The 122189-nt window shown below is 34.7% G+C and overlaps 3 protein-coding genes across 9 annotated transcripts in view; 1 reads left to right on the top strand and 2 right to left on the bottom strand.

Annotated features, from left to right (window-relative positions):
- Positions 1-1059: 1059 nt before the first annotated feature.
- Positions 1060-64827, bottom strand: LOC103080361 (coiled-coil domain-containing protein 18; the record flags this gene model as incomplete). Its single annotated transcript, XM_007468557.1, has 19 exons — positions 64504-64827; positions 64456-64457; positions 61788-61924; positions 60730-60904; positions 58352-58513; positions 54112-54218; positions 52757-52885; positions 42509-42605; positions 41010-41131; positions 39786-40077; positions 36983-37104; positions 35965-36125; positions 29777-29779; positions 29096-29316; positions 27849-27959; positions 27172-27303; positions 8363-8497; positions 7872-7949; positions 1060-1176 (listed from the first exon to the last, which is right to left on the bottom strand). Coding segments are annotated over exons 3-19 (2298 nt in total), but the record flags the coding sequence as incomplete, so codon positions are not given.
- A 166-nt stretch (positions 64828-64993) lies between these two features.
- TMED5 (transmembrane p24 trafficking protein 5) lies at positions 64994-78896 on the top strand. Of its 2 annotated transcripts, XM_007468552.1 has the most exons (5): positions 65142-65321; positions 70656-70753; positions 75702-75882; positions 77780-77832; positions 78222-78285. In XM_007468552.1, the coding sequence occupies exons 1-5, from the start codon at positions 65142-65144 to the stop codon at positions 78283-78285; spliced, it is 576 nt and encodes a 191-aa protein (XP_007468614.1). The 2 variants fall into 2 exon arrangements, with proteins under 2 accessions (XP_007468613.1, XP_007468614.1); XM_007468551.1 differs by lacking the exon at positions 77780-77832 and having other exon boundaries at positions 64994-65321; positions 78224-78896.
- A 17766-nt stretch (positions 78897-96662) lies between these two features.
- The window catches only part of MTF2 (metal response element binding transcription factor 2), an 84510-nt gene continuing 58983 nt past the window's right edge, over positions 96663-122189 (bottom strand). For 3 of the 6 annotated variants that reach the window (XM_007468545.1, XM_007468549.1, XM_007468548.1), the window contains 12 exons: positions 119194-119289; positions 118855-118955; positions 118314-118462; positions 116244-116339; positions 115106-115174; positions 114144-114267; positions 106867-106934; positions 105108-105278; positions 101225-101330; positions 101058-101110; positions 100841-100945; positions 96663-99111 (listed from right to left, as the gene is read on the bottom strand). In XM_007468545.1, coding sequence (XP_007468607.1) covers positions 98754-99111; positions 100841-100945; positions 101058-101110; positions 101225-101330; positions 105108-105278; positions 106867-106934; positions 114144-114267; positions 115106-115174; positions 116244-116339; positions 118314-118462; positions 118855-118955; positions 119194-119289 — 1496 coding nt within the window. In that variant the 3' untranslated portion in view covers positions 96663-98753. The remainder of the gene's footprint in view (positions 99112-100840; positions 100946-101057; positions 101111-101224; positions 101331-105107; positions 105279-106866; positions 106935-114143; positions 114268-115105; positions 115175-116243; positions 116340-118313; positions 118463-118854; positions 118956-119193; positions 119290-122189) is intronic. The other 3 variants (XM_007468547.1, XM_007468550.1, XM_007468546.1) reach the window with 3 other exon arrangements.

Raw genomic sequence — 122189 nt, 5'->3', positions numbered from 1 at the left:
GACCAGGGCTCGAACCCGTGTCCCCTGCATTGGCAGGCAGATTCTTAACCATTGTGCCACCAGAGAAGTCCTGTTTGTTGATTATTTCTAAACATGAAGTTAAGGTTTAAATATATATATTATAAATTCTAACAAAGAAATAAAGGAATTCTTCATTAAGATTATTCCTTTCAGCAAATATTTAGTGACTACCTATTATGTTGAAAGCAAAGTGATTGACAATGAGTATACAGAGATGAATAAGATAATTCAAGAAAAGTCTTCTATCTAGCATCTGAGAAACTCTTCTCAATAAAGAAAGTTGAATTTATAAACCTAATTCTCAATCCTTCAAATAGAGGAAGAAAAAATAAAATGGAAAAATTTTGAAGAATTTTATACCTCGAAACCTAAAACAATATTCTAAGTGTTAATCATTTTATATTAGAATTACTCTGTGATCAACAATAATCTCCTGATTCCCTAAAAATAGGTAATAGAATCAGAATTTTAAGGTGTCATATTTTGTGTTTTATATGTCATATAATGTTTGTTTCTTAAAGAATATAAAATTGGAGACTTCCCTGGTGGCACAGTGGTTGGGAATCCACCTGTGAATGCAGGGGACATGGGTTCGATCCCTGGTCTGGGAAGATCCCACATGCCGCGGAGGAGCTAAGCCCGTGCACCACAACTACTGAGCCTGCACTGTGGAGCCCGTGCACCACATCTACTGAGCCCGCATGCCACAACTGCTGAAGCCTGCGCACCTAGAGGCCATGCTCTGCAACAAGAGAAGCCACTGCAATGAGAAGCCCGCGCACTGCAATGAAGAGTAGCCCTCACTCTCCTCAACTAGAGAAAGTCCATAAGCAGCAACGAAGACCCAACACAGCCATAAATAAATAAATAAATTTATTTTTTAAAAAAAGAATATAAAATTGGAGTTTACGTTTTACTGGAAATTTTTTTTATATCAGCTATATAAAAATGTACTTTTAAAGTATCTTGAAAATAAACAATATCTCAAAAAGAAATCACTTGAAAAATATGCTATACTTAAAGGAAATGTTAATTTACTTCTTCAGATTTCTTCTTTAGCTGTTTTTCAAACTTTTCTTTATTTCCTTCCAACTGGTTCAAATGCAAAGCAAGTTCTTCCTTACAAATTTCCAATGCTGAATCTAGTTGTCTGACCTAAGCAGAAAAAAAGCAAAAAAGGAAAATCAACCAGTACTAATGAGTGCTTATTATAGGCTCAATATTTTACAGCGTTATCTCCTAATGTTACCTCACTGCTTCAACCAGTGAATATACAGTCCAACTTAGGATATAAAATGCTATCAAAGAAGAGATTTATTTAGAAAACTAATTATTACTGCAAACTAGGAAACCAAAGAGGAAACCAGTGCCTGGAGTCCTGAAGAATAAATGGACATGAACAAGTGAAGAAGGGCATTCTAGGAAGAGGGGAGTACAGTCAGAGACAAGGCACTGTGAAAAGGAATGGTAAGAAGTTGGCAGGAGCTTAGGGTACCAAAACCATGAATTTGTAAGAGATGGGTACTGGAAGGGTGGGATTAGCAAGATAGACTGGGGCCAATTGTCAAGGACCTGCAGGCCAGACACCCTGAAACATTTACCTAAAAAGGTAAGCAGTATTTAAACCTATTCCTTAAGTTCCCTTGATCAAGAAAAATAATAAAGTGAGTACAAACTGGTGTATTGTGCTAAAAATGCTATAGTGCGAATATTCTGAATATGCTGAAGTCACTAAGAAAATGAAATGTTTTTGTCGGCTAATGAAAAACAAACTTAGGTAAGACGGAGAAGGCTGCTTTTGCTCTGAATCAGTGAAAACATTTTCAGAAAGGCAGCAATGTAACTTGGTTCAAGTGTTCATAAAGCTGCAAATGCTTCACGCTACCTCAACATTAAAGAGAGAATGAGCAAAGAGCAACTCAAATTCAGTAAAATTTTTCAGAATTTGCACACATGCTCCACATCCCATCTGTTAATAAGATTCATTCTTGTCTTGTTCCTTTCTTTTCCTTATTGTATTTCTGAGCTTCTCAGGAGTATTTTTTTTCTTTCCTCAACGCTAATAGCATTCTAGTAAGTAGTCATCAAAGTGTGAAAGAAATTTCAACAAGATAAGGAGAAAAAGTGTTCCCTCTCCTCCTCCGATACTATTCTACATCATGAAATTATCTTTGCAACTCTTATTTCTAAAAAGAGACACAACTGAAAGACACAGTTTTCAAAGCCTGTCCCTATAGCCTGTGAATATAACCATTAACAGTTAAAAAGCTTATAATTTTGATTAATTATCTTTGTTAATAAACTGTTGCCCTAATAATAATTTTTAAAGTCTTTTATGAGAGGTATAAGTATTTACAGGTTTTCTCTATTAAGCATGAGAATAAGCATTGGTACGTGCATCATCTTCCACACAGAAAAAAAAATCTATGACCTATATCGAGTTTTTTGTTTGGTTGGTTTTTTGCGGTACGTGGGCCTCTCACTGTTGTGGCCTCTCCCGTTGTGGAGCACAGGCTCCAGAGGCGCAAGCTCAGCGGCCATGGCTCACGGGCCCAGTCGCTCCGTGGCATGTGGGATCTTCCCGGACGGGGGCACAAACCCGTGTCCCCTGCATCGGCAGGCGGACTCTCAACCACTGCGCCACCAGGGAAGCCCCTCTACTATATCTTTTTAGTCTTTTATTTGACATCATTTTTTTTAAACATTTACATGTTATACTGAAGGCAGGGGTTCATTTTTAAATTTCTCTGTTTAACATTCTAGTGTACCACAATTTATCTATTCTACTCTCCATTGATATTTGAGATATTTCCCAATTGATACTATTTAAGACATTCATATCTTTAGATCATCTTTATATTTACCATTTTCTGGCTTTTGCTACATAAATAATGATACCTTATGTATTCCTATTATTGGAATGTGGCATCCTAATTAATTGTCAATTTTATGTAAGCAAGTAACTTTTCCCTGGTTTTTGCTTACCTTTACTTTTTTTATTATGTGTTTGAATTTAACTAAGCAAAATTTTTAATATTTTATTTTGAGATAATTGTTGATTCACTGATTCTGTATTTTGATAGAGAGGTTCTTAATTATAATGTAGTCAAATTTATCAATATTTACCATTATGGTTAGTGTTATTTTTCTTTTTTTTAGTCCTATTTAAGAAATCCTTCCCTATCTGAGATCATGAATACTGTCTCCTATATTATCTTCCAAAATGTTCAAAATTTTGCCTTTTATATTTACATCTTTAATGTGCCTGAATTTATTATATTTTTTAGTATATTGTGAAGTTGGAGTCCACTTTCATATTTTTTTCTTATTCACAATCTATCTAATGCCATTTATGGGAAAGTTCATCCTTTCTCCACTTATCTCCAGTGCCATCTCTGTCACTGATTAAATGTCTACAAATTGTGGGTCTTTCTCTGAGGTTTGTAATCAAATCATTCTTTATCCTTAATAAAATTTTATGTGTTACTAGTATTTAGAGATGTGACTGACTTCTCAATGATGATTTCTAGCTGCCAGTCTTGTTAATACTAATAATTTGTCTATAGGTTATTTTATGTTCTCAATACTGACAGTCAGCTACAAATAATGACAGTTTTATTTCTTTCTTGCCAACCTTGATACATTTTATTTCTTTTTCTGGCCAGATTGCAGCTGCTAGGATCTTCAGGACAGTGTTGAAAAGAAGAGCCACTGGGGGGAGTGGCCAAGATGGTGGAGTGTGAAGACCCCTCCCATGGGCACACCAAAATTTCAACTACTTGTAGAGCAACTACTGATGAGAAAAACTGGAACACCAGCAGAAAAGACCTTCTACAACTAAAGATATATAAAAGGAACCACAACGAGATGGGTAGGAGGTATGGAGATATGGTGTAGTCAAGACCAATACACCCAAGTGGGCAACTCACAAACAGGAGGATAATTATAATTGCAGAGGTTGTTCCCAAAGAGCAAGGAGTCCAAGCCCCAAAGTGGGCTCCCCAGCCCTGGAGTCCTGCACCGGGAAGATGAATACCCAGAACATTTGGCTTTGAAGGTCAGTGGGGCTTATTTTCAGGAGAGCCAGAGGGCTGTGGGAAATAAGAGACTTGACTCTTAAAGGACACACATTCTTTGTGGCTGTCTGGAGGGGTGGGATAGGGAGGGTGGGAGGGAGGGAGACAAAGAGGGAAGAGATATGGGAACATATATATATGTATAACTGACTCACTCTGTTATAAAGCAGAAACTAACACACCATTGTAAAGCAATTATACCCCAATAAAGATGTTAAAAAAAAAAAATCTATGACCGTCAGAACATCACATGTGATAAAAATTAACAACGTAAAAACTCAATCAGGCAAGATTCATCACTAGATGTTAAAACCACTGGTCATTAGTTTGTTGAGGGACAGGACTTTGAACATGGCCTCAAAGAATCACCCTATGTATTGTTTATTAATTACAAAGGAAAAATTATGCCCTTAAAATAGTGAGATCTGATAGTAACCACCTTAAATAACAGGTGTCAAGATTGGCAAAGCCAATAATGGGGTGGTGTGAAATTATGTGCCTCCTGATGTGAAGCACGGGGAAGGACACTATAACCCACAGTATAATCCACAATTGTGGTGTGTGTGCTATTATGGTTGACCTAGACGTTTCCAAAGATTCAGTGTCGTGAAGAATAGGAGACAGTGAGTTTAGGGGAATCTAAAAAGCCAAAAGCAAAACATGAATTATGACTGCATTCTAAATTGGGGAAAGAAAAGGAACAAGCTAAAGTAGTGTTTCTCACAATTTAATGTTCACACAAATCACCTGGACACCTTAATTCAGCACCAGAGCCAGGTCTAGGGTGAGACAAAGGAGGTTCTAGGGCTCAAAGTTTAAGGAGGTACTCACTCTCAGGATCATGCAAATGCCTACCCTTCACTTGTACAACCCAGAGAATAAATGTCTCCTTAAATTGTATGCCAGAGGCACTCCCTAGCTTCACTTTAGTCCCAGCTCTGTTCAGTAGGTCAGATATTCTGCAAGTCAAACAAGTTCCTGGGTGATAGTGATGCTGCTAGACCATGCTTTGAGTAGCAAGATTATTAAGAACATTTTTAAATAATTGGGAAATTTTCAGTATGGACAGTATGTTGAATGGTGTTACTGAATTAATGTTGACTTTCTGTGGTGTATAGAGATGGTGTAATCAGGTAGGAGAAAGTTTCTATAAATAGGAGACCCAAGTTTAAGTATTAAGGGTGTAAAGTATCATGACATCTGCAACCTTCTCACAGGTGGACTAGCAAAAAGGAAACGTATGAGTGGGGGTGGGACTGGGTGGGTGCATGCGCAAGAAGGCATGTGCATGTGTGTGCAGAGAGATGAAGTGAGCATGGTTAGAGTTTAAAAGACAGTAAATCTAAATGAAAGGACACAGCTGTTCTCTGTACTAGTCTTTCATTTTGTAGGTTTGAAACTTTTCATAATAAAACTTAATTAAAAATAAATTAATTAAAACTAATAAATAGGGCTTCCCTGGTGGCGCAGTGCTTGAGAGTCCGCCTGCCGATGCAGGAGACGCGGGTTCGTGCCCCGTTTCGGGAAGATCCCACATGCCGCGGAGCGGCTGGGCCCGTGAGCCATGGCCACTGAGCCTGCGCGTCCGGAGCCTGTGCTCCGCAAATGGGAGAGGCCACAACAGTGAGAGGCCCGCATAACGCCAAGAAAAAAAAAAAAAAACTAATAAATAATAAAACCCAAAACATCTACTCCTCTGTTGGATTTCTCATTTGAACAAAGAGCTTGAGACTCTAAATCTCATACAAATAAACATCATTCACTGTGTACAAACCACTCATAAATATACATGTATATATATGTACATGAATGAATAGAATCAAAACAAAGATACTGCTCTGCTAAACCAAAGAACCTCCTCGGGGGCATATTCTGGAGGCAACCACATAGGGGCTCTACGCTACCTACTTTCAACAGAAGCACCTAAGCTAGTCTTTTTTGTTTATTTTTTTTCTACTTATAACTTTAACTTTCTTTGGGGAAATAAAACACACACAAAAATCTAGAGTGGAAAATAAAAGCAAAGCAAAACAAATAAAATAAACAAATGAAATCGCTAATAAGTACCTTCTCAATTTTCTATTTAATAGCAGCTAACATAATTGCTTTATTGGTTTTTTTGTTACCAGTTCATAAACTTCCCATCAGTCTTCCAGCTATCATTATCATACTTCTATAAGTGATATGAGTTTAAACTGATCCTTATAACTCTCCTGCAGATAGAAAATTTCAAATTTTATGCAAAGAACAAACTGAGTTATGCAGAAGGACATGTCCAAAAGTCAAGAAAGAAGGTGGTAACGACATAATCAAGAAAAGAGGAATATATTTCAAACTTCTATTCGATATGTTAGAATCATTTAGGGAATTCCCTGGCAGTCCAGTGGTTAGGACTTGGTGCTTTCGCTGCTGAGGGCCCAGGTTCCACCTCTGGCAGGGAACTAAGATCCCACAGACCGCACAGTGCATCTCAAAGAAAAAGAAAAATAAAAAAAAAAGAAAGAAAGAAAGAAAAGAATCATTTACTATAGCTTCAATGAAAGCAAATCTACTAAAGGTACCAAAGGAATAAAACCTAACATCATAATTCATTCTTTAGCTGATTTCCTTCCTGTCTCATATCTGATTATTAACCAATGAAAATAACTTACCAGATGACTGGCTAGATGTGTTAGGTAATTTAATGAAAAACAGGAGTTCAGTGGCAAGATGGATTTTTTTAAATGAAATTATATCATGCCTACAACCTTTGTACAATAATGATTTTTTAAATACTAATGATCTTAGAGGTTATTTTTACATGAGGAAATGAACTGACATGGCATTAAATGTTAAAAGTTTTGGAGAATACTATAGGAAAGTTATGGATAAACATAATTGGGTTTACGAGGGTGTCATGGTCACAAAATGGATGTAAAAAAGAGTACTAGGCAAAAAATAAATAACATCGGATTTTTAAAATATCCTTTATATTTAATCCATATATGACAGAATGAAGGTCACAGCATATTTGAAACTATTTTTAGCACTAAAAATGCAAAGGAGAAAACAATGAATATATGGTAATTACTTAGCAAACTCTGAGTAACTTATTAAGTGTTAAGTATTTTATGTACCTCATTTCATTTAATCCTCAAACCCACCCTCTTCTAGGGCATTGTGATCCCTATTTTACTGATGAAGAAATTAACGTTCAGAGTTTAAATAACCTAGCCAAGGTTACAGTCAGTTAATAAGTACACTGAAGCCAGAACTAAAACCCAAGTCAGTTTAGCTTCAAAGCCCATACTTTTAACCATAAGGTTATCCTAGCCACAAAACTGTATTTTACCCAGAAATTCTGGATTTATTCCCTATTTAATCATATAGCAGAACTAGTAAAAAGAAGCAAAACTGTACTGTTTGTAGTTTCATCTCTCTTCACTTCCTTTGTTAATTTTTTTACTGGTAATGTTAGTAAGTAGCTACAGTTTAAAAAATACATTTTTTGTTAAAAAAATCTTTCTTAAGGTATTATAAAAAGAAAAGAAGTTAGATAATCTACAGACTAGATTATTAACTATCAAATAATTAAGATCATAATTCACAATGAAAAATATATTACTTAAAGAAACTAAGTTCATTGACTTAGGTAAAATTTTTACCACTTTATTTTTATGTAAACGTTTTTTTTACAATTTATAGAGAAAACTAAAAAGCCACAGGAATGTCTCCATTAAGAAAATAAATAAATAAAAAGAAAAAGAAAATTTTTTAAAGTATTAGCATACTAGCCTTGATTGTTTCTTCAGATACTTGGTTCTGTAATGTTTTCAAAGCTTCATCTTTCTTCATATTTTCCTTTTCCATTTCCTGAAAACATACAGATTGGTAGCAAAAATATACGTATGTGTATAAATATTTTAGCATTAGTAACAGGTTATTAAACAATTGATTTGACTAGAATTAAAGGTATGTTAAAGAAACATAAACTTAAAATATTGGTCAGTTTTTAAACAGCACTTTTTTTTATTTTCTTTTTTTTTTCTTTTTTTTTTTCTTGCGTTATGCGGGCCTCTCACTGTTGTGGCCTCTCCCATTCGCGGAGCACAGGCTCCGGACGCGCAGGCTCAGCGACCATGGCTCACGGGCCCAGCCGCTCCGCGGAATGTGGGATCTTCCCGAAACGGGGCACGAACCCGCGTCTCCTGCAACGGCAGGCGGACTCTCAAGCACTGCGCCACCAGGGAAGCCCTTAAACAGCACTTTTATAAAGATGATTTTACCCCTTTGCTTTCCGTCAAGAGTCTGTCTAGTGATTCAAGGTGATGTTGTTTACATATTATATCTTGCTGCAACATGGATATAGTCTTTTCTTGTTCTTTAAATTGTTGTTCTTTTTTCTCTAGTTGAGATTCAAGCTAAACATAGAAATAGGATTTATTAATTTTCATATTAATTTTTTAAAATTTGAAACATTTTAAATACAGTCGACCCTTGAACAAGACAGTTTTAAACTGAGTCCACTTATACATGGATTCTTTTCAATAAATATGTACTACAGCACTACACCATCAGCGGTTGGCTGAATCCACAGATGGGAACTATGGAAAGGAAGGGTTGACTGTAAAGTTATATGTGGATTTTCAACTGCACAGGGTTGGCACCCCTAACTCCCAAATTGTTCAAGGGTCAACTGTACACAGAAAAAACATAACACTCACAATTTAAATTACTACTGAAATTACATAGCTTATTGCATTTTGCCAAATTTCCTTCAGTTTCTCTCCTTTTAGAGAAGAAATGAAATCACAAGTCCATATCTTATCCCTTCCCTCCCTCACCAATACTATGTTCCCTCCCTCACCAATACTATGTTGAAATTGTTCTATATCATTCTCTGGTGTGTTTCATTCTCATACATGTTTTTTGTGCTTTTAACTATATATGTCGATCCATGAACATAATTTTGTTTTGAAAATTCACACAGACAATATCAACACTTCTGCAAGTTTCAGCAACTTATTTTTTTCACTTAATATTGTTTTAAATATTTATCCATGTATCCATATGTGGATCTAGTTCATATTTTTATGACAATACAGTATTCCATTGTAACAACAAACTAGTGTGTTCACTCTTCTACTCAGAAACAGTTAGATATTGCTTTTTCACTATTATGATGTTACAATAACATCCTTTGTACACGTCGCTTTATACACATGTATGGGGGTTTCTTTAGAACATACCACCTAGAAGTGGACTTCCTGGTTGTAGGATATGCACATTTTTAACTTCATTAGGTATTTCTCTTCAAAGTGCATCAAAATTTATACTTTCACTAGAAATGTGTAAGTCTCACTCCTTACAACTTCACCACTGATTGACTGGTGTTATCAAATGTCCAAAAAACTTTTGTGAAGACAAAATGTGAGTAAACTGATATGTTTATGTATTTGTGCATATTATATACACAAGTGTATAAAAATTATACGTATGTGATAATAGCAGCAACAGGTTAACTAGAAAATACTAAAACCAAAGAACTGTGAAATGAAAACACTCAAATGAAAATAAATTACACAACAGAAATTAGAGGAACAGAAAGAAAAAAGATTGAAGAAAGTGAACAGAACATAAGGGACCTGTTGGACACCATCAAGCACACCAGTATGCACATCATGGAAGTCCCAGAAGGAAGGGAGAAAGAGAGAGACAATATTTGAAGAAATAATGACTGAAAATGTCCCAAATTCGATGAAATACATGATATAAACATCCAAGAATCTCAACAAAATCCAAGTAAGCTGAACTCAAAAAGACCCACAATGAGACACATTATAATCAAACTTTCAAAAGACAATGACAAGAACTTCCCTGGTGGTCTAGTGTTTAAGACTCCGAGCTCCCAACACAGGGGGCACAGGTTCAATCCCTGGCCCCCTGGTCGGGGAACTAAGATCCCACATGCCACGTGGCACAGACAAAAAAAAAAAAGAGTAAGAAAAAGACAATGACAAAGAGAGAATCTTGAAGCAGCAAGAGATAAGCAAATCATCACATATAAGGGATCCTCAATAAGATTACATGCAGATTTCTCATCAGAAACTTTGAGGGTCAGAAGACAGTAGGCTGATATTCAAAAGAAAAAAAATAACTGTCCATGAAGAATCCTCTATCTGGCAAAACTGTTCTTCAAAAGTGAGGGAGGAATTAAGACATTCTCAGGTAAAAGTTGAGGGAGGTTGTGAGCATTAGACATGTCACGCTAGAAATACTCAAGGGAGTTCTGTAAGGTGAAATGAAAGAACACTAGATAGTAACCTGAAGTCATATGGAGAAATAAAAATCTTCATAAAGATAAAAACATGGGCAATTGTAAAACCTAACATTATCGTAACAATGGATTGTAACTTCCACTTTTTGTTTTCTAAATGATTTAAGAGACTAATACATATAAAGGAAAAAAAAGTTATTAGTCAAAAGTTGGTATTACTGTAACTTTAGTTTGTGACTCCAAATCTTGTTTTCTACAAAAGAGACTAATCCTTTTGAAGGAATTACCAGTTTGTGTTTTGGGGCACACAGTGTACAAAGACGTAAGTTTGTGACAAAAGGTGTGGAGATAAAGCTATAAAGGAGTAGAGTTTTTGTATGTTATTGAAATTAGAGTGGCATAAATTCAAATTAGAGTGTTATAACTTTAGGATGTTAAATGTAATCCCCATGGTAACCACAAAGAAAATAGCCATAAAATACAGACAAATGGAAATGAGAAAGGAATTTTAAAATTTCAGTACAAAAAATCAACTAAATTCAAAAGAAGACAGTAATGTAGGAAAAGAGGGATAAAAAAGCTAGAAGGCATATAGAAAAAAAAAAAAAAGCAAGATGACAGAAGTCCCTCCTTATCAGTAATTACTTTAAATGTAAATGGATTAAACTCTCCAAGAGACATAGATTGGTAGAATGGAGAAAAGCACACAGTCACCTATATGTTGTCTACAAGAGACTCATTTATTTTATTTTTTTTGAATTTTGTTTATTTTTTTATACAGCAGGTTCTTATTAGTCATTAATTTTATACACATCAGTGTATACATGTCAATCCCAATCGCCCAATTCATCAAACCACCATCCTCACCCTCCTGCTGCTTTCCCCCCATGGTGTCCATACGTTTGTTCTCTACATTTGTGTCTCAACTTCTGTCCTGCAAACCGGTTCATCTGTACCATTTTTCTAGGTTCCACATACATGCGTTAATATACAATATTTGTTTTTCTCTTTTTGACTTACTTCACTCTGTATGACAGTCTCTAGATCCAACCATGTCTCAACAAATGACCCAATTTCATTCCTTTTTATGGCTGAGTAATATTCCATTGTATATATGTACCACAACTTCTTTATCCATTCGTGTGTCGATGGGCATTTAGGTTGCTTCTGTGACCTATTGTAGTGCTGCAATGAACGCTGGGGTGCATGTGTCTTTTTGAATTATGGTTTTCTCTGGGTATATGCCCAGTAGTGGGATTGCTGGGTCATATGGTAATGCTATTTTTAGTTTTTAAAGGAACCTCCACACTGTTCTCCATAGTGGCTGTATCAATTTACATTCCCACCAACAGTGCAAGAGGGTTCCCTTTTCTCCACACCCTCTCCAGCATTTGTTGTTTGTAGATTTTCTGATGATGCCCATTCTAACTGGTGTGAGGTGATACCTCATGTAGTTTTGATTTACATTTCTCTAATAATTAGTGATGTTGAGTAGCTTTTCAAGTGCTTCTTGGCCATCTGTATGCCTTCTTTGGAGAAATGTCTATTTAGGTCTTCTGTGCATTTTTGGATTGGGTTGTTGCTTTCTTTAATGTTGAGCTGCATGAGCTCTTTATATATTTTGGAGATTCATCTTTTTTTTTTTTTTTTTTTTTTTTTGCGGTACATGGGCCTCTCACTGTTGTGGCCTCTCCCGTTGCGGAGCACAGGCTCCGGACGTGCAGGCTCAGCAGCCATGGCTCATGGGCCTAGCCGCTTCACGGCATGTGGGATCTTCCCGAACCGGGGCACGAACCCGTGTCCCCTGCTTCGGCAGGCGGACTCTCAACCACTGCGCCACCAAGGAAGCCCTGGAGATTAATCCTTTGTCCGTTGATTCATTTGCAAATATTTTCTTCCATTCTGAGGGTTGTCTTTTCGTCTTGTTTATGGTTTCCTTTGCTGTGAAAAAGCTTTTAAGTTTCATTAGGTCCCATTTGTTTATTTTTGTTTTTATTTCCATTACTCTAGGAGGTGGATCAAAAAGGATCTTGCTGTGATTTATGTCAAAGAGTGTTCTTCCTGTGTTTTCCTCTAAGAGTTTTATAGTGTCCAGTCTTACATTTAGGTCTTGAATCCATTTTGAATTTATTTTTGTGTATGGTGTTAGGGAGTGTTCTAATTTCATTCTTTTACATGTAGTTGTCCAGTTTTCCCTGCACCACTTATTGAAGAGAGTGTCTTTTCTCCATTGTGTATCCTTGCCTCCTTTGTCATAGATTAGTTGACCACAGGTGCGTGAGTTTATCTCTGGGATTTCTATCTTGTTCCACTGATCTATGTTTCTGTTTTTGTGCCAGTACCATATTGTCTTGATTACTGTAGCTTTGTAGTATAGTCTGAAGTCAGGGACTCTGATTCCTCCAGCTCCGTTCTTTTCCCTCACGACTGCTTTGGCTATTTGGGGTCTTTTGTGTCTCCATACGAATTTTAAGATTTTTTGTTCTAGTTCTGAAAAAAATGCCATTGGTAGTTTGATAGGGATTGCATTGAACCTGTAGACTGCTTTGGGTAGTATAGTCATTTTCACAATATTGATACTTCCAATCTAAGAAAATGGTATATCTCTCCATCTGTTGGTATCATCTTTCTTTCATCAGTGTCTTATAGTTTTCTGCATACAGGTCTTTTGTCTCCCTAGGTAGGTTTATTCCTAGGTATTTTATTCTTTTTGTTGCAGTGGTAAATGGGAGTGTTTCCTTAATTTCTCTTTCAGATTTTTCATCATTAGTCTATAGGAATGCAAGAGATTTCTGTGCATTAATTTTGTATCCTGCAACTATACCAAATTCATTGATTAGCTCTAGTAGTTTTCTGGTGGCATCTTTAGGATTCTCTATGTATAGTATCATGTCATCTGCAAACAGTGACAGTTTTACTTCTTCTTTTCCAATTTGTATTCCTTTTATTTCTTTTTCTTCTCTGATTGCTGTGGCTAGGACTTCCAAAACTATGTTGAATAAGAGTGGTGAGAGTGGACATCCTTGTCTTGTTCCTGATCTTAGGGGAAATGCTTTCAGTTTTTCACCATTGAGAATGATGTTGGCTGTGGGTATGTCATATAAGGCCTTTATTATGTTGAGGTAGGTTCCCTCTATGTCCACTTTCTGGAGATAAAATAGACTTTAAAGAATGTTACAAGAGACAAGGAAGGACACTACATAATGATCAGGGGATCAATCCGAGAAGAAGATATAGCAATTATAAATATATATGCACCCAACATACGAGCACCTCAATACATAAGGCAACTGCTAACAGCTATAAAAGATGAAATTGACAGTAACACAATAATAGTGGGGGACTTTAACACCTCACTTACACCAATGGACAGATCATCCAAAATGAAAATAAGGAAACAGAAGCTTTAAATGACACAATAGACCAGATAGATTTAATTGATATTATAGGACATTCCACCCAAAAACAGCAGACTACACTTTCTTTTCAAGTGCGCATGAACATTCTCCAGGATAGATCACATCCTGGGTCACAAATCAAGCCTCAGTAAATTGAAGAAAACTGAAATCATATCAAGCATCTGACCACAATGCTATGAGATTAGAAATGAATTACAGGGAAAAAAACGTAAAAAACACAAACACATGGAGGCTAAACAATATGTTATTAAACAACCAAGAGATCACTGAAGAAATAAAAAAATACATAGAGACAAATGACAATGAAAACACAACGATCTGGGATTTCCCTGGTGGCACAGTGGTTAAGAATCTGCCTGCCAATGCAGGGCACACAGGTTTGAGCCCTGGTCCGGGAAGATCCCACGTGCTGCGGAGCAACTAAGCCTGTGCCCCACAACTACTGAAGCCTGTGTGCCTAGAGCTCATGCTCCGCAACAAGAGAAGCCCCCACAATGAGAAGCCTATGCACCGCAACGAAGAGTAGCCCCCGCTCGCCACAACTAGAGAAAGCCCACACACAGTAACGAACACCCAATGCAGCCAAAACTAAAAAAAAAAAAAAAAAAAAAAACACGACAATCCAAAACCTATGGGATGCATCAAAAGTAGTTCTAAGAGGGAAGTTTATAGCTATACAAGCCTACCTCAAGAAACAAGAAAAATCTCAAATAAACTATCTAACCTTACACCTAAAGGAACTAGAGAAAGAAGAACAAACAAAACCCAAAGTTAGCAGAAGGAAAGAACTCATAAAGATCAGAGGAGAAATAAATGGAATAGAAACAAAGAATATAATAGCAAAGATCAATAAATCTAAAAGATGGTTCTTTGAGAAGATAAACAAAATTGATAAACCATTAGCCAGACTCATCAAGAAAAAGACGGAGAAGACTCAAATCAATAGAATTAAAAATGAAAAAGGAGAACAACTGACACTGCAGAAATACAAAGCATCCTAAGAGACTACTACAAGCAACTGTACGCCAATAAAATGGACAACCTGGAAGAAATGGACAAATTCTTAGAAAGGTATAACCTTCCAAGACTGAACCAGGAAGAAATAGAAAATATGAACAGACCAATCACAAGTAATGAAATTGAAACTGTGATTAAAAATCTTCCAACAAATAAAAGTCCAGGACCAGATGGCTTCACAGGTGAATTCTATCAAACATTTAGAGAACAGCTAACACCCATCCTTCTCAAACTCTTCCAAAAAATTGCAGAGGAAGAAACACTCCCAAACTCATTCTATGAGGTCACCATCACCCTTATACCAAAACCAGAGACAAAGAAACTACAAAAAAAGAAAATTACAGACCAATATCACTGATGAATTTAGATACAAAAATCCTCAACAAAATACCAGCAAACAGGGCTTCCCTGGTGGCGCAGTGGTTGAGAGTCCGCCTGCCAATGCAGGGGACACAGGTTCATGCCCCAGTCCGGGAAGATCCCACATGCCGCGGAGCGGCTGGGCCCGTGAGCCATGGCTGCTGAGCCTGAGCATCCAGAGCCTGTGCTCCGCAACGGGAGGGGCCACAACAGTGAGAGGCCCACGTACCGGGAAAAAACAAAACAAAACAAAACAAAAAAAAACCCCAGCAAACAGAATCCAACAACACATTAAAAGGATCATATACTATGATCAAGTGGGATTTATCCCAGGGATGCAAAGATTCTTCAATATACACAAATCAATCAATGTGATACACTATATTAACAAATTGAAGAATAAAAACCATATGATCATCTCAATAGATGCAGAAAAAGCTTTTGACAAAATTCAACACCCATTTATGGTAAGAGACTCATTTTAGATCCAAAGATACTAATAGATAAAAAATGAAAGGATGGGAAAAGATAGTCCATGCAAATAGTAACCAAAAGGGAGCAGGGATAGCTATACTAACATCAGGCAAATCGTACTTTAAATTTAAAAAGATTATGAGACAAAGACAGATAATATATATTAATGTAAGGTTATTATAATATAGCAATAAGATATAACAATTACAAACACTTATACACCAAAGACAGACTTTCAAAATATATGAAGCAAAAACAGACAGCATTGAAGTGAAAAACAGACAGTTCTACAACAGTATTTGAAGACTTCAATAGCCTATTCTCAATAATATGTAGAACAACCAGAGAGAATATAAGTAAGGAAAGAGAGGACTCAACACAATAAACAAATCATATTTAATAGACATACACAGCTCTCTCAACCCCAAAACAATAGAATATACATTCTTCTCAAGTGCACATTGGATATTTTCCAGGATAGACAATATGTTAGGCTACAAATTTAAGTCTCAATAAATTTTACAAGACAGATATCATATAAAGTACATTCTCCAACCACAATGAGGTGAAGTTAGAAATCAACAACAAAAGGAAAACTGGAAAATTCACAAAATGGTGATATTTATTAAATAATACATTTAAAAATAACCAATGAATCAAAGAAGAATTCACAAGGGAAATTAGAAACTACTTAGAAATGAATGAAAACAAAAACACAACTTACGAAAACTTACAGGACTCAGCAAAAACAATGTTTAGGGGGTAATTTATAGCTATAAATGCTTACATTAAAAAACAAGGAAGATCTCAAGTCAATAACCTAACTTTAAAACATAAGAAACAAGAAAAAGAAGAACAGAATAAACCCAAAGCTAGCAGAAGGAATAATAAAGATTACAGTAAAGATCAACAAAATAGAGAACAGAAAAACAATGAAGAATATCAATGAAATTAAAAATTGGTTCTTCAAAAAAATAAACAAAATTGACAAGTCTTTAGCTAGGTGGTCAAAAAAAGAGGACTCAATATTACCAAAATCAGAAATATAAGTAGGAATATTACTACCAATTCTACAGAAATAAAAAAAGATCATAAGAAAGTACAATGAATAATTGTATACTAACAAGTTGGATAATCTAGATGAAATGGACAAATTCCTAGAAACACAAAACCTACAAAGACTCTATCATGAAGAAATAGATAATCTGAACAGACCTATAAATAGTAAGGAGATTGAATGGGAAATCAAAAATCTCCCAACTAAGAAAAGCCTTGAACCTGCTTGCTTTATTGATGAATTCTACCAAACACATAAAAAAGAACTAATACCAATCCTCCTCAAATGTTTCCAAAAAATTAAGGAGAAAATACTCCCTAATACTGTAAGACCAGCATTAACCTGATACAAAACCCAGACATTACAAGAAAAGAAAACTACAGACAAATATCTGTTATGAGCACTGATGCAAAAATCCTCAACACAATACTAACAATCCAAATTCAGCAGCATAGTAAAAGGATTAAACACAGTGACCAACGGGAATTTATTCCTGGAATGCAATGAATATTGATCAATGTTATGTGCAATGTCAACAGAATGAAAGAAAAAAAACCACATGAGCATCTCAATTGATGCAGAAAAAACATTTGACATAATTCAACACCCTATCATGATAAACACTCTCAACAAATTAGGAACAGAAGGAAACTACCTTCACATAATAAAAGCCTTATATGAAAAACCTACAGCTAACATACTCAATGATGAAAGACTGAGCTTTTCCTCTATGCTCAAAACAAGAAAAGGATGCCCCTCTCACCACTTCTATTCAACATAATACTGGAAGTTCAAGCCAGAGCAATTAGGCAAGGAAATGAAATAAAAGACATCCAAGTTGGAAAGGAAGAAGTAAAATTATCTATTGGTAGATGATATGATCTTATACATAGAACACCCTAAAGATTTCACACAATAAAACTATTAGAACTGATAAATGAAATCAGAAAAGTAGAGGATGAAATTCAACACACAAAAGTCAGTTGCATTCCTATATGTGAACAATGAACAATCTGAAAATTACAAAAACAATTTCATTTACAATAGTATCAAAAAGAATAAAATACTTAGGAATTAACCAAGGAGGTGAAAGACTTGCACAATTAAAATTACAAAACACTGATGAAAAGAATTGAATAAAATGTAAATAAATAGAAACATATTACACGTTCATGGATTAGAAGACTTAATACTGTTAAAATGTCAATATTACCCAATGCGATACAATCCCTAGCAAAATCCCAATGACATTTTTGGCTGAAACAAAAAAACCCATCCTAAAATTCATATGAAATCTCAAGGGACCCTGAACAGCCAAAACAATCTTGAAAATGAACAAAACTGGAGGACCCTCACTTCCTGATTTCAAATCTATTACAAAGCTACAGTAATAAAAACTGTGATTTTGCATATGACAGACATATAGACCAATGGAATAGAATCAAGAGCCCAGAAATAAATCCTCACGTATATGGTCAAATGATTTTGACAAGGGTGCCAAGATCATTCAGTGGGGGGAAAGGACAGTCCTTTTAACAAATGATGCTGAGAAAACTGGATATCCACATGCAAAAGAATGAAGTTGGACCCACAGCTAGCACCATATATAAAAATTAACTCAAAATGGACAAAAGACCTAAATTAAGACCTAAAAAAATAAAACTCTTAGAAGGAAACATAGAACAAAAGCTTCACAACATAGAACCAAAGCTTCACAACATTGGATTTGGTAATAATTTCTTAAATATGACACCAAAGGTATAGGCAACAAAAGAAAAAACAGAAAAACTGGACTTCATGAAAATTCTAATATTCTGTGCATCCAAAGACACTCTCAACAGAGTAAAAAGGAAACCCACAGAATGGGAGAGAATATTTGCAAATCACATACCTTGATAAGGGATCAATATCCAGAATATATGGAAAAGTCCTAAAACTCAACAACTACATAAAAACAACCCTATTAAAAAATGGGTAAAGGAAATAAATAGACATTTCTCCAAAGAAGATACATGACTAGACAACAAGCACATGAAAAGATTATCAGCATCACTGATCATTAGGGAAATGCAAATCAAAACTACAATGAGATACCACCTCACACTCATTAGGATGGCTACTGTTAAAAACCAGAAAACAAGTGTTTACAAGGATGTGGAGAAATTGGAACACTTGAGTGCTGTTGGTGGGAATGTAAAACGGTATAGCTGCTGTAGAAATCAGTATGATTGGTCCTCAAAAAATTAAAAACAGAATTACCATATTATCAGCAATTCCACTTGTGCATGTATACTCAAAATAATTTAAAGCAGGGTCTCAAAGAGATATCTGTACACCCGCATGATCATAGTCGCATCATTCACAACAGCTAAAATGTGGAAACAAACCAAGTGGCCATCAACAGATGAACGGATAAGCAAAATGTGCTATGTACATACAATGGAATATTATTCAGCCTTACAAAGGAAGGAAATTCTGCAATATGCTGCAACATGGATGAACCTTGAGGACATTATGCTAAGTGAAACAAACCAGTCATAAAAGGACAAATACTATATGATTTCACTTACACGAGGTACTTAGAGAAGGCAAAATCATAGACACAGAAAGTAGAATAGTGATTGCCAAGAGTTGGGGGGAGAGGAGAATAGGGAGTTATTGTGTACTCTAATGAGTATAGAGATTCAGTTCCACAAGATGAGAAGAATTATGAGGATAAATGGTGGTGATGGTTGCACAACAATGTTAATGTATTTAATACCACTGTACACTTAAAAATAGTTAACATAAATTATAACACCAATAACACTAATACTGATGATACTAACCACAATAAAAAGTTTGAAAAATATTAAATTACTTTAGAATTTTTTCTTAAAACATGAATATATTAAAATTAATTTTATGAATAAACAAGACTAAATGATGTTATAACCATAGATTTTCATAGAAGCTGACCCATCAATTATCAAGTAGGCCCTTGGACAGACCTATCATGCCAATTCTCTGCAGCAGTTCAGTATTTGAGATATCAAATATAATATCTTCCTAGAATTTCTGCCATTTTCAAATTAAACTTTGAAGGATTTATCAGGGATAAACTCATCTGAAAAATATTTTTTATCTTCTGAGTCAGTAGTTCCATTTTTGAGACTCTATTATAAAATAATATTCTAAAATAAGAAAAAAATAGCTTATAATAAGGTTTACTGAAAATTAATTATAATCCTAAAAAACAGAAAAGTCAAATAGCAATCATTCTGTAAAACGAAGCTATTAAAAATTGTTTACGTGTGTTTGTGTATATGTGTACTATAAACATGTAAGTATGCAAAGATGCAGAGAAACTGGTCTAAAAGACAAACTAAGATTGTAACAATGATTCTAGGGTGCGAGACTTTTTAAAACTTCATTTACATTCATTTTTTGGGTGTATGATTCTGAAGTTTTTTAATACATGCATAGATTCATAAAACTCCCATCACAATCAGGATACAGAATGATTCCTTCACTCTCAAGATCTCTCATGTTAATCCTTTACAGCAGCGGTCCCCAACCTTTCTGGCACCAGGGACCGGTTTCGTGGAAGACACTTCTTCCACGGATGGGGGTGGGGGGGATGGTTTCGGGATGATTCAAGCCATTACATTTATTGTGCACTTTATTTCTATTATTATTACAATGTAATATATAATGCAATAATTATACAACTCACCATAACGCTGACAGGAGGTACAGCTCAGGCGGTAATGCAAGCAATGGGGAGTGGCTGTAAATACAGATGAAGCTTTGCTCACTCACCTGCCGCTCACCTCCTGCTGTGCGGCCCGGTTCCTAACAGATACCGTTCCATGGCCCGGGAGTTGGGGACACCTGCTTTATAGTCAACTCTCCACCCTCCCCAACACCTGGCAACCAATAAAATGATCTTCATCCTATAGCTTTTGACTTTATTGAGAATGTCAAAGAAATAGAATTGTACACAACATTTTGCAACTGGCTTCTTTCCATTAGCATAAAGCCTTGTAGATTCACCCATGTTTTCGCCTGAATCAATAGATTATTCCTTGTTATTACTGAGTAGTATTCCATTGTATTGAGGTACCATAGTTTACCCATTTACTCATTGAAAGATACTGGGTAGTTTCCAGTTTTTGGCAATTATGAATAAACCTACTATAAACATTTGTAGTAGGTTTTAGTGTAAAGATAAGTTTTCATTTGTCTAGAATAAATATCTAAGACTGCTGGGTCATATGTTAAGTGTATAAGAAGATGTTAAGTTGTTTTAGTAGTTTTACTACTTTGCATTATCCCCAGCAATATATGAGAAAACCAGTTGTTTCACATCCTGGGTAGCATTTGCTATTGTCACATCTTCCTTCCTCCCTTCCTTTCTACCTCTCTCTCTCAGTATTCTAAGAAGAATGCAGTAGTATTTCACTGTGCATTTAATTTGCACTTTCCTAATGATGAATCAAGTTCAACATATTTTCACATGCTTATTTGCCATCTGTATATCTTTTCTGATGAAGTATCTATTCAAGTCTTTGTCCATTAAAAAAACTGGATTACTTTCTTACTGATGAATTTTGAGAATTCTTTATATATGCTGGGTAAAAGTTCTTTGCTGGATATGTGATTTACAAATATTTTCTCCCAGTTTATAGCTTGTCTTTTCATTCTCTTAATAATGTCTTTCATAGAGCTTACATTTTTAATTTTGATGAATTCCAATTTATCAAATTTTCTTATATATATATATATACTGCTGCAGTCACTACAGTAGAAAGTGAAAAAAGCCCAAATCCATCCATCTCGAGGCAAGTTTTTTCTTTTGTTTTTTTGCAGTACGCGGGCCTCTCACTGCCGCAGCCTCTCCCATCGCGGAGCACAGGCTTCGCACGCGCAGGCCCAGCGGCCATGGCTCACGGGCCCAGCCGCTCTGCAGCATGCGGGATCTTCCCAGACCAAGGCACAAACCCGTGTCCCCTGCATCGGCAGACGGACTCTCAACCACTGCGCCACCAGTCAAATTTTCCCTTATATTGTTTTGGTTTTATATCTAAGAACTCTTGCCTAACCTAAGGTCATGAAGATTTTCTCCCATGTTTTCTTCTGAGTTTTAATATCTTTTTATTTTATATTTAAATATATGATTCACTTTGAATTAATTTTTATATAGGTATATACTGCAGCTCCATCTTTTTGCATATGGATGTCCAATTGTTCCAGCATTACTCATTCAAAAACTATTCTTTCTCCATTCTGAATTGGTTTTGTACCTTTGTTAAAAATCAGTTGACCATATTTGCCAGGTCTATTTCTAGACCCTATATTTTGTTCCTTTCATCTATGTGTCTGTTATTTTGTTAATACCTCACTGTCTTGATTACTATAGGTTTATAGTAAGTCTTAAGATATGGTAGCATAAATCCACTAACTTTGTTCTCTTTCAAACTTCTTTTGGCTATTCTAGTTTCTTTGCCTTTCCATTACAAAATTCAAAATCAGCTATCTATGTGTACAAAAAACTTTTTACTGGGATTTTGATTGGAAATGTATTAAATCGAGAGCTCTGTTTAAGATGAACTGACATCCTAAATATATTGAGACTTACAATCCACAGAAATGGTATTTCTTTCCATTTATTTAGGTCTTTCTTTAACATTTTGTAGTTTTCGGCATACAAATATTCCACATATTTTGTTTTATTTACATCTATGTCTTATCTCTTTGGAGCTTTGTAAATAGCAGTATTTTTAAAATTTTAGCTTCTAATTGTTCATTGCTAGTACAGTTGACCCTTGAACAACATGAGGATTAGTGGCAACAACCCCTCCTTGAAGTCAAAAATCTGTGAATAACTTTGCAGTCTGCCCTTCATATCTGCCGTTCTGTATCCACCAATTCAACCAACCACAGACTGTGCAGTATTACACAAACTGAAAAAAATGTGAGGATAAACGGACCCACACAGTTCAAACCAGTGTTGTTCAAGAGTCAACTATAGGGGCTTCCCCGGTGGCGCAGTGGTTGAGAGTCCGCCTGCCGATGCAGGGGATGCGGGTTCGTGCCCCGGTCCGGGAAGATTCCACGTGCCGCGGAGAGGCTGGGCCCGTGAGCCATGGCCACTGAGCCTGCGCGTCCGGAGCCTGTGCTCCACAACGGGAGAGGCCACAACAGTGAGAGGCCCGCGTACAGCAAAAAACAAATAAATAAAAGTAGCCAACTTTCAAAGCCAGCCTCAAAATGACCACTTGCAGGAATACTTTCTAAGTTTCCTGCAACCGCACAACAAAAACAAACACGAATTTAGGGCCTGCAGCGTGTCAGTCATCAGGACTCAGTGCTGTACATGACAGAGGTGAGCCCCACCTTCATGGATCTGGAATCTAATGCGAAAATGAACAAATAATAAAAAAAAAAAAAAAAAGAGTCAACTATATATAGAAATACAACTGATGTGGATGTTAACCTTGCATCCTGTGACCTTGCTCGCTCATTAATTTTAAGGTATTTTTGTAGATTCTTTGGGATTTCCTACATAGACAGGAAACAGGGTTAGCTTTGTTTCCTCCTGATTGAAATGGGCTTTTTAGTATGATGTTAAATAGGAGTGATGACAGCAGATATTCTTGCTCTGTTCCCAATCTTACAGGAGAGAATTAAGTGTTTCACTATTAAGATATATTATCCATAGGATTTTCTGGGAAGATGCCCTTCATCAGGTTCATGAAGTTCCCTTCTATTTCTAGTTGGCTAAGAGTTTTTATCATGAGAAAATGTTGAATTTTATCAAAAGCCTTTTCTGCATCTATTGACATGATCTTGTAGGTTTTTCTGGTTTTTGGTATGCTAATATGGTAGATTACAATGATTTTTTTTTTTCCGAATGTTGAACCAGCCTTCCATTCTTAGGATAAACCTCTCCTTTCCTTTATTAACCTTTAATATCTGTGATGTCTCTAGTGATACACCCTTACTCACTCTTGATACAGGTTATCTGTGTTTTCTCTCTCTTTTTTTTTTACTTCATCAGACTGGCTAGAGGTTTATAAATTTTATTGATCTTTTCAAAGAACCAGCTTTAGATTTCACTGATTTTCTCTACTAATATTCTCTTTTCAAATTCCAATTTCTTTCAGTTACGCTTTTTATTATCTCCATCTTTCTGTTTCTTATGGGTTAATTTTACTCTTCTTTTCCTAGTTTCTTAATGTGAAAGTTTAGATTACTGATTTTTTTAATTTTCTTCTAATGTATGCATTTAATGCTATAAAGCTCTATGAACTGCTCTAGCTGCATTCCACAAATTCAGATATATTGTGTTTTCATTTTCATTGTTTAAAATATTTTAAATTTCCCTTGAGACTTACTCATTGATCCATGGATTATTTAAAAGTGTGTTGTTTACACAACATTGTAAAGCAATTATACTCCAATAAAGATATTTTTTTAAAAAGTGTGTTGTTTAACTTCCAAATATTTGGGGAATTTCCAGGTATCTTTCCGTTAATGGTTTCTAGTTTAATTCCATTATGGTCAGAAAACATACTACAGTTGACCCTTGAACAACATGGGTTTGAACAGTGCAGGTGCATTTATATGCAGATTTTTTTCAATAAATACATACAGTACTAAATGATACGTGGTTGGTTAAATCCAATGATGTGGAACTGCCGATATAGAGGGCCCACTATGGGACTTGAGCATCTGCAGATCTTTTACAGTGGGTCCTGGAACCAATCATCCATGGATACCAAGGGATAACTGTATACATGGTTTTAATTCTTTGAAATTTGATAAGGCTGATTTTATGACCTAGGGTATGGTATATTTGGTGAATATTTCAGGCGTACTGAAGAAGAATGTATATTCTGTTGTTGGTCCAGTGGTTAAGACTCTGCAATTCCACTGCAGTGGGCATAGTTCCATCCCTGGTTGGGGAACTAAGATCCCACATGCCATGTAGCATGCCAAAATTTTTTTTAAAAGTTCGTTGACAGTGTTGTTCAGGTGAGTTCTATATCCTTGCTGAATTTTTAATCTACTTATTCTATCGATTACAGAAAAGAGTAGTGTTGACATCTCCAACTATAATTTTGTATTAATTTCTTTCTCCTTTCAGACCTCTTCACTTTTGCTTCACGTATTTTGAAATTACTTTGTTAGGTACATATCACATTTAGGACTGTTATGTCTTCTTGGTGAATTGAGCCTTTTATCACTACACAATTTTCTATTTTATCCCCGGTAATTTTCTTTGTTCTAAAGTCTACTTTGTTTGATATTTATATTGCCACTCCAGCTTTTCTTTGATTATTGTTTGCCTGGTACATCTTTTTCCATGCTTTTATAGGTGACCTATCTACATCTTTATATTTAACACAGACTTCTTAAAGACAGTATATCTGCGTCTTGTTTTTTTTAAATTCAATCTCACAATTTCAATTTTTATTTGGTGTGTTTAGAACAGTTACATCTAAATTAATATCTGAGATGCCTGAATTTAAGCACACATCCCTTTATTAGTTTTCTCTTTGTCTCCTCTATTTTTCATTTGTTTCCCCTTTCCAGACTTCTTTTAAATATATGAATATTTTCAGAATTCTATAATATTTTATTTGTTAGCATATTACTGTATCTGTATAGTTTTTTTAGTGGTTGTTCTAGGGAATATAATATACATACAGTAGTCCCCCCTTATCTGTAGTTTCGCTTTCCACAGTTTCAGTTACCCACACTCAACTGTAATATGAAAATATTAAATTCCACAAATAAACAATTCATAAGTTTTAAATATCATGCCATTCTAAGTAGCATGATTAAACCCTGAGGAAAACTCTTTCCTGCCCAGGATGTGAATCATCCCTTTGCCCAGCATATCCACACTGTATATGCTACCTGCCATTAGTCACTTAGCAGCCATCTCAGTTATCAGATTGACTGTCATGGTACAGCAGTGCTTGTGTACAAGTAACTCTTAATTTACTAAATAATGGCCCCAGAGTACAAGAGTAGTGATGCTGGCCATTTGGATATTCTCTTACTGTGCCTAACTTATAAATTAAACTTCATCATAGGTATGTATGTATGTATAGAAAAAAACATAGTATTTATTGGCTTTGGTACTATCCACAGTTTCAGGAATCCAGTTGGGATCTTAGAACATATAATCTGTGGATAAAGGGGACCAAATGTTTTTAAATTTTCATAGTTTACTCAGAATTAGATTTTTCTACCTGAAGTGAAATGTACAAACTTTACAAGATTATACCATTCTTATTTTATATTGTAATCATCCAAGGTATTACATCAACATACAATGAAAACCTCACTAGACAATTCTATTCTTTCTTTCAACGGTCATAAATATTACAGAAATCTTAAAAGAATAAATATAGTCCATGGTATGTAACCAAATATTTACTGTTTTTGTTGCTCTTCATCCCTGAGGCTTAAATTTTCCCTCTTATTTCTCTTTTGCCTGAAGAACTTTCTTTATCATTTATTTTAGAACAAGTCTGCTCATGACAAGTTCTCTAAATTGCCCTTAATCTAAGAATGTCTTTATATATCCTAAAGAATATTACTGCTGGACATAAAATTCTAGGTTGACAATTTTTCTCTTTCAGCACTTAAAAAAAAAAAACAGTTCTTCGGTCTTCTAAACTTCACAGTTTTTGATCTTCTGATGAGAAATCTGCAGTAAAGTTTAATCTTTGTTCCTCTATATACAATGTGTTATTTATCTCTGGCTGCTTTCAAGATTTTATCCTCTTTAAGCTTGTTGAATTTGTAAATTTATTTCCTTCACAAATTTGCAAAGTTTTCAGTCATAATTCCTTCAAATATTTTTTGTACCAGTCTCATTCTCCTCGTCTCTGGTACTCTGATGACATAAATGCTAGACCTTCTGATATTGTTAAACAGGTCTCTGAGGCTCTGTTCACTTTTTTTCCAAATCTTTTTTTCTGTCTATTACTCAGACTGAATAATTTCTATTGCTCTACATTTGAAGCTTATATTTGTGTGTTCGCTACATTCTGCTATTAAACCCATCCAAACTATCTGTTTTTATTTGGTCTTGTGCTTCTGGTCTCACAGTTTCTCCTTCACTTTTGTTTTTTATTTTTTTTTTTACTCTTCACTTTTAACCCAAGATCAAGAGAGCGTCTCCTCTTAACCAATCTTCAAGCAAATAATATCTCTAGTGGAAAAGAGTCTACAGAATCACTCTTAGCTTGATAATGTCAAAAAATAATGATCAAAACTGAAATGGCAAGAGTACTAAAGGAGAGAGCATTGTAAAATGATCCAGAAGTAATGCGATTCTAATTTTAGTATTTGCCACGAACTTTTCTATGTCTTTGTTTCCTCATCTATTAAAATAAAGAAAGCTGAGCTAGTAATGTTTAAGGTTCTTTTCAGCATTCATATTCTAAATATATATTACATTTACTTATAAAAACATAATTAATATCTTACTCTTTCAATCTGCTTTTCCATTTCTTTATGCTGGTCAAGATGAATTTTCTTTGCCTTTTCAAAAGCTAAACAAATTTTCTCATGCTCTGTATTGATATTGGTTTCTAGACTTCTAACCTTTTCATTCTTTTCCTAAAAATACAAAAACACTTTAAAAGAACATAATTAAGAAAGAGTTTACATAAAAGTACATTAGTAAAGCATAAAATTTATCATACTCTAGGCTTCAAAGAATCATAGTAGTTAATACATCAACTTCAAAAATATTTAAATATTTATAAAAAAGAGAATGTTTTTTTAAAAATTATATAACTGATTCACTCTATTATAAAGCAGAAACTAATACACCATTGTAAAGCAATTATACCCCAATAAAGATGTTAAAAAAAAAAAGATTGTTTAAAAATGCTGCAAAGCATATCAAAGAACTACTACCATTTCCTTCAATTCTACTAAAATAAAAATGAGGAACTTTAGATAACAACTTGCCATATTAACGTAAGAATATATAACTTAAAAATATAGAAATAAAAATTGAATAATCTGAAGAGTTTGGTAGAATTTATATTTTCCTATACGGTACATTTTAGAATAATGATACTAAAACAAACATGCTGTTACAAATTAAGTTCCTTAAAGCCACAGTAAATCTGTAGCAAAAAAAAGGTAATTTTTACCATAAGTTCCTGTTCTAGTTCCGCATTTTTTGCAGCAATAGAGGAATAAGCAACTATTTTTTCTTCTAGCTGTTTCTCTAGAGTTAAAAGTTGAGAACATTTCTTTGTCATCTGAAAACACATTGAAATAAATAAAAAATTATTTTTTAAAAATAAGTGACAATTCAGAAGAAAAACAGTGAAGGGAAGACCAGAAATATGACACAGCTTATTCCATCTGTAATACATAAGTATTTATTTCAGATCCCTATACTCAAATAGGATTGCCCCTGAACTCATTTCATAAAAGTAGCTATTAAAGACTGAAATTAGTACAATAAAATGTTAACAGTAGTAATTTCTTGTGGTAGAACTATCAATGTTTTATTTTCTTCTTTGTCCCTTTTTGTATTTTCAACGAGACTGTGCTAATATTTTAATTTTAAAAAAGTTATTCATCTCAGTACTTGGCAATTTTCTAAGTAAGCTGATGGCTATAGTTATAGACTGACTAAATCTCCTTTCCATTACTTATTTAAGTTCCTATCCCACAGGTCTTTTCCCTAGTCTTGGCTACAGATTTTAAGATGAAAAATCAGACATTTAAAAAGTACCCTCAGATAGCTGCAGCCTCTGGTTTGAAGGGTGAGTAGAGCATATACACACGTGGACCTGGTCCACAATTACCTAATAAGGCATCCTGTTCTGTCCTCAGTGGAAATGATGATCATATGTTCATAAAACATACTTTATCCCCTTTTCAGAATGTAATCCATAAGATATCTGCATCAGATTCACATGTAATTGTTTAAAAATGCAGATTCCTTTGCATTACTCCATACGTACTAAATCAGAATCACTGGAATAGGACCCAAAACATGCATGTTTAACAGGCTTTCCAGGTGGTTCTACTGTTTGCTAAAGTTTGAAATCCTCTATTACTACCCCTTTTTTCCCAATTACATAATCCAAGTTTTTTACTTGTAAATATGTATTAGCCATATTAACTTATACTTGGAAGAAATAATAGAATGCAGTACAGTTTGTTTCACCAAATTTAGCCACTACAGTATTTTCCTACTTTTAACATATGTTAAAACCCAGAAGTTTCCAAATATAATTTTAAAAGAATTTATAACTCATGAGGTACCATTAATTTTTTTTTAGTGTATAAATCTGTACTTTAACATACAAGTTATACAAAAACCCTACAACACTTTTTTCTTCTCTCAAAATCCAGCACATATAAATAGCTAATTCAAGCTTACTTCACTTTCAAGTTTGCTAGAGTTTGAAGCTTTCTCTAGCAGCTCCTCTTGAATCAGCTGAAACTGACTAGTTCTGTGGGCCATGTTAACCTTCAAATCAGAATTCTCAGCTTCTATCTGCATCAACTTATCACGTAATTCTTCTATTCCAGAAGCAAGTCTTTGCCTTTCTCTTTCGTATTGCTTGTTCACAGTATGTTGATTTTGATCTTTTATACTTCCTGTTAATAAATATAAAAGGAAAATTGTTCTGTATAAAACTTAAAGAATAAAAACCCATTTCAATGTTGAAAGATTTAATCATAAGTTTAGTTTCTGATCTAAAGCATACTAAAGTGGATGGAGAATAAAACATACATTAAGGAAAATATAATGAAGGAACATGGTAAGCAAGGTACTTCCTATTATTAAATATATAACAAAGTAGGAATAAGGTCTTCTGACTCACTCACTTTTCTTTTTCTCCACAAAGAGCCCGTCTCCATCTTTAAAAATCCCATTGTTTGGATATAAATCATTGTTTGAAAAAAAAAACCCAAAACACACAAACATTGTCCTGTCTCCTTAAACCAAAGTTTATCATAAATTTATTTGGATAACTTGAGATCATTAATAATATTTGCTACTGTATATAGATGTAGGTTCAAAAGCCAAAAACAGAGAATCCTTCTTATTCCAAACGAGCTGATGAGAACTCAGTAATGCTTTTTAAAAACACTGAAGGTTATCAGAGGTAGTTGTTTGAATATACCTTTTCTCCATTATAAATGTACACACCTATGCCCACTCAAAGGTAAACAAGCTTTCAGGAGTGCTTTAAAGTAGATGCATAGGGACTTCCCTGGTGGCGCAGTGGATAAGAATCCAACTGCTAATGCAGGGAACAGAGGTTCAATCCCTGGTCCGGGAAGATCCCATATGCCGTGGAGCAACTAAGCCCATGCGCCACAACTACTGAGCCTGTGCTCTAGAGCCCACGAGCCACAACTACTGAGCCCACATGCTGCAACTACTGAAGCCCACATGCCTAGAGCCCATGCTCTGCAACAAGAGAAGCCACTGCAATGAGAAGCCCACGCACCGCAACGAAGACTAGACCCCGCTCAACACAACTAGAGAAAGCTCGCGCACAGCAACAAAGATCCAACACAGCCATAAATAAATTAATTTAAGAAAATAAATAAAGTAGATGCATAATGTAGATGACTGCCTGAGAATACACAGATGTGGAAACAAGTACAGATGTACTATGCCTTCAAGGACTGCATAAGTAGCCATTTCCCATCAATTCTCCATATCCCTAATAATTCAATTTCTAAGTAATCTATCATTGTCTCTGTTCTTCTGTGATGTTATATATGATATATACTATCACCACCTCTAATAATTCCCTCTGCTGATCTTATCATTCTCTTCTCTATTCCCTCTAATTACTTAGATATCTAATTTTCTCTGCTGTCATTTCTGCTACTGGCAGCCCATTGTCCTTGAAGATAGAGTATGATAAGTTAAAGATGCATATGTTAACCACTAGGGCAACCACTAAAAAAAAAGAGGTATAATTAATTACTCAATTGAGGACATTAAAAAAATGGAATACTATAATTCATTCAAAAGAAGGCAAGAAAGATGAACAAAGGGCAACAGAATAGAAAGCAAACAAATACCAAGATGGTAGATTTAAACCCCAAAAGATCAATAATTACATTAAATGTAAGTAACCTAAACATTCCAATAAAAGAGTAAAAAATCACTGGTTATTAAAGAACCAATTATATGCTTTCTATTAGAAATTCACTTATATATAAAGATACAGGTTTAAAAGGATGGAAAAAGTTTTACCAGGCAAACACTAATCAGCAAAAAGCTGCAGTGATTAACTATCAGATTATGACAGTTGAAAGAAAAAAATAGCACTGTCTACTGAGGTTTTCAATGTATGCTGGTATAATACACTGGACAATTACAATATAAAATATGGATGGTAAAGAGACCTATAACCTTGTAAAGTTTCCACATTTCACTTCAAGTGGAAAAAATCTTAATTCTGAGTAAACTATAAACTATCAGAAAGAAATTTACTCCATCAGTCTGGAAGGACGTCGTTGTTGAGCTATCAAGAAAAACTCCCCTGCCTTCCAGTTCTTTGACAAAACCTCAGATGTGTGGCCTTTTGGCCAAGCGCCTGCGATTTCATATTGTTGGAGCTCTCACTGTCTCCCTAGGAGTTGCAACTTTCTGTAAGTTTGCTGTGGCTGAACCAAGAAAGGAGGCATATGCAGATTTCTACAGAAATTATGATTCCATAAAACATTTTGAAGAGATGAGGAAGGTCGGTATCTTTCAGAGTGCAAAGTGATTTTGGGATATAAAGAATTCCTTTGGGTTGAGTTCCATGGAAGTTTGTCACTTACCTGTGTTCCTGAACTATGAAACTATGAACTATGAATATCTGGGCTAAGGAATAGTTTCCCTTGATAAATAAACAATTAACCAATTTAAAAAAAAAGAGAAATTTAGAGAACAACCCCATTTACAATTAAGTCAAAAAGAATAAAATACTTAGGAATAAATATAACCAAGTAGGTAAAAGATCTGTATACTGAAAACTACAAGACGTTGATGAAAGAAACTGAAGACACAAATAAATGGAAAGACATCTCATCCTCATGGATTAAAAGAATTAACATTGTAAAACTGTCCATACTACCCAAAGTGACCTACTGATTCAATTCAACCCCTATCAAAATTCCAATGGCATTTTTCACAGAAATTAACAAACAATCCTAAATATTTATATGGACCCACAAAAGAGAAAGAAGAAGAAAACTGGAGGTATTACACTTCCTGGTTTCAAACTATATTACAAAGTTATAGTAATCAGAAAAAGTATGGTACTAGCATAAAAACAGACACATAGATCAATGGAACAAAATAGAAAGACTATAAATAAATATATGTATATATGGTCAATTAATTTACAACAAAGAAGTGAAGAGTATTCCATGGGGAAAGGATAGTCCCTTCAATAAATGGTGTCGGGAAAACTGGACAGCAACATACAAAAAAAATGAAACTGGACCATTATCTTACACTATACACAAAAATTAACTTAAAATGGATTAAAGACATGAACATAACACTAAAGCCATAAAACTACTAGGGGAAAAAAAAAAACAAAATCAGACTGTAAGCTATTAGACATCAGTCTCAGCAATGATTTTTTTTTTTTTTTTTATTTTACACCAAAAGCAAAAACAAATGTGTGGGACTATATCAAACTAAAAATCTCCTGTACAGCAAAAGAAACCATCAATAAAATGAAAAGTCAACCTATGGAATGGGAGAAAATATTTGTAAATCATGTATCTGATAAGAGGTTAATATTCAAAATATATTTAAAAATTCATATAACTCAACAGCAAAAAAAAAAAAAAAAAAGGGAAAAGGATCTGAATAGACATGTTTCCAGACAAGACACCAATGGCCAACAAGGTACATGAAAATGTGCTTAACAACACTAATCATGGAAATCTAATCAAAACCACAATGAGATATCACCTCACACATGTTAGAAATGCTATTATCAAAAAGACAAGAAATAACAAGGGTTGAAAGAATGTGGAAATCCTTGTGCACTGTTGGTAGGAATGTAAACTGGTACAGCTACTGTGGAAAACAGTATGGGGGTTTCTCAAAAATTAAAAACAGAACTACCATATGACCCAGCAATTCCACTTCTGGGTATTTTTCTGAAGAAAACAAAATACTAATTAGAAAAGATATCTGCACTCCCATGTTCATTGCAGCATTATTTACAATAGCCAAAATATGGTAGCAACCTAAGTGCCCATCAATTGATAAATGGATAAAGAAGATGAATATGTAAAATGTATTTATACAATAGAATATTAGTCAGCCATGAAACAGAACGAAATCCTGCCATTTGCAACAACACTGATTGATCTAGATGGTATTATGCTAAGTGAAATAAGCTAGACAAAGACAAATACTGTATGATTTCATTTATATATGGAATCTAAAAAACAAAACAAATGAAGAAACATAAAACAGAAACAGACTCATAGATACAGAGAACAAACTGGTGGTTGCAGTTGGGGAAGGGGAAGGAGGAGGAGATAAATAAAATAGGTGAGAGAGATTAAGAGGCACAAACTTTCAGTTACAAAATAAATGAGTCATGGGGATGAAAGGTACAGTATGGGGAATACAGTCAATAATATTGTACAGTATGGGGAATACAGTCAATAATATTGTAATAACATTGTATGGTGACAGATGGTAACTAGACTTATTGTGGTGATTTTGTAATGTCGAATCTTTATGTTGTGCACCTGGAACTAACAGTGTTGTAGGTCAATTATACTTTAATGATAAAGAAAGAAAGAAAAAGAAAGGAAGAAAGGGAAATATTCAAATTTTTAAAAGCAACAAACAAACAAACAAAACCTAAAGAGTCTTAAAAAGACTACCTAATAACCTAGATAATCATATATAAGGTATTCAAGTGATTTGCTATTAGTACAAATACTGCAAGTTTTCTTCTACATGGTGGTTTCTTCATGTTAATTATTGGCTAAGAACTAAGTATAACTGATTCACTTTGTTATAAAGCAGAAACTAACACACCATTGTAAAGCAATTATACCCCAATAAAGATGTTAAAAAAAAAAAAGTAAAAGTGGATCCATAATGTACAACATGATGATAATAAGTTACACTGTTGTATAGTATATTTGAAATTTAAGAGAGTAGATCTTAAAACTTTTTTCCTTTTTTTTTGGTATGTAAATGAGATGACAAGGTTAACCAAATTTACTGTGGAAATCATAACATATATAAGTCAACTCATTACACTATACACAAACTTACATAATGCTGTATGTCAACTATATCTCAAAAGAAGTGCAAAAAAAAACTTCACCCAATAATTACAGAATACAGAATTTTTTTAAGTGAATCTGGAATATTCACCATGATAGACCATATGCTGGCCAATAAACTGAGTCTCAAAATATTTAAAAAATTGAAATCAGGTACATTCATGAATTCATTTGTTTAATGAAACCAACCTAATGTCCACCACTAATAACACAGAGATATTTGGAAATAAACACACACAAGAGATATTATATTTTGAACTGAATAAAAGCATAACATATAAAATTAATGGGATGCAGCTAAAGCATTGCCTAAAGGGAAGTTTGTACCTTTAAATACATTTGAAAAGAAGAAAGATTTAAAGTCAATAATCTAAGCTTTCACTTTAAGAAAAATTTAAAAAGGAGAGAAAATTAAACCCAAAGTAACTCGGAAGGAGTATATGGATCCTGAGGGAAATGTTATACAGTAGTCCTCCCTTATCCTAGTTTTTGCATTCCACAGTTTCAGTTACCTGCTGTCAACTGAGGCTCGAAAATAATAAATGGAAAATTCCAGAAATAAACAATTCATAAGTTATAAACTGTGTGCCGTTCTGAGTAGTGTGATGAAATCTCACACTGTCCCTTGCCATCCAGCTCCGTCCTGCCTAGGACGTGAATAATAATCCCTTTGTCCATGTATCCCACCCGTTAGTCACTTAGTGGCCAACTAGGTTATCAAATCAACTGTTGCAGTATTGCAGTACATGTGTTCAAGTAATCCTTATTTTACTTAATAATGGTCCCAAAGTGCAAGAGTAGTGATGCTAGCAATTCAAATATAAAAGAAGCTATAACATGCTCCCTTTAAGTGAAAAGGTGAAAGTACTAGACTTAATAAGAAAAAAAGTTGTATGCTGAGGTTGCTAAGATCTGCAGTAAGACTCTTCAATCCAGGAAACTGTAAAGAAAAAAGAAATTTGTGCTAGTTTTGTTATCACACGTCAAACTGCAAAAGTTATAGCCACAATGTGTGAATATAGAAAAGGCATTAAATTTGTACAATAAGATATTTTGAGGGAGAGAGAGGCCACATTCACATAACTTTTATTATAGTATACTGTTATAATTGTTCTGTTTTATTATTATTGTTGTTAATCTCTTACTGTGCCTAAGTTACAAATTAAACTTCATCACAGGCATGTATGTATAGGAAAAAACATAGTAGTACATAGGGTTTCACACTATCTGCAACTTCAGGCATCCACCAGGGGTCTTGGAATGTATCCTGGGAGGATAGGCAGGGACTACTGTATGTCTTGATTGTGGTGATGCTAACAAGGGTATAACCATATGAAAAAACCAAACATCTGGACTTCCCTTCTGGTGCAGTGGTTAAGAATCCACCTAGCAATGCAGGGGACACGGGTTTGAGCCCTGGTCTGGGAAGATCCCACATGCCACGGAGCAACTAAGCCCGTGCGCCACAACTACTGAGCCTGCACTCTAGAGCCCGTGAGCCACAACTACTGAGCCTGCATGCCACAACTACTGAAGCCCATGAGCCTAGAGCCCATGCTCTGCAACAAGATAAACCACCACAATGAGAAGACCATGCACCACAACGAAGAGTAGTCCCCACTCACCGCAGCTAGAGAAAGCCCATGTGCAGTAACGAAGACCCAAGACAGCCAAAAATAAATAAATTTATTTTTTAAAAAATCTGACAAAAAGCACTGAACTTTTATTTTAAATGGATGCATCTTACTGTAAGTAAATTTTACTTCAAAAATATATTTTTAAAGAATGATGCAAAGTTCAAGAATTTTGAAATAATTTTTACTGTCTTATCAACACATAAGTAGTAATAACAGATTATCAAGTATGTTTGATAATAGTAACCAGCTGATAATCTGTTTCTTTAAAAAACTATCATAAAGAACTCTGATTACAATTTATAATAAGAATTGAATATAATATACTTACCTACTTGATTACCTCCTAGTTTTACAGGTTCTGTTTCTAAACTATTTAATTTGCCACTTTCTTGCTTGCCATTAGAAGCAATAAGATTGTGAGATAATTGATTAGCAGTCAGGTTTGCTTGAAGCTTTTGAATTTCTGCCTCTTTCATTGCAAGCTTAAACCTGGCACAAAAGAAAATAAACCAAAAATTATTAGAAAGATTCTATAAAAATACCACAAACCATTTTCCCCTTTCAAATTAAGATAATTTTAATTAAAAAAATTTTAAACTCTGATATTAGTCAACTATTGGCCAAGATACACAGAAAGTCTTATATACAACTGATTACATTGTAAACTGGTTCAGCTACTTTAGAAACTTGATAGTATACACCCTATGACCCAGCAATTTTACTTTTAGAAATATCTGCTAGAGAAATTCTCGCATATTGTACAGGAAACATGTGTAAGTATGGACTTTGCAGCACTATTTGTAATAGCGGAAAACTAGAAATAAGGCAACTATCGATAAAGGAACAGATAAATTGTGATGTAGTTGTAGGAGAGACTCTTATACAGCTATTAAAACTAAACTAACCACACTAATCCATCCATTGATCAACCATTCTACCTACCTACCTCGACACGATGAATTTTAAAAATGATGCTGAGTGAAAAAGCAAAATTACAAAACATATAAAAACAATATATTTATATGTGTGAGTATAAACAAACACAAATGAATTGAAGGATAGATATCCATCTCATGATGGTAGATACTTAGGTGGAGAATGGGACTAGTGTTAAGGATCAAAGGGCATTACTACCCTGTAATGTTTTATTTTTTATTTAAAGAAACAGATTTGAAAAAGATATCAAGTGTTAAGAAGAATCAGCTCTTAGTTGTGGAAATATGGATATTTGTTATAATACTCTCTAGACTTTTCTGTATATTTCTCAACTTCTCAACTAAAGATCTTAATTACCAATTTTTAAAACACATTGTATGTGCTAAAACTTCAGCATCTGAAAACCGTACCTCAATTCCGAAATCATTTTATTTGTCTCACAGCAGCCAATGTAACTGTCTTCCTTGTTTGACAAAATACTCATCTGGTGCTTAGACAGAGATGATTTAAAACCAAACATTTCTCTTTTTAACTGCAAGTTTAAAAACAAACATATATAAACTTACAATATCTATGATACAATTTATTTATTTATTTATTTATGGCTGCGTTGGGTCTTTATTGCTGTGCGCGGGCTTTCTCTAGTTGTACTGAGCAGGGGCTACTCTTTGTTGAGGTGAGAGGGCTTCTCATTTGTGGTGGCTTCCCTTGTTGCGGAGCATGGGCTCTAGGCACATGGGCTTCAGTAGTTATGGTGTGCGGGCTCAGCAGTTGTGGCTCGCAGGGTCTAGAGCCCAGGCTCAATAGTTGTGGCGCACAGGCTTAGTTGCTCCACGGCATGCGGGATCTTCCCAGGCCAGGGATCAAACCTGTGTCCCCTGCACTGGCAGGCAGATTCTTAACCTCTGTGCCACCAGGGAAGTCCGATACAATTATTTTTTATGTAAGTTTGAAAAATTGTGTGAATTTAATAGAAACAATCTAACAGCCATCAACAGAATGCATAAATTCATTATGAAATATTAACATAATGGGAAAACTACAATAGTTAAAATAAATCTGCATTATATAAATCATTATGGAGACATCACATGACACTGAGTGAAAAACAACAGAGGCACATATTGTACTTTCAAAAATGCACTGAACTATATATATATTTTTTTCCGGATACATCTGTATGTGGCAATATTTAAAATATGGGCAAGAAGGATACATATGAATTTCAAAATAGTGGCTACCTCTGAGGAGAGAGGGAGAGAATGGGGATCTAATGAAGTACATACTGAGGCTTTATTTCCCTATAAATTTTTATTCTAAAAATGTCTGAAGTAGATATCACAATATGTTTCCCAGATTTAGCAAATGTGCTATATTGGTCTCTTTATGTATTCTGTATGTTCTGAATAATAATTTTAAAAATTAGTTGTGAAAAGGGGCAAGGTAAGCACTTAATGACTACTACCTTCAAACTATAACAAAATCACACTTTTTAGAAATAGACAAATTCACATTTCTAAATCATGTTATATGGGATCAAGCATATATTATCATACCACTTTCAGAATTACATATCAAGTAATTCTTGATACTGAGTCAAAGGAAGTATCAATTTAAAATAAATGCTACCTGCATTTGATTACTATCAAATTTCAAAAGCAAACAGTACATTAGAAATCTAAGCAAACAGGGACTTCCCTGGTGATCCAGTGGTTAAGACTCCACATTTCCACTGTAGGGGGCACGGGTTTGATCCCTGGCCTGGGAACAAAGATCCCACGTGCCACGTGGCCAAAAATAAAAAAATAAAAAAAAAACAATCTAAGCAAATAATCAGCATCCCAGGAAAGTAGATATTGCAAGGGGATGGGAACCAAGAATGGTATGTTCTGGTTTTAACTCTGCCACTAGCTAGCTGGACAAATTATTTACTTCCTTGGGTACACTTCTTCACCAATTCAATAAAATGATAATGCTGAATTAGATGATTACTAAGGTCCCTTTCAGCTTCATAATTCCATGACAGTTTAAAATTGGTAAAAGTCTACCAGCCATCCATATGTGAAACCAATCATGACACATTTATCTTATCTTTATCTTATCTCCTGATTTCACCTTTACTTTGCACCAATGAATAACAAATTTCTGACACAAGTATACTTACTCTCTTCCTAATCTCACTTATAAATATGGTCATATATATAACTCATAGAGAAAAGGTGGCCAGATGCTACCATAAAAACAATTTAATATTCTGTACCATTCTAATAGTATATGAAAAGTTGCTCAACATGGTCAACAGGGAAATCGAAATTAAAACCACAATGTGATACCAGTTAATACTCATTAAGATGGCTACAATCAAAAAGACAGACAATAACAATTGTTGGCTAAGATGTACAGAAACAGAAATCCTCACATTTTGCTGGTGAGAATGTAAAATGGTACAGCCACTTTGCAAAAGTTTGGCATAAATTTACCACATGACTCAGCAATTCTACTTCTAGGTATCTACTCAAGAGAAATGTGTGGACAGAGACTTGTAAGCAAATATTCATAACAGCATCATTCATAATAGTTCAAAAGTGGAAACAACCGAAATGTCCATCTATTGGTGAATGAATAAATAAAACGTGGCATAAACATACAAAGGAATAATATTAAACAATAGAAAGAAATGAAATACTGATATATATCACAATGAAAGATCCTCAAAAACATTAAGAAAAGGTAAGACCACATATTGTACAATTCATTTATATGAAATGTCCAGAAAAGACAAATCTTCATAGGCAGAAAGTAGATTAATGATTCCCTAGGAGTGGGGATGGGTACAGGGACTGATTATAAATGGGCACAAGGGACCTTTGGGGGACAGAAGTGTTTGAAAACTGGATTGTGGTGATTGTTTCAGAACTTGTAAATTTACTAAAAATCATTGAACAGTACACTTAAAATGGGTGAACGCTGTGGTATATAAATGTTCCTTTAAAACTGTTGTTTTAAAAAATTCTGTGCCATTCTTATACATGGCATCTGAGAGATTGAGAAAGGATGGAATAGTAGAAGGTAAGTTCAGAAAAAGATTAGATAGAAAAGAACTGATGACTGAAAGCAGACGTGAGGAAAAAAATAGAAGGTAATAAAGCAACTACAAAATTATGATCTCTTATAAAGCACTTGGGTAAAATTTTCCTTGTCACACATACTTACTGGCAACTGGGACATAATTTTTTCCAAACTTCTCAGTTCCACCCTTGAACTTTCTATTTCTTGCTGACACAAATCCAGTTTCTCATTCTGTGTTGCAATACGAACTTTTAATTCTCGGTTTTCATTCATCAGAGAAAATTTTTCTCTAAGTATTTTGTCTTTATCCTCTAACTCACTCTCTAGCTTAAGAATACTTTGTCTAGATTCAGTTAGTTGTGCCATGACTTCTGAATTTTTCACTGCCATGATCCTTAATTTTTCTTTTCCATTATTATTTTCTTCTTTTAACTGCCTATGAAGAAAAAAGCATAAAAATGAAAATAAAACATACATTTACTTTCAATAATCATATTTAGTTAATCTCACTTTTTAAATATTTTAAAGCTTAATTCTGAAATAATAATACTTGCTCACATTTACTGAGTGCCTACCTTCTGCATGCTAGGCACTCACAACTTTATGTGGCTAGCATTATTGTTACTCCCTGCTTATGGATGGAGGAAAACAAGGCAAGGAAAGGTTATGAAACTTGCCCAGTGTCTCACAGTAAGTAGTTGAGCAGAATAATCCCACTATCTTGGAGGTATTTCTGCTCCCTTTTAAAAAGTGTATGACAGGAGAGTTAGCTCCAAAATCCTGACACAATGTTTTGCAGCATCAAGAAAGTTTTAGATAGTATAAGGAAAAAAAGTCACAAACTATTTATTAGCCACAACTCTAAAAGATAAAATCTAATTAACGATTAACAGATTACTATGCAGCGTTTTTAAACATATATGTGTATACCTATAAAAACATGTCAAACATTAGAACAATCTACTGTTTAGAACTGTTATTGTATTTCACCAGTTCCCTTTATCACATTTTTAACATCTCTGAAATGAGGTTACACTAGGTGATGCTTCATGATTTGAAGAATACATATTTTACTAGCTAATGTGATCACACTACAAGGACACTACATCTGTGTTAATTTTTTCTAAATATATTCAAAGCAAATATGTTGATCATATTACTCTATATTTACAAGTATATTAACATCAACACGTTTTATTCATTTAAAATCCTAAACTTACAAGTAGAGAACAATTTCAGTCATGGATGCCTATCTTTCTACATTAGTTAAGGCCATAATTACAGAATTCAAAATATTCTATTTTTAAATGTTTCAGTTTTTTCTCTACTTCCACACAAAAATCCTTTTTTTACAATAGGATACTGTACCTTGATTTCTCTTTCAGAATTTCAAGTTCACTTTTATGTAGACCACACTTTTCCTGTAGCCTTTTATTTTCTTTTTCACAGTTAATTAGATTTTTCTCTAATATTGCTTCTTCAGCTTGAACCTAAAACAATAATTTGTTTTAAGTGGATGCACTAATGTGGTCATAAGTTTTAGGTATTTCAAATTAAAATGTAGTGATTTCGTAAATAAGCAGGAGTGGAGTAAGTACTCCACACGTTTAAGTCCCCAGCCTTGTAGTGAAAGGAGCAAAGTGAACTTCCAGCAACAAAGAACAGGGAGGGGGGAATGCTACCACCTGTCCAGAAATGGTTAATAGCCTATAAGAAAGGAACAACCACATGATTACCTGAAAGCAGAATTGTTCTGCTCTATGTAGACAAGGCAAGCAACTCATGTAGAGATGCTGCATCAAGTTACTAAAGGCTAACTTTAGTGTAAATGTTCCAGAGAAGTAATTTTTGAAATTTTAGCCACAGAATACTCCCAAGGAAATCACAGCCCCAAATTTAAAACAGATAAAAGTCAAGCATCCAGGTTTGAGCAGTGGGAATGGAGGACTGGACAGATTTGCCCCACTTCCTTTGTTATATCTAACTATAGGGCTCTGCTGAGCAGTTTGAAATTGATAATCCTAAGAAGTATGAAAAAAATCATCTCTTACATTTTCCTCTCTTTCCTCTATAAAGTCCTCCCTCTCTAGGAGGATATTCCCCCTACTAAGTATTCTACCTCCCAGTCCAGATTACCTTATTAAAAATCCCTTCTACAATATTTCTTTCCCGCAGGGACCTTTTCCAAGGCTTTCAAAACAGTGATCTTATTAATTCACACTTAAGACGTCAGTATCTAATGGGATCTTAAATTTTTCTTATTTTTAATATTTCTTCTATCCTTCTACCTTTCTTCGAAGAGAATCTGTAAATATTAATTAAGGATATAAAGAATTTATCTTAATGTCCAACATGTGGCCTCCCTCCAAACAGGTTTATTATCATGTGGTATTACTTGAAGGTATTCAATGAATGTAATTAAGCCACTATATTACTATGTAGAACCTATTCAAGGAACCTTCCCTCTGAGAGGCAGAAGTGAGCCTCTCTCAGGGTGTTATGTCTAAGGAGACCAATTAAAGGCTACATAATCTACTCTGCCTTCATTTTCACTGAGGTGATGGGAACAAATTTCCTGCTTTTACTTCTATAGCTCTAAACTGCTCACTCACCCCATCTTTCTCTACATTTTGTCCCTTGTCTCCACTCTTTTCCTTCTCTGGATAAGAAAGTTTCTGCTCATTATAAGAAGATGGTAAATATTATACTTAACTAATAATTATAAATTCTTTATTTCAATGATTTTATTATGAATGAGATCATAAAAATTACTCCCCACTTTAACCATAAATATATCCTATTTATGTCTATATTTTCAGAATGTGGATGGTAATACAAAACACTGAATTTGCACAACTGCCTCTTACCTTTTCCAGTTTTTCAGCCACCTTTTCTTTATAATGTTGGAAAGCTTTACTTAGCTCTTCAGCATTATATAGTGCTTCATTCCTTTGTCGTTCAGCTCTAAAATTTAACGATAATTAATAAAAGTAAAGAATGCTCTGTACTTGTGTATTTAAGTTCCAAAATAACCTATATTTAATTATAAGGAATAACTAGAGAGAAGCAGATTTTTCGGTGTTAAAAAAGAGTATAAGGCTTAAAATGGCAAAATGAAAAATGAAGACTAGACTACAATAACTTCCTCACTATGATATCTATATGAAAAATAAAATAGAACATAAAATACTTATAAACTTTGAAACATACAGACATTCTTATGTGTTGCCAATTTTTCCTCTGTCTGGAAAAGACAGATTAGGGAAGTTGCCTGAGGCTATATGATAAATTTTCAAAGATCAGGTATTACAGAATCAATCCACTGTCTAGTATATTAAAAATATTCAGTAGGGCTTCCCTGGTAGCACAGTGGTTGAGAGTCCGCCTGCTGATGCAGGGGACACGGGTTCATGTTCCCGGTCCGGGAAGATCCCACATGCCGCGAAGTGGCTGGGCCCATGAGCCATGGCCGCTGAGCCTGTGTGTCCAGAGCCTGTGCTCCGCAATGGGAGAGGCCACAACAGTGAGAGGCCCACGTACTGCCAAAAAAAAAAAAGTACTCAGTAGATCCTGTGATCTTTGAAAAGGCCAAGTAAATTTTCAAAAAAGATATAAAATCTGAACAACAAAAACCAACCACTACCAAGCAAGCGCAACCATTCTGTCTCACCTCTTAGTTAATCCTGACCTTTCTTCATACCTCTCACAGTGAATTGAGACTACTAGGCTGGAACTTGGTCAATTTCATATCCACATCTAAAAATTTTTCTATATTTAAACTTATTTTCATCACATTATTTTGAAGTTAGTGACTCTTCTCTTATCCAAGGTGAATTCCTTTATCTATACTCTGGATCTTAGTTCTTCCCTTTCAGGACTCTTCTGTATTTTCAGTCTCTTCTCTATTGGCTTACAAATTCAAGTGAAAGTATCTCTTACTTCCTGAATATATGGGGTTCTTAAATTTGGACAGCAACTGTGGATATCAGAGATGTTTGCCTGGTTCCAAGTTTCAAATGAAAAAGAGTTTAAACAATAAGGGATTTATTTGAAAATCTATGAGAATATATTCCATTCCTTAGTTGGCATAGCTGGAATTCAGAGAGCAAAGGATACCTGTATTTTTCACTTTTTATTTTTTAAATGGTCCATACTTTTGACCAGATTTAATAGCTTTATTTATTTATTTTTATTTTTTGGCTGCGTTGGGTCTTTGTTGCTGTGCGCAGGCTTTCTCTAGATGCGGCAAGTGGGGGCCACTCCTTGTTGCGGTACACAGGCTTCTCATTGCGGTGGCTTCTCTTGCTGTGGAGCATGGGCTCTAGGCGCACAGTAGTTGTGGCTTGCAGGCTCTAGAGTGCAGGCTCAGTAGTTGTGGCTCATGGGCTTAGTTGCTCCACAGCATGTGGGATCTTCCCAGACCAGGGCTCAAACCCGTGTCCCCTGCATTGGCAGGCGGATTCTTAACCACTGCACCACCAGGGAAGTCCCACCACCAATGTTTATAAAAAGGTCATAATATTTTCAGCCACACAGAAAAGAATGGATAAATATATATATGTACTCCCAACCCAACTTTTGTGAATCTTAACTCTTTGCTATTTTTGTTTCATGTAGCCATTTTATTTTAAGCAAACAAAACATTATAGACATTGCAGAGTTGAGGTCCCTGTTCACCTCCAAATCCTATTCCCCTGACTTCTTCCACAGAGGTAACCCTAGTGTGACTTTGTTTTGTTATCATCATACATTTTGTACATTCACATGTTGACCAAATAATCCACAAACAATACATCATAGTTCATCTATTGTAAGAGGCACATTGTTTTCACATTTTTAACATCTCTAAAATTATCATGTATATTACGATTGATGGTATACCATAGTTTCATGATATTTTTTCTTAGTGATTACTAAAATAACGGTACACCTTAAAATCTGTGGAATCTTACATTCAATGAAATATCGTAATCTTTTTCTATATACTTTATATGAATGGCACCACAATGTATACATCCTTCTACAGACTTCTGTTCATTATCATTCAAGACATATCTATGTTCACCCATGTGACTATAGTTCACTTTTAAAAATCTAATATATACTATTATATTGTATAAAAATAGTATAATTTATTCAACCATTTTTTTAGTTGATAGCCATTGAGGCTGCTTCCAGCTAACACAATGTTGCAATGAACACCTTGATGCATAGTTCCTTGGCAATATGTGTGAGAGTTTCTTTAAGATAAATAATTAGGAGCTGAATTGCTAGATATTTTCCAAAAGGTATTTCAAAGTTGAAGGTACTATGGTACACCTTCAATTTATTAAATCCTTTAAAAGAACAAAGTAGTACAGCAGCTGCACCAATTTACTCTCCCAACCAGAAATGTGTATGAGTTTATTATACCACACCTTCACCCGTACTTAGAGAAGCAGTATAGAATAATAATAAAATAGTAACCTATCTAAGCCTCCCAACGACCCATGATAAAGTAAGTGCCACAAACAAGGAACTGAGAGGTTAAGTAACTTGACCAAGATCTCATGGGTTACTGGGAATGTAACCTGTTTCCATAATCTTTCTTCCTAACCACTTTGCACTACTACTTCTGTCACGGTATTCAATTCATTGGGCCCTAGAGCGACAGTGTTTGGATTCAAATTCTACCTCTACCACTTTCTAAATGGGTGACCTTAACTTCTCTCTAAGTCAGTTTCTTCATCTATAAAATGAGGATATTATCAAACTCTTATGATTGTGTGAGGAATAAGTTATATACCTAAAGCACTTAGAAACGTGTTTACACATAATAAATGCTCAATGAGTTACTACAATACCATAAAATTTAAAACTTTTGCCAATCTAATAGTATGACATGTTTGTAGCTTTACAACCTGACTGTAGCTTTAATTTACATCTTTGATGACAGTGAGGTTAAGCAACTTTCATGTTTCATTGGATATTTGAGTTTCCTGTCCATTACCTCTACAGATTCTTTTGTCTTTTATTACTGGATATCTCCCCCCGACCTTGCCTTTTCTTATTGATTTGTGACAGTTCTTTACAAATTCTGGATATTAATCTTTGTGAATTATATTACTTGCAAATATTTCCCCAACCATTAGTCTTGCCTTTTTCACTTTTTAATTGATGAGTTTTATAAACAGAAGGTTTTTATTTTAATGGACTTAAAATTTAGCAATCATTTCCTGTAATATTCATGCTTTTTTGCTCTCATTTTAAAACATTCTTCCCTACCATGAGACAACACATAAACTATTCTCATATAAAACATTCTTCCCGGGGCTTCCCTGGTGGCGCAGTGGTTGAGAGTCCACCTGCCGATGCAGGGGACGCGGGTTCGTGCCCCTGTCCGGGAGGATCCCACATGCCGTGGAGCGGCTGGGCCCGTGAGCCATGGCCGCTGAGCCTGCGCGGCCGGAGCCTGTGCTCCGCGACGGGAGAGGCCACAACAGTGAGAGGCCCACGTACCGCAAAAAAAAAACACAAAAAACATTTTTCCCTACCATGAGACAACATAGAAACTATTCTCATATATTTTCTCTAAAAGTTTTACTTTTCACAATTGGGCCTTTAATCCATCTAGAATTTTTTTTTTAATGCAGGTATAGTATGAGGCAGGAATCTAATTTAATTTTTTAATCAATAATCAATTCTCCCAGAATCATTTTTTGAAGGTTTTTTGTTTTAATATTTATTTACTTATTTAGGCTGCGCCGGGTCTTAGTTGCAGCATGTGGGATCTTCGTAGCTGCATGTGGGATCTTTTAGTTGCAGCATGCAGACTTCTTAGTTGCAGCATGCACTCTTAGTTGTGGCATGGAAACTCCTTAGTTGCAGCATGCATGCAGGATCTAGTTCCCCGACCAGGGATCGAACCTGGGCCTCCTGCATTGGGAGAGCAGAGTCTTACCCACTGGAACCCCAGGGAAGTCCTCCTGAAGTATTTGTTTTTAAAATTAAGTCAGTATACCCTTAATGCGGATTCACCACTTTTTGATATTTTGCCACCATTGCTTTATGTCTCTCACTTGAGAGATTTTTTTGCACTGAACTATATATCCTAGAGTAACTAGTAATATAACCACAAGTTAGCAATATAACCACAAGTAACTATCAAATTTAAGAAATCTAAAATTTATACAATGTTACTGTCTAATACACAATTCATATATAAATTTTATTAATTATTCCAATAATTTCTTTATGGAATTTTCCTTCTTCTGATCCAGGGTCACTTACTGCTTTTAGTTATCATGTCTCTTTAGTCTCCTTAATCTGGAACATCTTCTCAGCTTTTCTCAGTCTTTCATGACAGTGACATTTTTGAAGAATAAACAGTTGTTTTACAGAAGACCAACCTGAGCTTGTCTGATGTTTCCTCATGATTAGTTTCAGGCTACTCATTCTCAAGAGGCATACCACATAAATGGTGGTGTACCCTTCTCACTATATCACATATGAAATACATGATGTCAGTTTGTCCAGCACCTTAATTATTGATTCTTCTATCCTTTGCCCTGATTTGTAATGCCACCTGTTACATTATGAAGATTCCACTGTATGCATGTTTGCTTAAGAGTCTCTGTTCTGTACCACTGATTTTTTTGTTTATTCCTAAACCAATATCACATTGACTTAATTAGTATAACTTTAGAAGTCTTGTTATCTATAGACATGTTCTCTACCTTGGTCTACAGCTTCAAAAGTGCCTTGTTTGTTCTTGGACATTGGTTCTTCCACATGATTTTCAGGGTCAGTTCATTAAGTTCTACCAAAAATTTTGTTGGGATATTGATTCGAATTGTACTGAATGTATAAACTATTTTGGGGAAAACTGACACCTTTACGTTAGGTTCTCTTCCAGAAAAATGGTATACACCTCATTAGTTACATCTTCTCTTAAGGCTTTCAAAGAAGCTTTATTATTTTCTCCATTGTATTAAGTATGTCTTTTTAGTCTGATATTTTGACATCTGGGGCAGTACTGACCCTAGGAAGACTGGTCCTCCCAGGGCTAGCAAATTCTCAGAGATTAATAAACTTTGCACATGGGAGTGTACCTTTCATACACAAACTAAGCAATCCAGAGCCCACTCCCCATTCCTCTATCTGGCTCTTACACACCGGGCTAATATTCTCCTGTCCTAATCATCCCAGGACCAGGTACTAGACCACTTAGGACAGTCTTACACTTCTGCCCACTGAGATTATTCATACTAGCCAATCCGAAGGCTGAACACCCTACCTCAACCGTTTCTTCCCACAGAAACCACAGTAAAACCTCCTGTTCATATTTTCTTCCCAACTCCCTCTGCCTTCTGAACAACCTGATACTTCCCTGTATGGTCCCTCTACATGACATGTCATGTCTCCTATTTCTAGTAATCTGTGAGTATAAAAACTTCTTCATTTATGACAGCCATTTCCATGTCTATCTTGCCATACCTGATTAAAACAAATCCTGAGTACATTTTTAAACCTCCATTAAGATTGTACCTATCTTCTGTAGATTTTTTCAGACTTAACTTATAGTTATTTTATTTTAATTTTTTATTGAGTGAAGTGCTCACATCTTAAGTGAATGAATTTGTACATATGTATGTACCCACATAACTACTATCCAGATCAAATACAGAACATTTCCAGCACCCAAAAGGCTCCCTGTGCAGCCTCCCAGTCAATACTCTTCACCTAAAAAAGTAAACACTATTTGGACTTTTAACACCATATATTAATTTTGCTTATTCTTGATTTCTTAAGGAAATACACAGTATTCTTTTGCATCTGGCTTCCTTTGCTTAACATCTGTAGTATCTGTCCCCGTTGTTAAAGAACTATAGTTGCTTTTTCACTGATGCATATATTTCAGAATATGAATGAATATATTTATTAATTCTGTTGTTGATGAACACTTAGCAATTATTAATAAAGCTACTTTGAGCATCCTTGCACATGTCTTTTGATAGATACAGGTCTTCATTTCTGTTGGAGTGGATGCTGGATCATAGGGTGACTTACGTTTGGGTTTAGTAGATACTGACAGATAGTTTTCCAAAGTGGTTCTACCAATTTACACTCCTACTATAAATATATTTGAATTCCAGTTGCTCTACAAATTCAAAACTTGATACTGTGAGTCTTTTTCATTTTAGCCACCATGTGCCATAAAGGGACTGTTCCTTTTGTCATCATCATTTTGATTATTTTATTTTTTTGTGGGGAAATTTCTAATGATTGATTCAATACGTTTAATGGCTAAACAACTATTAAGGTTTTCAATTTATTTAAAACATTCATTTATTTACTTATTTATTTGGCTGCACCGGGTCTTAGTTGTGGCACACGGGATCTTTGTTGCCACATGTGGAACCTTTACTTGCAGCATGCAGGGGTCTTTAGTTGTGTCATGTGGGATCTTTAGTTGGGGCATGCAAACTCTTAGTTGCGGCATGTGGTATCTAGTTCCCTGACCAGGGATCAAACCCGGGCCCCCTGCAATGGGAGCGCAGAGTCTTAGCCACTGGACTACCAGGGAGCACAGAGTCTTAGCCACTGGACCACCAGGGAAATCCCCAAGGTTTTCAATTTATGCTTAAGTTAGTTTTGTTAAACTTAACTTTGTTGGGAAATCATTTATTTAGTCTAAGTTTTCAAATGTATTATCCTAAAACGGTTCATAGTACTTAGTCTTATTTCTTAAATCATAGCTAAATCTGTAACTTAGGAGTTCCTTTTCAATTCCAATATTGGTTTTTATGCCTTTTCTCTTAGATTAATCTTGTCTGATGCCCATTACCTTGGTCACTGTGAAAAGAACCAGATTTAGGTTTTGGGGATTCTCTATTGTTTCTTTGTTTTCTATTTCACCCTTATCTTTATTATTTAATCACTTCTATTTTTCTTTTCTTTTTTCTTTTTTTTTTTTTTTGCAGTACATGGGCCTCTCACTGTTGTGGCCTCTCCCGTTGCGGAGCACAGGCTCCGGACATGCAGGCTCAGTGGCCATGGCTCACAGGCCTAGCCGCTCCACGGCATGTGGGATCTTCCCGGACTGGGGCACAAACCCGCATCCCCTGCATTGGCAGGCGGACTCTCAACTACTGTGCCACCAGGGAAGCCCCTATTTTTCTTTTGATCAAGCTCTTTATGTCCTTTTCCTGACTACATAAACTGAATGTTTTAGCTCATTCACATACTAATTTTATTATTTTTAAAAATAAATTTATTTATTTTTATTTATTTATCTTTGGCTGCGTTGGGTCTCGGTTGCTGTGTGCAGGTTTTCTCTAGTTGCGGCGAGTGGGCTTCTCATTGTGGTGGCTTCTCTTGCTGCAGAGCACAGGCTCTAGGTGTGTGAGCTTCAGTAGTTGTGGCACGTGGGCTCGGTAGTTGTGGCTTGCGGGCTCTAGAGTGCAGGCTCAGTAGTTGTGGCACACAGGCTTAGCTGTTCCGTGGTATGTGGGATCTTCCCGGACCAGGGCTTGAACCCAGGTTCCCTGCATTGGCAGGCAGATTCTTAACCACTGTGTCACCAGGGAAGTTCCTCACATACCAATTTTAATACACGCACAGGAGACTAAAAATTTTCTTCTGAGAATATCTTTGTCTGCAGCCCACAAGCTGCAATATTTTTTATATCACTCAGTTCTAAGTCTTCTAATTTTCATAATTTCTTCAATGGTCCATGAGTAGCAAGAAGGTTGATTTTAAATTTTCAAACATACATGATTTGGGGATGGGGGGGCGGGGTTGTTATATATAACTTAATTATACTGTGGTCTGAGAAGGTGATATGTATGACACAAATATTTTTATCTTTGTTAAAATTCATGCTTTCTGGCAGAGTGAGGTAACAAATTATAAATGTTCCACGAGTGCCTGAAAGAATGTGAATTCTCAAATTGTTGGCTACAGGCTTCCATACATACATCCATTAGATCAAGATTATTAATCACTCAACTCTTCAGCTTCTTACTTTTTTGTTGCTTAATCTCACAATTCTAGTAAATGTGTACAAGTGTTCCCTGTATGGTTACAGATTTGTTCATTGAAATTTTTTTTCTTTAAGTATTTTGGGACTAAATTATTAAATAGAAGTTTAGAATCTTTATAGCTTCCTGCTTAAGTGTTACCTAAACATTATATATATAAGTTCTTTTTAACTCTAGTAATGCTTTTTGCACTTAGAATTATTCTGTGTGATATTAATATAGCTATACCTACTTTGTTTTGGTGACTGCCTGAAACATTTCTTTTCATCCCTTTGAGTTCAGCTTTTCTGTGTCCTTATGTGGTTCTTTTTTTCTTTTTCTTTTTTTACAACATTGTGTTTAATTTCTGCTGCACAGCAAAGTGACTCAGTTATACATATATATTTTTCATATTCTTTATCATTATGGTTTATTACAGAATATTGAATATAGTTCCCTGTCCTATAGGTAGGACTTTGTTGTTTATCCTGTGTCCTTATGTTTTAAGTATGTCTCTTATAAACAGCATAAAGCTCAACAACCTCCGCCTTTATACTGGCTTTTTAATCCATTATGATTAATCATCACCCAAAGAAAAGTCTTTGCAAAGGTTTTGATCTTTCATTTTCAGAATGCCTATCTTCATTCTAGTTCCTCAAAAAGCTCCAAGAGTCTTCATGTCACATCTTTACCTAAAAATCTCAATTGCCTATTTATCCTCTCCAGGTTAAAACACAAATCTTTTGGCATAAAACACAAAGCCATTTAGTCTGGACTAAGCCTGTCTTTTTCGTCAAATCCTACTACACCTGTCCATTTATAAGTACACAAAACTCCTAGTGTTCTTCAGAAATGATGTTCTTTTATACTTCTATGACTTTGTACACGCTGTCCAGAACGTGTCCATCTCTACTTATTCACCTTATGACAGCGTAGTCAATACCCTACCCTAAAAATCATCTCTTGTATAAGTTCTACAGAGAGAACTAGTCGCTCTTTCTCCGTACTTTTTTTTAGCTACATTGTAAGGCTTGTCTTCATGTATTATTATCTTATTATTTTAAATTATCATGTATAAAAAGCTCATCTGAGTAAGTAAAGTCTGAATTTCAGAATATTTAATCACACAGTTTACATTTACAATAGCTACATTTGTTAGTGTTTATTATTTACAAAGCACCTTACATTTCTTTTTTCATTTATTCCTCACATCAAGACAATATCATCTTGACTTAATAGATGAACAAACTGAGGTTCAAGAAGGTTAAATAGTTTCCCCAAGGTAACGAAGTCACTTAGAGGTAAAAACTGGCTGTTTAACTCCAAAACCTAAACATTTCCACTAAGTAATACTGCCTACCAAATATATATTGTAACCTGAACTATACTAACCAAATACTGCTGAGAAAATGTTCTTCTAAACTCATTTTAATGAAAAAATGACATAGATGGGTTTTGAGCAGTTTTTAGAAGTTTAAATGCACACACAAACAAATATTTATCTATGTATGACAACTTTTCAAAAAACACTTTCTTCATAACATTATTTATATAATAGAAGAAATTTTTAAAACATATTTTTGTTGCCAGAGAAGATAAAAATGCAAATTATGATTTTACCCTGTGTAAAACCTGCTAAAATTACATTATTTTATTGTAAAATCTCCTTAAACTAAAAAATTTTTCATCTTTATTAGTTTAAAAGTTAACATTCAAAGTTAATGGTGATATGGTCAAAGCTAACTAGAAAACTTTATCTTAAGATATGGTTTATACAAAATAGATATTTTTGCATTACTTATGTATTCCTAAAGGAAGACCCAACCACACTTTCTCATGAATTTAATTTCAGAAATAAGTAAGTATCATTTCATTGATAATCATTATCGGGCTTTAAGGAATTAATCCCAATTCAAAATGCCAATACCATAAAGTCCACATGTGAAATTTTTAATCAAAAACTTTAAAAAGTTAACGGACAAAAAAGAACATTAAATTTTCTACTGCCAAATTTCTGAAATTTTTTCACTTCAAAAACTAAGTAGAATTTTAAACAGGTACTATATTCTTTGTTTCTCCCCTACAAAAACAATTATTTGCTTTAAAAACACATACCTCTTTCCTTGTTTACTTTGTTCAAGTAAGTCTACCTTCAGCTTTATACATTCCTCTTGGGACTTCTGCAAACTCTGTTCCTTTTCAATCACCATTTTCTGACTCTGCTGTAATTTATCTTCTGCCTCTCTATAAAATAAAGATACTTTTAAAGGCTGTTGAAGAGATTGTTTCAGGTAAGCAAGAAATAGTTCAACATCAGGAATTCTATTAGTTTAAATCACTGAGTTAAGAGAAACAAATATTTAACAAGAGAAAGAGAAAAGGCATATTCATCACTTGTGAACTATTAGTTTTCATAAGGAATAAAAGGATACTTCTATCAGATGATAAATATATCTGAAATAAAAGATTATATCCTATTTAATGATCAGATACTAGAAGTATTAGATATATTTCAGAAATTAGATAAGTATGACTGCTATCACCACTATATCCAGTGATTTTTCTGACAGTTGCAAAAAGCTAAAATGAAAAAGTAGTAAGTATAAATTTTGGAAAAGAAAGACAAAATTCTTTTTTTTGCTGATAATATCATTAGCTACCTGGAAAATCCCAGGAGAATCAAAACAAAAATTAGAATTAATTAAAGGTATGACAAATAGTCCAATTACAAAATACTTATAGTATTATACAAAAAGCAGTAGCCTTCCTATATACTATCAATGAACAGAACAAGAACAAATTCACAACAACCAAAAATATAAAATACCTAGGAATAAACTTAACATATGTATTACAAAGAAAATTATGAAATTCTGATGGTCATGAGAGATGACTTTAGTGTGCATCAGAATCATCTGCAGGACTTGTTAAAACACAGATTGCTGGATCCCACCTCCCAGAGTTTGTGACTCCATAAGTCTGAGACAGGAACTGAGATCTGCATTTCTTACAAGTTCCCAGATGATGCTCATACTGCTGGTCGCAGAACTACTCTTTTGAGAATCACTAAAATGGAGCAATATGCTATTTAGTATGCATATATTTCTCATTTTATTCATAGCAGAAGAGGAAGATAAATTATAAAGTGCCTGATTCCTTGTATTTTATTTCTTGAACTCCCATCGAAGTACTGAGTACATATTACTATGTAGGGCAACAAGCAAACTAATTCATATTAATGAAAACACATAAATAAGCATCTCAGCTTAGATTTATTCTTTTTTAGCCCCTATATACTGCATGTATCCTGCAGCCAAGAGGAGTTATGATGGACTGAAAACAGAATCAACAAGTTCTAACTAAGACAGTCTATACACCAACATGGATTTATTGGGGTGCAGGACAAATTTTAACAAGACACGTCAAAAAGTAAAAGTAGAAAATAAATATTTTAAAGCTGTAAGTTTTACCTCAAAACTTTATCTTGGACTGAAACTTCTGCTTCCAAATTTATAATCTGTTCTTCTAAGATTGGTACAATGGCTGCCTGTTGTTCAGCAGATTCAAGCATAGAAACCTAAAACAAAGAACTTTTAGAGCACTTTCTTCACAAAATAAATTAATCGACTTTGTCCTTAGTTTCGTTTACCATCTGACAGTAGAACTCCCCAGTCATTGTTCATTGTTTGTGAAGCTCATCTTATCTATCAATTTATATGGGCATGTCATCATCACAAGCCAGTCTCAGCATGTAAGCTCCTGCCATTACCCTCAACTTAACATCCCAAGATAACTGGTTAGTTATTTGGGGAAAAAAAGAGAACCTCTACAGACTAATTTAAAGGTAAATTTATCTAAAAAGATAAATTTCACATACATTAGAAAATTAAATTTCAAAGACCAAATCATTTAAAATCACATAAAAATACTTACTGAACCTTGTTATTATTTAAAACCTAATTTTAGAATACATGCTTACTAGAGAAAACCTAGAAAATACAGAAAAGCATAGTAATCCTACAACTTGGAATATGAAGAGTGTAGGATGGTAGAAATCCACAACCTAAATGGTGTCTGGAAAAGAATACCAATAAGAGAACTAATTATCCCCCCAAAAAAGGAAGCATGAGATAATAGTACAGGGCAGGGATGAGGTCCAGGATAGAAAACTTGGGATATAGTTCCAACTCTGTTGATAAGTCCCTCCTTTTCCTACTCTCAGAACACCAAGAGTCACATGATGGCCTACCAAGAAGAGATAGAAAGTTATTATTATTATCTGGAGAATTGAACAGGAAAGGTTTGAGACTCTTGAGACATGGAATGACATGGAATGATGAGCAGGGATGAGGAAGAGTTAAAAACAAAGAGATTAATAAGGAACAGTCAGCTTCCAGCTTCCTACCCCACATCATCTGGGGCTACCCCACAGGTCAGAAATCAAAGGATTCTTTGCTGGAGAAACTCAAGAGCTCCAAAGAAAAAGACCTCACATATGGATGTTGGATAGGGGAAGGGAGATATCTCCCTACAAAAGAGCCATCTTCTCAACCATCACCAACAAATGAAGCCCAATGGACAACAAACTTCACCTTTGCACAGAGAGCTTCCAAAGAGCATTTAAGTGCCTTCTCTAAAATACAAATAGCCAAAACACCAATATCTGAAAGCTTCTATCACAAAAGTCAGAGGTCAAAACAAAAGAAAAAAGCAACTGGCAGCAGCCAGGCAAACATATACACACACACAAACACAGAGAATCATTAAATCTTCAGAGAGCTATGAGAAGATACTGCATCAGGATGTTATTAAGTACAAAACAATCAGAGAATGTGAAAAAGCTCCAGAAAATGAAAAATTATGAAAGCCAAAAATAAAAGATTCAATAGGATGACAATGTTGAGGAAATCACAGAAAAAGTATCGCAGGAAGACAAAGAGATGGAAAATACCAGGAAAAAACTTAAAAGATTTAGAGTACCAATCCAGGTTAGGAAAGATAGAAGAAAGAAAACAGAGTGAAGAAAATTATCAAAGATTACATAAGAAAAAATTCAGGGACCAAAGGACACAAGATTTCAGCCTAAAAGGGTCTTCATGTACCCAGCACAATAAATAACAGAGGTCTATTCCTAAAAACATAAGTGAAAAAACAAATGAAAAAATATATTACCCACTAGGAAAAGTAATTCACAACGGCATCAGATGCTTTAGAGACAAACTGGAGGATAGAAGACAAGAAAGCAATGTCCTAAACATTCTGAGGTAAAATAATTTTCAACCTAGAATTCAAAAAAGCGTGGGGGAGAACTTAAGAAATTTCAGACAGACAAGGAAGCTACTAGAAACATGCTCCAACTAAAGAAAGAGCAAACCAAGAAAAATGACATGGGATCAAGGAAACAATAGACCCAACCTAGACGAACATCAAAGAGAAGTCCCAGGAGAGCAGCTGGGCAGCAGGTCTGAAGGGCAATAAGCTCAGAGAGAACAAGATGCCAGTCTCCAGAAGTGTGTAACTACTGTACAGACACTGCTAAAAGGTAAATTATGAATATGTTGATCGGTACAATGGGGAATTTCAGCAAAAGGTTTCCAACAGTAGCACATATGCAAAATAAAAGCTAAGACCTGCCCTGGAAAAGGCAGCCTCCCTAAAAAATATTTCATCAGGCAATTTAGAAAATGCTGAGATGGGAAGTAAAACACAAATATCTGTCTTACTGCCTAGAATAAACACTGGTGTATTTACATGCTCAAAAAAAGGAACAAAATGCTAATAGTTCAGTAATTATTAGCAAAACTCTTTTACTATCTCTTAGACTTTAAATAATTAAGCCTCTATGACTTTAAAAAGAATCTATAGTTGATTAAAAAATTAAAATACAATTAATAAACAGAAAAGGTAAACAGACACATCAAAAGAAATCTAAATGACACACTGAAAAGGTAAACTTCATAAGAAATCAAGAAAAACAAAATAATTTTCCCTCAAAGATATTTAAAAATATAGATATGTTTAAAAATAATAATAATACTGAATGTAGACAGAGTGCAATAAATGCCTGAAAAAATTATTTCTCTGTGATTTGACCATTCTGAAAATCTAACCTAGAAATAATCCCAAACACCAAAAAAGTTTTATGTTCACTGTAGCATTTTTTCTCCTTAGGCTCAACAGTACTTTGCTTTGTTTGAAAAGTACAAAATAAAGACCTCCCATAACTCTACTACTTAAAACAATACATTTAAAAAGTAAATAGCTAAAGTTTCACTATGACCCTCCAACCGTTTCCAAAGTTATCAACAATATAGTGGAGCAGTCCTTCTGTCCTTATATTGATATATGTTATATGTATATCTACATACATTCACACACATAGACACGTGCTCATTTTATAAAAAACAAAACAGATTATTGTGTGTGTGCATGTATGTGTATGTGTTTTGCTCTGTAATGTTTTTCTACCACTAAATATTTTAGGTAAGTTTTTGAGTGTTGACTGTGCAGATACCATTCTAAGTGCCTCTACATATATCATTTAAACCTTACAAAGTTCTATAAAAGTAAAACAACTCTGCATTTACCTTAAAAAAAAAAAAGCTTAGTAGCAATCCATTATATGGATATATCATAATTTACTTTACCATGTCTCTGTTATTGGACATTTTGGTTTCTTCTAATTTTTTGTATACCAATCATATAGAAAAATATAGGAAACCATATAAACAGGGGAGCTATTAATTAAATTATGGTATACTCACATAAGGAAACATAATACTACCATAAAAAATGATTGTTGGGGACTTCCCTGGTGGCCCAGTGGTAAAGAATCCGCCTTCCAACACAGGGGACACAGGTTCGATCCCTGGTTGGGGAACTAAGATCCCACATGCCGCAGGGCAAATAAGCCCGTGCGCCACAACTATTGAGCTTGTGAGCCTCAACAAGAGAGCCCGCATGCCACAAACTACAGAGCCCATGCACCCTGGAGCCCCACATGCTATAACCAGAGAGAAAACCGAGCTCCACAACTAGACAGAAACCCGAGTAGACCGTGTACCGTAACAAAAAAATCCCGCATGCCTCAACAAAGATCCTGTGTGCCACAACTAAGACCTGATGTGGCCAAAAAAAATAAGGAAAATAAATAAATAAATAAAATATTTTAAAAAAGAAGTCATATTAAAAATGATTGTTGGAAAAGCTACGTAAATGCATCCAAAACTGCTCAGACTATGTAAGAAGTATAATACAATTCCAGAAAAAAAAACTATTCAAACATGTAATATTTAACTATGTAATAAACCAATAAAAGCAGTTTCTAGATGTTGGAAACTGGGTTATCTTTCACCCTTTTCTTTTTTCTATTTTTGAACTTTTCAGCAATGAGAATGTATTATTTTAAGAAGGAAGATAAGTAAGCTATATATTTCCTTTGTACACGAAGTAAAACCACACAAATTGATAATCTTAAGATTTTAAGAAGTTCTGAATTATCTAAATGCATAGGCTATACAAGTTCCCCTAAATAATTTTCAGATATTAAATTCACATAAAATTGATTCTATAACATGTTGATACTATATCATAATAAAAATTATTATACATAACACATTAAGGCAATACAAGGAATATTTTTCCAATTATAAATCTTAAGATGATTACAATTATTTTCTGTTGGCATAGTCACCACTTCAAGAAACATACTTTTGCTCTTGACTGTGTCAATTCAAAGTGGACAGATTCTATTTTAGTCATTAAAGAATGATTCTGTGAGACCAAACAAGCATTCTGTTGCCTAAGTTTATTAAGTTTCTCTCGAAGACTTTTGATTTCCTGATCCACAGGGGTAGAAGATGAAAAAGACATCTGAAAAATGAAAAAGGACAATTTATTTTGAATTATTTCACTAAGCATTACATGTAATTAATGGAAATAATGAACAATTATCAATAAAATGACTAAGTAGCTCAGAAAAATGGCTTAAGATAGTCAGTGTTGGTGAGGATATGAGACAATCAGCACTCTCTCCTCCACTGCTGGTGAACATGTACATAAATAAGTTCAGCCTGGAAAACAGTGGTATACTTTGGAAAAGTTCTTGGTTTATCCAGTAAAGCTGAACATGCTAAGACTCAACAATATTACTCCTGGGTATAAATCTGATAGAAACTTTTACACTTTTGCACCTGAAGATTAAAGACATAAAAATGATAAGAAATGAAATGCCCACAAACAACAGAATGGATAAATTATTATTTAACCGTTTGTATATTTCTATTATACTCTTTTGAATATATATTTTACAATAAATTATTTTAATTTTCATGGGAGTTGAGGTTTTCAAAACATTTAATTTTATTTTTTTGAATAATATATTTATGCAATTCAGAGTCAGAATTATATATTTTTAAAAAGTACATACAGAAGTATCATTCCCATCTTTAGTAGATAGGTAACCATTTTTACAAGTTTCTTGTTTATAAATTTTTGTATAACATCAATCAGCAAAAAATAGGAAACTCCTTATATAGGAGAGTCATTAATTAAGTTAGGATCTTAAACCTAGTCTTCTAGTGTTTCCATACACATATACAAGCAATACAAATTACTGACCTCACCCCCAATAGCTCCTAATACAAAACCAGAAGAGTATGTATGTTGTTCTGCACCTTGCATTTTTCACTTGAACAACATATCCTGGCAATCTCTCCAAATCAATTCACTGAGAAACCCCTATTCTTTTTTTTTTTTAACCCCCTTAGCTGCAGTTTCTATTCCATGCTTATTCAACCAACTAGACAAATGAGATACTTCTAGTCTTCCGTTATGACAAACAATGCCTTGTTTTGTACTTATGCAGGTACTTTTCCAGAAATGGGATTTCCAAGTTAAGGGTAAACGCATTTGTGGTTTTGGTAAATATTACCAAATGCCTCTCCACTGAGGTTGTATCACTTTGCATTTCTACCAGCAATGTATGAGAATGCCTATTTCCCCCTAATATCACCAATAAGAGTGTCAAATATCTGGATGTTTAATAATCTGGTAGTGAATTTCTCTTATTATGACTGAGATTGAACATCTTTTTATTTGTTTTAATTTCCTTTTCCATTCATGTCTTTTGCCCATATTTCCAATGGGTTGATGATTTTTCCTTATTTCTAGGAGCTTTTTACATATCAAAGAGATTAGCCCTTTATCTTTAATAGGCATTACCAATATTTTTCCCCCTCTGATTCGTCATGTAACTTGTGATTCTGCTTAGGGTAAAACACAATGATTTCAATGAAGGCATATATATAATAAAAACAATCAGCAATTTGAATTAGGGTAGAGATCAAATTTCCCAAAATTACATAATCTTTGCAGACATGGAATTTGAATTCATTTTCTAAAATGTAGGCTCAGATAGCTTCATCAAGTAGCTTCCTTACAAAAAGAAAATCTCTCAACTGCTGGCTTTCTGAAGTGGGAAGAGGAAATTTTTATCAAGAAAGAGTATGATGTACATATGCAACCATATGTATATATGCATGCTGCCAATTGGGGTAACAAAAAATAGGAGGAAGAGGGTGGAAAAAGAGATAAAAGGGTTGAGTAAGGAAGAGGAGTATACATAAGGAGACAGATAATACGGCCAAATAAAAAAGAGGAAGAGAGAGTGAGTTCAAGACCAGGAAAGATGTCTAACATCATCCACAAAATTTAGAGATAATGAATGGAGCACCTGATCCAGGCTAAACAGTAAGTACACTTTAATCACTTAATAAGCCATGATTACCTATTACATACATGGTACAGTACTAAAATCAAGAGGGTTACAATTTACTTGAGAAAACAAGATTAATTGCAAAAAGGTAATAAATGTAGAAGTTTTAAAATAGAGTAATACACCAAAATAACTGCTCTCTTGTTAGGACAGAACAAGAACCATTATATTTAAATTCAAAGAGTCTGGAGTACTAAAAACTATGGAAAACATGAATAAGGTATTTGAAGAAAGAACTCAAAGAAAAAGCATTTTAAGTAGACAAGTCTAAAACTAAAACTACTTTTAAGTAGGCAGGTCTAAAAATAATAACCTTATCTCTTGGCTTTTTTTGAAAATCAGTACCACTATTGGGCATTTTACAAACTTTTTTGTAAGGTGAGTAATTCAAAAGTCCAAGCTGGCTAGGCTGAGAAAGATCTTCCAGAACGAGCCTTTCAGACCTTGAGAGATTAGAGGCATAACCAGAATTTTCACGTGGGCTAACACTAGAAAAAAAGAAAAAATACATTTTAGTTCTTAGGTACTTTAAGTATTCACTCTAAATTTCTATACATTAAATAAGAAAACAGAAAGAAAAGCACCTGAAATGTTGCTGAAAATCAGATTCCAGAAATGAACTTAAGGCGTTGCAACTAAATTTTTAAATAAACCATAATTAGTTTTAAACTAGCAATCTATGTTTCTGGAGCCTCTATGCTAGGATTACTTAAGATTCAAAAAACAGCCATAATAATAAAAGATTAATTAAGCCTACACATATATTTTATACTCTGAGTCCTAATATATTCTTTAAATTTTATTTATTTATTTATTTATTTATTTATTTTTATTTTTGGCTGCACTGGGTCTTCGTTGCTGCGCATGGGCTTTCTCTAGTTGTGGTGAGCAGGGGCTACTCTTCATTGTGGTACGCGGGCTTCTCATTGTGGTGGCTTCTCTTCTTGCAGAGTACAGGCTCTAGGCGTGCGGGCTTCAGTAGTTGTGGCACGCAGGCTCAGTAGTTGTGGCTCGTTGGCTCTAGAGCACAGGCACAAAATTTGTGGCGCATGGGATTAGTTACTCCACGGCATGTGGGATCTTCCCGGACCAGGGCCTGAACCCGTGTCTCCTGCATTGGCAGGCGAAGTCTTAACCACTGTGCCACCAGGGACTGAGTCCTAATATATTAAAGGTCTTAATATGTAAATGCTTCTCTAATAGTTCTTTTTCCTAAACTGAACTATCCTAAATTATTTTTTTTTAAATTATAGAACATTATTCTCTACTCTGGACACATCAGAAACACATCATATAATAATGATATTCACACATTTACATTCATAAATTAAAGTCCTACTCAGAATTGTACACGTAATTTTACTCACTCACCTAGATAACTCTTCCCCTAAACTCTGCAAACTCCATTCTGTTATCTTCAGTTCATGTCTTAAGGAAGCAACATTTGCCAGCAAACTTTCCTCTTCATTGTCTTTATTATAGTAGTCTGAGGAACTAGACTCCATTTCCTAAAAAAGAAATGAATTTCTCACACCTTGCCTGAAAGAATCTGTGGTTTCAGTCAAAATACTTTCACACTAGTAAAATTTAACTCATTATTTTTCTATTTCAAATGTTGTGAAATCTTTCATGGTTAATTTAAAACAAAGCAAAATGAAACAAAACACCCAGCAACAATGAATTTCTCAGCGTGTTAAGCTATAATGGAAAGTTCAACAGAATTTCAGTGAATCAATTTTTCATTATAGCCAGGGACTAGTTATTAAAGTTCCCCTTTTCTAAGCATCTTTAATCTTCTAACAATTGTGTAGACTAAGTGTTTTTATTCCATGTTAAAGATGAAGAAACTAAGAATAAGACAAACAACTTGCTCAAGGTCACACAAACTGTAAATGGTGGAACCAATATTTGAACCTAGGTCATCAGGATCCAAAGATCTTTTAATTATGTCACACTGTAGTTTTCTTATTTATTATAGATTTTCCATATGAACTTACATAATCATGTTACAGCTGTGAACATCTGACAAAACTGGTATCATTACAGTCATTCATATTTTCTTTTTTTTTCTATTTTTTTTTTTTTTGGCTGTGTTGGGTCTTTGTTGCTGCATGGGCTTTCTCTAGTTGCAGCAAGTGGGGGGCTACTCTTCATTGCGGTGCATAGGCTTCTCATTGCAGTGGCTTCTCTTGTTGCAGAGCATGGGCTCTAGGTGCACAGGCTTTAGTAGTTGTGGCAAATGGGCTCAGTAGTTGTGGCTCACGGGCTCAGTAGTTGTGGTGCACAGGCTCAGTAGCTGTGGCACACGGGCTTAGCTGCTCCATGGCATGTGGGATCTTCCCAGACCAGGGCTCGAACCCATGTCCCCTGCATTGGCAGGCGGATTCTTAACCACTGCGCCACCAGGGATGGCCTCATATTTTCTTAAAGGTAATTTATTACCACAGAAAGCTTATCCCCATCTCCCATTCGCCATGGTTATAAAATTTAAAACCACACACTCACGTTCACATCACAACCACAGAGATCAAAATGACATTTAGCAGGTTAACTCACAGAAATATATAAAGAAAAGCTTTTGTTTCTTCAACTGATGGGTATCTCAAGGGTTGTGAAATTCTCTACTAAGTAGCTTTGCACATAAAAAATCATGATAAAGTACCGCCTTTTACTATTAATTAATATACATAATTATCACGAATTAATAATACAATTAAGATGAAGGCTTTATAATCTCTACTACTCCTATGCATCTTCTTGCATAATCTTAAAATTACATTCCTCTTTCAGATCCTATTTACCTTTGTCATTGTAGCATCTCTTTTATCACCCTTCTAGAAATCTGACCACATCTCAAGCTCCAAAAGGTTAGGAGTCCTGTGTATTATATTCAGGACTATAAGGCACTTAGTGAAACTCAATATTTTCAGTGAATAAATGATGATTACTAAACTGTCCTTCCTTCCCCTCATCTAGCTAAAATAATATGACAAATTCATTCCACACTCAAAATTTCTCAGATGTAGGGAGGAAGATTAAAAAGAAAACTCTCACCTTATTGGAAGAAAATGGCAGGAAATTAAATGAGATGCTATGGAATCTTAGTAGAGAAAATGTTTCTATCCTCTTTCCTCTTTTGTTTCCACAAATTTGCTTCTGCTTAAATGAGAAGACTCTCCCATACACAAGTCAATGGTTCAGGTCCCCATTCTGCTTTCTTTTGAACATCTCTAGTTCCCTACAGGATGGTGAAAGAAAAAAGGGTTACGAAAATTTAGGCAAATTCTAAAATGCCATTCGACATTGTTTCGACTAAATCAGGTTTATGTCTAACATCTTCTGTATATTTTCATGTAAGAATTCTCTAACCCTTCTTAAGTATCAATGAAAACGTTTGCTATGCAAACATATTTTCATTTTCCTAGTAGGCCATTTATTATCTTTAAAAAAAAAGATTCCTGGGACTTCCCCGGCAGTCCAGTGATTAAGACTCTGCGCTTCCACTGCAGGGGGCGCAGGATGGATACCTGTCAGCGATACCCGCCTGCCATGCGGTGCGGCCATTTATTTTAAATAAATAAATAAATAAAATAAAGATTCCTCCTCCCTTCAACTGACAGTAGTTATGAAGTCTAGCTTCATTGCCTGTACATACGTGGAAAAGCACATCATGCTACCGACAGGCCCTGCCTTCTTTTGGCCCTAGTAACAATGCTTTTGTAGGTATACACACGCACACCCATCACACCGAAAAACAAGTGTTCATTATACTCCCTGTATGTAAAAAGATGGGCTGTAGTCGAAAAGTATTCCTCATTTTGGAAGGAGGTCATGGCTTTATATAGTACTGTCTTGTACCAAGAACGCTCAATTTGACAGAACTGGCCCTTCGTTCATCTGGAAGAAGTGGAGGAAAACATGACAGCTTCCTTTCCGATTTTTCGTCAACTAAAATACAACCCTGCAGAGCAGCGTGCGCAGCGAGGGCGAGGACCAGACGAAACACATCCGAGCGTACCGACATGGAAAGGAACAAAACTCCTTCAGGTAGGCGGGTTTCCACCCTCCAGGGGCAGTCGCTCACCACCCAAGTCATAGTTGTGACAGAGACCCACCGACGACGGCACACGCCGCGCTCTCCGCTGCGTTCGGAAACTTCGGACCCTCTGCCGGACCCCAAGCGTGGAACCCAGCCACACCACGCGGGAAACTAGCGAAGCCCAGCTGCCGCGAGGTTAAACCGCCGCGGGAGCCGTTGGGGACGTCCCGCCCCGCCGCAGCCCCGCCCCCCGCGAAGACTCTGCGTGTAGCGACGTCGGACGCGCGGAGCCTGTTGGGGATTGTGGTCTGCGAGCGCGTCCGAGCCTGCCCACCCGGAACTACATTTCCCACAATTACTGCCAAGACGCCCATTGGTGTGAGGGACGCCTTGAGAAGCTGCGGCCGTCTGGGTGTCGAGCGGGCGCGCTCACGCGGGGCCTGAGGGAGCCAAGACCCGGGAGGGTGTGGAAAAGGACTGCTGGCTCCGCCCTCAGCCCCTACCCTTTGTAGGCCGGCGTTTTCCCTTCTGAGAAACGCCCCTCCGCCCCGGCCTTCACCTGGAGTTTCTTCAGGCTCCAGGTTTCCCTGCCAACCACGAGGAGTCCAAGGAGGAAAAAGCGGAGCATAGGCGCCTATAACCCACGCCTCCCACGCCTTTTCCAGCCCGAGATCGCCCAGGCAGGGATGGGCGTCAAGATCTGGCTGCCCTTCCCGGTGGTCCTCTTGGCCTCTCAGCTGCTGCCTGGGGCGGCCGGCTTCACGCCCTCCTTAGACAGCGACTTCACGTTCACTCTTCCGGCCGGCCAGAAGGAGTGTTTCTACCAGCCCATGCCCCTGAAGGCCTCGCTGGAGATCGAGTACCAAGTAAGTGCAGAGGTTGAGCCAGCCTCCTTCCTTTAGCCTAGCTGCACGTCGTCGCCTCTCACCGGCTTAGAAACTTCTTGTGGACGAAGGGGTGCTGAAGAGGCGAGGGCTGCCTGGAAGCGGCCAGCTCCGCGCCAGCACGCGAGGCGAGGCTCTCCCCGGGGTTGGGGACCGAGAAGTTAGGCGGGACCTGGAATTGACTACCCCCACCCCTCCCCTTTCCTCCGGTCGGAAAGAGGCCAGCTCTGGTGATGTCGGTGGTTTTTCTCTTTGTTTCATAATTCACCTGTGTCTTTTCTAGCCAGTACACACTTCAATACTGGGAATTTCACATTACAGGCCTAATACACGTTCTCCTTAATCATTGGACTAGATGATGACACTTGGCGTTAATAACCCCCACCACCTTCACTCAGTTCCGGTACTGTAAATCTATACTGTCATTGCTTCAGTTAAGGATTTTTGAACTGTGACCTGACCATGTGATTATCACTAAATCCTATTTCGGAATATTTTGAAAGGGGCTATTGATGTGTTTAATGGTACATTTCCTTCTCAGTTATATACCCCTTATTTAAAAACCAAATAAGATCTAACTGTATATTAAAACTTTGTAATCTTTCGTTCAGCATTCTAAGCATTTCTCCCATATCATTGTTTTCTTTTTAGTACCTGCGTAATATTATAGGGAATTGCCTTAATTTATGTGGTCATTCTGGTAGAGGGTAATTTCTTAGAAGAAGTCTTGTAAGCTCCAATACAGCAAATTTCGATGTTTCTAAGTAGCCCTGGGCGGGGGGGGGGCGGGGGGCGGGGAGATGCCTTGGTGTGGTTCATCTCAATTTTTTTACAAGTTACCTAATTTTTAATCAGATGTTAATTTTTTATAGCTGATGTAGAGAATCTTTTCCAATAACAGGTACTGTCACATATAGAGCAAAATAAAGTTATTTAGAATTTTCCTCTGAAGGAACTTTAGAATTAGATTATTTATAGATGCATAGGGTAAACATAAAGAGTAAAGTATCTAAAGTCACACAGTTAATGAGCAACACTGAGGCAGGAGCTCAGCATTCCTTGATTTCCAGTCCAATTCAAAAGTTCATTTACTGAAGTTACCATGTGCCAGTAATGGAGAAGTAGAGACAAGGACACGGGGGAAGGGACAAACAACAGAAAGAACCCTTTTCAAGGATCTTAATCTTTAAAAGTTACTGGCTCATAAACAACTAATTTCAATAAAGTATGGTTAGATGCTGTTGGAGGAGGGCTTCTTCTCTGGGGTATCAGAAAAGAATTCCTGGAGAAAATAAATTGGAATCTAAAAAGATGCTTAGGTGAGACAGGAATGCCAGGAAGAAGGGGCATTTCAGGAAAAGGATCAGAATGAATAGACAGTTCTGAAAATGCATAGTGTTAGTGTTCTAGCAGTGGGCAATATGTAGTGGACGCTAGAAGTGCTGAGTTTTCGATGGACCTTTAAGACTATAAAGTCTAGGGTGGGAGTAGAAAAGAGAGAGGTTGGAGGGGTCAGGAGGCTGGATCGTGGATCATGAATCTTAGCTTGTGTGCCATGCTGAGTAGCTCTGACCTTTGTCTGTATAAGGGCCATTGAAGATTAAGCAGTGTGGTAACTGTCAAAAATGTTTTACAGTGTGGAAGATGGATTTAAAGAGGGCAAAATTAGAGGTAAGGAAACCAAATGGGGTTAGAGAAATAGTCCAGATAAGAAAACAATTTTTATTGTTCAAAATTCATCAGTATTTACTGAGGTATTAGGAAAGAAATCTATTTTAAACCACTGACCTCTTATGATTGAGAGCTCCAACTGTAGGAAAAAAATGCCTGGGCTGAAATCCTGACTCTGGCACTTACTACCTGTGTGATCTTGAGCAAGTTACTTAACCCCATACTTTTAAAATAAAGATAATAATAGTAAGAGTTGATTTGAAACAATTAGTTAATAAGTGTTCATGTACCATCGCTGACACATAGTAAAGGTTCAATATATGTTAGTTTTTTTACATTTACACTTCTAGAGTTATATAGGTGGTATGGCTTAGCTTTATACTTTGCATCTTTAATCACTGAAAGGGACTATTCCCCTAAAGCATTCTGCCTAAACAATTTGTTTTGATTGAGAAAAGAAGTAAAATCATTAAATGTCCGCAGTCCTAGACAATGTTAGAAGGGTTTAAAGGGTAGAAATCATCTTCAACCCTTTGTCTGCATTTTCCAACTCTGTGATTAATTTTCCAATAACTACAAGCTACTGGGTTTTGTCTTAGTTTTTAGAATGTCAGGGAACAGACTTTCTAGACATTGCCCTTGGCTTACTGTGACATATCGAAAAATTTTAACTGTTTCACACTTTTTGGGTTTAAGAGGACACTTTTAGGATAATTGACCAGCCCCACAATATATTAAGTTCTTGAAATTTTGAAGTGTCAATATATATATCTTATGAATAGAATAGATCATTCATTTAAATTTTTAAATCGTTGAGCGCTTAATTTGTGTAAGCTTTATGCTAGATACTACAGATACAATGGTGAGTAAAAATATAGTCCGTGCACTCATGCAGTCTAGTTAAAGGGATAGACATTAGTCAAATTATTACACAAATAAATGTGATATTAGAACTCTAATAAGTGCTATGAAGTGAAGCTAAGTGCATAAGCTATGAGAGTGTTTAACAGAAGGACTTGATTTCACAGTGGGAATTGAGAGAAGACATCCCAGAAGAAGTGGAGTTCAGATCTGTAGAAGAATCAGGCTTACTAGGGATAAGGGGGTGGAGCAAGGTGATGGATAAAAAGAACAGCATGTGGCAATCCAAGGCTTTGAGGAAGAAGACTGAAGAACACCTTTGAGGGACTGGAAGACTATGACAGAAAGGTGAAAGTGGGACTCGTCCATCATGATCTATTGAAGTCACTGGGAAGTTTAGTTTTAGATTTATGGTATTGTTTTATTTTATATTTTAGATAGATATTTTGTATATTTTAAAATTAGCTTCTTTTTTTTTTTTTTTTTTTTTTTTTTACTGTTGTGGCCTCTCCCGTTGCAGAGCACAGGCTCCAGACACCTAGGCTCAGCGGACATGGCTCACGGGCCCAGCCGCTCCGCGGCTCACAGGCCCAGCCGCTCCTCCCGGACCGGGGCACGAACCCGCGTCCCCTGCATCAGCAGGAGGACTCCTAACCACTGCGCCACCAGGGAAGCCCAGCTTCTGTATTTTTAAATACCATTTTTAATGATTTCATTAAGCCTGACAGTCACTACCAATAATATTTTTTGTTTTACTCAAGTCTTTGCTTAGTTTTGTCACATTACTTACTTTTTGGTTTAATGATATGGTTTTTGGTTTTTGGAGGAGAACCTTGAGTAATTCTTTCAGAACGCTTTGAGTCCTTGGATATCTGAAAATGGCTTTACCTTTTGCTTTCTCTTCAGTAAATATAATTTTTTTACTTGGAAAAATTGAAGACATGGCTCCCTTGTGTTTTTTTACATCTAGTGTATATATGCAAGAATGCTGATGCCATCCCAGTTCTTGTTATTTTGTAGTTCTCTACTACTACTCTTTGGAAGTTTCTAGGTTGTTCTTTTTAAATCCTTTGGAAAAGTCATTAGGATTTTTGGATCTTTTTTCATTTATTCTGCTTCACATCTATTAGACTCTTGCAGTCTAAAGATTTTTATCTTTTGGAGCAGAACTTTTTATTCTCTTATTTGATAACTTCCTGTCCATTTCTCTTGGTTCTCTCTTTTTGAAATGCTTTATTAGGTGGGTATTTGAAATCTTTAGCTCTGTCCTTCATAAAGGTCTTACCATTTCCCTCATACTTTTCATCTATACTTTTTCACCTTGTTGTGAGAATTCCTTGGCTCCTTTTAGTTCTCTGATTTTTAGTCTCCATCCATGCCCATTCTGCTGTCATTACATTCGCTAAAGCTTTATTTGGGCAATCACATTTTTGGTTTTTCTAAGAACTTTTTCATATCAGCATCTTCATTTTCTGTAGATTTTTACATTCTTGAATTTCTCTGAGGATGTATATTACATTTACCTGAGAAAACATATTTTTAAGTCTGTTTACATTATTTTTTCAGAATTTGATCCTCTGAGAAAAACCAACAACATGAAAGAGAGGGCATCAGTTTCAACAAATATTTGGTGTCTCTCTAGTCTGTTTTGACAATTTTGAGATTGATAGATATTGGTAGCTAGATGTATTCTTTGCTCAGTGGAATATCTTCCAGAAATTCCTTACTCTTCAAATCCTTTAACAGCTTTCCTAGATTTCCAGTGTTGTTATAGATTATTTATATCGTTATGTTTTCTTCATTTCATTGGGATTTAAAGAAGAAAAAGAACTATGTATATTTAGCTAGCCATTTGAAACCAGTTCTGTTGATCAGTAAGTACAGCACAAGAATAGGTAATCTATCATTCCATTAAAGCCACCAAGAAAAATAAAATGGAGTTATAATAGAAAAAGAGTAGCCTCTGAAGGCAGATTGCTGAGTTCAAATTTTGACCATGCCACTTATTTACCATATCACCTTAGGCAACCTTCTCTGTGCCTGTTTTCTGTGGGTATTTTTTTGGGGGGGGGGGTTGTTTTGTTTTTTTAGGCTAAAATGAAAATAATAGAACCTTCCTTTTAGAGTTGTTGTGAGGAATAAATCCACATAAAGCACTTAAAACAATGTGTGGCATAAAATGTAATTGTTAGCTGCCATCATCATTATCATCATCATCATTGGGACATTCTGAGATTGTAAAGGAACAGGTACTTTCCTGTTTCCTGTACTTATTCTTTGGCCGATAAGTAAATGGCCTGCTTGGAATATATAGTTCATATTGGGAAATAATAGGTATTGCTTGAAAAAGTCAGTTGGAATCAGATCATAGAGGCCTTGAGTTCCAGGCTAAGAAGTAGCTAGTTATTATTTTATTGAGGAGGAAACAAACTCAGAAAAGTTACATAGCAAGCGCTAAATTGCCCAAGGAAAAGGGTCTACCAATTGAACTACCTTCTGCGTTTCTACTCTACAGGGCATCTGTTTTAAGATTATTTCAGTAATACCCGTAAGACCTAAATTTAAGTGATTGCAACAGGAATTGGCAAGAAAGGGACAAGTTCAAAAATGAATGGAATTGAACCAAATGGTCTTTCTGCTCCTTTTTACCCTAACATGAGTCTTTTCACTTTCTTACCCCTCTAGGTTTAGAAATGAAATCTTTTCATCATATGATCTACTTAATATAGCTTTTTATTTTTGGAATTTGTAAAATGTGCTCTTCTCTTCTATGCCTTCCTACAGGTTTTAGATGGAGCAGGATTAGATATTGATTTCCACCTTGCCTCTCCAAAAGGAAGAACCTTAGTTTTTGAACAAAGAAAATCAGATGGAGTTCACACGTAAGTAATCTCTTAGTTGGGTTCCTTCATCTGAATACCATTGGGCACAGGAAAATTAGCACATTTGATACTAAATGTTAGCATTAAATGATTCCATATGAACATTTTAAACAGTCCTTGTTAGTGATCTATCTTAAACTAAAATGTCATCCATTAATCTTATCTTTTTGTTTAGGCATTTTCTTTTGATCTTGACTAAGTTTTTGTTTGTTTGTTTTTTTTGCTTTGGTTAATGAGTATACCATAGGTACTGCATTAAATCTATTGTGGCATTTTAAACCTGCCTTTCTGACTAGCACAGGCTTTTTCTATTTTAACTATAAGTTACTGTTCCAGGTAAATATCTTAAAGTTTCTTGAACTACTGGCTATATCATTTTTGCCCATTGTTTTCTTAAAACAACAGTACAGTAATACATCTTTGTGTTTGTGTAAATTTTTATTTTACTCGAACCTCATTCTTTTTAGATAATTAGAAGATCTGCAAGTAAAAGATCTGACCATAGGAAACCATATAGAAATAAAATACTTTTTATAACTCTGAGTTTAGAGTTTGATAAAAGCCCATATATTATATCTCTTATATCTCATTTCTCTTTTTTCATATCTCACTGGTGTTTCCTTATTTCATTCTATTATTTTACTGCAGCACTTTCTTTACTCAGTATTGTTATCGTGTTTAAACTGTGAGTATATAGGAATAAGATCAAATATAGAGTGTCTAACATTTGCCATAAACTACTAGACTTTGCATTTTATATGCTTCTAAATTAATCATTCCAGCCCACTGTGAGAGATAGATTCTTTAATTCCCCAATTCCCATTTTACAGACAAGGAGGCTCAGGGAAATTAAGTAAGTCTGCAGGGATACACATTTATTAAGAGGAGGAGGCAGGATGAACCCAAATTCTTGCTTTCTACCATACAATGCTTAGAACATCTCTGGCACATAGCACTATGTAAGTACTAGCTATTTATAATCATTGGCCTTTGTTAACCAAAGTACCTGCCATGTAATTGATACTCAGTAAATACTGAATACATGTATGAGTGAACAAGGTGGGGAAAATGTTTCAACCATAATTTTTTAAGTGCTTTTGAAAATGGTCTTACCTATACAGAGCTCTAAAAAAAATTTGCATAAACTATTGATAAATAAAATCAGAAGTGGTAATTTAAAAAATCAGTTAAGATTGATATGCCAGAATTAAGTATGCTTTCTCTTTGATAGGTGTATGAACAAGAACTAAAAATGTAGTTCACCTTTAAATTTCAGAATATAGAAAAGGTATAGAATTTCTGTCAATTTTAATTTCCAATTTTCTGCTTTCATTTAGAGATAAATTAAAATTAACTGTTAGGGGGAAAAAGGTATCTTATTGCTTTCTTGCATAGAATTACCTCTCATTAAACCACTGGGAGAAAAGAAAGAGTTTATAAGAGTTCACATTTATCGAGTTCTTTTGATGTGCCAGATCACGGTTCTAATATGCACTTTACATGTATTAATTTTTTTTTATTCTTCCTTCCCCACAGTCCTATGAGGTACATGATATTATTATCATCTTACCAATGAAGAAATTGAGGCATAGAGCAGTTAAGTAAGTTGCTGAAGGTTACACAGCTAATGAACAGCAAAGCCAGGATTTAAGACCAGTCAGTCCAATTCACTCTTAATCACTACACCAGATTTACAAATCTACTTTCTAAAAATTAGATTTAAACAAAAATTTATCTTTAGGTATATTAACTTTTTAAAGGCAACTAAAATCTGGGTTATACCACCAAAACAGTTTTTTTCTTAAATTAAATCTTTAAAACAAATGCTATCCTTCCAGAAGTCAGCGTTAGTAAAAATGTCTCCAGACAGAGCCTTAAACTGCTTAATACCTATTTGTCCAGTACTATCATATATAAAAGCATTTTTCTAGACCACTGAATTAATATTACCTTAACTCACACCATAACTTATAAATTTTGGACCAGTTATGCTAATTCTTTTTCTACTTGAAAGGAAAATTTACTCTATATGCTTTTATTTGGATAATATTTTATATCATTTGTAGTAATAATATTCCTTTCTACTAAAGGTAGTCAACACAAATTTAGAAATATAGGAATGACTATAAAGTAATAAACATCTTTTTTTTGTATACACATGTTGAAGCTCATACATCTGAGTCAGTGCTTCTCAAATTTTTTTCATTTTTACCCCTGTCCCCATACAACCTTTTTTAGGCATTTTTTTTCCTCATCATCTGCCATGAAATTTTAATACCAAAGATACACTACATGCCCCCTTTTTTTTTAACTTTATGTATATCTGTGCTTTATATATAAAAAGAATAGGTACAAAGCTTACCCTTTTTATCCAATTCAGGGTTAAGAATGACTAAATAAAGTTGGGTTAAATAAAATTAAGACTAAAAATTAAAAGTTAGATTAAAAAGTTATTAACATTAAATTTAACTTTATATTTTCTGAATAACTTTTAATATAATTTATCATATATTGTGTCCATTACACAATATTGCAAATTAGCAATTTATATACATAATAGCAATGTAATTAAAATTTTTAAAATCATTCCAAATATTTTTCAAGAAAAGTAGAATGATTTAAAAAATTACATTAACTTCTTAAAAAGTACTTTTAGTGACCTTAACTTTTAGCTTTTGCTTGATGTGGGAAAATAACTTTAGCTACTCAATAGTCATTCAGATATTATTGACTTTTTTTCCCAGTGTTTGGCATAATTGATGATGGGTTGAATAACCTTTGTAAAAAAATAATAAAATATAAACTAGTTTTATTCAAATCTTCCCCCAAAATGCAAAGATTAAGAGATAAAATGTATGAAAGCATTGTGTAAATTATGAAGGAATATACAAGTGTTGACTATTTTTATTTACAGTATATATGCTAAAATCCAATCACATCGCTGAGTAGTTATCTCTTATGCTTAAACAAAAACAGTAAGTCACAAATAGGGGGAAGAAAAACAAGATTGGCTTTGAAGATGAAGATCACACAAGGATATAGAAGATAATGCAAGGCACCTCAAAAATTGAAGATCAAACATACACATCCACAAGGGAGCCAGCAGTATCATTAGGCATGTGTAGGCCACCTCTTGCCCTATGACTTCTAGATCAAGCAATCAAGCAATCAAACATCCTCCAATCACAGCTATTTGCTAGCATTTTGTAGCAGTGTTCCTGGACACATTGTGTGTGTCTTCCATGAGCTCATGCTGCTTGTGATATGCCCAAGACAACCCCATGAGAGAAAATTAAATACTAAGGAATAAGATGTTGTCATAGGATTTAGCTTTGGAGGGCCACGATACTATCATAGCTTTTTTTTTTTTTTTGCCCATCTTGAACCAGTTTTCACCCCTAGGGGGCAGTATCCCCTCATCGAGAATGCATAGTCTAAGTGAATAGTCACATTTGGTGGTTATACGCTTACTGTATCAGTGATGCCATTCATCAGAATACACTGGAAAGTTTTCCTCGGGAAATGCCCCACATCTAGGTCATATTACATAATGGTCACAACATTTTATTTTGTTTTGTTGCTTTTAATATTGTTCCCCCTGTATCCATACCAGTGTTTGCTTCAGGCTCCTTTCAAAAGTTAAATGAATCCTCAAAAGACAAAGGTTTGTCATGATTGAGGAGACTGCAAAGAATACAGACAGGCTCTGAGCAGTACTGTGGAAAGATCAATTAACTTGAGAGTCAGATATCCAAGCTTCATGTATGCCTATAACAGGCTATGTGATCATGGTTAAGTATCTTAATCTATGTGAACCTTTTACTCGCCTTGAAAAGGTCGATTATGCCTACTTTCAAATATGATGATAAGGATTAAAAGAAATAAAATGTGTCAAAGCATTATGTAAATTATGAAGAGGTATACAAGTATTGGCTATTTTTATTTATCATATATATGCTAAAATCAAATCACATTGCTGAGTAGTTATCTTTTATGCTTAAACACAACAGTTAAGTCAGAAATAAGGGGGAAAAAAGGATGGAGATTAGCTTAAAAGATGAGACTCACATGTTGTTCAGAAGGTTGTAGGAAATAATATAAGCTGCCCCCAAATTCAAGCGACCTAGCATATTGGAGATAAGCAAAGTTCAAAATCATTTAGACCAACCTTCGTGAATAGTTACAACAAAAACTAAAACACAGGTTGAACTTTGTTTTTTGTGGCCAGCAGTAGTAAATGTCATTAGCCTGTGCAATATTTTGTTTGTTAAAGTTTCTCTCCACAAAAATATTATTAGAAAGCTATTTTGCTAAATTAACTCGGCCCAGGTCAATTATCTTGAATGTGAAGACAAGATCATAAGTTGTTATGAGTGGCACTTATTCAGTAAAGGTAGTGCCACTGCGAGTAAAACTCTGGTTCTTGGACACTGAACTCATCCCTAATTTTTGTAAACTATTACAAAGATGTACTTAATCCAAAGGGGCCTAGAAGAAAGCATTTAGGACAGTCCATCACTGCTTTTGAAAACAAAGCAAAACTCACTTTACAGGTTAATTTCAAAGGGGAGGTTTGTAGTGATATTTCCATATGAATTGAACTCATTATAGATTACTTTTAATAGTGTATAAATATTAAGGTTCATTGTGAGGTATCATGTATCTAGGTTTTTAATCCTGTTTTCTTCCAAAAGTTAGGTCAAGCTCATTTGCCCAATTTACTGAGTAAATGCCAAGCACATCTAAGTTGCAAGTACTTGAATATATATTTCCAGATTGCTGGTTTCCCAAGAAATTTTAAATTGTCTTTCAATACTAAGGAAGTCTTTCTATCAGTAACCTGTCCAATTATTATAAACCATGTTATTCCTTCTCTTTTACAGTAGTTTTTCCTTTGATCCCAGATGGAAGTACAGATAACTGACGACATGTCCTCTTTTTCATACAGGATAGAGACTGAAGGCGGTGACTACATGTTCTGCTTTGATAATACATTCAGCACCATTTCTGAGAAGGTGATTTTCTTTGAATTAATCCTGGATAATATGGGAGAACAGCAAGAACAAGAGGACTGGAAGAAATACATTACTGGCACAGATATGTTGGATATGAAACTGGAAGACATTCTGGTCAGTACGGTTTAATAAAATAATAAAAATTACTAACATCTAGAGACCTTAGTATGTGATAGGCACTGAGCTAGGCATTTTATCTGCATTATCTCACCTAATGCTTGCTTAATTCTATGAGGATTATTATCTTCATCTTTCCAATGAGGAAAATTATGGATTAGGGATATTTTGTAATGTCTGTCACAGAACCAGAGAGAGAACTAGAATTTGGACACAGACTCTTAACTGCAGAACTCCCTTAGAATGTTCACAAACAGAAGACTGTAATAATGATCTGCAGAACACTTGCACATATAATAAAACTGAGTAATTTGTAAACACTTAAGATGTACAGGCATTTTTCCCCACACCATAGTTTTTATAACATGAAACTTGTTATTACTTAATTTTGGGAACACTGTTAACATTACTTAGCAGAAACTAGCACTACACTTAGGAGTAAAAGCTTTTAGATTATGGCTTCTTGGCTTTAATTGCTTTATGTGCTATTTATCATAAACATGCATAATGAAATGTGCATGTATAAGAACCTACTTGCTAATAATAGTACTGCCAGTGATGGGGAGAAAGATCATTACCCTTCGGCCACAGCTAGATGTAATAAAATGATAGAATTCTCAGTGATATTTATAAATAGTGTATATACCTGTGTTATAAAACTTTCTACAGGAGAAATACTGTGATTATTCCATGTTTGAAACTATATAACCTCTAATACTCTTATAACCTGACCTTTTTTTTTATAATATGACATTTTGATCACTTTGAGGTTTCTTAGGAAAGCAACTATCAAATTATGAGACATACTGTAGATCAGTTAGCTTAAGAAGTCAGAAAATTAAATGATCATATCATATGTGTAATTCCTTAGTGAATGAGCTCTCTGAGCCTTGGTTTCCTATTATCCTCGGGAATAATACCTCGAGTTGTTGTGAGGATGAAATGTGATATGGCATGTATATAAATGCTTTAAACAGAGTCTGGCACACAATAAATATTAGTTTTCTTACCTTCTCCATTGGTGTCATTGTGAATACAAACAAAGGATTAAGCTTAATTGGCATGAATTTTTACCATGAAAATTTTTGATCTCATCATTTCATATGTATACTAAACTTAGTTGAATTTTAGAACTAGAAGAAGACTTAGTTATCATTAGTCCAGCTGCAAACTCCCTTTCCCCTTTCATTCCATTTTATAAGTAAGGAACTGGCTTAAAACGGAAATGATGTATCCATAGTTTCACGACTAGTCCAGTCTTCTTCTCACCCATTTTTTAAATCTCAATCATATTAATATATTGTCTCATTTTAGATTTATATTGCCAACAAGAGCAAACTAGAAGTAGTTGTAAATTTTGTTAGTACTTCACTGCATTCTCAAGAGATTGACTTCATTCACAATTAAACAAAATGACCAGAAAGTTCAGATTTAAATATGGCTTAAAATACTTGGTCTTGTTTGAAAAAAAATAAAATGTCTTTCAGGAGACTTTTCATTTACTCCCCCCGCGCCAAATTTTTATCACAACAGCAAACTTGAATAAATAATTCTATACTTGACTATCATCGTCATGATATTGAAAAGAACTATGGATGGTCTTTTTATTTGGGGATCTGAATCCCATATTTTTCTGGAAAATATACCATTGCTTTACAAATGTGCCCATATGATAACTGTTATATTTTGTAGTTTTGTAGGTTTAGCAGAGCAGTCTGCAATTTTGAGTATGTTTTTTTGCATTTAAATGAGGATTTTAAGCAAGGTGACTATCCAGGAAAATCTGTTCCCAGTATTTTCTTATTTTTGCCATCAATACTTTTTGAATTTCGAATCTCAACTTTACTTTATATTCATGTAAACCTTTTATAGTTTTTAAATCACTTCTCACCAGGACCCTACTATAAAAATAGTTTTTTCAGAAGATGTGCAACTTAGAATGCATCTTGATAAGCTTGTTTTATGAATGTGATCTTAGAACATTTTTGTATTAAAAACAGATTATATTTTTTATGGTTGTTAGGGCTAAGAAGATAGTGTGTATAAAATTACTGGCACTATAGCATTCAAATGTATTTTCACATTATTTTCAATTCACAGTAGCTTTGTTCATTTTTTAAATGACTAATTATAAACAATAATTTAAATACATCATGAGAACCATTACATAAACTTTATATAATGAAGATCTTTAGGTAATATAATTAGTACCCACCCCTTAATTAAAATTGTGTTTGGATATTAAACTAGTAAGAGTACTGTGAAGCACATTTTTAAATTAACTTAAAATTACTGAGCATTCTTCTTTTACAATAAAATTATTTTTTTTTATCTCCAGGAGTCCATCAACAGTATCAAGTCCAGACTAAGCAAAAGTGGTCATATCCAAACTCTGCTTAGAGCATTTGAAGCTCGTGATCGAAACATACAAGAAAGCAACTTTGATAGAGTAAATTTCTGGTCTATGGTTAATTTAGTGGTAATGGTGGTAGTGTCAGCCATTCAAGTATATATGCTGAAGAGTCTATTTGAAGATAAGAGGAAAAGTAGAACTTAAAACTCCAAAGTAGAGTACTTAACATTCAAAAAAAGGGGCAGAAAAATGCAATAAACTGTTACAGTCAAGACCATTAATAGTTGTTTGCAAAACGTTTTCATAAGTGTGAAATAAATATTAATTTTAACGTGAAAGGAAAGGCTTCACTTTCATCTGTGCAAGTAATCTTATTGTTCCAGTTGTACTTAAGTGTATAACAAGTATTTTGCAGGTATAAATGAATGAAGCCATATTAGTAACGGCAGTTTCCTACGTTTGAAAAAATTTTGCAAATGTCATAGGTGATTTAAATAAATGAACTTTGGGCCTAAATGTAACACTGAACTATGTTTTTAAAAGATTGTTACCCAAAAGTTTCTTTGTAAATGTGGCAATTACAAATTAACTGTAGAAGTTTTTCAATATATTAAGTTATAAATCATCTGAGAATTACCTAATCATGGATATCTTTAGAAGACAACGACTCAACTTTTCTCTTTTTACATATGTATCTCCTAAATGTAAATAGAAGCATAGCTGTGAAAAACAGTTATGTGGGATTTTTATAACCAAATATATTTCATTTTAATAACAAATAGTTTTATATACCTAGCTTACATTCCCAAAAGCTGACATTTTGAATAATTCTTAAAAATGCTAAGTCATACTTATTAAAATTAGGATAGATGTTCTCTTTGAAGAATAAAGATTGCTCCCAGTCTCTATAAGAATACATTCTGTCTAATCCTTAACCAAAATATAGATTTTAAAATTAAATGTGAGGGAAAATCATTTTATTTTTATATTATCAACAGTGTTATGTTAGTTTTAACATGTTTACTGACTTGGATAATACATAATACATTAATACCAGCAGTTGTGAAGGAAATATTGCTAAAAGGATCTGGACCTAATGTAAGTAAATATCACTTTTGTGTTCTCAAAATCAGTAAGAAAAGAATAAACTCAATATAAAAGAATTTAGAGAATATCCTATCAAAATAAAGTTCACTTAAACTATAAATAAAGTATTTGGAATCTGATTGGCTCATAATGACTCAATCCTAATAGAAACTATGAGATTAATTTCCAGTTAACTGGAAGAAACTGGGTTTTATTTTTTTACAATTGTTTTATTCTGTTTTGAATTATCATTTATAAGTATTCAGGTACATTTTACAAAACATAAGCCCTACTGGGTATAAATTTTATTTTTATTACAACTTTATTACAACTTTCATAAAGTGACCTTTCTGATCACTTTATTTGATATTCAGATAAGGATTGGAAACCCACAGAAGTTTAAACACTCAATATGTGAATAACCCTATAGTCTCTGCCATCCTGTCTTACTCAAGTACTAATAATTTAATGAATTAAATAGAATTTTTAGGTTATACCCATTTGTAATATTGTTTATGACATATACAAGTTAGAAACAATCAACTTAAAAACTTGAGTGTAGAACAACCTCTGTGGGTTAGTACTGCTGGAATTCTTAATAAGCAATAATGATACCCAGAGAGAATGCTTTCATCTATAATTTACACTCAAGAGTGGTACAAAAAGAGAGATATTTCCCTCCTTCTTATATATTTCCCTCTATTCTTCTTCAGAAAAGAAGTTTAGATTTCCCAACTCTGAAGCTTTTTAAAAATGAGATAAGGTATGATTACCTTAATTGGTCAAGAAAATGCTCCTAAGTGTCCAGGAGTAGCCCCTATAACACATTGCAAAACAAGGGCCAATAAGATTTTTGCCTATGAAGAGCCCTCCTTTTTCCCCTTCTGATACACTCATAATAAGAAGCAAACTTAAAGTACTATAGCTAATAAAACAGTACAGATATAAACTACTGCATCTTTTCTATAAAACTGTGATTAAGAATTCTACCTCTTACGTATACCTGGTTACTGTACTGCACTGATTCTTTACCTAACAATAAATTTGTTACATCACCTTCTACATATGATTTGTGTCACTGATTTTAAACCACTGATTCAGTAACTTACTGTATAATAATGGCCTTATTTGGAAAACAAAGAATTTAAGAATATTGAGGACAATTTTATTTTTATAGACAAAGTGAAAAGAGATTATTTAAGAAGCATGTTACCTGTATTAACCAAAAAGTAAAATCTGTAAGCACATTTGTAATAAATTCTTTAATATTTCTAAAGGCATATTGTTTATCTGCCTCATGTTTTTAATGTCAGTATTGTTTTGACATTAAAATTATGCTAAAACTGAGTAAGCTATTTATCACTTAACAGCTTATTTTGTCTTCAGTTTTTAATCATATAAACTTTTAAAATATTACAATATTTAACTGAGGCCTAGAGTTTCACTATGATTTGCATTTGGATCATTAATGATTGCTATTCTTTCATGTGAATGTCAAGATATAGAGGATAAGTGGTTGAAATAGCACTGAAATAAATGATAAACTGAAATGTAATTTTATGCTATGTATGTTTATCCTTCTTAAGAATTATAATGTCCTAAAATTGACAATAATTGAGTACCTATAATTCTGTGCCTTCCCAAAGAAAATTCTTTATCTGAAATATTCAAAGATATTGGTTCAGCATGTAATGGTTTTTCAGTTGAAGTGTAATAATGCACAATCAATGTTGCTCAAATTGCTTTATAATTATGAACAGACACAGCCATGTTAAATAAGCATTGAATACTGTGCTGAGTATATATAATAAAAATTACAATCAAAGAATGTCTTATTTATCTACCAGTCATTGTAAATGCTGTCTAATCCTTAAAGCCTTCATTGATTTCATCTTAACCAAGTGTGCTCTCCCTTCCATTTGAAAACCCATACGTCTCTGCACTTTTTATTGTATATCATTCTACCCTGCATTAGACTTTTGTTTATATATGTACTTATTCTTCTGTTGCCCAAACATGCATTGTAACTAAAAGGTACTCAAAATACAGGGGCAAAGATCATCAGTTCTGAAAGTCTGGGATGCTAAATAAGCTAGTTCCAGTCTTCTACCCCACTGAAGAAATTGATTGTTTAGGACTGGAATTTGGCTCCAGAATCTTAATTTTTCACCCACGCAATTTGGGATTCTGGTGTCCACATTATCCTTGGACCATTTGCTAACTGGGTGAACTTGGGAAATCAAAACTCCTTTGAACCTATTTCTTCATTTGTATAGGTATTTTAAGTAACATCTTAAAACTCAGTTAAAAGAGCATTAAGAGAGTCTAGGGCTTGGTGAAGGTTGGTATATTATTGGTGATTTCCTTCATACCATTTAGACAAGACACTCTTCCCCCACAAGCTGGTAGAATTCCTTAGGCACCTTTCTGGTTCTGCACGCCCATCACTTTCAGGTGTCTGGGCTTCTGGAAGGCTTGTGTCATTAGACAATGGATATACAGTTAATGTGTATCTAGGAGAATGACACAATAAAGAATCCACACCTAAGATGACATCATCTGACAACGAGCATATCATGGATGCCAGATCCCTGCATCTAGAAGAAAAGGTGAGGAAATGCAGGGCAGGGAAAAAAATCAGAGGTCTTCAGTGACCATGAGTCAAGAGCAAAATGAACAATGAGGATCAGTTATCCAACAGTGAAATGAACTCCCTTATATATAAAGAAAGCAACTACTCCCCAGTCTTGGAAGTTTTCAAGTGGCAATAATGATCAGACATAAAAGGGATTACTTCTACATCTGGTGTAAAATGGAAGGATGGACTAACAAAACTAAACTTTATACTCCTATTTCAATTTTAAAAGCACTAAGTAATACTGTCTAATCCTTAAAGGATTAGGAGAAAGCTGAAAGAAAAGGCCAGGGTTTCAAAAGACACATTGTAGAGTTCTATTTTGCTGGATTCTTGCTTGGTGTTAAAAAACAAATTACAAACAAAATTTAAAACAATACCGTTTATAATTAATTACTCCAAAGAAAATGACATACTTAGATATAAATCTAACAGAACATGTACAGGATCAGTATGATAAAAATTATCAAGTGGCTGGTAGAAGAAAGACCTAAGTAAATGGAGAAACATACCATGTTCAAAGGTTGGAAGGCTCAACATAGTAAAAAGATCAACTCTTCCCTAAATTGTTCTATAAATTTAACATTAATTCTTATCAAAATCCAGCAAGGTTTTTTTGTAGACAAGGACAAGCTTATTCTAAAATTTATATGGAATGGAAAGGCAAAAGAATAAGGTAATTTTGAAAAAGAATAAGGTCTACCTATATTAAGGCTTTCCTTATAGCTATAGTAATCAACGTGGTGTGGTACTGGTGGAGGGACAGACACATAGATCAACAGAACAGACATTCTAGAATACACCAAAACAAGTCCAACTGATTTTTCACAATGGTGCAAAAGCAATTCAATAGGGAAAAGACAGCCTTTTAAACAAATGGTGCTGGAGCAACTGAGACAAACACAGGTAAAAACATGAACTTAAATGTTAAAATGATAAAGCTTTTTGAAAAAAATATGAGAAAATCTTCAGCACTTAGGGCTAGACAAAGAAGTTCCACACTTGACACCAAATGCATGACCCATAAAAGGAAAAACTGATAAATTGGACCTCCTCAAAAGTAAAACTTTTGCTCCATGAAAAACCCTATTAAGGGATGAAAAATTAAACTACTGATGGGGAGAAAACAGATGCAAATCACATATCCAAAAAAGGACTAGAATATCTAAAGAATTCTCAAAGCCCAACAGTTAAAAAAAAAAAATTCAATTAGAAAATGAGCAAATGACATGAACAGACATTTCACTGAAGAAAATTTGCGGATGGCAAATAAGCACATGAAAATAAGTTTAACATCATTAGCCATTAGGATAATTCAAGTTAAAACCATAAGATATCAGTACACACCTACCAGAAAGGCTAAAATAAGAAAAAGTAGTTACAACACCAAATGCTGGCAAGGATGCAAGAGAACTTGGATCACACTCTTACATTGCTAGTGGGATATAAAATGGTAGAGTGGGATATAAAATGGTAGAGTCACTCTGGAAAATATTTTGGCAGTTTCTTATAAAACTACACATGCACTTACCATGCAACCCAGCATTTATACTCTTGGACACATCCCTGAGAAATAAAAACATGCTCAAATAAAAACCTGTACACATTATTATACAAAGCAGCTTCATTTGCAATAGCCCAAACCTGGAAATAACCCAAATGTGCTTTAAAGAGTGAATGGTTAAACTTGGTACATCCATACTATGGAATACTGAGCAGCAATAAAAAGAATAAACAATTGATACATGCAACAATTTGGATAGACCTCAAAGGAATTATGGTTAGTGGGGGGAAAACAATCGTTAAAGGTCACACACTATACCATTTCTTTTTGTAACATTCTTGAAATAACAAAATTATAGAGATGGAAAACGGATTAGTGGTTGCCAGGTGTTAGCAATGGAGGAAAGAAAGGGAATGTAGCTTAAAAAGGCAGCCTCCGGATGGAACAATTCACTCTCATGATGGTTACACAAACCTACGTTACAAAATTCACAGAACTATATACACATACAAATGAGTACTTGTAAAATTGGTGAAATCTGAAAAAACTCTGTGGTTTGTACTGACATCAATTTTCTGGATTTAATATTGTACTATATGCAAGATGTCACCATTGGGGGAAACTGAAGAGTACACAGGAACTCCCTAAACATTTTTTTTTTGCAATTTCTTGTGAATCTATAATTATTTCAAAATAAAAAGTTAAAACAAAAACGGGGCAGGTGAATTTTATACCTGGAACAGACATTACTGTGTTGTAAAATACATATTTCTAAATGAGCCCAGGAATAAGTAAAATAATTTAACTTCATGTTAAATAAAAACAAAATATTCTCATTGAAAAAAGAACTGTCATTTTAGGTATTGGTTCAATTCTTAAGAATTTAATTATCAGTAGAAATGTGATACACTGTATTCTTCAAGGCTCTTAACGAATTGAGCCTGATCCCTGATCATTTTGACATGAAATACGAAAGAGGAGTCAGAAGTCAACCTTTTTCCTTTTTAGAGCGATTCCATTTTCCAAAATATCCAGAGGCTATACTACAATGAAGTGGTTATTAGAATACTGCCATGTGAAGACTACACCTACTTCTCAACTAGTGCAAAATCATCATGTGAATCTCAACAGAGAAGCTATCCTTGACTTTTTCAAATGCTAAATTTTCACTGGACAATCATGACATGTAGGTATAAGGAAAATCTTAAACAGTGGATGATTGATTCCTTCACCTATAAAGGTAACAACGTCTTTTTGCTGTAAAGGATCTTAGAATTAAGGCATATACAGGACATGCAGCTGAGAAACAACTTATTAAGTATAATACAAGCCACTGTAAACTCTTACATGCCAAAGGGACATAAATTTAAAAACAAATGTGCTGGCAATTACTGCTTCACTATCCCTTGGACAAATAGCAAAGGAATAAAGAATGAAAAAGGTCATTTCATTTAGAATGAGGAACAGGGAAACGCTAGAAAACATTATGCATTTGGCTCATACTCTCCTTTGATAATATATTTCCTTTCTGGCACCCAAGGGAAGATCAGGATGCAATACTTTTATATCCCCATAGCCTCTAATACAAGTTACATTCATCACAATAGACCCAAGGCAAGGTTTAATACTTTAGAATATGAAAAATTTGAGCAATACTATATCCAGTACTTTGGAGAATAGAAAAGCAAAGAACATACCTTTAAAGAGTTGATGGTTTACCTGGGGAGGAAGACTAGTTAGTATTCAGGAATTATCAGCTACTCATTTTTCCAAGTCAGCTGTCATTCATTGCTTCAAGTTTTGCCAGATTCCTCAAATTTATGTTGCATCCCTCTTATGTGCACCCTCTACACTTCCCTTTCAAATCACTCTTCACACCGTATCAGAATTAACGTATAAAAACCCTATACAAGACTCTAATCTCTAAAGGCAGAGAACATGTCTATTCTATCCACTGCACCCAGCACAATGCCTAGAACACAGTAATTGCTGATGCAAAGATGAGGCACACTCTTTATTAAGTAAAAAGTGAAGTTTCAAAACAACATGAACAATCCTCCTTAAGTAAAAACAGAAAAAGATAAAAAGTCTTGAAGGCTAAGGCTTATATCCCATTATCTCTGGATTGTAGAATTTGGAGGAGTTTCAGAACTGTAAGTTTTGTGTTATCTGAATTTTCACTGAAATATTTTTCTATCATAGTTGAAAACAGTAAACCTTTTTCACTTGGGGAAAAAAATAACAGAGTTGATAAAGATTTCCTCCTCTGTTTTTCTCATCTATTACCTCCATGCCTCCCAATCATTGCCCCTTTCTTCTAAACCACATCTTCATTTTCTTAGAACCACTTCACTAGTTTTTTGTTGCCAGCTAATACACAACGTGAAAGTAAGCAGAAAAGCAATACATGATAAACAAATTAGCACTATTTCCTCCAAGTCGGATTTAGATGGAGAAAAGGAGTACTTTAAACCCCAGATGTAATTTCTATTACAAGAAAATCCATAATTGGAGAATACTGCAGCTTCCTTATGAAGGGAATGGACTGCCTGTTGATTGTTATATTTAACTAGTTTTCAATTATTACTACTAGACTATAGCAAATGCTTGTCATTTTCTACACCTAAATTTATATTTCTCAATACCAAAACACAAGTATAATTTCTTAAAGGGGTCACTTTCAGTAACTACCTCAAATATTTTAAGGCTGCTTTGCAGAGTTAGCCAAGAAAACCATCTGACATTTTTACTCACTACTCTGAATACCTTATAAATATTGTAAGTATCAATATTACTGACTCTGTTTCCTTCCCAGAACAGAGACTTTACCGCATTCTTTTTAAAACTCAAACTACATTCACACTAGTTTTTTTTCAGTATTTCTTTGATTTTTATTACAACCTGTTTTTTGTTCAACACTATTCAGAAGCATGGACTTTTGAATCCCCAGTATAGAGTATCCATCTGGAAAGCCCCAGAAAGCATTCTCTTGAAAACATTTCCAAGTGCTTTTGCTTCAGAATAAGCTTTTAAATAAAACAACACAATGGTTTCCCACTATGTAGGTATTGTTTCAAAATACCAAATACTTCCTTTGTTCAACTAATACCTTAAGTCTGCTCTAATTATTATTTTTATTCTATGATAGCAGGTAAGACACATTTTTATTGAAAATTTCCAGCATACCTGCCACAGTACCATCATGAAGAAATACGAATGTTCTAGGTCTTGGCTTGAAGAATACTGATGAGCAAATGTTTAATAATAAAGAGCAGAAGCTTCTGGGAAATGCCTGGCAGAAGCAACAACTGTTAAAAAATAGTCTTGTTCCATAATCCCATCCTACTCCATCCACTTCTTTACTTATTCCACTACTTCCAAGCATCAGCCTTTTCTTCCAATCAAGCCTATCTTCCTTACTGCTCTCTGAACAGGGCTGCTCTATTTAATGACATAACTAGCCTCCCAGGTCCTCAAAACTTAAAGACCCATGACCTGCTCAGTCAAGTACTGTCAACTAATCTCTCTTACCTCTCTCTTAAGTATTCCCAACATCCCCACTGCTTCTACTACCTCAGATTTAAGTAGATTTAGGGGCTTCCTTGGTGGCACCGTCTGTGCTCCCAATGTAGGGGGCCCAGGTTGACTCCTGATCAGGGAACTAGACCCCACATGCATGCTGCAGCTAAGAGTCTGCATGCCACAACTAAGAAGTCAGCCTGCCCCAACTAAGGAACCCGCGAGCCACAACTAAGGAGCCCGCCTGCCGCAACTAAGACCCGGCGCAACCAAATAAATACAATGTTTTGTTTTTAAAGACAGTTAAAAAAACAACAAAAAAAAGATTTACCTATATTTAGATTAGCCCTAGCTGGCTTTGTACCTCATATTTCCCTCTAATTCATCCTACATCCCAGTGTCAAATTAACTGTAAAACACACCTTAGCATAGCAGTCCCATCAGAATCCAGATCATTTCCAGCCTCAACTATGTCACACACTACCCAAATTCTACTGTCCTTTTCTGTGTGTGGGATTAATGGCTTTGCTTACCGTTCCTGTACTGTGGAATGCCCTAGTGTGTTCCCTTCTCTACAAATCCTGATCATTCATGGTCCAGTTTAACTCCTTTATGAAGTCTTCCCTAATAATTCCTTTTCCCAAACGTCCTCCACAGCCAGGCCCCAGGCAAAAGTACTCTCTCCCTTCCCTTAAATGCTCTTGCCACTCTTGACACTTTAAATAGGTAAACATATACATTCTAAGCTTCCCAGCAAAGAGAAAGAGATAATTATACCTACTTCACATTTTCCTCCTGGTAGTGTCTTAGAAAACAGTAGGCCCTCAAATATTGAGTGAAATGTTCATTCTCAACTCCAGGCCTATTCTTACCCTGTTCCCTCATTTTGAACTTAGCTTTTCTTTCCCTTAGCCTCTATTTAACCCATCCTTCAAGGTACAACCTAAGAAATATTACACCAAATTAATCTCATTTCTCCAGCAATATAGCACATATTTGTAGATACCTGTAGTCATATGCTGTTTCCAAATGTTGCTAAATTCTCATGTTTATATCCTAAACTCCCCAAGACTGTACCATTCTCTAAAGTATGCTCATTGAACTCCCACCTCACCACCACCAAAATTCCATCTCCTTGAATTTATTTATGCTGCTTCTTATCCTACCCTATCCTCCCCCACAAACCCTCCCCCCATCAAAATCCTATCATCCTTGAAGGAGGGATGGATTGGGAGTCTGGGATTAGGAGATGCAAGCTACTATATATAGATAGAATGGATAAACAACAAGGTCCTACTGCACAGCACAGGGAACTATATTCAGTATCCTGTAATAAACCCTAACAGAAAAGAATATGAAAAAGAATATATAACTGAATCACTTTACAGCAGAAATTAACACAACGTTGTAAACCAACTATACTTGAACAAAATAAACTTTTAAAAAATCCTATCATCCTTCAGAGCCAAGTTCAAATGAGATTCCCTTCAGTAAGTCCTTCCTTAATGCCTCTTAGATTTACTCTTCCTATGGAACTCTGTACCAATATTCCATAGTACCTAATATATTTCAACTCAAATTTAGTTCTATTTATGTTTGCATCCTCCATAATTTAAGAATTCAGAGCAGGACTCCTAATATTTCACTTTTCTCTTACAAGCAACTCACAGGTATTCAAAATATAATTGCTGCATTTAAATAAACAATAATACAAAATGGTTTGAAAAACCATTTTCAGGAACTGAGGCATACAAAAAATATCCTGCAATAATACTGAATATTGAATCGAGTCCCCCAGAAGACATAAGTCTGAACTTCAAATACTTGTGAATGTGAACTTATTTGGAAACAGGGCTTTGTAGATGTATTTAAGTTAAGGATCTTGAGATAAGATCATCTTGGATTTGGTGTGGGGCCTTAATCCAATTACTGGTGTCTTTATAAGAGAAAGGACAGGGAGATTTGATACAGACTAAGGTTGTATAAATTGAAGGCATTAACTGGAATGATATGTGTACAGCCAAGGAATGTTAAGGACTGCTACCTACCAGAAGCTAAGAGAGAGGCATAGAATAGATTCTCCATCAGAGGTTCCAGAAAGAACCAACCTTGTCACCACCTTGAGTTCAGACTTCTAACCTCTAGAACCATGAGAGATAAATTGCTTTTGTTTTATGCCAAGTTTGTGGTAATTTTTGTTGTTGTTGTTGTTACGCGGGCCTCTCCCCGTTGTGGCCTCTCCCATTGCGGAGCACAGGTTCCTGAGGCGCAGGCTCAGCGGCCATGGCTCACGGGCCCAGCCGCTCCGCGGCATGTGGGATCTTCCCGGACCAGGGCGCGAACCCGCGTCCCCTGTACCGGCAGGCGAACTCCCAACCACTGCGCCACCAGGGAAGCCCAAGTTTGTGGTAATTTTTTATGGCAGCTCTAGGAAACCAATATATATAGTTTTTTAAACATCCAGAAAAATAAATTTTTTATCGTCAAAATTAAGCGCAATAATGAAGTTCTTAAGAAATAAACAGGTTTTGAATTTTATTTAACTAAAACTGTATTTTACCTAAACTTATGACACAGTTGATAAGCAGTAGCTTACCTTAAATTGAGTTTAGGGCAACCTCTCAATATGAAATGTCTTATGTTAAAAGTATACAATTTTAAAAGATGTAAAACCAAAGTTACACCTACATATACTATAATTTAAAAAAATTCATCCCAATTCTCAATATAATAATCATGATGAATAGATGAAGTTTTATGAGGTTATTTTCATTACAATATAAATCTTAATGTTCTTAATGGTGAAGGTTCAAAATTTCAATTTAACAGTATTAGGTGTGGGTCAATATTTTGTTTATTCTGTCAAAAAAATTTAATCCAGCACTACCCTTTAACCCTTATATCATGTTTCTAAGTTATCTAACTTTTGCTTTTCTAAGAGTATGCTTAAGTAACACAAAACTGATTTCAATAATCCTAAAACAATAACAAAGCCATCAAATTCAAAATATAAGTAATTGCATACTTTGTTAATCTGCTTATCTATGACACGGGCATTTTCAATTAGCAGATAAAATTTTATTATAACAAGGCTAACAACACACATAGTTTTTCTGGAAAGGGCCCCCAAATAAATGTAAATTATATTTTAAAACAATGAGTCTTACATTAAGTGCTACTTTTTAAGTACAAACTTATTTTTTTAATATTTTCAAATTTAAAAAAATTATTTCAAAAAAGTCAAGAGTTTGACCCTACTGAGACATTTTAAATTATACCTTCCACATAAAGGCAATAAACAGCATAGGTAACTTAATTTTACACATTTTCCTGACTTATTTAGCCAAGAAAATAAACTGAATTTAGCTGACATACAATTACATAAATTTAGTAAAACAACTATTTTCTTAGAAATTGTGATCCTCTGAAGCTTGACATTTTAAAGTTTAATTGCAATCACACAATTTCAGCATTTAAAGTAGTAAAAAGTTAAATTACTACTATTCAGTTCTTGTATTCATTTAACCTATAAAGTCATGAGAATTAGTATGGGATTATTGCTCTGACTGAAATACTATCTCCTCTCTATTCCTTTAGACTACTTTTGTGACTATTAAATATGTGCATGTAATAACACCACGTCAATCTGCTATTCTCTAAAATAATACTGTTCTTATATGACAAGTAAAAACTAGACAAAAAACGTATTTTCTCTTTCCCATAATGCACAGATGGCATGAGTCAACTCTTAACACCCTGTTGGAAAGGAAAAGCCTATTGGCTCATCTAATTTTATAGAGGAACAGTTTGGATTCCTGCAGCCCTTTATCACCAAATCTCCTCCAGAACCCAAGAGCATATCTATAACAAGTCCACTGATTTTCTTTTTTGGGGGGAGGGGTGTATGCAGTTTTTACTATCTTAAGACAAACTGAGATCAGAGAGCCACAAAATAATCAACCTACTCTAGCCTATATTACAGTCTTGCCTCACTTATCCAGGAGTCGAGATTTCAAACAATCTCCTAAAATAGGAAGCATGAAAAACAAAAACTTGTTCATTACTCAAAACAAGGATGTTGATTGAAAAAAAAAGGTGCACAACCTAAAAGTTGAGAATTATGTTTTATTTGGTGGACCTACTGAGGACTGAAGTCCAGGATACAGCCTCTCAGCTACCTCCAAGCAACTATTGTGAAGAGTCAGATGACCACAACAAGGATATGGAATAGGACTAAGGTGCCAGGTGAAGCCTTCATCTCAAGAACAATGACACATCCTTAGTCTTAAAAAGACTTGATAAAATGTCTCTCTTCTCATCATAGATCAAAGTTATTTTCATCATTGCCTTGGCATTTCCTCTTTATTCTGAAACTGCTTTTGCATCTTCAGGAGACACGTGCAAAATGCCATACTGTAATGTATACACAGATCAATTACATTTTTGCACCAGAGAAATGGATCCAATCTTACAACCAACGGCCAAACTTACTCCAATAAATGCATTTTCCACAATGAAAAGCTAGAAAATATTGGAAAATTTGAAATTTCATCATTATAGTTGCTGGTTCTGCCTCAGCTACATAGGAATATATGGCTTCTACTGCAACCCTATTTTGCCATGGATTCTACAACCAATCAGTCTTCTCAATCAGGCCTTTAAATTCCTAGATGAACAGACAAAGCCTTGTATGTCACACAAGATGGAATACAGAATGAAGAATTTTTCCAACTCTAAGTACCTGCAAATGAAAGATTTTTATTTTCTATGTTCAATTATTCAATGACAGTTGAAAAACTATCTTAATTGTGTTTGATAATAGAAAACCTGATGCAACTTCTGATCATAAACGTTTCAATCAATAAAATGTTAAATAGTAAAAAAACAAAAAAACCCTAGTTTTGAGTAATGAACAAATATAAGAAAGCCATTTACTTTTTCTCAAAGGAAATCACTTTTTTAATTAATTTTTTTTATTGGGGTATAGTTGTTTTACAATGTTGTGTTAGTTTCTACTGTACAGTGAAGTGAAATAGAGCTCCCTGTGCTATACAGCAGGTTCTCATTAGAAAATCACTCTTGAGCCATTACTCAAGAATCTGAAGATCAGAACTGTGCTTAAGAAAAGGTTTAAATTTTTACTTAAGTGGTTATCTATTTGTTCCAGAAAACTTCGCTTAAATTCTTCCCAGTCTACTGTAAATTAAAAACGTTTAGAAGCTAGATGGGAGAGAACGGAAAGGGAGAAAGCTGCTCAACACACTGTGAATACACATGGATTATTAATGTGGAGACTGACACAAAAGATAAGTGAAAAGTAGACAAATATAAAAGCACCACCTAGGCTACGTCCTTAAGAGTAAGGGCTAGGGCTTCCCTGGTGGCACAGTGGTAAAGAATCCGCCTGCCAATGTAGGGGACACAGGTTTGAGCCCTGGTCCGGGAAGATCCCACATGCTGCAGAGCAAGTAAGCCCGTGCACTACAACTACTGAGCCCGAGCTCTAGAGCCCACGAGCCACAACTACTGAGCCCATGTGCTACAACTACTGAAGCCCGCGCACCTAGAGCCCATGCTCCACAACAAGAGAAGCCACCGCAATGAGAAGCCCGCGCACCGCAAAGAAGAGTAGCCCCTGCTCACCTCAACTAGAGAAAGCCTGTGCGCAGCAACAAAGACCCAAACACAGCCATAAATAAATAAATAAATAAATAAATAAATAAATTTCAAACAAAAGAGTAAGGACTAGGTTCCCTTACCCACATCTGGATCCCTGAGAGTAGCACCATATTACAGCACCATACAATAAATGAATGTTCACAATCTCTCAGTAATTAGGAAAAGGTTAGCATGCTAAGAATAGTGTTTTTAAAAACGTGAAGTACTTCATAACTAGAAAAATCTTCAATAAAGTTGCATTTTAAATGTTTCTTGGCTTTAATGGTTTAAAAGTTGCTTAAAGAGCAAACTGTGGTTTATAAAGAGGTATCAAGAATGGGTTTCTAACTAAAAATAGAACCACCATACAACCCAGAAATCCCACTACTGGGCATATACCCTGAGAAAACCATAATTCAAAAAGTCACGTACCACAATGTTCATTGCAGCTCTATTTACAATAGCCAGGACATGGAAGCAACCTAAGTGTCCATCAACAGATGAATGGATAAAGAAGATGTGGCACATATATACAATGGAATATTAATCAGCCATAAAAAGAAATGAAACTGAGTTATTTGTAGTGAGGTGGATGGACCTAGAGACTGTCATACAGAGTGAAGTCAGAAAGAGAAAAACAAATACTGTATGCTAACATATGTATATGGAATCTAAAAAAAAAAAAAATGGTTCTGAAGAACCTAGGGGCAGGACATGAATAAAGACGCAGACGTAGAGAATGGACTAGACACGGGGAGGGGGAAGGGGAAACTGGGATGAAGTGAGAGGATGGACATATATATACACTACCAAATGTAAAACAGATAGCTAGTGCGAAGCAGCTGCATAGCACAGGGAGATCAGCTCGGTGCTTTGTGTCCACCTAGAAGGGTGGGATAGGGAGGGTGGAAGGGCGATGCAAGAGGGAGGAGATATGGGGATATATGTATACATACAGCTGATTCACTGTTATAAAGCAGAAACTAACACACCATTGTAAAGCAATTATACTCCAATAAAGATGTTAAAAAAAAAAAAAAGAATGGGTTTCTAATGGCATAATTCTTCATTGGAAAATTTATATCCAGAGGTAAGAAAAGCATAGAAAGTCTAAGATATATGGTTATGCAAAATTGTAACACCAAAGGGGAAAAAAATGCAATGGAACCGTTACAGATATGCTCTTGGGTTCTAGAAGAGATTTGGCAATATAGGAATAACAGGAACCAAAACTGTGCCTCCATCTTAAATGAACCAATAGGCTTTCCCTCCCAAAAGTCTCTCCAAAATCTTCATTTCCTTAAACTTCCATGTCTCCTCAAGGAAGTTTAACTTCAGGGATATCTAAGCAAGTTTTACATATTTTCAAAGGGGACCCACATTCTCACAAAATCTTGTTTTTGTCTCAAATTCTGTTCAGGAAAAATTTCCTTACATTCCACTAATTCTGTATAGGAAATTCTAATCCTTCACTAAGTATGTACAATATTAATACTGGATGCTGCTATTATAACTTCATTTTGAGTAACTTTCAATGTAATTTATTTACTTATATAAATTGATTCTAAAATTACATGTGCAATTTTTATAAACAGATAACAGCAATGTAAATATTTAAAAATTCAAAAGTGGTATTTCTCCAACAAAAGTAAAACATTTGAAAAACTTAATTTCTTAAAACAATTGTTTTTGGTGAGCTAACTTTGAACCTCTGCTTAATAGAAAAAAATTACTTTTAACTAGCTGCTAGATATTCATTCAGATATTGTCAACAGTTTTTTCTTTTCAGTACCTAACACAGTTAGTGATGGGTTAAATAACCTTGAAAACTAAATAACAAAATATAAACTAGCTTTATTTAATTCTCCAAGCTCAGGTCACACACAAAAGCACTTAGGATCAAACATAAATGACATCACAAGGGAGTTAGCAGAAGCCAATACACATGTGCAGACCCACCTCTCACAATGTGAGTTCAAGACTGAACAATCAAAGTCCTCCAGAACATAGCTATACATTTGTCATGGTTTCACAGCACTGATCTTAAAATTATTTTGTGTATGTTCCATTAACTCAATGTCAGTGCTGCTCTTGTGATATTCAAGAAAACTCAACGAAAGTAACTCAATACTAAGGAATAAGATTTTTGTCAGGTAGAGTTGAGTGAGCTCTGGAGGGCCACAAACCATTACCTCAGACTTTTTTGGTCCCCCTTCCCCATGCCATAAACCAATTTGTGCCCATATTCCCCCCACTGGGAAAGCATGTTATAGGGTAGCGGGAAGAAAAAGGATCAAAACCTTTTGGTAAATACAAGGAACAGAAATTAAACTTATGATTTTAAACAGGATATAGTTTTACTTTATGCAGTAAGTACATTTTGTCATCTATGAAGGTTTTATTCATTTGTTTGCTTCCTTAAATCCAGTGGAAAACTTTCTTGAACCAGAAATCACATTCCTTGAAGATACTGCAAAAGTGAGGAGTTATTACTAAGCATCTATGCATCATCTCCCACAAAGAGAAAATGCAAGGGTTAAGAGCAAAAACCACCACTCCCTGGTGGTCCACTGGTTAATACTCCACCTCCGCTCCCAATTGGGGAACTAAGACCCCACATGCCACATAGCGAAACCAAATAAAAAAAGCAAAGAGGGATTTTGTTGGGTAGAAGTGAGGCGAGGGGAGAAAAAAAGTGAGCTGGTTAATTTGCAGCCTTATTCTAATTTTAAATATAAAGAGAGCATAATATTTTGATCTAGTTATTGCTCCAAGATATTTTGATATGACGACTTAAAAGTTACTTGCTCCCATCTACTTGTTATTTAGTGAGCCAGTTTGCTTTCACAACTTCTCCCACCCCCAAATTCATATCAGACAGATATCTAGTTTCTTAACTGCTACTAATTATAAAAGAATCCCATGATAAAGTTCTCACTTCACATTTAACTGTCAAGTTTTTATTTCCCTGAGGAAAGAATATGACTGATCAACTGCCACAAAAGAAACTGAAGGAGACTTTGGGGAGTATATTCATAGAGGTACTCAAATATAATTAAAAAGGAAAACTTCCCCACGCAAAGAAGGCATTTTTACTATTTCCCAATGTTGCACAGACATCTTCCTTTGCCATTACATTCTCATTCAAACCACTCTAGAACCAGATTATAAAAGTCTGCTATAACTATACAAGTCAGATCAGGTTCCAACCAAAACTTAACAGTACCTAATAAAAACTCAATCAAGTAGCCCAAAACACAGAATTAGTTCTACACCAACACTAACAGAAATCTTAATACATACACAATAGAAACCAAACATACCTTGCAAAATGAAACATGGAAAAATACCCTCAACTCACATATCAGTGAACATTCACTTCTGTTAAACATTTAGTAACAAAATATATCCAGCAAGATCTGTCTTCATCACTCCCACATTAGAATCTATAGAATAACTCTGATAGCTCATATTCTGATCTAGTTTGATCACCTAAAGGCCTAAGAATCCATATTTATCCATGACTATGAGTGTATTTATAAAATATATTTGTTTTGAATAAAAATGGAATTAAAATGAATAAGGTATATTATTTCTACATCTTTTCTTTCTGTAGCCTGGGGCAAAGCTTTTCAGGGGGAAAAAAAAAAAAGGAAATCCTTTTACATGAACCCTGACACCTTGTATATACTTAAGAAGAAAAGAAATCACAGTTAAAAAGTCTGAATTTTTTTGAAGTTTGGGGACAGGGTAGATACAGGAAGATAAATTGTCTTTCAAGTATAAAGTGTACAAGCTGCTAAACATAGTTTACTTCTTTACAGGATCATTTAAGATGAACATTCAATAATTATTAATATTTATTTGGGGGACAAGTGGAAAATGAAAGCAAAGTTTTATAAAGATTAATTCAAATGAACATGTTTACAATGGAACTAGAACTCCTTGTCTCCCTGGCTAAATAAAAGCTGTCATCTACTGCACCAGTGTGTATTTTCAGGCAAATACAGAAGCAAAACTCATTAGCTCTTTAAAAAATACACACATTTAATGTTGGTCTGTTTTAATCTAAGTAAAGCAATTCCAAAAATACAAACTGAACATCAGAGCCATGTGAACCACCATGATAAAATAAAACAAACATTCACAATAATTACGTCTAAAGACAGATCAGCTTAATAAATCATCTTCCAAGTATGCTAAAGAAAGAATTACTAAAAATACTGCTGGTGTTCAGTTAGAATTAAAGGACTTTGGGAAAAATGAAATAATATGATACACGTGGAGTGAATAAGGTTACACGGGATTTACATTTTCCATTACCCCTAGATATAAACAAACATTCAAAATCAACACAAACTCTGTGTGTTATTCAAAATATTGCAGCTGCAGGAAAGGCAACTTTAAATTAATAGCTAGGGGAAAATCAAGTTTTGGTGGAGGTAAACAGAAGTGACAGTTCTTAATTTGCACTTTTGTAAAGCTCATTTATACCTGGCCAACCAGGAACCAAATGCAGGACTACGAAGTTCTCTGCTTCTTTTGGCTATAATGTGACAAGAAAAGGTCATCTTTTGAAGATGTTTAAAGAAATAAAGCAACTTTCTTATAAACAGTCAAATAATCAATCAATGGAATAAATAAGTACTAACCCACATTTTTAACCGCTCTGTAATCACTACACTTTACATATTTTTCATTTTGGTGGCAAATTCTCCAATTTTTAGGCTAAAATCCACCAATCACTTTTAAGAGTAAAATGAATAGCCACCAAAATAAGAATATTCTTCTGTTTACTCTTTGGCTAAAAAAGAAAACAAACAAACAAAACAAAACAAAAAGAAACAGAAGACAGCTCTAACACTGGTGCTAAAAGAAACTGTTTTTCTTTTCTTTTTTTTTAACACATGTAAAATAAAGTTATCAATTTAAATCTTGGTACACTGTATAAAAACAAGAGGTAATGTTGTAATAAAACAGCAGTTGCCTCTGCAGGCAACATACTGTTTGTTAACCCTGTGCAATAAAATACTTTGTTCATACTACACTTATTCAACATGACTAACAGTTACTACAGACATTTCAGGAATCTTCACGGGACTCCTATAGACTTACTGTTAAAACTGAGAGACATTTACAATCATAATGTGCCATGAAAACTTGAAAACGTTACTTCTAGGAGATAATATTCATACTATTTGAATTTGTTTTAGGTACTGAACAGCTGAGTTACAAGGACTGAAAGTGAAAAGCATTCGAAAAAGCCCATGAACACTGTTGTTCACACCCTTCTTCAGAACACACTAAACTTGTCTGACACATTTCTCTTCATACATAGCAAGCAACAGCACCCAATAAAAGCCTGAGAAGAAATGCTGCTGTGTAAATACTGCAACTATTCCTGAAAAAAGAATTATGGGATATATACTCCAAAGCTGCCCATTCCCATAATTTGTATTGCATAGGTCACATAATCAATCACACACATATATATACACACGTGTGTATATATATGCACATGCAAAGAATATATTAAGACGACAATGAAGTCTAGTCACAGAGCAATTTACAGGCTCAATATATTTTTTACACTTTGAAAGAAAATTTCAATATTTTACAGTCTTTTAGTAGGCATTATATACACTGCACTTTATGAATTCTAAAAGGTATTGAAATAAATTTTTTCCAACATTTTGGTAACAAAACAGACAATGTTTCTCCAAATACTTGTGCTATCTATCTACATGATAAGTTTGCTCTGATAACCACTAACCACAAAAACTGACTCAATGGAATAATCAGAAAAATTATCTAACACCATGCATCGGTTTGAATCATTTTTAATATCCTATCCTAGAAACATTCTACAAATCTTAAGATTTAAAAAATTAAGTCTCTGTTCTGATTTTTAAAAGATATCTTTTTATGACAATATCCATAACATTGACAAGTACATGTTAAGGCTAGTATTATCTCCTTAAGTGACTTTTTTTTACCTTTTTTTTTTTTCTTTTTTTTTTTTAAGAAAGATAGTAAAAGCCAGACTCCTTTAGGGCTTTGAACTGTACCTACAGAAAATGAGAGTGCAGTGAACATAATGTTCAGTCCTACAGTCAGGATGCAGTTGCTCCTTCCCATTCCACAAGATACTGCACCTTTCCATCAAGTGTCACCCGACGAGCCAATACTCGGTATTTTTCACCACATGCTATTCTACCTGCAGCACCAAAGTAACTGGTAATGGAGTTTTTTAGATGATTGAGTTGTAACTCCTGATCTGCTAAGTTATTCAAAATCTCTGTGTTGAGTTCATCAAATTGGTAATCTTCTTTGCCTTCATCATCCTTTACAATTTCTGAGTTCTGAGTCTGGAGTGCTCTTCTTGGAAGACGACCCCTTCTCCTCCGTAAATGTGGTATTGCAGCAGGCCAAGATCTTCCTGTACGAGTTCTTTTTCTGGAGTCAGATAATCTATAGAACAAACAAGGCCACAATTGTCTACCCTTGCTGACATAAAAATCAGCCAAATCAAAACAACAAATGCTATATAAAATGGATGATCACTCGCCTTAATTAAATTCAATCACCTTCTTGAGGCTGACCTTTGAAGAGCTTTTCTTCCTTAACTATGTACTATTAAGCTTAAAAGAATCAGAGGAAATTTTTGATTTATGAGGCCAAAGAGGCAAATTCTTACCAAGAGGATTTGTAAGTCAGGTCTTGTCAACGTTTTTATCATTAAAAAGAAGACAGTTCATTCATTCTATCATTCATTCAATGCAAGAAACATTTAATAAGCACCTACTACATACAAGACACCTTTCCATGTGCTTAAACAGATGGCAGAACTAGTATAAAGATTCTCTTCGTTACTAATTCTAGGCCTACTGTTAAGTAAGAAATAAGCCTAAACTAGATGTCAGGGTACCTTTGGTCTAGCTCAATATGATATCGGCCAGATTTAAATCTCTTATCCTCTGTGTTCTCTTAAGTGAAGAGATTAAGTGAAGGGGCTGAACTAGACAATCTTTGAGTTCAGAAATATAATGATTTTATAAAACAAAGTCAAAATATAGCATAACAGGGGCTTCCCTGGTGGCGCAGTGGTTGAGGGTCCACCTGCCGATGCAGGGGACGCGGGCTCGTGCCCGGTCCGGGGGGATCCCACATGTCGTGGAGTGGCTGGGCCCGTGAGCCATGGCCGCTCGGCCTGCACGTCCGGAGCCTGTGCTCTGTGGCGGGAGAGGCCACAGCGGTGAGAGGCCCGCGTATCGCCAAAAAAAAAATTTTTTAAATAAAATAAAATAAAGCGTAACAGCTAAATTCAAAGATTTTATAATCATACTGCCAAAGTTAAAATCCCAGCTCTGTATACTTGCTAATAAACATGCCATCTTGGGCTTGTTACAAAAACCTTCTAAGTCTCAGTTTTCTTGTCTATAAAATGGGAACAACTCAAAAGATTGTTTTAAGAATTAAATAAGACGATGTACAAAAAAAAAAAAAAGACATATGTAAGCTTAACACAATGCTTGGCAAGAGGCAAAAAAAAAAGCTCACATTATTATTATTCACAATTCATTTAAAAATGAGTTACATTTTAAGCCTTTAAATACTTAGAATTTTATATGATTTACAAGAGCAGGTTTTGAATTGTGAACAAAAATTAAACAAGAGGAAGTATAAAACCTAGAAGCTCATAGCTCTGGCCCCAAGTAAACTTAACTTTTCTTACCTGATACATCAAACTTCAGGAAAATGTTGCCCTTCTGAAGAGTTAGGTTAAATAAAATATTAGAGGGGAAGTCTACTATTGATAAAAATCCTGAGTTTACAATCCTTTTATTAATAAAAGGATCTGTGTTCCTGATTCCAACTTATTAAGAAAAATATCCACACTTGTATATTAGAAGCATAAAAAGGTCTCACAGAAAACAGCACCTATAAACACCAGGATACCTCTTCTCTGTGTACATAGCAAAATTCCTGACAAATGTGAAAATTTTAATGTCTGTGCTCTGAAAAGCAAAAATATTCAGATGAATATCAACAACCTAAGGAAACAACATATAGATTGCTTCTCAAAAGCTGAAAGACAAACTTGTATCACTTTCAATTGCTAAAAATTTATTTAATCATCACTTTACAAAGAAAAAGTCTAGAGGAAAATTAGTCAAGAATAAGAACATAAAATATCTACCCATAATGCCTGGAAATACTAGACGAGGTAGTTTCTTTTGCACCGGAAGCACCCGTGAAATCCACATCTGAGGTATTGGATGAATGTGCAGTTCCCTCAGTTCTCCTGAGACAAAAGAATTTAAATGGTATAACGACTATATTACATAACAGTAGAAATACTAATTTCCCCCCCAAAAGAAAATTCCTAAGGCAGGAGAAAATAACTTTCTATTTACCCTATAGAACAAGGTAAATCCAAAGTAGGATTCTCTGAAATTGATTCCTTATCCTGGAAAATAAAAAAAACACACTTAAAGCATGGTTTCTAAAGTAAAGATATTAGTTTCTCAGTAATTTCAAGCAGACTTCCTCTCTGAGAACATATGCCAATATATCCTCTTACCAAAGGTGGCTCAGCAGTCTTCTGAATCATTTTTCTTGTATATGGGCCAGGTGGACGACCTACAGACTTTTTCTTTCCTTTTTTTTCTATGCCATTGCTTACTTCCCTGAAACATAAAACCATTTATGTATTTAACCTCTGCACAAAGAAAACAAAAAGACAATGGACAATATACACTATCATAGCTCTACTTATGTGATAATTAGATTATACTTATATTTTTACATTAATGGTAATATAAAAACAACAAAGTTAAATCTACAAGCTTAGTCAAGTTCATAGATAATACATTCTAATTTAAATATTTCTTAAGAGATATTTATATACAAAAGGTTTAAGAAAAAAGTTCTCTAATACGATTCTGAAAAATACATACCACCTAAAATTTTTTTAAAAAAACATAAAACGAAACAAAAAAATACTACTATATTAGATGGAAGATTCAAAAACTCCTTAAAGTTCAATTATTTCATTTAGGTTGTTACTATGTAGGTACTTGGAGGATGTTTCAAGAATTTACTATACTAAAAGTGATTACAAATTTAGTAGTTAACCTCATGGAGCCAGGAAGTATCTATGTTAAAATAGAGTAGGTATAAACAGGGACATCCTGTGGGGTCCTAAATGATGCTAATCAGAAAGAGAATGAAGCCCGGGGTGGGAGAATGTAAAGGAAGAAGGAATCTTTCATACTGGGCAGGGGAGTCATTCAAGGACAAAATTAGAAAGATCAAGAAAACCATTTTTGAGACACAAAGGCAAATATCAAGCAATAGGAAGGGGGAAAAAGCAATAGGTCAAGAACATCTCTAATTAACAGAAGGGAAGAATGGCAAATATCAATACACGGAACATCCATTTCATTTATTCAACAAACATCTCCATATAAAGGGGATACTAACAATAGGAATACAAAGACATTCCCTGTGCTAAGGGTTCACAATATAGTTTGAAGGTGACAAATGTATATACAAGCAGGATAATAAAATGGTTTAAGTGCTATAAGAACATTATCCAGGAACATTCAACTTAAAAACAAGGTAAAGGAACAATATATAATAGGCTAGAAAGAGGTGACTGGAGAAAACTAGGAAAGACTATCCCTCCACACACCAAACTAAGGTTGGGGAAAATAAAGGTGGAAATACAAGGAAGGAGAAAGTAGAGAAGCATAGAAAGTAGAGAAGTTATAGAACTATAATCAAAAGTTTCAAGGATAAGATGGATGGGGTATACATTTTTTTGTTTTTGTTTTTTGGAAAGATGATCACCATTAACATTTATAAAGGACCCCTGGACTAAAGAAAGTACACTTTAGTCCAATTCATACATAGATCCCAGAAGAAACTGAGAATACCTTTAGAGAAAGTTAAACCATTACCTGGTGGCATCAAAAGAAAACCTTATAGCTACCACAGACAAAGTGTCCTATCAAAATCATGACAGGAATGAGAAAGATTGTGGAAATCTTTTTTCTAATTCACAATATAAGCAATTGTTAGCAAAAGATTAATGATAAAATTTGAAAGTGATAGGAGTAAGTATTCTTTCCTTAAGAAAAAACAAACCCTGAAAGTAGGATCTACTTAATTACCAACTCAAATGGATATAAAGCACTGTCAACGCTCTGTAATTACATTTTCTTATTCTCCAAGATGATTATCTCATAGCTTGTATTTGCTCCTTAAATTTCCCTCTCAGCTGTCTTTCCCTCATCATTTCACTGAGAAAACAGAAGTTACCAAGCAATAACTTTAGTCATCTTCCAAATGCTAAATCTAAAACAGAACCAGCACTTGTACCCACCTTTTCCTTTTACACCCCATTTCAACAGAAGGGTGTAAGTCCTCCTATCAAAGGCTACTCCCACATTTAGGCTCTAAATCCTGTCCCTTTTGGCTTCTCAAAGACTTTACAATATCTTCAGTTTCCTCCCCCTCTCCTATACCACTCTCTTCTCCACTGACACACAAAAACAAGTTACAATTATCTTCTATCTATTAAAAAAAAAAATTGATTCAGCTTCCATTCCCTTTACAGTACAGTAAAACTACTTCTGAGAGCTGATGATACATACCCTTTTCCACTTTCTTCCTTCTCTTTCAGAATTTTTAAAGATTACTTCCTTTTTTTCCCCTTTTCCTTTATCATCATCATCATCATCATTCTGAATCCGCCCCATGTCCCTTATTGTAGAAAAACCCCAGTTTTGACACGTAAATTGGGCAATGCTGGATTCGATCAGTGACCCACTCCCATCTGATTTCTACCTTTACCGCTCAAGGAGAATTGTTTTTGTCAAGGTCACTAATAACAGAATGTTATCTAATCCAATGAACATTTTTCTCTCATCTTAACCTGCGTCTCTGCAACAACATTCAGTAGTTTAATATACCCACATCTTTCTTGAAATACTCTCCTTCACTTGGTTTTCATGACATCAAACTTTCCTGGTTTCCTCCTATTTCACTGATTGTTTTCTGCTAGTCTCCTTCATTTATTTCACTTCTTTCAAAACTCTAAATGATAGCAGGACATTATTCTGGGCCACATTCTCTTCTCTTCCCCTCTCTCTCTAGGTAATTTCATCCATTCTCATGGCTTTGTAAATCAGCTTCAAAATTTATTATCACGTGTCCTGACCTCTCCTGAGCTCCTGATTTACACACCCAACTGCCTATATCTAACATCATCACCACTTAGATATTCCTCATAAGAATCTCAAACTCGATGAGTATGAAACAGAAGAATGCTTTATTCACCGTACCAAAATCTGTTCTTCCAGACCTTGGTACGTTACCACCATCCACTAGTTGCTCAAGCCAGATATCTGGGCATTGTGTAACTTCATTTCTCCCTTCCTTTCAGAAATTTAATTCATTAGCAAAGCCAGCAAATTCTGCCTCCAGTGGAGATCTTGAATCTATTTTCTGTTTGACTGCTACCACCTACACCTACATAAGCAACCATTATTTACCTCTCAACTAGAAAAGTGAACGAAGTCAATTTTTTCTTCTATTCTTACCTCTACTGATATCTGTTTTCCAAACAGCACCCAAAGAAGTATTTTTAAAGGATAATTCAATCTGCATACATCTTTAAATAGCTTCCCATTCTCAGAAAACAACCCAAACTCCTTATGAGACCTACAAAACTCTGTATGACCAAGCCCTACCCAACATTTCTAGCACCTGATGCTATTCTCTAGCCCTCATTCACACCTCAGTAGCCTTCTGTGAGCTCCTAGAACATGCCTCACAGCTTCACACTTACTTTTGCTACCTGAAATATTCTTCCCTTTGTTCTTCACATTGTTAGGTCATTCTCATTCTTTAAGTTTCAGCTTAAATACTATCTTAAATAGGCCTTCCTTAAGCCTCCTTCTTAAAGTAGACCCCTACATCTCTATCCATCCCAGTACAGTCTAAATCTGTTTGCTATTTCCTAAATGGTATTAGCATGATCTGTAATTATTTTACTTGTTTATCACCTTTCTTCCCCACTATAATGTAAACCCCAACAGGGCAGAAAGAAAGTCTCATTTGTTTTTATATCTCCAGCACTTAGACAGTAAGGTGCTTGATAAATGGAATGAATGAACAAACTAATGAGAAATGAACAAACAAATGAACAGGCCAGTACTTAAGCTGTTTGCTAACAAAATCAATAGGGCCTATTCATGGAAAGCCTTAGATCTAAACGTAAATAAATAAACATCTAGCATTAACTCTTTGTACCTTGTCCAAGCAAGAAATTATAAACAGGAAAACAAATCAGGGTCACTGCCACTTGTACTTTCAAATATACTAATGAGACTAAATGACACACATGTTTAGTTACAAATAAGCTAACGAGAAAAACTAAGCCACAGATCAACTTTTACCTTGAATCAGACATAGGTTTGGATGCCTTTCTGCCTTTAATTTTAAATTCATGGGAAGTTCCTTCAGGTTCTTTCTCTGCTTTGAAAGCCACATTTGGTGGCACAGGAGGAACACGAATTCGCAACCCAAACAAATGCTTCTTCTTCTTTATTTCTTTCCCAGACATAAACCTAAATTTTTTAAAAAAATTAACTAAAAATTTAAAAACTGAACACATATACATGGCAGACCCTAAGTTATAACTTTCAGATATAAAGCCTTTACACATGAAAGTCCACCCAATACTAGAAAAACTGACTTTTTGCCCCTTGCTTTCTTTGATTCTTATCTGCTCCAGAGCCAGTCCATAGTAGGATATGATGGGGGAGTAGGGAGAGAGGAATAGTATCAGAAGGGAGAAGAACACATGTCCATTTTTCTTTTTAAAATGTGGCATCTAACTTTTTAAAGTTAGAACGAAGAATAGAGAGTGGTGTCTTTTTAGTTCCAATGTGTTCTTCCATATTTTTAGTGTCATCTGTCAAAAACATCTCAAACAAGGTTTAGGAAAAGAATAATTCTATTTCAGAGTGGATCTGTGAGGAGAGAAACCCTGGCCAGAAAGTAATCAGTGAAAGCACTGGAAAAGAAAATAGGAGACCAATCCTAGAGGCCCAGAAAATAAAAGGGGTGTCTGGTATGTCAGATCTGGAATTGGAAATAACCTGGAGCAGAGAAGTGACATTTCAGTGTGGGCCTGAGTTTCTGAAAAATATGCTCCTTAATCCTTTCCCAAAGTCCTTAGGGTCCTTATTCTAAAACACCCTCTTAGCTCTACTAGAGCATGCATGCCTGGCCATAAAAACCACTACCAAGTGCTTACATTGTTCTTCCACTTTTATATAGGTTTGAGAAAGGGGAGCTCCCATTTCCACCATAACAGGAACAAATGTATTTCAAGCACAGTAAGTTGGATTACAGAATTCATCGTCCCATAAAGTATTTTTATGGCACTGTAACTGCTCGTGGCTTTTTGAGCTGGCCTAAAGATCTAGCCACTTGTAACATTTTTTAATGAGGAAATGTTGCTAAGTTCAAAAAAAGCAACTTGCTGCAAACAAAAATGTTATAATTCAATAGCTGGTTGGAACCAGCATATACATTTAAAAAATTATTTCTATTGCATTTTGAAAATATTTTTAAGAGATGTAGATGTGCTGGTTTAAAAAAAAAAAGGGAAAGATCTATACAAGAATGTATCAAACAATGTAACTTAATTATCAAAAACTTAAATCAAAAACTAATACTATTATTTATCAAAATACTACTAATTATCAAAAACTAATATTACTATTCTCTAAATGATGGCAATAACTAAACTTAAAACCACAGGAGACCTCAATCATTTAAAAATCTACATTCTCTATACTATATCCCCCTATCTTTTGCATATTCCTACCAGCTAGCAAGATTTTATTTTACTTTCAGTAGATTAAATTATAAAAACAAGTCAGTATTGAGTATGCTTTTTCAACTGAACTGACCAAATTCCCCTGAGACACTGATAATGCCTCCCATCCACCATTCCCAGAGGACTGATCTTCCCTTCTCCAGCCTTTGAGAATCACTGCTTTACTCTGACTGAAAGAGAAGAGGACATTAAAAGGTTTTAAATGGTATGTACTAACTCTATAATCAATCCCGCAATTCTTAATGCCATTATTCCTTATACTTACTAAATATCTCCCTCATAGGGATACATAAAATAAATCAACTTACATGGTCTTGTAATCATTTAATGCCTCCAGAACATGCTCATATCTTTCAGATTTTGGTGTGTCTGCCAGCTGTGAAGTATCAAGAAACAATTTAATGCACTATAATTTCATCAATCAGTAATACACAGGTGCCAGATAGAGGCAATGTGATACAGAAGAAAAGTGTACTGACTAGTAGTCAGATCTAAATTCTAATTCCAGGTCCTCACTGACAAGCTATGTGACCTAAGGCCATTTAACCTTTCAAAGCTTGCTTTCTCACCTATAAAAAAGGGAGTATAAATCCTTCACTAGTTTCTTTATTAATACTTGTATAGCTCAAATGATATGCCTGCGAGAACTATAAACTGTAAAATACAATAAAAATGGGATTTTATTATGTTATTAAATTTATTTTAATTCTATAACCTGGGAAAGTAATAATACATTAGAATTACTTTAATATCAACCATAAAAGATTCTAATAAATATTAACAGGAAAGAATATAAAAAGTAAGGAGAAATATGCCATTTTATTTCCCAATACTTCTAATACTAATGCAAACCAATAATCTCTATAATTTTAAAAAATAATGTAAATTTGGGGATTTTATTTTCATAACAATTATAGACTTTGGTTAGCCCTAAACCCCAAAATGGCTCAGTAATTTTTTTATCATCACATACCACTTTAAAATCTAAACATTCAATTCTAGAAAATATTCTATTTTGTTCCAGAAAGTTTCTTTCAGAGTCATTTCTGCCTTTTCTTCAAAGTTTAAAGACTAGGGCCCAACAGAAAAACAATTAAGTTATAAAAGACCATCCTCAAAGCTACAAAAACTAAAACAAACAAACAAAAAAATTCCAAACTATCACCACTGACTTTCAAAATTACTACTAGTAATTTTCTTTACCAGTTGAAACTCCCAAAGCTCAGAACTTCTTCAAGTAAAAAGAACAAACAAATCTGTCAAATAGAATATTAGAAATAGAAGAGACTCATAAAGTCATCTACTTTTATTTTACAGATTAGTCAACAGATGTAAAGGTTAAATTGCTTAAATTCACACTGCTGGTTAGCTAGAGAGCTAGAACATGAACCCAAGTGACAATTAAGTACATTCATTGAACATTCACTGAGAGCCCGGTTAGCTAGAGAGCTAGAACATGAACCCAAGTGACAATTAAGTACATTCATTGAACATTCACTGAGAGCCCATTTTCAGTGTATTGGGTACTTTAAAAAAAAAAAAAAAAAAGAGGAAAAGGCAAAGGAAAGGAAAGGAAGGAAGGAAGCTGGTTTGGTGCTCATTCCTCTTAACCCTACCACACCTTCCTATTGTTAATTTCTGAAGTGTCCAGTGATAGAAAATTTCTATTAAAGGAGAAATAATGGACTCAGGTTTTACAGTCGGAAAGAGACCCAAGATGTCCATCTAATTCAAGTTTTCATTAATACTTCAACCCCTTTTATAGTACTGAGTCATGCAACCTTGGTTTAAATAGTACCACTAATGAAACCTAATGAAGGAGTTCATTCCATGGGTGAACAAAACCTTCCTTCCTGGATTCCCTTTTTTATAAGACAGTTCTTCAAATATCTGACAATAGCTATCATGGCTAAGTATAAGATTAGATTAAAATTTTTAAGCAGCCCCATCACATGATTATTTCATATTAAGCTTGGCTAAATAATTCCATCCTCTTCCTGGTCCCCCACTGGCACCTCAACTCTAAAATCTTATTAGATGAACTGCTATCAAGCCAAGTATCCCCCATCATACGCTGCTTCTTCCATACTGTTGTTTGCATATTTAAGCCTAAAGCAAAATTTAACAACTGTTGTTAATTTGATTTTGTTTTCAGCTCAGTGTTTGAGATGGTCTTTTCTCTTGCTTCTGTCATCCTTCTTGAATTGAAGATAGAGAAAAAAACAGAACCCTGTGGCTCTCCATTAGAATCTCCCTCAAGAATATTTCCAAGCCACTGACTGCTTTTGTTACTATTACTCAATTAGTTACAAATCCTTTTAATTTTTATTTTAACCAGTTCACCTTTCGATATCTTATGTGAAACTGAGTTATACTATGTCTACACCATGTGCATTAGCATTTGACGTAACAGTGTTGCTAATCATATCAAAAAAGAAACCAGGGTATTTAACATGGTTTATTCTAATAAATTAATGGCAGTTTTTTCTTATTGCCTTTTTTTTTCTTTTTTTTTGCGGTATGCGGGCCTCTCACTGTTGTGGCCTCTCCCGCTATGGAGCACAGGCTTCGGATGCGCAGGCTCAGCGGCCATGGCTCACGGGCCTAGCCGCTCCGCAGCATGTGGGATCTTCCCGGACCAGGGCATGAACCCGTGTCCCCTGCACCGGCAGGCGGACTCTCAACCACTGTGCCACCAGGGAAAGCCCCCTTATTGCTTTTTAAATCTTCACAAGCCAATATGCATGAAAAATCTGCTCTACAATTTTGCTGACATTCAACAACAGTTTCTAATTTCTCAAATCCACTCCTTTTTACTTTTTGAAAATCACAATGAACTCTCTTTTTTCTTTTGGTACTTATTCTCTGTGGGTTCCCAGAAATTTTATCTGTAAGTTGCTTCCACACTCCAGGACTGTTCTGCATAGGACTGTTTATTTCAACTCGCATAATGCGGTCAAGGGTTCCCTTTCTGTATTTTGAAAACGAAGAGTGCAAATATTATAATGTAAATCAAATAAGCTGTATTAGAAGAGCATCATGTTCTAGATCTTCCATCTGACCATGAGGTTTAAAATATATATCTTCAACAGAATAATCATTTTTGTTTCTCCCTCTACAGACACTAATCTCACACTGTTTTCACTTTCAGGGTTGTATATTTCTGTACAGATATACATGCTATTATGTATAGTTAAAATTATTCCCTTTAATAAAATACATGCCTCAATTGCCAATATTTAATTCCACACCACCGAGGCTTAAGTATGCCAAAAGCTTTAGTAATTTGTTTACCAACATATACACTGCATGCTAATATACAACACAAGGCCCCAAGTACTGCTTTTAACTAGATCTCTTATAATTTTCACTTAAAAGTATTACACCACCTCTACTATACTACATTTTCTCTAGCCAAAGCATTGTTTCTGCCATAGTATTTCACTTGAATTTTATCTATGCTTTTCTCCCTACATCCTTCAAGTGAGGCAGCACTCAACACACTGCTCTCCTATCAACCTTTAGGTGTTTAAAATTTAAGACTACAGTTAACAGAAAAGTGGGTTGTCCTTACAGAACTGAAATTTCAAATCACATTAGGAAGCAAAGACAAATGATAATAGGCAGATTCTAAAAAGTATTAATATCTCATTGTAACTCCCAAAAGCAATCTGATACAACCTCATTCTTGTATATAAAAACATTAAGCAACTTTTATTTGGGATGTCAAATGTTTTATTACATATTTTTACTATCTCAAAGAAAATAATTCAAAACACAGCAGTTTCTCAAATAGCTATACTCGGTCTATGTGATAATCATTAATGCACCAAGTCTCAAAGATGTTTAACAAGATCACATAAGGAAATGATATAAAATAATCACTTGTTCTAATATGTTCTAACAATCCTAAAACTAATCAAGAAAGAACAAAATATATGATACATAAATGTTAAATTTGCCTTTCAGTATGTAAGGATATAAAGCTGACCCCTGAACAACAGGGGTCTGAACTGCATTAGTCCACTTATGTACGGATTTTTTTTCACTAAATACATACTACAGTACTATACCGTGGTTGCTTGGATCTGCAGGTGCAGAACTGCAGACAGGGCAGGGTGCAGAGGGTCAGTGCCTCTAAACCCGTGTTCTTCAAGAGTCAACTGTACTCTCTAAAATGTACTCTCTAAAATACACTCTCTAAAATTCTAGAGCAAACGTCTTTGTCATATAATCTATAGTATGTATAGTAAGAACTGATGTTCAAAATGACTTGAGTGTTCCAAGGTACTCAACTAACCAATACAAGCATACATCCTTTCATTTACCTCACTTTACTGTGCGTCACAGATACTGTGTTTTTTACAAATTGAAGGTTTGTGGCAACCCTGCCTCAAGCAAGTCTATCAGCTCCATTTTTGCAACAGCATTATTTTTAAATTAAGGTATGTACATTGCTTTTTAAAGACAAAATGCTATTGTGCACAACAGACTACAATGTAGTGCAAGTATAACTTTTATATGCACTGGGAAACCAAAAAATTCGTGATTCTCTTTATTGTGATATTCGTTTTATTGCAGCAGCCTGGAACTGAAACCGCAATATCTCTGAGGTATGCCTGTAATATACTTAGCATACAGCAATTCTCATGTTTTGAAAGTACAGTTGGCCCTCAGTATCCCTGGGTTCCAACTGCAGAAAATCAATCAGATACTAAGGGCCAACTGTACTACATCATTTTATATAAGGGACTTGAGCATCCTCAGATTTTGGTATCTGAAGGGGGTCCTGGAACCAATTCCCTATGGATATCAAGGGATAACTGTAATTAATGTTATTTTATAAAAAGATTTTGAATATAAATATAAACAAAAAGAAAATTTTATTAACCTAATTTTGAGTTTGTGACAAAATTCAATTTGCAATTCAATTTCAGGTAACCAAAGATTTACTACTTTAATAATTTGGAATAATACATTATTTATATTATCTTTGTTTCTATTACCACAAACATTTAGAAGTAAACTAAATGAAAACACTGAAAAAATATTACTGACAAATTTTATGGTCTCTTTATCATTAAAATCTCACTCTAAAAACCAATTACAATATTAAGATGAAAATATTAATACAGAGGATTAAAACCTGAACTTCCATCTGTAAATAACTAGTCTGAGGATGAGATGACTAACCTAAGACGTCTGAAATATTTTCTTTTTTTTTAATGCAGAGAAAGAGCAATGAGAAGTGACTAGAAAGTCACTTGTTCTGATAATAAATTTTATGGCTCCCAAAAATGAAACACTCCTCAGAAAAGTAAAACTTTTCTGTTGTAAAGTTATATTAGATTGTAATCATGTTTTTACTTTTTAAATAAAAGAGATATATTTTTCCATTTTGGCAAAGAATAAGAAATTGAAATTTCTTATGTGTTAAGAAATTATCTCATAGGTTACAAAAAATAAAACATGTACCTATTGCTGAAATAAACTTTTTCTGACGTGTCAGAAGTTTAGCTGGAACTGAGATACCTGAAATTCATAAACTGAACTCATTTCTTTAAAAACATCTAATTATGGTTTTTATTATTTTCTATTTTCAGCCTCTTCAACAGAATCTAAATTACATTTTTATTTTAATAAAAAATGATAGCATTTGAAATAAATAAAACAATGTGAGCTTGTTTGGGGTATTTTTTGATGTGGACCACTTTTTTTAAAGTCTTTTTAAAATTTGTTAGAATATTGTTTCTGTTTTTTATGTTTTGGTTTTTTGGCCACAAGCCATGTGGGATCTTAGCTCCCCCACCAGGGATCGAACCCACACTCCCTGCATTGGAAGGCAAAGCCTTAACCACTAGACCACCATGAAAGTCCCAAAACTTGACTTCTTATATGCATGCCTGCTATCTACGTAAAGTAACCAATGCAGAATTTAATCATGTAAAACATGAAGTGTACTAAAACGAATACAGATGTATCTGCATATGAAGTGCTGAAAGAACCATAGCTAGAAAGAAAGCATTTCAAATTAATGTATTAGAACATTAAATATTAAGATGACTATAAAGAACACTATACTTAACAATGCCTTACACACTTTTTTCTCCCATTACTAATCAGTTTATTAAAATTTATCAAATTTACAAGTCACTCACTTTCTCTCAAAAGTCATCTGAAAAAAGCTTTTAACAGAAAACTTAATGAGAGTATTATATTCCAATTTCTAACATTCAAAACATCTTAGCTCAATTGATTTTAATATCTTTGATTTTAAAATCTAAGTATTCCACAGGTATTTATTTTATGCAACTGATCTACCACTAACTTTTAAATAAATGTGTATTATGCACTCCTTGATGCCCCATAAAACCCCCAGAACAACAACAAAAAAAACTTGATATCTTACTTGATGTGAACCTTATAAACTGCCTCACGTCTAAAAGCTACAAATGCAGAAACTCTTCCTAAATTTCAAATCAGTTTAGTTTTTACCTCAAAAAGTAATGCATGACTAATTCCACATATTATAAAACAAAAAATTTAATGTCCATATTTTAATATCTGTATTTTAATAATTCTAAATAAATGCTAAAAACAAAGTAAATATTAAAGTTACTCTAGTTATTTTCTTCTTTGTGCTATTCTGTAGTTTCAAAATCTTCAATGAATATGCATTAATTTTTACATTGCTTTTTCAAAAAAAGACTCTTTGTAAACCAGCATGAGTGGTTACACTTTGCAAACAAAAAGCAAATGAGATGTCAGAATGAGGGGGATAATCTCCAACGCAGGTAGCTTCACTCTCTAACTTAGCTAACACTACTACCGGGTCTCACTATTCCTGGAAGTTAAAGATATATAAGGGAGTACCAACAAGAGAGGAAAGAAGAGTGTTGGTGATATCCCTAAGTTTTATTTATTTATTTATTTATTTATTTATTGGCTGCATTGGGTCCTGGTTGCTGTGCATAAGCTTTTCTCTAGTTGTGGCTAGCTGGGGCTACTCTTTGTTGCAGTGCGTGGGCTTCTCATTGTGGTGGCTTCTCTTGTTGCAGAGCACGAGCTCTAGGTGCATGGGCTTCAGCAGTCGCGGCATGTGGGCTCAGTAGTTGTGGCTCACGGGCTCTAGACCACAGGCTCAGTAGTTGCTCCACGGCATGTGGGATCTTCCCAGACCAGGGATTGAACCCATGTCCCCTGCATTGGCAGGCGGATTCTTAACCACTGCGCCACCAGGGAAGTCCCCATCTCTAAGTTTAGAGTAAACTTAGAAGAAAAGGAGGAGGAATCATAAGTAAGATACCCAATAATAAGGATTTCTCCCTCCCTTCTATCTTCAACTACAGTGATTTTCACTTCAGAAAATGGAAGAATCAAGTAATTTACTTCCTCCTACATTTTTCCTCAAGTCAAGAGGCAACAAGCAGGAGAATGAGGGCTATAGCCTCACCAAAGATTATGTCTCCCTAACTAAACATAAAATGCTACTTTAGATGTATGGCTTATACATGTGCGATAGTTGCTTTTAACAAAACAAAAAAGACATTAAGTAGCTAATGAAGTTAGCTCTAAGACCACCTACCTCTCCAGGGTGCAATCTATCCCAGTTTTCATTAATGTATGTCATAAGCTCAAGTTCAGAATCAAAGTATTTCTTCTTGTGAATAACACTTAGGTTGTAAAGGCATAGGTGTGCTATATCTACCCTGGAATCCAAAAATAATCAAAATATATGAAAACAGTGTTTTTGGTTATTGTTTAAAAATCACACAATATTTTTATAAAACCAGCAATTAAAAAATCCAAAGTATTTAGGTGAACAGAGGGTTAATATCACAAGTCATATTCACAATAAGTCATTACATATGAAAATAAATGAAAAACATTAACTAAACATTTAATTTATCCTGAATAGTAAAAATTAAAAGATATTTGATTTCTTGAAATACATTCAAAGAGGACCTGAGTCTAAGAAAAAATAACTTATGATCTAAAATTTCATGTTTTCACTACTACATAAGCTACAAAATGGATCACACTTTAACAGACTTTATCTGATTCATGAATTAAATCTTATCTTTTCCTAAACTATGTAAAATATTTGACAAAAATTTCTAAGCACTTACTATAAACATTTTCAGTAAATCTCCAAAATTCATCATACTTCCCATTGCCCAAGGATTACTTAACTGAGGCAGAAATTGGCATATTTGTTATAAGACGTTTCTCTGTTCTACTGATGCTATTCTGAAGGCCCCAAAGAACTAGAAACATGAATAAGAATTTTGAAGGTCTAAAAGATAGTTGAAAGTTACTTTTTATGCCATTAGAAACTGAATGGCCTTACTACTTCAGCAATAAAATTAGATAATCTTTGGGGAAGGTGACATCAGGCTTGAGGATAAATACAGGAAAAGAAATAAAGCCAGGCATAAAGAAGAACAAATTTTTATTTAAGGTAAGTAAGTGTATATAGAAAGTTTCATCCTGTAGATTTAAAAATATGGCTCTTTTATATTCCTTAACAGAAATGTCCATACTTACCATTGTAATGGTAGACGTTTGAGGTATTCTGGTCCAGAACTGCAGACAGAGCAAATAAATGTATAAAACCTAAGGAAAAAAGAAAAGTTATATACTGAGTAATCAAGAATACATATAAATTATTTAACAATTAAAATTAATATTCAGCAAGTGCAAATCCTACGATTGACATAAGGACTGATACACAAAGCAAAATATAATTTGAATCATGACACTGTGCTTTAAAGAGTTTCTTTTCCAGTAATGACAAATAATAAAATAGTTTGTATATGGGGGAAAGGGGCAATTTTTTTCTAACCATTAGAGACCTTCAGAGTTCACATACAGATTGATATACAGGCATAGTTTACTAATGGCTTGTGTGTAACAGGAATTGTGACGGCTACTCCTATACACATTGTCACTTTTCAATGCTCAAAACAACATGATAGAAAAAGCCCAGGAGACAAGCTGACCTTCCTAAGGTCAGAAAGACAATAAATCACATAAGCTAAGATCTAAACCCAGAGTTTTTTTGTTTTTTTTTTTTGCAGTACGCGGGCCTCTCACTGCTGTGGCCTCTCCCGTTGCGGAGCACAGGCTACGGACGCGCAGGCTCAGCGGCCATGGCTCACGGGCCCAGCCGCTCCGCGGCATGTGGGATCTTCCCGGACCGGGGCACGAACCCGTGTCCCCTGCATCGGCAGGCAGACTCTCAACCACTGCGCCACCAGGGAAGCCCTAAACCCAGAGTTTTTGATGTTACATTTAGTGATCTAATTTTTCTTCTAGAGCTCTCTCTCTGCTATTTCATGCTCTCTTAATCCAAAAAGACATTAGGTCTGTCTTTGAGGTTCTTTGGATCCCCTTGAGGTTCTTTAAAAGAACGTACCAATGAGAATAGTTTAGAGTACTGTGGGGCAATAGGTGCAAATATGTTCACTGGTCAAACACTTAAAAGCTTTCTGCAATATCCAAAAGCACAAAAAGTATGTGCTTTTTAAAATTATATATAATTTAAGTATATTAAACAATATATTCCCAAGGTGAACCTTTTACAAGTCACTATTAAAACTACTTTTAGAAATGTGAAAATGAAAAAACATAAATACAATTTTAAAAAGCTAAAAAAAAAATCAGTCAAATGCCCTTCTCTCACCTGTCTCCAAATAGCATTGGCTTTTGAAGGCATTGCACACAAGCTTCATGAAACCACTGTTTACATTTGCAGCACTGTAGCATCTTTAAATACCAGCTATAAGAAAAAATTTAAGATTAAAATTACTACCTTTCATGAGGTAAAGTTTAAAAAAAAAAAATAACGACAAAAGTGACATACAGAATATAGTTCTGATTACAGTATCACATTTCTGGTATATTTAGTGCTAAACTTTTTATTCCCAAAAAGGTTATTAATATTGACCATTTCATTCCTCCTCTCTTTCACTCATGAGAATTTATAAGCTCTTGAAAGCTACATCTACTATTTCTAATCAATAAGGGCCTGGGTCCTAAATTAGTAAAGGATCTTTGTCAAGCCTGGGATTTTTTCACATCAACAGTCTCAGAGGTCACTGATATGTAGAGCTATTTGTCTCATATACCAAATAGCCATAGGCAACTTTATGCCTTCACTGTGTTTCTATTATTCTTGTTCCTTATAATGAAAAGGAGTACAGCAATTTAATAAATTTGGTTAACATAACCACAAATCTAATCTAAGACTCCACCAGGTATGAAGGCTTTGTGACAGATTTTGTTCTTTCAGATGGCTGAAGATGCTAAAACTGAATCTTCAGCTAAAGATATCCTCTCTTTTTAGTTAGTACATGGTTTTAATATCCTTACTTGCCACCCAAATAATGCCTTTTCTTCAAATAATTCTTTTGCTCAGTAAGTTAGCCCCACGTTAATTTTAAGCCATACACAGGCAAAGGCAAGATGCTACTAGTAAGGTCATTCATTCATCAAAAGACTAATGAATACTATGTTCTAGGTACTGTTAGGTGTTAAAGTGTTAGCAATATCAAACATAGTTCATGAAGTCATAGTACTTAAAGAACAATCTGCTTCATAAAACTTAAAGAACAATGAACAATCTGCTTCATAAAATAATGTCTATAAACTAAGATGCTAAGTATAAATGAGTAAAGGAGAAAGATCAATCTCTAGGTTCACTTTAGCTCTTATAAATGATTTAAAGAAACCAGAGAGAATGCTTCTTAAACCTGCAGGCAACCAAAAACTGAGAAATGTTATAAAAATGTTAAACCACAAATAAAAATTCCATAAGATCAGAGACAAGGTAGAATGAAGAACTAAAATTTCATTCATTTACATATTCATTTATTCATGTTTTCATCACTGAACATCTTATATGTCCCAGCATTCTTCTAGAGAGCAGCCCTGTCTTAAGAGAAACATGGAGTCTGATAAGATTTAAGAAACCAATAATTATAATTTAATAGAGTTAAATGTAAAGTTATCCACTAACATTTTTTAAAATGTAGTACAAATACATGATGCACAATTTGGTTTAATATCAGCTTGTATGAAAAAAAGAACTAAAAGCTTTAGTTTTAGTTGACCATCTACAAACCCATAATGAGCCAAAAGAATATGACAGGACAACCAAAGAGGGGTAATTACAATCTTTCCTTGCAACAACAGAAGCATAACATCTAGAACTCTAATAGCTTCATTATATTCTGTCAGACTAGTCGTGGAAACACTGCATTTTGTAATCATGGCACCATTATTTAAAGAGTAAACTTTCAAAAACTGAAGAGCAACAAAGACAGAGTTTGGAAAACACGTCATAAAAAATGTTTGATAGGAATGGAGATTTTAGCCTAGAAAAGAGAACACTTGGTATGTAAGTCATGGGAGTGGGAGATACGATTACTGGATTTAAGTATTTTAAGAGCTACCTCCTAAGAAAGATAAGATGCATGTGTCTAGTTACAAAGAGCAGAACTAGAACCAGTGATCAGAAGTTAAAGGTAAATTTCTAAACATTCTTAGTTAGAACTCTGACTCACTTATTTAGCAAACATTTAAGGATAAAGATGAATAAAACTACAGCTTCTAATCCCTCCCAATTTTCTTTATTGATACTTTCATGCATTTACAATTCACTATCACTCCCATACCACAATCAATAACAAAAATAAAGTGGACAATAGAAGCAATTAAAAATTAAGGGCATTAAATAACCATATTTACTTACTCTCCAGGGCCTCCACAATAGCAGTAACATTGCTGGACATTGGTTTTATGACCTGCATCCCATTCGAGGTCTGCCACACTATAGGGTAATGTTTGCTTCATGACTTGCAATGCTTTGGCATTTGGTCCTTTCTTAAGCGCACCACCCCTCTATATTAGAGGGAAAAAGTTATTTAAAAGAGTGAAGGATAAAATTTTAAATACAATTCTATAATTTTAAAATGCTTCTGAAACTTATGAAGAAATTTCCATTCTAAATTTCTTACCATATCACAAACTGTTTGACCAATAATAATCTTTATTTATTTTGTTGTCTTTTCTTTCAAATTATTGCCCCAATTCCAAGACCACTATCAGAAAATAAGTGCAAGAATAGTTGCAAGTCACTTAAGCATCATTAGTCAAACAATAAGCAGTACTTCTTTCTACCCAAGATTGATTGCTCATTTCATTCAGATAAACTTTCAACGTACACAATCATTACGTTGATAGTGTCTTACAAATTTCATTTAGGGCGTTAGCCCAAAACACTTAAAATATACCTTTGTTGTTGTTGCAAAAACACACTGTCGACAGAGCCATTTTTCATCTGAATCAATCACACTGGAATCAATATGAGGTGTGTGACACAACTGATGATATCCTTAATATCAAAAAAAGCATAAAGCAAATTCTCTTTTATTAATAAATAGTGCAACACAATTTAAAGAAGGCATTTTAGTATTCTCTTTTCCTATGTTAATATATTTACAACGGATGACTAAACTTATTAACAGCTTCAAATTACCAATGTAAAGAATTTTTAATCATTAATCTTCAACAGGGGCATTAAGTATGTAATAAAACTTTTCCACAAGATTAAAAAAAAAATCAGTGTTTACCTTGGCCACACTTATCACATATAACCATTTCATTGGGAGCTTCTGAATACTCTTCTTGACATATTGTACAGACCATTTCCCCACTTCCAGTGGCTCCTGAAATATTTAAAATATACATAAAGAATTGTTCCATATAACAAAACCACTTTTTTTACTCAGTGAGTAGCCCATATTGGCAATGTCTGTTTCCTAGATCATAATGGTATTTTCTCAAGGCAAAGTACTATACACAAAATGCTCCCTCTCTGCTCCTTATCTGTGTTCTTCCGACCTTTAACTTAAGATGCCTCACTGTCTACATTCATAATTTAATCTGCTTTTTGGCAGAGGGCATAATTTAAACTGCTCTCAGGCAGGATCCATTACCATTTACTTCCAATACCCCCACCCTCTTGGGAGGCGCGAGAAGGGGATGTTTTGTGAACACTAGAACTACTCTCCAGAACACACACCTACCCATGAACATTACTCACTCACCCTACACTGCCTAACATCATGAGACTAAAGAAAAGGGGCAAGGAAGATCCGCCAATGACTCCCTACTCTCAAGATTCAGAACACTTCTTTTTACTTATTAATTTATAAAAAAGTCTGAACACTAATTATTTGATCTCCAGCTTCTGAAATCTGGAACTATGGTGTCAAACAACATACCTAAACAATATCCCACTGAAACAAAAATGAGGGGTTCCAGTTATTAATTACATTTTACCTGAATAGGTAAGTTATTTCTTCCTTAAACATTTTTATTCTAAAAACAATTTTATTCTGCAAAATTTAGAATATAATTATCACTTTAGCATAATTATTTCCAATAATCTCTTCTCATGAATTTCAATATACATAGTTAAAATACTAATACATACACTTTATTCACATACCAACAATAATAAAAATGTACAATTTTGTGCTATGAGCCAAAACTGTGTTAGGCTCTTGATACGTATTATTTTAATCCCACAATTTATTAGATACATATCCTATTTATAGAGAAGAATTGAAGCTCAGAAAGATAAAGTATCTAATCCAAGTACCCTCAGTCACAGAGTATCAAGGCTAGGATTCAAACCCAGATACACCAGAGTCCATATTCTCTCCACTGTGAGATGCTTCTTTTCATTAATACTATGTAATGTTTTTTCCATCAAAAGCATTTCTCACACTGTAGTTTTCAAACATATAACTTCTAAAAGCTGTATAATATTCTGTCCAGTGGAAAGAACCAAGTTTACTTTATTATGACTCTATTCTTAGATATGAAGGTTACCAAATTTTTTGCTTGTTCGTTTTTTGCATTTTTCCTTTTTTGTTTTGGCTCTTGTCCTCTCTCCTCTCCTCTCCCAGGCTTTGTTTGCTTGGCTGGATGTGGCTTCCCATAGTTTCTCAGTTTATGGCTCCAGTCACGAGAGCGACCAGACTGAGCCTAGAACCTCTCAGTCCAAATCTGCAACTTCCTGGAAAAGGACCAATAGCCCAGATTGTGGTAGGTGCCTGATCTGACTCCCACTATAACCATGTGGACTGGTGTAGGAGAAGGCAGTTCCTCGTAAAAGAGGGTGCTGATCCGGCAAACAATACGTGTCCACCCTCAGGAAACAATCCTGAGGAAGCAGAGAATTGCCTTTACTTGTAAAATCCAACATGTCTTTTTTATCATCAAGTTTACAAAAACTTTCTGTGTAGCTTAGTGGCCTTCTATAGTCTCCCTCACTCTAAACCCAAATGACTATAAAGCCATTTCATCTTAGATATGCCAAATTTTTTGTTGTTGTTAAAAGAAAGCTACAGCAAATATTTTTCATCTAGATTTTTTACTTATGAATTATTTCTTTTGAATAAACTGCTACAAATGAGTCTGCTGTATAGATGAAAGCATATAAAACATCTTTATGTATTTAATGCAACTATTAAATATCCAAAATAGAAATTTACATTGCCACCAGCAGTGTATCATTTTCACAGAAACCATAACAGTATTAGGTATTAAGATTAAAAATCCTTTTAAAATTTAATAGTTTTAATATGCTATCTCCCTGTTGTAATGTACACTTCTCTACTAATATGACTATACATTGTTCCTACTTATGAAAATTTTTTCAAAGAATCTTATGAGTGAAATTACTATAATTTATTAAGTTATTTTGATATATAACTACTATAAGCAGGATCCTTACAGGAAGAAAACTACTAAAGCTACATTCCACACTGACATCTGCCATATTGCAATTTTCAGGTTCACTTACTCATTCTATATCAACTGCAAGTTACATATATGTGTGCTACTTTCTGGGTGTTACAAAGAGTTAAATGGCCAAGGAGCTATCCTATCTCATTATAAGGATAGTAAAAGGAGCCAGCGAGGAAAAAACAACCACAGACCACTGAACTGATATACTGGATATGCCACATGTAGGACAAGACCCCCTCACTTTCACAACAACTTTCTATCTATGTAAAACTGGTTTTCTTCTTCCCTTCTGGAAGGGAGGAAGGATGGGAGGGAGGGAAGAAAACACAAAGACAGACCTATATTTAACCCACAGGAACCTCAAAATGGTAGAAAAGTTGAAAGGGACACATAGCTAATACAACAGGAAGAGAAGCAGTATAACATGTTTCAGTTCCACCAGAGAGAACCTTATTTACAAACTAAGCAAAAGGGATAATTCTGTATGCAGGGTAAAAAGATCTGTTCAATATTACTACCGCTGGAGACCTCCTATCTGCCTCCTATTCCTTTCCTCACTAACCCCTCAATTTGAGATTCAAAACGTAACTTTAGACCTTTAATCTGATCAGTCCTAAAAACTGTAAAAAGTTTCTTTCACTAGAAAGACATTTTACTAGAGTTAACAGCTATTGAGTTCTCCACCTAATCCCTGAGTACCATGTATAAAAATGGCAACTACAACATTCTAATTCCTTTACCAGAACTTTTTTTATTCTTTAAAAAAAACCTAAGAGTGAAATCAAGAAATTGAACACAGCAGTAACCT

This window comes from Lipotes vexillifer, unplaced genomic scaffold, assembly GCF_000442215.2.
Source record: "Lipotes vexillifer unplaced genomic scaffold, Lipotes_vexillifer_v1.1 scaffold490, whole genome shotgun sequence".
Classification (NCBI taxonomy): Eukaryota; Metazoa; Chordata; class Mammalia; order Artiodactyla; family Lipotidae; genus Lipotes; species Lipotes vexillifer.
The sequence above is the reverse complement of the archived record's forward strand: the minus strand, read 5'-3'. Positions and strand labels throughout refer to the sequence as shown.

Bases quoted from the DNA above. Each gene is read 5' to 3' on its own strand.
- TMED5 (XM_007468551.1), top strand. From the start codon at position 65,142: ATGGGCGTCAAGATCTGGCTGCCCTTCCCGGTGGTCCTCTTGGCCTCT. The intron at 65,322-70,655 runs GTAAGTGCAGAG...GCCTTCCTACAG, and splicing joins CGCTGGAGATCGAGTACCAA to GTTTTAGATGGAGCAGGATT. The intron at 75,883-78,223 runs GTCAGTACGGTT...TTTTATCTCCAG, and splicing joins TGAAACTGGAAGACATTCTG to GAGTCCATCAACAGTATCAA.